The 144,179-nt window shown below is 42.3% G+C and overlaps 1 protein-coding gene and 1 non-coding gene across 2 annotated transcripts; both read right to left on the bottom strand.

Moving 5' to 3' along the window:
- Positions 1–6,483: 6,483 nt before the first annotated feature.
- LOC132655039 (U6 spliceosomal RNA) lies at positions 6,484–6,587 on the bottom strand. The gene has a single exon (XR_009592621.1). It is a non-coding gene; the product is annotated as a U6 spliceosomal RNA (small nuclear RNA).
- Positions 6,588–23,717: 17,130 nt separating this feature from the next.
- Rab2a (RAB2A, member RAS oncogene family) lies at positions 23,718–87,664 on the bottom strand. Its single transcript, XM_021645022.2, has 8 exons — positions 87,369–87,664; positions 69,182–69,253; positions 62,104–62,171; positions 55,717–55,799; positions 55,198–55,290; positions 46,533–46,644; positions 26,974–27,042; positions 23,718–25,031 (listed from the first exon to the last, which is right to left on the bottom strand). Exons 1-8 carry the CDS (start codon positions 87,412–87,414, stop codon positions 24,936–24,938), a joined length of 639 nt encoding a protein of 212 aa, XP_021500697.1. The 5' UTR covers positions 87,415–87,664; the 3' UTR covers positions 23,718–24,935.
- Positions 87,665–144,179: the final 56,515 nt, after the last annotated feature.

Raw genomic sequence — 144,179 nt, 5'->3', positions numbered from 1 at the left:
GTTTAAACACCAGGGCGACCGACTTTCCAGGTTGATAACGATCGCACTGAAAACACGCATCCCCTTTCCAAAACATCGAAGCCGGAGGCGGTCGTACTCCACCAGTGCGTGCAAACTTTCCAGATTCCTGCCCGTGGAAAGTCCTGGGGATCGCTCGCGAACTCCGCGTGGGTCCCAAGCTGGCCAAGCCGTGGGCTGAGCCGGCACCACCGCCTCCGCCCCGTCCCTGTTAACAGGTCCCCACGCCCCGCCCCTCCCAGGGCCTCCGCCCTCTCCGCCCTCGGGGGCGGACCCAGCATCCCGGATGCTGATTGGCTGGCCTCGTCCGGCCCCGCCCCCGGGCGCGCGCAGAAAGTGGGCCGGGCGCGCGCGGCGCGGCCCCGTGGGGAACACGTCCGTGACCGTTCCGGCTCCGGGCCGGTGCGTCCTTGAGCTGCGTCGGGCCGGGCTCGGTCCCGAGTCCCTTTCTGCCCCCTCCCCGCCCCCGCCTCGCGGATCCCGGGGCTCCGGCCGAGGCCGCCGGCCGCGGTGCCCGGATGTCGCGGCCCGGAGAACGCGGGCTTAAAGGGCCAGCGCCGCGCAGCCGCCGCGACCTGCGCTCCAAGCGAGCGGCCTGGGCGGCCCTCGGAGGCCCCGGCTTCCGCACCGGCCGGTGTCTGTGATTGGCGGAGGCGCAGAGAATGCTGGACGTCGACGGGCCCGCCCTTCCCGGGTCAAGATGGTGCGGGCGAGGCCCTGCTCCGGATGGCCCCTGCCTCTCCATCTGGGGACCTCGGGAAGGGAACGCTAACTTGTTAGAGGTTGCGGATTCGGGCGATGGCGTCGAGGTGCGGTTTAAAGATGCACAGCCGTCTCTAACAGGGAAATAAAATCACTGTGTTCTACATCAGGGTTTCTTTTAAGATGGGTGTTAAGGGAACTCAAAGGGGCCAACTTGTGAAAAACAACTCATTTTGTCTTCAGGATTAGTTAGGACCTGTGACAGTTCACTTAATTAGGCAAAATTAACCAGTCTATAAAAAAACCAAAAACGTGGGGTGCGTGTGCGTGCGTGCGTGTGTGTGTGTGTGTGTGTGTGTGTAGAGGTAGGTTATAGCTCCTTGTCTTGATAATGCAGGTTCTCTACGCGGGTGAAAACTAAAACTATACTGCATAACTTTTCGAGTTTGTTTCCACTGTGAAAATGCCCTGATTCTGATTCTATACTTAAAATTTCAAGACGTACTTTCGTGTCTCAAGTCCTTAGAATAGGTCAGACCTTTCAAAAAAAAAAAAAAAAAAAAAAAAAACCAAAAAAACAGCCCTTGAAATTACACTTCTTGGATTATTTTTGAAAAATATATGGGAAATTCTGCAGTGTATTTCTAATCAGTTGAGTCTATTATTGCAGTAAAGGGAAATTAGCAGGTACCGAAGTTTGAAGAGTTCCCCTGTTACTGGGCGAGGTGAAAGGATTTTCTTTACCCTAAAGACGTTTTCTAGGCACTGGAACAGTAAGATAAAGAATAGTCTGAGGGGAACACTGACGAATGAAATGCCGTAGTGAATCTCAACACTGCGTCTGCTAACTTAAAAATTAATAAAAACGATTGATTTGATTTTTCTATTTTATTCTAAGTATCAAAGAAGTACATTTTGTTGTTTAAAATGAAGGAGTTAGAAGATAAAGAAGAAATGAAGAGAAACACAGGAAATAAGAGATGAACAAATGGAAACTGTTCAAGAGAACTTTGAATAAACTCAGTATTTGCTTGTTAAGAAACTGGATAGAGGAAAATCATTGTAAAGTTGAAACAGGCTTGAATTGCTATGGTTACTAGCTTAGTTTCCATGCCTTCTTAAAAATATAAAATAACAGTGACTTCATTTAATTGAATACTCAAAAAAAAAAATTAAAGACTTGGAAATGACAAAGGCAGGAACAGAAGCCTCCAGAACGAAGATGAAGTTAATGACATGCCTCATTGCAGGGGACATGAGCTCATTTCCTGTTAGAGGGATTCCTACTAAATGAGATTTGATGCTAAATAAATTTATCTTGGAGACCTTCCTTAAATCTGCGCTAGTGTGTGTGTAGGGGGGGAGGGAGCATGGAAAATGAAAGAGATAAGAGATGTAAGGGAAATTTTAAAACGTTGTGGCTTCCTCAAATGACAGCCCTGACCTCCTCATCTTCAGCCATTAAAATATAGGGTTAAAAAAGCAAAAGTGAGTAATGGAGATGGCTCCGTGGGTAAAGGCACTTGCTACTAAGCCTGCTGATCTGAGTTTGACCCATGGGACTCATATGGTGGGAGAGAAAATGGACTCTGTAAAGTTGCCCTCTCTCTTTGGTGTTCACCATGACATGGGCACACACATACCATAATGGTTTTTTTTTTTTTAATACAGATGTATTTTAAATTTAGGTGTATGAGTATTTTGCCTGTGTATCACATTCATGCCTGGTACCTGAAGAGGTCAGAAGAAGGTGTCAGATTCCTGGAACTGGAGTTACATGGCCCATGAACGGCCAAGTGGGTGCTGGGAATTAAACCTGGGACTTCCGGAAGAGCAGCTGGCTCTCCAAATAAATAATGTTTAAAAATCAGTTGCTATACACAAATATTAAGTATATATATATAGAGAGAGAGAGAGTCAGCAGGTTATGGGTGGCTCTCACTTGTGGAAACCCAAAAGTAAATGACAGAAGGACTGAAATACGAGTAATTGTGAATGAAGCATGTTTATGAAAATTTCTACCATTTAGGTGACTGATCTTTGTAGTTAAACTGTCTTCCACTCTTGAGCTGCTGGGTGAAATGTCGAGCTTAACTTGAGTGAAGTAAAAAGCACCGGTGACGCCAAGCAGCACCGCTACCCCCACAGTTCACAGCCCCAAGCATGGGTCTGGGCTTCCCGCAGGAGCTTTGCCATGGCTGCTCATACCTAACCATGAGTTTATATATAGTGACATGAATGGAGACTTTGCTGTGTGCCAAACTGTGCTAAGCATCCTCTTCTGTTTGCCCAAACATCTGATAGGGCATGCAAGGATTACTGCTATGCCTATTTGAAAGACTTGGAAATGGGAGTGGATCTCATTTAGGTGAGCTGCCCATGGTTCTACAGTCAGTGGGTAGGAACCTGGTATTCCTGTCCCAGGTCCCCTCCTCTGACATACCTGTGGGAGGAAGGAGTCATCTCTCAGTTTAAAGGTCAGTAAATGTTTTAGTTCAGTTTTGATGCAGGAGGTGAACTCAGGGCCTACCCTTGCTGGCTACCCCAATGATCCACTCTCCCAGCCGATTACGGCTTTTCAATTGGGCCTATTGAACACTTGATTTGCTCTTCAGTAACCCTTTCACTTTTATTCCATTTTATTGCCCTATGTACTTATGCAGAAAGTCAAGCTTCTATATTTTTTGTTGTATTTTAAATCTCTCTCTGTGTGTTATGCATTTGTGGGTGCAAATGGCGAAGGTCACATGTTGGGAGTCAGAGACCATCTTTTTGGAGTGGATTCCCTTCACACCTTGGGTTCTGTCAGTCAAACTGAGGTCATCATCTTTTGCAGCAACTGATTTTTATCTGCTGACACCATTTTGCAAGCCCCTGTTACTGTTCTGAGTCAGGGTCTTATTCTGTAGCCTCACCTGGCCTGAAACTTGAGGTGATTTTTCTGCATCTACCTTAAGCGTTCTGTGATTAAGGGAATGTACCGCCACAATTGGCCCCTAGTCGTCCATGTTTTCTGTTTGGCTTTTTGGATTTTCATTTGTGTGTTTGTTTTTAAGGTTTATTTATTTATTATGGATAGTGTTCTTCCTGCATGTACACCTGCTGGCCAGAAGAGGGCACCAGATCTCATCTTAGAGGGTTGTGAACCACCCCGTGGTTGCTGGGAATGAACTCAAGACCTTTGGAAGAGCAGCCAGTACACTTAACCTCCTAGCCATCTCTCCACCCCTCATTTATTTGTTTTTAAGTTTTGCCTTATTTTTTTTTAAAGGGGTGAACATGGGTTCACACATAAACACATACACATTCTTGTGGAGGCCTCTTCTGAAGTAACAGATGACTGTGATTCATATGGTATGAGTTCTGGGGTCCAAACTTACTTCTTCTGTGAAAGCAACAAGTGCTGATAACCACTGAGCCATCTCTTCATTCCTGGTTTTTTTTTCGTTTGTTTGTTTGTTTGTTTGTTTGTTTTTTCCTCCAAGACAGGGATTCTTTGTGTAGCCTTGGCTCTCCTAGACTCGTTTGTAGACCAGGCTGGATTCAAACTCACAGAGATCTGCCTGTCTCTGCCTCCCTGAGTGCTAGGATTACAGGTGTGTGCCACCATGCCAGGCTCCAGGCCCGTTTTTGGTTTTTAATTCTTTACTTTTTTAATTTTTTGTTTTTGAGACAGGGTTTTATTGTAGCCCAGTCTGACTTCAAACATTATGTAGCTGTGGATGATGTTGATCTCCATATCTCTTGCTTCTGCTTCCCAAGAGCGAGGGTTACAAACATACACCACTGCCTTCCGCCCTCAAACATCCACGTAATTTTTGTGTACAGAAATTCCCTTCAGACTTGAATTTTCTGAGATCTTCTTGCACACAGGTCATTGGCATGAGTAGAGGCGCACAACTAAGTCTTCTTGGTGTCTGCTCTATTTCCCACCCTCTTCCTGAAGACTCTTTCCCCTCTCAATATTTTCTCCTTTCCATCCTGTGGTGTGGATGCCTGTTCTTGCAGGTCATGCGGAGGCTATCTGAACCCCCATCATTCAAGGGCCGGCCAGTGCTCACAGTCAGGAGGAGTTTGCATCCATTTGTATTAGCAGAACTAATAAACATAAAATAGTTCAGCTGATGCAGAGCATTGTGCAGGCGAGACTTTTTGGGTTTTGTTTTTGTTTGTTTTGAGACAGGGTATCCTGAATCTCAAGGTGTCCTAGAACTCACCGTATGGTCCAGGCTGGCCTCCGAATTTCTATTTCCCTGCCACAGTCTCCTGAGTACAAGGATTACAGACTTGCACCACCAGGCCTAGCACCTTTCTTGCTCTTCCCTTGTTTTTTGTTTTTCAATGTGTCCCCTTCACTAAGTGGCATGTCCCTAGTGACCAGACTAGTAGCAGCTGTGCCTGTCTTTCTGTGCACAAGGAAAGTTCTGCCAAAGATGGAGTGAAAGAGGCAGTCTCAAATCCATCATGGTGATTGTATGTCTACAGGATATAAAGAGGGTTCAGAAGTTGGAAATAAAATTGTTCTGAAGGAACTGTTAACTCTCGGACTCATATGACTTCTGATCTCAGCATAAAAATGAGCTCTGTGAAGACACTTCTATGAGTATCTCCACAGCTTTGATACAATACCCCAACAAAAGGCAACTCAGAGGAGAGAGAACTTACCTTAGCTCACAGTTTCAGGTTGTAGTCCATCACTGCAGAGGAGTCAAGGCAAGGAGAACTTGAGCATCTTGACACCCCCCCGTCAGGAGCAGATAGTGAATGAATACATGCTTGCTCATGCTCAGCTCGTACTCCTAACTCTCAACGCAGTACAGGATCTTCTGCCTAGGAAACAGTACCACCCATATGGGATGGGTCCTCTCACTTCATTAATATAATTAAGACAATCTCCCATAGACATGTCCATAGGCCAGCCTGATCTAGACAGTCCCTCATTAAGACTCTCTTCAGGTGCTTCACCATGGTGTCAAATTGATAATTAGCTGGGCTCCAAAAGGCTTGGACAAAAGGCAGTCCCAACTCTCCATCTCCCCTAACTAAAGTACAAACAATTTCCCTCTTAGGCCTAAGCCAGCTCTACTGAAAACTTGCTGCTTTCCTTGTCAGACGTCTATGAGCCCTAAGAACTCCAATATTCTGTTCTCTCCAGCTGTAGCTTGTTTCACCTTTAAAGCTTCACATAATGGCTTCCTAAGGCCTCGCTGCAGGGATTTGAACCAAGCCACACAGTGTCTGTCCTTAGCTGAACTCTGTGACCCCAAGCCCTCAGCCTTGTTTCTTTCAAGCCTTCAAAACCATGTAGACAATGTTTGTGGCCTTTCCAGGTTCTGCTGCAAGATAAAGACATACTCTAATCCCCACAGGCCACAGTGGTATCAACTTCTGCCACTGACCCTGAGAAAACCCTTTTCAAGTTCATTCAGGTTCTCAGGATATGGGCAGAAGAAAGCACATTCTTGGCCAAAATGTCACAAGAACAGCTCCAGACCAAGGCCTGTTAGAGTCCTTGTTCCCCTCTGAACACTCATGTGCTAGATCTCAGTGTCTGTCTGTGTTTCTCTCAGCATTGCTGTCTTCCAAGCTCCCACTAGAATGACCCATCAAGCCCTGGTTTTAGCATTCAAGGGCTTTTGTACCCACTGCTTCTACATTCCTCCCACAAAACAATTCCAAAGTTTCAAGGGACCATGGAGAACCTCACCTCTCCGCAAGATTTCGAACCAGAGCAACTTCAAAATATAAATAGAGTAAGATAATAAAGATATGGAATGCTTCATGGATTTGCGTGTCATCTTTGCTCAGGGGCCATGCTAACCTTTTCTGTATCGTTCAATTTTAGTAAATGTACTGCCAAAACAAACAGCAATTCCGAAGTTTAAAAGCCACATGGTGACGTTTCTCACAGCGATGACTACACTTTTCAGGTCAATTTCCGTCTTTTTTTTTTTAAGATATTTTAACAAAAGTAACTTAAAGAAGAAAGGGTTTGATTTAATTCACGATTCCATGTTACAGTCACCATTTCAGGGGAGTCAAAGCACTAGGAACATGAAACAGCTAGCTACATCCGCAGTCAAGAACAGAGAGAATAAATGCATGAATGCTTTTGGACAGCTCACTCTGTTGTTGCTTTTGTAGACAAGGTCTCACTATATGCCTCTAGCTGGCCTAGAACTCTCTACAGATGAGCCTAATCCTGAACTCACAGACAGACACCTGCCTCTGCCTCCACAGTCCTGGGATTAAAACAAAATACGCTATGATGCTTCACCCTTCATTCTTAATATAGTTCAGGATCCGCTGCTTAGGGAATAGTGCCACCATTCTGGGTGGGACCTCACACTTCAATATAATCAAGACAATGCCACACAGAGATATCCATAGACCAAATCATCTACACAGTTCTTCACTGAGACTCTTTTCCCAGGAGGTTCTACAGTAAATCAAGTCAAGGATTAAAACTAGCCGCCATGTGACTAAGCATCAGGGTCAGGCTTTGGTGTTCTGGGAGCGTAGAGGACAGGGGGATTGCACTCACCAGTTCTCCCCCCTGCACTCACAGGCTGAACTTTTCCACATTTTATTTGCATGTTAGTTATACGTAACAGTGGGTTTAATCATAGAGTTTTCATACGTGGATATAATATAGTTTGACCATATTTATCCTCTCTTCTGTCTTTCCCACTCTTGTTGATCCCCTTCTGCTTCTTAGTCTATCTTCTGCTTTCATGTCTTGTCTTATCTTCTTTCTTTTCCTACTTTCTTTCCTTCCTTCCTTCCTTCCTTGTTCTTTTTCTTTGTGGCTTTTTCAGTGACTTCCATTAGGGTTGCTTACAAGGGCATGCATGGATAAGATGTTCTTTCTCAAAGCGTGGGCACTTTGCCAGTCGCTACCCTACTGAAGACAATTTCTTTCTCTTCCCCAGCAACTATTAACTACTGATTGTTAGCGTATAGGCAGCCTGCTTCTGGGTTGCCTAGTAACCTATGATGTCAGCGGTTGTTGTTCACCAGGTGTGCGGCAGACGCACCTGGCAGACACAGTTCAGCTACACTGCTGTGCAAGAACTATAAAAAGACTGTCTCTCTCTTGTACTCTCACTCCTCTCTTGCTCTCTTTCCTCTCTTTGTCAGGGTATTCCCTCTCTCCACCATCTCTCTCTCCCTTCCCTCTCCATCTCCAGCCAATAAATCTCCTTCAGTGGCATATTTTTAAATATATCCCAACACCTATAGCTCCTGGGGGTTGGGTTGGGGTGGCATGAACTCCTCCCAGTCCATGGCAGGTGTCTATGGCCCCAGTGTTTTGCAGATAAGCATAGAAGTCAAGAGTGCTGTGATCACGTCATCTTTGGAGGACAGCATTTCACAACTCTCCACCCTATCCTCAAGCTGTTACATTTTCCATGCCTTTCTGCAGTGTTCCCAGGTCTTGGAAGGTGATGTGCATGTGCCATTGATAGATAAACACTTAATAGTCACTTATTCTCAACACACTAACCAGTTATGAGTCTCTGCAGCAACTGCTACCTCCTATAAAAAGGAGCTTCTCTGACCATAGTCGGCAGCAAAATGGCTCTTAGGGCTAAGCACAATTATTTAGAAGACAATTCGACAGGTACATTGTATCCTGTTAGTGAAATAACAGCAGTAGTTTCCTCTTTAGGATATGGTTCTCTCAGCCATGGGATTTTAACCAAGGTAACACCACCAGTGGTTGGCACTTTTTTTTTTTTTTTGAGGCAGTGTTTCTCTGTGTAGCCTTGGCTGTCCTGGACTCGCTTTGTAGACCAGGCTGGCTTCGAAATCACAGTGATCTGCCTGCCTCTGCCTTCCCGAGTGCTGGGCTTAAAGGTGAGTGCTACCACTGCCCAGCTATCCCAGAACTTCATGGCAGGATGAAAAAGCATAAGCCAAAGTCATATATGCATGTAACCTAATGGTTGCCATAGCTCTTAGGTTGCTGTGATAAAATGTCCCTGACCAAGACAACTTATAAGGAAAGAGTTTGTTTGGGATTATGGTTCCAGGGGGGTAAGCGTCCACCGTGGTGGGAAAATCCTGGCAGCCGGTGGCAGGCACTGAGACAGGAAGCTGAGAGCGCACATCTTCAAACTGCAAACAGGAAGCAGACACAGAAGATGAAGGGGCTGGAGGCTTTGACCTCCCAAGGAGCACCCCCAGAGATATATCCTCTAGCAAGGCTGCACCCCTAACCCTCCCCAAGAAGTGTCACCGAGAGTTCAAATACCCAAGCCCATGGGAGACATTTCTCATTCAATCACCACAGTAGCTGAACCTGCTCCTTTAACTTACACTGGCCCGCAGTGGGACCAAAGAATCTAAAACAAAGCCTATACATAAGCTTGTATTTTATGTTGAATGCAGTTTCTTGAATACAATAGTGAAGTGAAAAACTGAGCGCCTTTGTGAGCAGGACTCTGTGTCTTCATCATCGAGAAACCTTAAGTTGATGCATGGTGGGCGGCCGTCTTTAAACTCTCTTACAAATGTGTAAAAATACTAAAAGCCTAATTCCAGGCATGCAGTTTCATGCATCTGTTTTCTCTCATTTCTTAGTGCTCATAAGACGGCCACTCTCTTTCTGGACTCCAGCACAGGCCAGTATTGTAATAATCAGAAACGCTGACACCTCAGGCGGGGAAGAGGGATGGCGTTCTTCTGTCGCTGGTCTCGGACACTCCCTCATCTCAGGCAGCCCATGCTGCCTCTCCCTTCCAAGTGTTTGAATTACAGGGAGGTGTGCTACAAATGACATCTAGACATCAGTGAAGATTGTTGCGTGTGAGCTAAGCTTCTCCCAACTGAAATACAGCCTCAGCCTCTTCTCGCAATTTCTGCACGCGTTCATAAATCTTTTAAAATATCCAAAATGAACGTGCTTTTAGTTTCCTTCCTGAATAGTGCCTGAGCTAGACAGCCCTCCTCTTCTGTGCTCTCCACTACTCCCAGCTCACGGTTCAGGCTTTTCTCTTCTTTGTGCTCTTCTCTGGTACATGAGATGACGCCCTCAGCACCTCTCCCCCCACCCCCACCCCCACCCCCGCTTTGAATCTGTGCTCTTCTTTCTGGAGAGATAACTTCACAAAGGCTTCCTAAAATTCCTTCAACGAAGGCTTCCTTTGTTACCATGTTTACCACCTTGCAGTGTGTTTTGTTATTATTTATATACTTATCCTTTTTTTTTTTCTTTATCACTTTGTATTTTGGAAGTTTTTGAAAGCCAAAACTCATGTCTGTATATGTAATTTTTCTCATCAATGCAACCAAAATACCTGACATTAAAACAAAGACAAAAACAACCCCCACCTCCCAAACCCCAAAACAACAAAAACTGAGGCAGGAAAGACTTGTTCTGGCTCAAAATTTCCAGGGAGCTGTAGCCCAGGGTGACAGGAAAGGCACGGCGGGAACTCACTGGAGATGACAGCTTGTTTACACAGTGTGAGCAAGAGAATTCAGGCTGGAGCCAACACAGGCAGGACCCTCAAAGGCCACAACCACTCCAAACCAAGTGCCTATGGCGACCTTTCCTTCTTCCGTCACAGCCTGTCTTCCCGTCTGTACATCTCTGGTGCTTGGCACAGTAGCACACTGTGAGGGGCTGGTTGAGTGACACTGGAATTTCAGGTTCGTTTCCTCAGATGATTCTCTCTCCAGATCCCCCTCTGGCTTTACAGAATTTAGTTGATTCAAAATCGAAGTGTCCCTTCTTCCAGCCTTCTTTGTGTTTAAGTAGATCAAATTGAATCCTTTAACTGATGTTTACATGGAAGCCTTTTCTGTACAGCGCACAGCAGATATGCCCCTGAAAGCTCAGTGAGTTCAGGTTGGTAATATTTAAAAATGCGAACTATGTAAGCACGGAATGCAATTTCATCTTCTTGTTAGTACCAAGGCTTTCCTTCCCCCTTTGTTGTATGTCAAGTAATCATTCCTTAAATTATTTATCTTAGAAATATCAATTCAGGGCCAGAGAGATGGCTTAGTGGTTATGAGCTCTGGCTGCTCTTCCAGAGGACTTGGGTTCAATTCCCAGCACCCACGTGGCAACTTAAACTTGTCTGTAACTTCAGTTTTAGGATGCTCTCACACAGACATGCAGGCAAAACACCAATGCACATTAAACAAGCAAGCAAGCAAGCAAGCAAGCAAATAAATAGGATATTGCTTTGCCGCAAGAAAGGTTTAAAAAAAGTCACTTCTCCCTATATCAAACTTAACTTCAAAATTCTATGTTGCCATCTACTACCTTAAAAGATAAACTGAGATATATCATTTTTATATACCTTTTTTATTTTTAATAAACACTGTTGTGAGTCGTAGCATTTTTCTTCCACGTGATTCCACTGTCTGCGTTTTGGATGTGTGTACGAGGAGAGGGCTGACTTCTTTCTCCCAGCCCTTTCTCATGTCTCCCTAGCTCCAACAGCACATATTCTGTAATTGGCTTTCTACATTTGCCAAGAGTCTCTTTCCTTTTAACATTCAACGTGCCTGACAGAAGTGCTGTATGTTCCAAAAGTAATAAAGCCAGTCACAAGAATGAAATGACATGAAACACATTGGTTTGTTTTGGTTTGGGTGTGGGGTGAGGGGAGAGAGTATGGCTCGGGTTTTGTTATTTTTTTTTTTTTTAGCATGACATCATGTGGTAAAAATGAAAATATTTTCTTCACAGTAACACAACCAAAGAGACGTGATCAATGGCTTGTGCAGGAGCAGCCGAGGAGGGCCGTCCTTGGAGAGGGGCTGGCACCGGCCATCATGGGATCCTGCTGAAGACCCTCAGATGGGAAGCGGAAAAGGAGAGGTCACACATCCTGGATCTTAGAGGAACCAGCCTCTGTGTGTACTGTATCAAAAGAGCCGTTCTGAATTCGAGGAAATATTGTTAGACATTAAAGCAACACTCAATTATAGTTCATCTTACTCGCTGTCACCTCTAGCAAAACAGTCAAATCGTCCCAATAAATGTCTATGCTTTAGTAATGAAATGTTGATTAGGCGTCCTTTAACAATGGTGTTTCATCTGAGCGTCATGATTAAAGCATGACTAAGTGTTCAGGCTGTCTGCACTTAGGAGCTCTCGCCAGTGCAGAGACGGGCAGCTGGAAAGCTGGTAACGGAGGAACCAACAGCAAAATCTTTATGGTTTTGTGTAAAATATTTTAAACCTTTCTTCATCAGTCAATCGGAGCTTTAACACAAACCCTGGTGAAGGAATGTGGTCCCCTTTGTCACTGCCAACGAAGCATCCCAGGGCTAAAGCAAGCGTCTGTCATCTGACCTCCACCATGCCATCCTTTCCTCAGAGCTGTCCCTCAATCAGCAGGACCAGGATGTGGAATGACAGCATGACCTGAAAGCCAACAGCATCCGCACAGTCAAAGTCTCTGATCTCACCTGAACCCCTGAGTGTACATCTTAAGGAGGTACAGGGGCTGGCGAGCATCCCACAGTGTGAGACCTCTGGTCCCCCCAGCTGTAGCTCAGCCTTCAGGAGTTCCTTTCATTCATTCTCATTATTAGTGTGTGTTGAGAGCAGATGTGCATGCATAGACCTGCAACCAACTTCCAAGAGAGGGACCAATGTCCAGGAGAGGTCATCAGGCTTGTCCAGCAAGGGCTTCTACTTGCTGGCTCAAGAAAAACAAACAAACAAACAAACAAAGATTTTAAAATTGAATATTTTTCTTTTTTTTTTAAATTATTTTGTATTTATTACGTATACAGTGTTCTGCCTGCACACCAGCAGAGGGCAGCAGATCTCATTATAGATGAGATGGTGGTTATGAGCCACCATGTGGTTGCTGAGATTTGAACTCAGGACCTCTGGAAGAGAGCAGCCAGAACTCTTAACCTCTGAGCCATCTCTCCAGCCCACAAACAAAACATCTTAATGCCAAAAAATGGAAGGGCATGATCCTAGAGAGAAATAATTTACAAAAGAAGCTGGGGTGAGGGGGTGGGCTTGTGTATGTTTGTGCATCTTCATTCCTTTATTCACTTGCCATTATTTGCCCGTTCCAATGGATGGCATGTTGTTTTGGCTGCAGGAGACAGAACTATGCATCCCGTAGCTCGCTCTTTCAGAGTTTAATTTCTCTGGGGGTAGAATGAGAAACTGGAGAGCCTCACAGAGGGACAGGTGTGCAGGTGGGGAAATTCCAGCAAGGGCTGACCAGAGACCTGAGTCCTGAGCTCCACTTGAAGTATCTCTGCAGAGGCAAGGGTGAGTCAGAAATAGACCACTTGTCTGGCCAGGGGCAAGATGGGTGGGGCAGTGAGCTGAAGGGCTTTGCATGCATCTCAAAAGTCTGCCCTGAATGACCCTGTCTGTGGGTGTGAAAGATGGAGCAGCAAGAGACTGACCAGACAGTGGCTTACTGATCTCTGCACATGCTATGTAGAGCAGGTCATGCTGTGTAGACCAGTACCACAGTAAGAAGGCTGGTGGAAAGTGGGACAGGAAATCAGGCAGAGAGGGCTTGTGGGAGAGTCAGAACTACCGACGTTGGTAGGAACAGGCCGGCAGCACCGGTGTGGGGTGAGCCTGGGCCTGAACCCGCAACAGTGAGAGTAGGCCACAGGGCCAATCAGGTACAATCTGTCGTGCAGACAAGGTTTAAAAAAGTCAACAAGAGCCAGCCTGCTGTGAGGCGCTCAAGGGGGGCACCTGCTTACTACAGAGCCAAGGCATGACTCTGACAGTCATTGGTTTTCAACGATTCCACTCTCAATATGAAGAGGTATCACATATTACCAAACAGTACATTAAGGTAAAATTTGTCTGGCAGATGTTCAGCATTTGTTGAGTGCTGTTTATTTTCATCGAATCAAACACAGTGAGGAGATATTTGCTGTTTATTTTTTATGTATGTACTTTTTATGTATGAGGACTCTGTCTGCATGTGTGTCTGGAGGCCAGAAGAGGGCATCAAATCCCATTATAGGTGGTTCTGAGCCACAGTGTGGTTGCTAGGGACTGAACTCAGGACCTCTGGAACAGCAGCCAGTGCTCTTAGCCACCTCTCCAGCTCCTGATATTTATTTTTACCAGAAATAATTTTGTTGTTGTTCTTGTTGTTTGGTTGGTTTGGGTTTTTTGAGGCAGGGTTTCTCTGCGTAGCCCGGCTGTCCTGGAACTTACTTTGTAGAACAGGCTGGCCTCCAGAGAGCTGCCACCATGTGTGGCACCATGCCCAGCATTACTGTTTACTTTTAGATATATATTTTTATAGCAAAAATAAGAGAAAGTCTATGTTTTGAATTTGTTAAGTTATAGTTGTTAATTTGTGGGGGGATGGGGTGGAAACTTGAGCATCAACAGACTTTTTTGTTGTTGTTCTTTTCTTTAATTTCAGTTTATTTACTTTACATCCTAAGGGTGCCCTTGCCCTCCTTCCTCCCAGTCCTCTCCTTTCCCTACTTACCTCTTCCCCTCTCCCATTTCCCCCAGAAAAGGGGAGCCCCTGTTCCCCTTATCAACCTGCCCCAGCACATCAAGTCACATCAGGACTGAGCATATCCTCATCCCCTGAGGCCAGGCAAGGCAGCGCTGTCAGGGGGAAGTGATCCAAAAGCAGGCAATAGAGTCCATGTTAGAAACAATCACTCCTCCTCCACTTGTCAGATGACCCACATGAAGACCAAGCCATCCACAGGCCACATATGTGCAGGGGGCCCGAGGTCCAACTCACACATGCTCCTTACTTGATGTCTTAGTCTCTGTAAGGCCCCCGTGGATCTGGATTAGTTTTCTCTTTTGGTCTTGTGAGGTGCTTGTCCCCTCCAGGTCTTTCCATCTACCTCCCACCCCCAACACTTCCACAGGACCCCTGGAGCTCCACTCCAGTCTTGGCTGCAAGCGCCCCAATCTGTCTTGATCCTCTGCTGACTGGAGCCACCCAGAGGACAGTCAATTTAGGCTCCTGTCTGCAAGTGTAGTAGAGCATCATTGATAATGTCAAGAATCACCGGACTATTTTGATAGCCTCGGGGTCTTGGAACTGATCACTGAGATGTCAGGAACACTGTTCAGCAAGACACTAAATTTTTTTCTCTGAGTGGTGGGATGCTAGGTGTTCTGGTAAAGCCTGAAAGTGCCTTAAGTTCTTCTAGTACAGGCCTCTCCTGGCCTTTCTTTCTGAGACACCAGAAGTTAGCATAGGAAGAAGATGCCCTAGGCCAACATTTTAACACACAGAGGCTCCAGGAACAAAGGGCCTGGGTTGTTGAATGAACCTTGATCAAGTGGAAATGTGCAAATGGTCAAGCTTTTCCTAAAATTCAGTCAATAGACTGTAAAGGAGGAGCTACCAGAAAGTGTTCTTTCCAGGTCTCTTTGCAGCTCCCAGCTCATGTCACATGTAGTCTTCCCTGAATCCCACCTTCATCGTAATATCTAAGTGGGTTCCAGGTGGGTGCAGCACTGCTTCCCCAGAGGCTGCCTCCCATAAGCATGGTTGCTGTGGGCCCCACTTGCCCGGGCACAGATGAAACACCACGTGTGCAATCCTCGGCATCGGATCCTGAGGGTGACTCTATCTGGAGACAAGATCTTTATGGCAATAAGTTAAAATGTGGTCACAAGATCTTTATGGCAATAAGTTAAAATGTGGTCATTAAGATAGACCCTAATCCGTACGAGTGGTGACCCCAAAAAGGGAAAAACTGGATACAGAAACACATGTAAGGTGAAGATCCTTTTGAAAGACAAGAGACAGGCTGGCCAGGTGCAAGCCAGGGAGAGGGAAGCTGTAGCAAAGGAATATTACATGGTATAATGCACTCTGCTTTTAAGCTCTAAAGTGTACAAGCACACGCCGACCGACCACTCTGTTCCTCTGGTATTGGCTGGTCCTGTGATACAAGCCCTTGGTGCTCTATCATCACACCTTTCCTTAGGAAAGATGGGAGGAGTAGGTAGGTTTCCGGCCACAGCCTTCGCCAGAGCCATCAGTGGTTGTGGTCCTTAATGAGTACTTAAGCAATATTAATCAGCAAGACCATGGGACCACGGATGGCTCCACACACAGCGCCCTGTGCTTGAGAGAAAGGTTGGAAGTGACGGATTATGCCGCATACCCAGACAGCCTCCAGTTCGCATCCATCTGCAAGAAGGCAGTGAGTGGCTGGCTTCATGGTCATTCACTCTGCTCCATAATGTGCATTCTCCGCAGCAGTGTCCTCTCTGGGGGACTGTAATGTGGCTATTTTAATTCAAAATTAATTGTCAAACATAAGACTGCAGTGGCCTTCTCCAAGGCGGCCGCCTTGCCCTCCAGCCAGTCATCTCTCCACTCTTCTCAACGCCTGTGCCTAGTTAGCAATATTCAAATCACCCCAAACGATGCCAGGATCTTAAACAAGAAACATGACACGCTTAGCCCACAGCCCCTGACCGCCATGCTTACTCCTTTATTCCCACCACAGGTTTGGAATAACCTCTCCATTGTCAATGTTGTTTTCCCTGGACTCATGTGCATTTTACACTGTGCCTTACAGTCTTTTTCGTTTGTTTGGTTGGTTTTTCAAGACACGGTTTTTCTGTGTAGCTTTGGCTGACCTGGACTCACATCGTAGACCAGGCTGGCCTCAAACTCACAACCATCTGTCGGCCTCTGTCTCCCTGAGTGCTGGGATAAGCCACTGGGCCTGGCTGCCTTATAGCCATTAAAAAAACAAATAAGAAATTCTGGTGAGGATATGGACAAAAGGAAACCCGTATACAGTGCTGATGGGAATGTTAATTAGTCTAGACACTGCAGAAGTCAATAGGAAGGGTTTTGTTGTTATTTTGAAGATTTATTTAAAACTGAACAACAGCTATGCCATTCATGGGTATTTATCTCAAACACTCCAAGTTAATACACCGCAGAGACACTTTGCTCTCAGGATGTATTGTAGCACCATTTGCAATTGCTAAGTTATGGAACCAACCTTCAACAGAAGCATGGGCGGAGAAAATGGGGTTTCTATACATAGTGGAAACATTTTCACCCACGAAGAATGAAGCTACCAGACTTGTAGGGAAATGGATGAGACTAGAGATAATCACGAACGTGAGTTAAGCCAGTCTCAGAAAAATGTCAGGGGTGCACCGCCATATACAGCCTAACTAGGATTATTTTAGCACTTAAGTCATGGCTTGAAGAGCCTAAGGACTTCGCACCAAGTCTCCGTGGGAGCGCAGAACGGAGCACTCCTCGGGGCTGAGGTGGGGCTGGTTCAGCAGGATGGGTCTGCACTTGGCTGCATCTATGGGAGGGGCTGTGATGCCTGACTCCAACTCCATGGCCAAGCTGCCCCCTATAGTTAACTACAGACATCCTTCCAGTGTCTTACCACTGTTTTAAAGGCAGAAATATACATATTAACGCATGTGTATGCGTGTGAAATTTATTACTTGGTGCCACTGTTTTTCAGTACTAGGGATTAAACAAACCGAGGGCCCTGTACATGATAGAGAAATACTCTACCCCTGAGCTGCACTGCAGGCCTCCTTTAATGTTCTCTCGAAGCAAGGTCTCAGTCAGTTGATCCACTGGCCTTGAAGTAGCTCTGGGGCTGAAGGACTCCTCACACTTGTCATTCTCCTGCCTCAACCTCCCAGATAGCTCAGATTGCAGGTTTGTGCCAGTGACCAGCTAAGTTAAAAGCATTTTAAAAATATGTCGATCAAGGAATCATGTGTGTGTTGGTTTTGGGATCCAACCCAAGACCTCTCTATACTGGGCAAGTTTGTGCCACTGAGCTACACCTCAAACCCCAAGTCTAGCTGCCTTTTGCTATTGTTTAGAAACAGGCAATCGGTAGGTAGCCCAGGCTGGCCTTGATTTCACCATCTACTTCTACCTCCTGAGTGCTAATCACAGGTACACATCACCCTGTCTGGCTCATTTAATTTTTAATTATACAAATCTATGTGATGATGCAAACTGCTGAGGAACTGACTAATTTAATTACCAAGATCTATAAAACATTTCCTGTGATGACCTTTCTTATACCCAACAGAAGTTATCCACTGATTTTATGTGTATGGATTAACGTGCTTGTATGCATGTTTGTACATCATGTGAAGAGAGTGGTCCTGGAGGCCAGAAGAGGGTGTCAGATCCCCTGGGACTGGAGTTGTGAGCCACCATGCGGGGTGAGGGTTGACAGAGCTTCTAACCCCTGAGCCAGTCGTTCTCAAACTTCTAAATGCTGAGACACTTTAATACGGTCCCTCACGTTGTGGTGACTTCCAACCATAAAATTACTTCGTTGCTACTTCATAACTGTAATTTTGCTATGAATCATAAGGTAAATATCTGCATTATCTGATGGTCTCAGGCAAACCCTGTGAAAGGACTGTTCAATCCCAATGGGATCATGACCCACAGGCTAAGAACTGCTGCCTTGAAGCCAACTCTTCAGCCCTCATTTACTTATATTTTTAAAATTTAGTAAGGGCTAGAAATGTAGCTGAATGGCAGAGCACTTCCCTAGTACGCTCAGGGCTCTGGGTTCAGGTCCCAGCACTGCAGGGATAAGTAGTTGAATAAAAATCACTGGCGACATCATTGTATCCCCAGGGAGTGCTCGGATGATTCCTTTGGGCCCCTAGCCTCTCTACGTGTTGTCCTGGGGGGGGGGGAGTTTACAGTAGGTGCTAAGGGCTTTCAAGAGCTAATGAGAGGCAAAGAGCCATCTGGGAACTAGTTTTTCCCTCTGCCACACACACACAGAAGCAGACTGTGTGAACATGTGTTTGCGCATGACTTCCCCAGACGGCCAAAGTGGTTTCTGCTCTGAGAGCAGCGGCTCCTCGTTCATCCCATTGCCATGTCTACTGCCGCCACCAGCCACGTGACTCTCCATCTACCCCTTCTCCCACCTTCCTCATCTTTCAATTAACAAGATATCCTCTTCTGCATGTCTTTGAGAATCCTCCTAGAAAATGGAGGCCTAGCCGTTTCGCTTGGGACACTGACCCATCTGTGTGTCGTTTCCTGTGATTTCCCCCATTTATTGTGAGGGCCTGGGGCTGCTTCCCTTGTATAGCACGGGCTCCAGTTCCTTTGGGACAAGATGCTATTGATGTGAGGGCACACATCTTAAATTCCAAGACTGGGAAGGCAATGGCAGGTGTAGTTCTGTGAGTTCAAGGCCAGCCTAGACCACATGTCCAGTTCCAGTCCAGCTGATACATAGAAAGATCCTGTCTGAAACAATAAACAAGAAATTAAATTTGCTCACCAGTGGATTATCTGGCGGAATTCATGAATGGCCTCATGAGTGACATAAAGGAAAGGGAGACAGTGATAGAGAAACATAATATGTGAATGATTCAACTGGCCATCAGTGTTTGAACTTGGAGGATGGTATACAAACCAAGAGATGCAAGCTGCCTTTAATTTGGGAAGGTAGGAAAATGGACCAGACCCTAGAACCTCAGAAAGAAACACAACCACCTTGACTTTGGTTTAATGACACTTTTGAATCTGCAGTCCTGTGTGGTAATTCATTTGTAGGCTTTAAGTCCTACTTGCAGTAATTTATAAGAACAACAATAGAAAACTATTACACAGGATAGAAAAAAAAAGATAGAAAAACTCATTATGCTCTTAAAACAGAACCATGATAACAATTTAAAACTAAACATGGTTTATAAGCTCCACTAAGAGGTCTTTTGGTTCAACAATACTTGAATTTAGGAAAGGAGATTTCTTTTTGTGTAGGGATGGTGGCAGTGAATGTTTTCATTTACACTTTTGTGAGCTGACACTTACGTACTCCAAGAAGTCTGGGGAGTGGAGGGGCCCTGAATGAATGATGCCCTGGGTGAATCTGTTGACATAGCAGGACTGTTAAGGAATCCCAGATCAGCCCAGACTGCATATCCTTCCTTGGATCCAAGTGTGACTGTTGATAGTGTGTGCAAAAACGTCGCCATAGCTTTCTAATATTGAATATTTGTGGCCTCAGACTGCCCTACATGCTGCTCCTGCCAAGATGAGCTAAACCTGTCGCTTGCTCAGCTGTCTGCAGTAACTCCGCTTCCCTGTTCGACTGCATATAATTCACATGCTGAGCTTCTGGAGTGTTGTGGCTTCTCCACTGCAGAGCCTGGTCCACCTGACCCCAGCTTCTGAGTATCAACGGCTTCTTTTTCTTCACTCCCCTGGCACCCCATGGGGGCAATCCACGGGTGCAGGGCAGGAGTTGCTTAGCTCACTTACTAATTCATTTATTTGCATCATTATAAGGACATAGGTAGGCTGGACGTGGTGGCACACACCTGTAATCCCAGCACTCAGGGAGGCAGAGGCAGGCGGATCTCTGAGTTCAAGGCCAGCCTGGTCTACAAAGCTAGGACAGCCAAGGTTACCCAGAGAAACCCGGTTTTGAAAAGCAAAACAAAAATCTGCATAGGCATTCCTTACAGCCCATTCCCAGCATTAGCTTAACTTGCCCATATTGGCCATAAGAGGAAATGGCTCCTCCATGCTCAGACATGGTCCTGTCATTTCTCAAACACTTCCTTATTTGTCCTTAACATGTGATTCCAGGTGTATTTTGTATTTTTTTAAATTTCTGTGTCCAATCCAGGAATCAGATATTTTTCTCCTTATGGGAGGACATTCAGAGATCAGCAAATGGACAGGTGTGTTACTGGCATATCTGTTTCTGAGTGATCTTGGTGGATAAAGACGGGAAACACGTAAGCACTATCCGTTTATCTGTGATATGTGCTATCTATGTATGTATCTATGTATTTATGTATGTGGTATCTATGTGAAAAAATTGATGCATCTGAACACAGACTGCAAAAGCCATCTCCCTTCATGATGATAAAAATGATGGGCTCATTTTTACCCCTGAATATTTTGTCCCTCTTCCTGTGAATCACTCACTTCCTATGTTTAATTGATCAGCCTGTGTAAAGAGAAGGCAGCTCCGAACTGCCAGCCCACAATCCCTTTGCACAGCGCACAGTTCATTTTGTCTTTAGCTTTGTAACATGAAGCCATGACACTCTTCTCCAAAACCTTATGTGTTGGCTTTAATTCCCTACCCCTTGCAATGTGCTAACGCTCTTTTGAAATGTAGGGAGGCTCACACTTTAGTTTTTCACTTTGCATTCCTGGCATTAGAGTTGGTCTTGGTGATGTTTGGGGTATAAGAAACATGATTAGATTTGGAGTGAGATCAGCGCCATTTCCTCTCATCTACACCGCCAGGTTCCCAGCTCCGACACCGCATCCAACGCACTCCTTCTCTGCAGTGAACCAGCTTCCACTACACTTCGATTTTTTTTTTTTTTTTTTTTTTTTTGCACAGGTGAGCAGGTACACCTGAATTACCTTGCCACAAGGATGGCCTCTCACTTCACAGCACATGCTGGAAATCACACAGGTTCCTAGAGATCAAGTGCTCCGGCTGTGCGGGGCTGCCCTGAGGATGCCAGTTGTTCAATCTGAGAGTGGCAGCCACTCTCTGCAGTGATTCCCAGGCCGGAGAGCAGACTTGCGCATGTGAGCGTCTGTCTTGCTAGTGTGCGGCCTCGGAAGAGATGACAGCAAGATAAGGTGGCTTTGGCACATTGCCACGGTCCCCTCCAGAATGGCAGGATTTGTCTAGTTTCACGAGACAAACTGGGTTTAACTCGAACTTTTTAAGTTAAAAAAAGTTTAAAGCATATCTTTCTTTGTGCATGCATCCGCAAGTGAGCTGACTGGAGGACACGTGGGAATTTCCCCCCTCTACCAGGTACGACCCCAGGGACTGGGCTTAAAGTGGCAGGCTTGGTGGTTGGTACAGGATGAACAATTTTACTAAATACTCGATCCTGCATACAATAGGTATCCAACGGCAGTGAGGTAAAGATGTTAACCCGAGGAAGGAAATCTACATATCCATCAACTCATTTTGTTTAAAAACGTTTTCCTTTTGAGTCCCAGGATGAAACTCAGGCCTCTTACTTGCTGGGCATGTGCTATAGCACTGAGCTATACCCCTAGGTTCCATGTTGGCATTTGAATGTTTTAGAGATTTATGTGTATAGGGGTTTTGTTGCCCTGTATTTGTGTGCGCTGCCATGTTCCCATGGAGCTCAAAAGAGAGTATCAGATTCCCTGGTGATGAAGTTAGAAATGGTTGTGAGGGGCCTCATGGGCACTGGAACTCGAACCCAGGTCCTTTGCAGAGCAGTGAGTGCTCTTAACTGATGAGCCATCTCCCCCAACCCTTATGGTTCACATTTTTAAAATAAAAATTTCCTTTATGAATTATATTCTCACTGCTCTCATTTTTCTATCAAAATTTTGGTCCTTTGCCCTTTAATATTTAAGAGCAAGCTTCATGGCTGCAAAGTAAACGAATACTTAAACGTATACTGGCATTTCAAATAGTTTCCTACCGTGACTTCAAACGAGTAAGCAATGTTTTCCACCACGCGGCAACCACAGCGGTAGCCATGCGGGCTAGCTCTATTAACACATCTAAACTGTAGTCTATGGGACGCCATTACCCCACTCCCTCTGCTCATTTCACTGTGTGAGATGATGGCAGGCACATGCAACCCACAGGACACGTGCAGAGAACAGGAGACAACTTTTGGGAGCGTGTTCTTCCTTTCTGCCTTGCCAAGGCAGTACCGCTTGGGTAGTGCATGCTAGATAGCCCACAAACCAACAGGCAATTAATTCTCTGGGACTGAACACATGGCAAACAGTTTTATCTATGGAGCCATCTTGCTGACCCTACTTTTTGGTCAACTGGTTGTTTTAGAATGTCCTTAAAAACAATCCGAAAACTCCAGTTGGGTGTGGTTACACACAGCTGTAATTATAGCTACTTGGGAGGCAGATGATGAATTCACAGCTAGCCCGAGAGACACAGTGAGAGGGTTCAAACAAAAAGACTGGAACACAAGAGATTCAGTTCAGTCGCCATGCACCACTCAACTGACTGAACAGAGCACCTACTGTATGCTACGTCGTTATCCATTTGTCTAAAAGTCAGAAGACAAACGGCAACAAGGTCATCATTGACTGCAATTTTAGAGAGCTGCTAGAGGTGGATTTGTTTCCATGACCTATTCTTGTTATTAAAATGACCATATATGGTATAAAATTGATCCGAGATCAATCAAAAACAGAATTACAGTATGACTCAATAGGGTACCAACACTGCATTATTTTTAACAGGCACAATAAACAAGTAATGAGTGGAAAACAGAGAACACTGCCCTGTCGAGCCACAAAATGCTTGGGCCATACTTTCCTTGGTGGTTGAGTTCTGTAGGGAAAATGCCAGCAGCTCACCAGGTACTCTACTGCCACAGCAGGGCTGTCCTCAGGCTGCCTCTGGTGGGGATCAGAATATATGAAATACTGGTTCTTGGTTTTAGCCATCACTCTGCTTGCATTTGATCAGGAAAGAACAAGGGTTAGGGAAGAAGGGATGCAAAGAAACACTTCAAGTTGTGACAAGGTAACGAGGCTTTAACTATCCAGGGGCCCAAGCTCCCTTGAATACAGCAGAAGTCAGGCTGTTTGGACTCCTGCTATGCAACAGTCATGGGAAAGCAGCGCCATCAGTGAACTGCTACACCCAAGGGGCAGTGAGGGGCCAAGAGCTCCAATCAAAATGCTCCTAAAACTACATACCCTCGCCCCTTCTCTGCGCCACACAGCAGCCTTATGTCCCTGCAGAGGAATAACAAAGATGTGACAGAGCGGATGGACCTCCGGGAGAGGCTAGCACGAAGGGCAGGGTCTGACTCAGGCTTCAATTCTCCAGGCACACGTGTTCTTTTGTACAAGGGGAACAGCAAGGATTCCACTAGTGAGTCCTTCCACCTGTCACAAGGACACAAGCTAAGCATTCTGACCCTTTAGGAAAACATGCTGGAACACATGTAAATAGACATTAATGGACTACAAAATATATTTAAAATGTGCTCATCATAAAAAGGACACTTTTATACATAGGATTTTATTTTGCACTGCTGTAACAATTTCATTCTAGACCAAGGGAGAAAAAGAAAGGATAAAACCACCACAGTGAGTAAACGACTAAAGCTTTTCTACTTTTAACAGGATTTTTCATCTGGTAGGTTTATTTTCATATCCCCCTCAAAACAGACAGCAAGCTTACCATATTTCAAAGATTATAGATAGGTCGCCACTGAAGGAAAAATTTTACACAGTCACTGTACATCAAGGTCGACAAACTGTCCTGCATGAAAATATACTTGGAAATTGTGTGACTAAAAGGGAACATTATTGTGTCTAAGGGAAGGTTAAGGGGGCATGGCGTGCCCTCTCGATGTGGTGCTCACTCTCAGAGTCGCTTAGTGTGGGGGTTTCTGCTTCTGCCCTTCCCACCATTACACTGTGTTTTCACCCAACAGCATCCATTAAGGCGAACAAATTCTTCTGTGAAGCGGTCTCAAGAAGTTGTGGACAAAGAGCAAACTTTTGGCATTGAAACAGGTTAACACAGACACAGCCTTTAGTGATACACAGTACGCATATTTTTCTTGGACTAGTGACAAGAAAAGATGAACATGCTCATTAACGATGTCAAAAAGCTTAAGAGTCAGTGTCCAAGCAATTCCTAACAACGCTTCTGTAGCTTCAAGCTCTGAACAGTATAGAATGTATGCAAATGCTTCAAATGCAAATGTTCACGCCTGGCGAATCACACCCAAGCAGGTTGTTAAACTATATATACAGAAAGCAAATGATAAATACAGAATTCAAAGAGTTCTTCTGTTTTTCCTTACATCCTTGAAAATTGACAAACCTTTTGAGGACAGTCCTATAATATTAAACATTAGGTAACCACAGGTGTTGGGAAACCTAACTACACAAACTGATTTAAAATACTCACCAGGACTTTGTAGTGTTTAATACAATTCAGCTCGTAGTTAAGGGCACAAGACAACATTTAACAAAAATAATCACATCAATTGACCTAGAAATCAAATGCAAATTGATATGAATACAATCTCCAAAATCTGTCTTTTTAAGTGAACATTAACCATTTATTCAAAGTTATACAAGAATCTGAAGGATTAAAGTCTCCTGTGACATAAAGCCATTTCAATAGTTTCATGTCTCAGCTGAGCATGAGGAAAGAGGGTGACAGAGTGCTTGGCTCCACTGGGCGGCTAGCCGGTGACAACAGACTCAGCAGCAGCCTCCCCCTGCTTGCTGTCCTCCTTGGTTGCCTGCGTGCGTTGCATTGGTAGCAGCATGCTGAGGGCCAATTTTAATGCCATTTGCCTGAAGTAAGAGAACAGGAACGTAAATAAAAGAGGACCCACCCAGAAGACTAAGTAGATTTTTAAAAAAAAATTTGCCTAGTTCTTAGTGAGTTAATGCTGCCAAACAGCTCTAAAAAATATTTGAAGTAGATTTTTTTGAAACCAGGTGGTTCCTTCTTCTAAAAACACAGAGGAAATGTTCTTGAAAGAAGTTTGTTATGGAATTGGTCAGCAGAAATCAGAAAATGCTGGTTGTGAGAGTTTCATAATGAAGACATTACTTGTGACAATTAGTACATGGAACCATTATTAAAGGATAAAAATATCCAAAGCCCTCGCTGCTCTAACACGACGTAAACTCTTTCCTCTAGACAGCATTTCTGTTCCATGTTGAATCAGCTGTGCAGGCTGAGGGGACATGAGTGTTCTGTGTCATCAATAATTTCTATGATCCCCAAAGACGTGGCAGGTTGCCAAGAACCCACACACAGAGTGGTTCTTTCATTCGTCAAACTCGCACTTGTGTCTTAACCCGCACTCCCTCAAGTGGATTTTACCTAAAAATACAACACTTTGAGAAAAGTAATACAGTAGCTCCAGAAATTAAGCTCTTAAGGAAACTTTGCGTCACAGCAAATCTCAGATTTATGGTGCTTGGCAGTTACTCTGCAACAGTAGTAGCCTTGGGGCTTCTGGCACCGGCTCAGTATTGACAGCGGCTGATGTGGTTTCTTTTCGCTCTTTTGACTCCTCTTTAATAAAAAGCATGCCCTATGGCTCATTGGTTCTGCCCCCTCTGGGCTGGTAGCAACTTCTTGAGGAATCAAGGAGTCAGCCTTGGCATTAGGCCAAATAAATAGCATGGCCTGTTGGCTCCCGACGGCACATTACAATCAAAGCTACACAAGGCACAGCAAAGCAGTCAGCTACTATCTGAAACCAGACAGAAACAGCACACATGCCCTTTAAACAGAGGCCCAATTACTGTTCAATTTATAGGGCATTAGTCTCTGAATGGTGTCACCTTTAAATAACTCAAGAAATATTGCCATGTAAGTCTAAAGATAAGATTTAAGGCTGTGCTATTCGAAATTTAAAAAAAAAAAAAAAAATCAAGTACTTTTTGGAAACCCAAGGCAAGCAGCTGAGAGCTTTATCTACATACAGTCCAACAGCATCCCTTAGACGTTTTTAATACAAAGTAACAGAAATGCTTATGTGATCACAAATAACACACTGTATTCACATAAACATTCCGAAACAAGGATGAACACAGAGGGGAATTTAGGTCAACATGACAGCTAGTGGACATTCTCAATCATCTAAGTGTCACACTTTATCCTAATCAAGGTGGTCAAATTGGGCTCAAAATAACATTAAGGAAAGCCATGCCAACTGTTAAATATATCCATTTATTTGGTCTCCTGAAAGATGTGTTTTGCTCTAATGAGAGAGAGTCATTTCCAAAGTGGGAATTGCCTTCTCTCGTACCTGAAGAGAGCATGTTACATGAGTTCACAGGACACACATTACACACTAGGATACTATCCCCAAAGAATAAGCACATGTGGGTAAATGGGGTCTTCTTTGCAACGGAGGGAATTTACATTATTTTTCATTGTTTGCAATGAACAGATAGGGCCATTTATTTAACCCAACGTCATAAAGGGACCCTCTCTAGAACATGAGCACTAACTACTGAGCTGCACTCACCAGGAAACATGAGAGCCTCCCTACTGTACTCCACACCCCAGGTAACGCAGCCACCTACCTTCTGTGCTACCTGTAGCAGGTTTTCAGTTAGATGACTGCTAACTAATGTGGCAATGGATGAGCAGTGTCTGACCCATTTTACGAATAAATATATAAAAAAATAAATAAATAACAAAATCATGGCTCCAAATACTAATTAAAAGACAATTTAAAATTAGTGCTTAGTGAACATGTTTGCACACACGTACCTCATTATTAATGTCAAAGACCCCTTCTTGGATTTTTTCATAAATTTCTTTTGCTGTGTTAATAAATGCCTGAAATATAAAGTAGAAAGATTGGTTTGTATTCAAAATCAACAGTAAAAGACCATTATGTACAAGCTCTATGGGACTGGTGAGGCGGCTCAACCGTTCGGAGAGTTTGCTGCTCTTCCAAAGGATTTGAGTTTGATCCCCAGCACCCGTAACCCAGCACCCTGTTACCACCTGTAACTCCAGCTCCAGGGATCTGAAGCCCCCCTCTGGACTCTGTCGGCAACATCCCCTAACCATGATGATGACGATGAAAAACAACTCTTGAGGGTTAGAGCTGGCTCAGAGGGTAACAAGCACTTGCCATAAAAACTTGATGGTCAGCTAGGCATGGTGGCACACACCTTTAATCCCAGCACTTGGGAGACAGAGGCAGGCAGATCCTGAATTCGAGGCCAGCCTACTCTACAGAGCTAGTTTCAAGACAGCCAGAGCTGAATAGAAAAACCCTGTCTTGAAAAACCAGAAAGAAAAAAAAAAAAAAAACAAAAGGCAAAAACCTTGATGGTCTGAGTTTGAGTCCCAGAAGGAGAGAACAGACTCCTGAAAGTGTCCTCTGATCTCCACACACGCAACAAGCATGACTGTGCCTGAATACACACCACACCACACCACATACTCACACACACACCCACACACCCTACATAAAAAATGTTTTCAAGAATAGTATAACATTTGGTAGATGAAAATCAATTTTTTGTGTGTGAATTGATGACAAAACCCTGATCATCTCAATAGATGCATAAAAAGCATTTGATAAAATCCAACTTTTCATCATGAATACATTCAATAAATAGAAACAGAATGTTAAACTCTTGAGTGATAAAGTATCTAAGGCGGTGGTTCTCAACCTTCCTAATGCTGTGACCCTCCATTACAGTTCTTCATGTTGTGGTGACCTCTAACAATATAATTATTTTGTTGCTTCATCACAACTGTAATTTTGCTACTCTTATGACTTGTGATGTAAATATCTTATATGCAGGATATCTGATATGTGAACCCCAATGGGGTCAAGACCCACAGGTTGAGAACAGGTGATGAAGGACAAGGCGTACCTGACCGCATCCTCCCTGAAGATTGAACGATTTTCCTCTAAGGGAAGCAAGGACACATGCCAAACCTCATTTGCATCATTAGCATTGTTTGCTCATTGCAGCCAAAATGCAAAACAACATGAACCCACTAGTGAGTGAAAAGTAAAATGTGGGCTACTGATGTAACATTCAGCCATTTAAAGGATGAGGGTTTGGGCTCCAATGCGGATGACCCTTGAAAACACAATGCATAAAACAAGTAAGACACATATAATTCAACACCATTTATATGAAATGTCAGAACAGTCCATTCATAGACAGAAAATATATTATTGGCTACCGACAGAAGAAGGAAATGAGAGCAACTGGCAACTAGGGATTTCTTTGTGGGGTGACGGAAATGTTCTTGAATTATTAGACTGTGGTGACAGTTGTATGACTCTGTAAATAACGGAAGTTTATCTAAATGTACACTTGAAAAGAGTGGATTTTATGGTAAGTGAATTCTATCTCCAATGTAAATATGGCCAAAGAGGGGGAAGAATGCATAAATTCTAAGTGGCCAATCGGTTCATCACAGAGGGTCATGGGAATCTGCTGCAAAATAATGAGAAAAATTAATCGCTAATGACTCACAAGGCACTCTGGAGGCGAGCACAATGAAAAGTGCGCAGAAGAACCCAGGCTAGCTAGGTACTTCACACATGCCGGCGTGTTTGCACCAGCTGACCTGAGGGGCACTGTTCCACACACTCACTGTGCAGCCTGAGTGACAGAATCTGAGTTAGCCCAGGAGACGGTTCAGCAGGTCAAAGTGTGTCAGCAAAGCCTAAGGACCCAAGTTCAATCCTGGAAACTAACTTCAAAATCCAGAAGGGGTGGCCCATGTCCAGCAATCCCAGCATTCCTACAGTGAGGCCGAAGGGGTGGGAGGGTCACCTGGACGCTAATGGCGGCACAGTGGCAGAAATTGTGGTGCGCTCACACACTCACGCGTATCTTCTCTCACACGCATTCTGTCTCAATAATCTTAATGGAGTAAAAGAAGCAGGACTCAGATGAGAAAGGGATACTGCTTATGTTGAATAATTTTGCCCATTCCTACACAGTGAACTACTACACCTGCAGAAAACGAATGTGCGAATATGTGTGTGTGAAAATAGTCACCAAATTAAGTCTGTAAATTATTCACAAGTACCCTATTTTATGCAGACTACGTGAGGTATTTTATGTAAATATTAGCAGTGCTACAAAGTATATGCAAACTCTGAAAGGGTCTAAACTATCAGACTTGAGAAAAAAGAGGGTATATATCAGTATTGTGAGGAAAGGCTTCTTCAGGTGGTATTTTATGAAAATTCCTAAGAGGTCTTCCCCTGTGCCACCAGTACCGAGCTGCTGGAAATTCTGAGAAGTAAGTACTCACAGAGAGGAAGAAATCATAACCCCCTCTTTTCAATACGGAAAACATTTGACGCTGAAGTTGCTATCATAGCTGTTGTTTCCCAATTAGCAGAACTGATAGGTTTTTTCACCTTTAGAGGCCTGACAGCTCCCCAGAGTAATCAATCTACGGCAGCTCAATTACTGTACCAAGTACACCCCAGTCAGCAAAGGAGATCTGACCAACTGTGGCAGGAACACAGAGGTATGAATATGCATAAATTCTAAGTGGCCAATCGATTTATCACAGAGGGTCATGAGAATCTGCTGCAAAATAATGAGAAAAATTAATCACTGATGATTCACAACTCACTCTGGATGCAAGCATGCTTTTCATGTGTGTGATGGTGTGTTAAAGTGAAGGGGAAATTTGCTTTCAGTCAGCTAAAAACTGATTCACACTCTTGAAAACTAAAGTTTTCTCTATAAATAAGTAAAAACTTAACTTTATTACTAATAACAAGTCAATTACAATAACGGCTTCAGAAACCTGGCTAACTGAATCAAAAGACACAGACTTTGTGAGGCTGCAACTTCCTACTGGTCCACCATGTGTGTGCATGCCAACATCATTAGATAGGCTATAAGGTCCCATATATGTAGGGCACCATATGCGAGAATGCTAACATTGCTAGACAGAACTACAAGGCCCCACAGGTGATGGAATGTCACAGAAATAAAGAGCTCTAACCCTAACCTAGTATAGAAAGACTCATCCAGTTTAAACAGTTTTGCCAACTTGTTGAGAAATCATTTAAAAACTGTTACTAGAAAGCTACACTGGTCCTTTCGGAAGAGTGGTCAGAAGAAGGGCCGTTCTGCTGCCAATGAGGTTGAATGCGGCATCAACATTCACCAGCACATCCATGGAGTGGGCTTCGAGAAGCGTGCTCCTCTGCCACTCAAAGAAAGTCGGGAGTTTGCAGGAAGGAGATGGGGACTCCGGATATGCACATAGATGCCAGGCTCCATAAAGCTGTCTGGACCAAAGGAATAAGGAATGTTTCCTACCACATCTGAGTACGCTCATCCAGAAAACGTAATGAAGATGAGGATTCACCAAACAAGCTCTACACATTGGTAACTTATGTGCCTGTTACCACCTTCAAAACTGTGGATGAGAATTCATTTACTGAATGTCAAATAAAGCTGCCTTCAGAAACAAGAAAGAAAGCTGTGCTCTGTAAAATTTCCCAACTTACTATACTAGCTTTATTCCCTGTGTTTACCACATTATCACGCACTTTAAAAAGCATGGTTAAAATACAGTTGAGATGGATTTTGTATCTGGAAGGCATGACATTAATTTTCTTTGAATTGAAATATATAAATGGTTATAGATTTTTCATTATAACTCAGACTCTCAACGGAGTAGTCTTTGAATAATGGCACCCCTACTCTGTAAGTCTCTGATTAAAAACTGAAGACATTAATTTTTTTCTACTTTTCCGAGTTTAATATAGAAAATACTATATAAATGCATTGTTTTAAATACTTCAAAGATTAACATTTACTATCTATTATTAGGAAACTAATGAGTGATTTTAATGATTTCTTAGAAGGTAAAGTCCAGCATGCCAAATGCAGACACCAGCACACCCATTTTTAACTGTATAGCTACTGGATAAAATGGAAGATTCTCTAAATACAATGAATACTAAGCCCTATTAAGGCTCTTTGGTAGTCAAATAAACCTGTTTTTATTTGTTTGTTTTGGTTTCACTGGGTAGCCTTGGCTGTCCTGGACTCGTGCTGCAGACCAGGCTGGCCTTGAACTCAGAGGTCCACCGGCCTCTGCCTTCTGAGATTAAAGACATTCAATACCACTCCCAGCCTGGTCAAACAAACCTGTCAGTTAGTATTGGGATCACAGATAAAATCTCTCCTTTCAAGATTTAAAAACTTCACTAATGAGAAGTACACAAGGATGTAATAATAAACTGGCCGGGATTAAAAACAGTAATTTCAATGGAGATGTCTCAGTGGTTAAGAACACTTGGTGGCCTTGCAGAGAACGCAGGTTCAATTCCCAGTATCCACATAGCAGCTTACAACTGTCTCTAACTGCTAATTCCAGGGGATCTGACCTGTTCTTCTGATCTTTCCAGGTATCAGGCACACACACGGTGAACATACACACACAAATGCAAAACACATAAAATCTTTAAAACATGCTAATTTCACTCTTCATTTCTTATCAGTCTTCATAGCCATTTTTTAAGTCCTGGTTCATACTGTCAACCTGACAAGACTTAGGATCACCTAAGAGACAGGCCTCTGGGCACGCCAGTGAGGAACAACCCAGATTTGGTTAGACTCTGGGCATGCCTGCGAAGGGAAACCTGGGCTAGGGTTTCTGGGCTCTTGGCACGTCTGTGAGAGATTATCTAGATTAGGTTAACTGAGGTGGGAAGACCCACCACCAACTGGCAGCACCATTTTATGGACAACTGTTCTGATAGGAGAAAAGGACATACATAACATGTAGCCCAGGTTTGATTCTCCATGAACACCAGCATTTATCTTTCTGCCTCCTCACTGTGGACATAATGTGGCAACTGCATCAAGCTGCTGTCATTTAACACCCTTACTCTGATGCACTCTCAAACTGTGAGCCCAAATAAGCCCTTCCTACCCGCCCTCCCCCTTTTTCTCTGTGTAGCCTTGACTGCCTGGACTCACTTTGTAGATCAGGCTGGCCTCAAACTCACAAAGACAGACCTGTCTCTGCATGCCAAAGTACTGGGATCCAGGTGTGTGCCACCTTACCTGGATCTTTAATTGCTTTTGACAGGTATTTTTTCCTGGTAACACGTAAAGTAGCTAACACAGTTTTGGTTTGGTTTTGTGAGACACGGTCTTACTTTGCAGCCCTTGCTGGCCTCACACTTGTGATTCCCCTGCCTTAGCATGACCAACCCCCCTGTCCCGATTACATGCATATGCCACAGTGCCTGGCTGAAATGTTGGTTTTGGTTTATGCAGATCTCTTTGAGGGAAAATTCTTTTAAGGTTTTAATAGGGGGGAAGGGGACAAACAACAAGGCAAACTTGGCACAGGGCAAAAATTTATTGAGAAAATGTCAAATTAGTTCATCGTAAGTACTGTGAAACAATGTCTGGGCAGACACGTGTATGAACCACAGACAATCTCCTTGTAGCCAGAGAGTCTGGGAACGCCACGCTCCCGTGCACTGTGCTCTGGCCTAGCACTGTTCTCCCATGTCAGTCTTCATTTCGTCACCAGTCTTCCCCCTTTACCATCCTTTAATCAATTGCTTTGTTCAGTCCTTTACATTCATTGTCTTCATTAGCCATTAATTTTCTTGCCTTCTACTTCAGGCACTAATCTTTCAACCCTTGGCAAGAGTTACTTGAATAGCATTAGTACAAGGCAAAATTTCAAGAACTTGTGCAGACAGCACAAGTTAAATATATATATAAGCAGAAAACAGTACAGATGAAGGGCTGTGGGTGCACCAGCCAAACAACCACTACCACCAGACCCACTACAAATGCGGCATAGCTCAAGAACCAGCTCAGGTAACACGCATGCTGACAAGGGCACTCAGTAAGCGCTGAGTACAGACAGAAAACAGTTTCCACTGTTGCTGAATGAAAACTAGTTGGATGGGAGACTCTAAGCACAAAGACTCACATTTTAGGCCGAGACAGAGAAAAGGGCTTTCTGCCTTAACTGATAAAAGATGAGTGTTGGTGCAGTGGGTCCTAACACTTAACATACGTAACACTGCGAGTGCTTGCTGAAGAGAGGCAGGAGTGATGCAGCCCGCTTTTCATTACAGCTTTACAGTCTTGACATTCAGACACTGGAAAGAAGTCTGTCTGTAGCAAACTTAACAGATTTAACTTAACAGATTCATTTCCTTATGTATCATACTGCCACCTGGTGGCAAGACAGAAATTATGACATCTGCTAAGTCTAACTTCAAAGTAACTCTTCAAGTATCCTGAACAATTTTACTTAAATACGTTAAACAAATGTTAAGAGAACAAAGTCTCTGCAACACAAATGACTTTGTAGTGTTCTCTTTGAGCTGGGAAACATGTTATAACAAAAAAAACCCGTGTTTAATTCTCTTCTCAAATGCTGAAAACAAGTACATGTATCAATTTGCCTGTGCTAAGATAATTTATAAAGTGCTTACCATAGGAAAGTCACTACACTAAGTATTTTATATAGCTTACATTGTTTCCTGAGAGGAATTAAAACGCTGTCTATAAAAACTGGATTCCTTTCAAGAAAGTGTATGGGTGGGGGTGCAGCTGCACCTCTGAGCCAGCACCGAGGTACAGGGGAACCAGCTCTTCTGCTCAAACCTCAGCACCATTTGACTCGTGTGTGACCCGAGATGAAACGCTCATAGGAGAAAGGGCGCTGAAGTCAGCCAGCCCTGCAGACACAGCACAGTAAATGAACATGATCCCTGCTCGTCAGACAATTAAAATACCTTCATCAAAGAGAACATTAGCTATAAGTCACGCATGGAGTGAGCGCTAAAGAGTAAAACACACTGAGACAAGGGTTGAGGTATTTTAAGTAATTAATATATCTTTAGGTCACATAAAACTTCTATTACACTAGATTTCAAAAGTATTTGCAATTTATAACTTCTACATTAATTGAAATGAATCCATAAAACCATAAAAATTGCACACACCTCACATGATGTCTTGGCCTGCTTGTATATAATAGTGAAGCACGGTTAATTACGTCAATCTTTTCCTTTCTCCTCTGGGCTGGTTTTAAAGCCAGCATGTGATGTGATAGCTTCATGAAGACACGAACAGTGTAAAAATAGGCAAGGGAGTTCAGAGGTCTCCTTGACATATCAATTTAATTTCCTTTGGATATAGATCAGTAGTAGGATCAACTGCCAGATGATACGGGAGTTCTGCTTAAGTCTCCTGAAGACCTCCCATACCTCTGTTCTACAATGGCTTCACTAGCTACCCTATGTTCCAGCCAATAATGTGTTTTCCACACATACTCACTACCATCTGCTGTAATTTCACTAGATGGGTGTCATGAAGATCGAATGAGATTGTGGTAAACTAGAGAAAGCATCCCTTCCCAGAACTCTAAGGACTTTTGTGCTCTTAGACGGTTTTGTTGTTGCTGTTGTTGTCATTTCTGGTTTCACACAGATTTCTAATCTTCTATGTGAAATGATACAGGGAGAAAAAGAACTAACAATTAGTTAAAAGACTAAGAAGAAAACTGGGTGGTGGTGGCACAGCCTTTAATCCTGGCGCTTACGAGGCAAGATGCAAGCAATTTCTGAATTCCAGGCCAGCCTGGTATACAGAGTAAGTTCCAGGACAGCCAGGGCTAGAAGAAACCCTGTTTTGGGAGAGAAAGAAGAAAAAAGGAAAAGAAAAGGAAGAAAAGGAGGAGGAAAAAGAGAGGAGGAGGATGAAAAAGAAGGAAAATGGAAACTATTTTGAGACTCCCAATCCCAGTTAAAATGCCTAATACCAAGAAAGCCAGAGACAACAAATACTGGTGAGTGTGTAAGGAAAGAGGACTCTTATGCCCTGTTAGTGGGAATGGAAACTGGAGCAGCTACTATGAAAACTGTTACTAGATGCTTCTCAACAAGCAGAAACAAACTACCACATGACCCAGCCAAAGGGCTCCAGGGCATATTCACAAAGTTACATTTACTTACTTACTTGTATGAATGTTTTGCCTACATATTTATGTGCACCATTTGCACGCCTGGTGCCCGGAGCATCAGATAAGCACATCAGACGCCTCTAACTAGAGTTAAAGAGCACATAGACCGCCATGCAGATACTGGAATAGAGCCGGACAGCTCTGTATGAACAATCAGTGCGCTTAAAGCCTGGCAGCAGCGGTGCACCCAGAACTCAGGTGGCAGAAGCAGGTGAATCTCTGAGTTTAAGGCCAGCCTGATCTACAGAGAGAGAGCTCCAGAATGTCCACGGCTACACAAAAAACTCTGTCTCGAAAAACCAAGGGGGTGGGGTGGGGAAGGGGCTCTTAATCACAGAGCCACCTCCCTGGCCTCCAAAGAATGCTCAAGTTCTGCCAGAGATAGTCACGCTTATTGCTACACTATTCACAGTCGCCACAAAACGGCCCAGTCTAGATGTTCACCAACAGAAGAATATGACACACACACACACACACACACACACACACACACACACACACAAATGGAATTTTTATTCAGCTACTAAGAAAAATAGCATAACATCTGTAGGATACAAATGTAAATTATATAAAATAGCTTGATGCCGAAAGTCAAATTGTATCCTATCATATCTAGATTTAAGCACTTGTGTATTTGTATATATGTATGTACATGTGTACATATGGCTATGTGGATATAGATCATGAGACCAGAAAGAAAACGGAGAGTAGAAAAATGGTATTAAGTAGAGGAACGAAGCTAATAGAATACATGTGATACAAAACCAGAACGGGAAGCCTAAAACCTAAGCCCAGGCTCTATGTGCACGTGTGTGTATTGACTGGTAGTGGGGGGAGGCACAGGAACTATCACAGGGCACCTCCCAAGAGGCCAGACCTAACCATATCCTTAATGGGCATTTCCAGTGCAGAGGACACACTTGTGGAGGAGAGAATCCATGCCACTGATGACTAATTCCTACTTTAACATAGAGAATACATTGAGGTGTGCTCGCAACCAAAGGGCTTGACTGTCAAATTATGGAATGTGGTGCCCAGCCTGTGGGGGGGCCACTACACATTTTAAAGAAACTGGAGAATAATGATAATTTTTCACCTTTTGGAAGATCTCAGAAGTAGCAGACTGAAAAATGAAGGAGGGAAGCCTAAATAGGAAGCAATTGGGTCCAATAACGCAAAGGAAGGTAATACAGATTAATGGAACTACTGACTGAAGGGATAGGCAGGCACATAGGAGAAATATTGGAGGCTGGACTTGCGCAGCAAAGGACTCCAGCTCAGTGCGAGCAGGCTACAGCCATGGGTCTGAAGAACATTCACGAAGTGCTCTCTAGGGGAGCTGAACCTCCTAATAAAAAGGCTGTATCAACTTGTATCTAAGGGGCATCTCCACTCAGTCTTGATAAGTATGAAGGGGCATAAAGAGATGCTATCACCAAGCCAAGGAAGCTATTTTATAAGGGTATGCTGTTTAAGGTAGGAATGGAAATTCGTTTGTTAGCTATGGCAATCACAAGGTAGGAAAAACTTACCCATGGGAGAGGAATTCAGACACGAAACTAAGGAAAAGGACTATGGGAACTCACTGAAAGCTAAAAAGGAAAATATCCAGGCCCGGAGGGACGGGTTTTTACTTGGAAGACAGTTGAGACTTGATATATAATTGTATGTTGTTGGCCAGGAGTGGCTAGAAAAGGAAGGGATGGAGATCATGAGGGGGTTAGGGAGATGGGGGTGCACTGGCAGCCTGTCCCCTGGTGACTGAAGTGGAGCCTGCACTGCAGCAGGAGCCCTGGGCCACCTGCACACACAGTCGCACTGGAAAAGCACTCATCTAGCACTCCGCATCTGTATAAAAGTGCGTGAGACACCCGGATCAAAAGAAACAGCAGTTTTTGTGCCTTCTGCCACATGTAAGTGATACCATCAATCCAAGGGGGAAAACCAAGCCAAGCCAAGCCAAGCCTTGAGTTGCTAGGCTATGCTAACAGACGTGAAATTGCCCCAAAATACACAGCGGGGTGAGAAGGGTGTGTAGAAAACTAGGAGTGAAATAAAGAAGCAATTTCCCCAAAGCAAGGTTTTCCTCTCTGCCTAGGATACCCTTAAATACATAGCAAGCCTCCTGCCTCAGCCTACTGAGCCACCCTACCTAGCTTCTTCAGTACATCTCTCCCCAGTGGGCTGGCTCTCAGACATTAACACACTGCTGTGAATTCTGGTTCTTGAACAGGAAGCAAATCCAGTTTTTCCTATCCTTGATGGCCATGAGACCCCAAGCAAAACTATCAGTACTGGTATTCTCGGATGTGCGGCAGTATGAAGGGGAATGACAGGAGCCTGCAACACCTCTGAGTCCTCTGTGAGCAATGGATATTACACAGGAAAGCACTTAAGAACACACCCTCTGCATCTGGCTGCATTGTTACTCTAAGTATGTACAACTCTTAGACATGTGTTTAAAGAGACCAGGGACAGCTACCCAAAGCATCTCAAAGGTGAATTATTAGGAGACAACAGAACAAGAAGAACATCCTAGTTGAAACTGGATGTCTTACGTTTCTGCTGCTGTGATAAACGCCATGACCAAAAGCAACTCGGGGAAGAAAGGGCTCATTTCATCGTATACTTTCAGATACCAAGCAAAGAAGTCAGGGCAGACACTTGAGGCAGGATCTGGAGCAGAAACCACAGGAGTGTGGCTTTCCCCATGGATCGCTCGGCTTGCTTTCTTATACAACTCAAGACCACAAGCCCAGGGGTAGCACAGTGCCCCCGTGGGCCTAAGGCCCACCCATATCAATCAGTAATCAAGAAAATGGATTATTGATTTGCCTTCAAGCAATGTGATAGATTTTCTCTATTGAGATTCCTCTTCTCAGATAACTCCAGCTTGTATCAAGTTGACAGAAAACCAACCAGTACAATGGTCTTTCAATTACACTGGCATTTAGGGAAATGCAGTCTGAGGGGCACTCCTACCACACTTACGGGTGCATTCCTTCAGGGTCTGGAGTCACCCCAAGCTGTGGAGAATCCACCTCATAACAGCAATGCACTCTCACTATAATCTGCTATGTGAAAAGCTTAATTATCATTGTAAAATGCATGAAACTAGTTGTTTGCTAACAAACACACGTTTATAACGGAGAAGGCTTTCATGTTTGTGTGTAATGTTTATGTGTACAAATATCTGTGTGTTAATGTTAATATGTGATCCCTCTTTCTTTTTTTCATAGCCATAGCTAAGTCTAAGAAATTCTTACCTTCATAAGTAACACCTAATTTAGGCATAGTTGTGTCTTACTTTATCCTCTTTATAAATTAACCTCATAGTTCAAGAAAGATGGTCTCAATTCTTGTAAGAGCAAAACAGTTGGCTCATCAGAGGTTACTACTAAGAGTAGAGTACCACCGAGGAACGATGCTGGTGGCACCTGCACCGCAAGGGTGAGGACAGCCAACCTGGATCCATGGATCAGCATCACCAGGACGTGGCGTAATACTGAGGTTCCTCACTGTAGCATTGTACAGAAGCAGCCCACTGAAGAGAAGGGATGTTGTCTTACTCCATTCAGCCATCAGTGAAACAAAGCACTCGTAATATCTAAAACCCTACCCCAGTGAGAAGAGTTGCTGCTAATTCAGCACTTGTCAACCAGGACTAATGAAATTTTGGACCAAACAATTCTTTGCTATATGAACAGTCTTTTGAAGTTTTCCCTAATACTACTTGTTCCTTCTTCCCTTAAATCATTAAGCTGATTAATAGTAAACAGTAAATGTATAGATTATAGTAAGCTTATTTCCAGCTAATGCTGAAACAACAGCAATGTTATGTTACAAATACTCTTAATCACTTAAAGGAAAACCTAACCCAGACCTTGGTTTCTACTTATATCACAGAAGCCAGATCTTTGCTAAAATATATAAAAAGAAATAAAGGGTCCACTTTTAAAGACCAACAACATACCACTGGGATTTAACCAGTAAATGCATAATCATGTAGCCTTAATTTTCTAAAAAGAACTCATAGTCAGATGATCCACTAATTAGAATACAGGCATGTTTATGAATCACTATCTTTTAACATAATTATCTTTAAATAAATCACACATGTTAAATGATGATACATAGGTGAAATATTTACTCATTTGATTGTTTACACAGCTGGGACTTTGAGCACAGAGTCTCAAAAATGATAGGAAAATGTTCTAACCCTGAGATATACCCTTGACCTCTAATGGTTTTATTCTCCCTGCAACATGACAGGACTGTTTTGTCAGCTTCAAAATGAGCTGCTGGATAAAAGTGTGTGGCTTTAAGATGGCTTTTACTTAATGAAATAATTGATTGTGCTTAAAAATCTGACGTGTATGGGGGTAGGGATAGGGGGCTGGAGAGATGGCTCAGCAGTTAAGAGCAATTGTTCTTGCAGAGGACCTGGACATGGTTCTAGTACCCATAAGGAAGCTCAAACCACCTGTAACTCCAGCACCAAACATGCAGGTGGTGAACATACATATGTGCAGGCAAAGCATTACACACGTAAAAATTTAAAAATCTAAAACTAAAAAAATTTTTCATGTCGACACTGAATGAACAGTTAGCTGTTTTACCTCCCAACCACGTCTTGCTTATGCCATACTTACTGTCTTTTTGTTTTTATGGATATTAGTCTAACATCTTCAATTACTTCTGAGAGAGTGTAAACATAATACAAGCCTTAACATTAACCCCATTATATTAGATGCATTGTAAACACAACATTTAAGAGGGAGTGGGCTATAGAAAAATGTGTTTTTATTTTATTTTATTTTTTTTATGGAAAGGTCATATAAAATCCCCTAAGTATTACGCCTAACACAACTTTATTAACTTATTTATTAACATGAAAAATAAATTCAGTATTCAAGAATTCCTAAATTATAATTTAATCTTTATAGTTTACTATAAAACTTTATAAAGTACTACATTTAATTAAAGTTGGTTATTACTATATTTTACAAAGCTTTATTTATATTTTGTGTTTAAGTACTTTGCCCGTGTATGTTCCACAAGTGTGTAGGTGCTCGCTGAGGCCAGAAGATGGCATCAGTTCCCCTATACCTAACTTCACAGATGACTAAAACACCATGTGGGTATTGATCTGAACCCAAGTCCTCTGAAAGTGCAGCAAGTGCTGGTAACTCTCAAGTGACCTCTTAACTACCAAGTGACCTCTCCAGGAACAAAGTTGTTTTTGTTGTTGTAGTTTTTTGTTGTTGTTTTGTTTGTTTTAAACCAACCTTTTAATTTTGACATAACTGTCAACTGGTATGCAAGTTATAAAGTAATATAGTCACCTAATATGATTTTTCCTTAGTTTTCCCAATGGTGACGTCCTAGAAAACTATACTACACTGTTACAAATGAAATAGCAAAATTAAATAAAATTAAAAAGATGATTACTGTAGCGCTCTGTGGTGGTTGAACAAGAACAGTCCGGTACGCTTATATATTTGAATGCTTAGGCACCAGGTAGAACACTTTGATAGGATTGGAAAGATTAGGATATTTGGCCTTGTTGGGAAGAAAGTGTGTCACTTGGGGTAGGTTTTGAGGTTTCCAAAGCCCATACCAGGCTCAGTCTCTTTCTCTTCTGCTGCCTGCAGCTCAGGAAGTAGAGCTCTAAGCTACTTCTCCAGTACCATGCCTGTCTGCATGCCTGCCATGCTATGCTCCCCACCATCATGATAATGGACTAAATCTCAGAAACTGCAAGCCAGTCCCCATTAAATGTTGTCTTGGTCATGGTATCTCTTCACAGCAACAGACGAGTGACTAAGACAGACTCTTAAGTGTTGTCTTTTTATAGTCTCATGCACTTCTTCCCATGAAATACCCTTCTGGTTGCTGGCAGTGACCCGTCTGTTCTACGAACTCTAATTTCATTACCTCAAGGAAAGGGGGAAGAAAGACTCACAGAGTAGACAAGTAAGCATAGTGTTTGATTGCAGTGAGCTTGGTTACCTAGAGGTTCATCCAGTATTTTCATATGGCAACAGTTTTTCCCGTTTTACTTTTTAGTAAGGACGTTTCTTTAGATACAAAGGTGCTAGCTTATTTCTAGCTTAGAACTATTATGAATAAAGCTGTTATGAATATTGGTCTAGAGGTTGCTGTGCCCATGAGTATAACTGCTAGGTTGCTTGATAGCTCCATTTTATTGTAGACTGATAAGTTATCTTAGCCAGTTTGAGTGATCTGGCATCTCCACTCCCTACCAGCATTTGGTGCCAGCTGTTCTCTCTCATTTGGGCTATTTTGATAAGATATGTCATGCTCTCTCCTTAAGGAGTTGTTTGTTTGAGACAAGCTCACACTATGGAGCACTGGCAGGCCTGAAACTCATGATATAGACCAGTCTCAGAGATCTGTCTGCCTCTGCCTCTGCCTCACCACTTACACTAGGCCAAAAAAAATCTACTACTATGCCAGCCCCTTTAAAAATCTTTCTTTTGAAATCGTGTCTCTCCAAAGTTACCCAGCCTCCCAAGTAGCTGGAATTATAAGAACATACCACAATGCCCAGCATCCCTGCTTTCTAATATACTAATAGACATGTTTCTAATAGACATGTTTCTGGCATGTCTCTATAAAATCTTAAGTACAGCACTAGATACACATATATACTACACATCTATAAGTAACTACCGTCTACTAGTGCTTTCACTTTACCAGACTGAGTCAAGTTCAGAAACCTTACTTCCCATCATGTCCCTTCATTATCTATGGTTTAGAACATTCCCTTTGCCTAACTACACTGAGCAGGGTTGCTTCAGCTATCAGGCATACTTTCTAACACTCAACAGTGTGTCATTCTCATTTTTATTATGTTTTTCTGTCATTACAATGCACTGAGATATAAATATATGTAGACATATATATGCTTATATATTTATCATTTCATTTCCTATAAACATTCTTCTATGGTAGCCCTGCAGTTGACAAATTTAGACAATACCTTGATTTTTTTTTCTTTTTTTCTGAAAGATGTTTATGGTAGGTACAGGATTCTAGGTTAACAATTCTTTGCTTTCAGCTCTCGAAAAAATGTGCCATTTTCTTCTGGTTCCCAAGATTTCTTTTGAAAAATTCTTATGCGTATGAATATTTTCCCTGTATATATGTATGTATGTATGCACACATATGTGCAATACTCATGAAGGGCAGATAAAGGAGTGGGAAGCCCCTCCAATTGGAGTTACAGATGACTGTGAGCTGTCACATAAACGCAGGGAACTGAACCCCAGGCCTCTGTAAGTGCAGAAGTGCTCGTAAGAATAGAGCCTTCTCCAGCTTGTCTTGTGGTTTCTACTGAGAAAGCTGTCATTTAAATTGCCGTGTCCGGCTCTTCAACCTCCCCCTCGTTGCTTTAAATTTAAAAAGTTTTCTTTTTCTTACACTTTCAGAAGTTTGACCATATAGAGCCTTTCTTTGCTATGGATTTATTTGGTGTTATTCTGTTTGGGTTGGCTCAGCTTGAATCTGTATGTACCCTCCCTCTGACCTCACAATCTGTGAAGCTTTCAGTCATTTTTTGTTTGTTTGTTTATCTTTTTCAGAAACATAATTCTTTTCCTTCTTCTTCTAGGTCTAATAACACAAAATGACCTTTGTTATAATCCCACAAGTCTATTTGGTACTATTCATTCTCCCAACCCCGCCTATTTTTTCCTGCATTTCAGAAGGTGCTTTAAAATTTTTTTGGGGGGGAAGCTAGGGGTCAAACCAAGTGTTTGATTTATACTAGGCAAATGCTACACCACTAAGCTGCATACCCCTAGTTTATCGCTGTAGTTTAAACTGGGCAATTTCTATTGTTCTAAAACTTAAAAAAAAATATTTTGTGTTATATATAGGTGCTTTGCCTACTTGTGTGCCTGTACACACGCACACATTGTCTACAAAGGCCAGAAGAGAGCAGCACATTCCCTGGAACTGGAGTTAAAAGAAGGTAGCTGCCATGTGGGTGTCGGGAATTGAATATAGGTCTTCTCGAAGAGCAGCAAGTACTTGTAAATCCCTATGAGCCATCTTCCCAGCGCCAGATTCTACTGTTTATCATGTCACTTGCTATTTCTTTTCTTAGTCACCTCTCAGACTTACTAGTATCAGTATTTATAGCTCTAAGTTCTAAAATTTCTTTTTGTAAGTTTTGGTGGACATGCTTCAGGTTTACTTCTATAAACAGCACAGGAGGACCCTGGCTTCATGCAGTTACCAAACAGTTGTAGAGTCACACCAGCGGAGACTCCTCTACCCTCTAAGGAGTCTTCATGTGGCTGAGCCTAAGCTTGAGCTGGAGCTGTGGCGAGAGCTGAGACTGCCTTTTGGTTTCAGGTGAGTGATGAAGACATGCTGACTGAGCTTAAGCACCTCTGTGGGCTTAAGGAAGGCACAGATCTCATGACCTCATTGGCCTATACCTTCTTTAGTTGTTCCTTCTGGCAGCTCTTGGTATATGCATGTTCCTCAGAAACTCAGGGTCTATCTCTTTAAAGAGTGCCAAAGTTTCATGACTGCGGTTTATGTGATGCTACTGTGTGTGCTACAGTTCTTGAATTTGGCCATATCTGCTTCATGACCTGCTTCCATTTAAGACATTTCACCTCAGTAATTGTAGTATCTTTTCCATTTCAGTGATCTTTTTTTTTTTTTTTTAAGACAGGATTTCTCTGTGTAGTCTTGGCTGTCCAGGAACTCACTCTATAGATTAAGTTGGCCTCAAACTCACAGTGATCCACCTGCCTCTGCCTCCCCAGTGCTGGAATTAAAGGTGTGTGTCACCACCATCACCTGGCTCTCAGTGGTCTTTTTGCTTTTGTTTCAGGGGTTTTACTCTATACCCTAGGCTACCTTAGAACTCAACCACCCACTGGCCTTGAAATCACAAGAATCCTATCTCTGCCTCCCAAGCACTGGAATCACAGGTATGCAAGCCATCACACGTACCTCTTCTCATCCAGTGTGAGCTTCCTGGTGTAGGTATGCAGGGAGTCTTCCACTGGAAGTTAGGCATTTTGAGGGTCACACTATGAGACTCTGGGCTGCAGTTAGCCAACTGCTTTGTGGGCTTCCTCTGACACTTTTCTCTGACACTGGGAAGCGTGGTACTATTGCTTTACTGCTAAGTAATACTGGGAAAATCTTAGTCTAGTGGTGGATACGGGTCCTCTTATAACAGAGTGAATAAATAAATAAATATCTATTTATTTATGTATTTTATGTATATGAGTGTCTTCAGGTACATCTGTATGACAGAGGAGGTATCAGATCCCATGGGACTAGTTAGAGATGGTTGTGAGCTGCCATGTCGGTGCTGGGAATTAAATCCAGGACCTCTGCAAGAGCAGCCAGTGCTTTCAACCACTGAGCCATCTCTCCAGACTTACTTGTTTTGTGTTTTGAATTAAGGACTCACTGTGTAAACAGGCTGGCCTGAAACTCACCATGGTCTGAGTCATTCCCTAAGAACTGATATTATAGGTGTGTGTTACCACAAGCTTCTGTTTATCCCTCTCCTGTTCTTTCTTGGTGGCACTGAGATCTAGGCCATTTATGCAAGTCAGACAAGCACTTTATCATACCCCAACCTAGAACAGCACCCTAAGACTCAAGATCCCCTAAGAGCTTTCTCTCTCTGCTGTATCTATGGGCCTCTTTCCTGATACTCTGGCTTTCTTTTAGTTGTACTTGGCAACAGGAAAAGTTAATCTAGTCTATCTTCTCAGCAGCAGAAGTTAGCTACCAAGTTAGTTTCAAATTCATGGTCATCCTACTTGAGTCAGCGTCCTGAGTGCTGGGATTATAGGCATTAGTCACTATGCCCCACTCCATTCCACCCTCTTTTAAGTACAGTAATAGTCTTAAAATACTTCAACATAATATATTTAGCTTTGGGGAGGCAAATTGTTAAGTAAAATACTATTTTCTTATAAGGCAAATTCTTGCTCAAATGAAATTTAAACAATTGGTTTATAAATCATATATATATATATATATATATATATATATATATATATATATATATATATGAGAGAGAGAGAGATATGCTTATCTACTCCAGAAACACAGCATTTCATTCAAATATTCAACCAAAAGGACAACAGCAATTTACTGCTTAAAAATAAATTGTTATTTGTTAAGGAACACACACACACACACACACACACACACACACACACACACTAGAGACAGAATTAGAAGTCTAAACTTTTCCCATGAATTGAAGCCTTGTTATCTGACCTCACAGTATGAGTCTTCATTAATGCCTTAGATGTCTTGAAACCCTTCCCCACCAAAGACTGGCCTTATGATTTCAACTGCAACACCACCAACAGAGGAGAAGCTCTCTGAAACAATTTCATACATTTACGTGTGCATTTCTCCTTGAAGACAGACAAAAGGGTGGAAGGTATTTCTCACTGGGTGTTCTGTGTGAAGGGAAATGTATGTTATCAAGCTGTAATTACTGCTACTAACAAGCACTAGTTAGTGCCGTAGGAAATGCATTTAGAATCATCCCAGGGTACCTCATCAAGTATAGATAAGTGTATCTTATCAAGGAAGACTTCTTCATCAAATAAGATAGTGTCACAGAATTATTACAGTTAATTTTTGAATTCAAGGGTTAAGGAGAAGAGCACCAAGGATTAGCTTAATATTTACTAATGAGATACTACACGAAAAGCGCTACACTAGCTAATGTATGGGGCCTTTTCCTCGGATATACTTAAAACAATGAGTTCTTCCAGCCACTGTTTTCTAGGGTCCCTTTCAGTTATTTTTATAAGCTGTTCTCACCTAGGAGGAAGAAATTTATCATTACTTCAAGTAAACCCCTCTCTTAGCCTCATTTTCTCTTTTCATAAAATGTAAAATATAGTAAATTCTAATCATGTACTAGTGTAGTATATCCAAATAATGTAGCATAAAAAATGTGTTCATGAAACTTTAGGCTCATTAAATCAACAACAACAAAATGAGGTAATTTAATTTTCACCCATTACAGACAGCACAATTCTTAGGCAATGATACTGCATACAGAGAGACGTACTGACATATGCAGGCCACAGGGCTTCAGAGACAAGAGATGGACAGGAAATACACATAATAAAGAATTAAAAAAAAAAGCAAGCTACTGTTCTATTTTATTACATTCAACAACTACTAGAAACTTAACCTTACAGAATAAAGAGCAGTAAATACAATATTAATGTCTATGGACTACACCTGTAAGCAAATGGATGCGGCCCTAACTTACTTACCTCCTCTACATTGGAAGCAGTCTTGGCAGAAGTTTCCATGAAGATAAGTCCATGCTCTCGTGCAAAAGCTTCACCTTCTTCTTTTTTCACTTCTCTCCTAGATTCTAAGTCACTGAACACAGGAGAGAAAGAGTTTTATCAGTAACTAGCATAGCACAAATAGAGGAGTCAGTTGGCAGAAAATGCACCATGGGACTCAACATTACACTGACCATTTTTTCAGCAGTTTCATTCCTAACAATTTGCTTTATTATTCAGGGTGTTATGAATGTCAAAATGTCTGAAATACACTGCCTACTTTCCAGTGACTAGAATTCCAGCAGAAAAATATTCCAAGCCTGAGTTCCAGAATGTTAAGATGCTTACAGCAGTAGCAGGAAGGCAGCTAAGGTAGAGCACCTCATCTTCAAAAACAGTAGGTTACCAAAGCAGAAAGTCACCTGGCTAAAAATGACAGTTTAAAAGAAGAGGACTAAGCCTATCTCCTCATCCACTGTCCACAGTTCCCGAGTTTCTAAAAATGTGTTAAAAAAAAATCTGCCATCTAACTCCCCAGAGTTATAAGAAACTTTGTAAACCCCAAAGTGTTTGGAGCTGAAACATGGATTAGATTATCTTGATTTAATGCTCAGTTTCTTCTTAAAGCAAAACCACAGGGAGATGGGTAGGGACACACAGAAGTCAACACTGTAAGGCAGTTAGTCTCCTCTCTGTTTTTTCATAAAGAACTGGATTAGTGCAGGACAGAGTTTAAGCATGCTTTATTATAAAAGTTGAAAACATTGATAATTACTGTATATAAATGCATTAATTTACATAACTTAGTATTTCTGTTTGTCTTTCACTCACCTAAAGCAAGAACGAGCAATCTAATGAAATCTTTTCTCACTTGAATTTTATGTTCAGTTAGATATTTTTCTCATAATAACAGAAAGCTGACCGAAGTACTAAAGCCTTATAAACCTTGCTGGGCATGGTGGCAAATACCTTTATGTTGGGCCGGAGAGCGAAGGGACTAAGGGAGTTGGACAGGAGCAAGAGTGGGGTTGAGGCATGTCCAACTCTTGTCCTGAGCTTGGCAGGAGTAGGGCTTGCTCCCTCCCTGCCCTGGGGCTGCATGTCCCTGTTTATGCAGCACCCCAACCCTTGCCATCCTTGAGGTAGTCAAGCAGCCCGGTGGCCAGGTTAAACCCTCTCTTCCCTTATAAGGTCACATCTGGCAACACCTGGAATTCCTCCTCTTGCAAATAAGGCATTCCTAGCATCCTTAGCCCCAACAAATGATGTACACTCACCCCACAGCCCCTACTCAACCCCTAAAGGTTTATATAGCTTTTGCCCCACCCCAATTAAACAAGCTGTCTCACTGAGGCTGACTCCTTAGAAGTCTATTTCTCATGAGTGCGCCCATCACTGCCTGAGGTTTCTTTCACCCCTTGCCGTTCCCACTTCCTGCTTCCACTTTTCAGGATACAGGATCTGCCAGGTAGGATGGGATGGGTGGGGATATGGAGCCAAAGGGCACCTGGAGTCCCAGCCTGGGTCACTACAAGTTCAAGGACAGCATGAGATCTCAGAGTGAGTTCTAGGCCAACTATAGAGACTTTGTGAGAAAAACAAAACAAAAACAACCAGACAACCCCCCTCCCCGTTCAACAACAAATAACAAAAATCTATATTGGTAAAATCAGTATATCTTCCAATTTTGTTCTCCTTTGTCAAAGTTAGACTATGGTTAGACTACAGTTTTCATATTTAAAAAAAAATTAAAGCAGATTGTGACTAATCCCCTTAAAATATACAAAATATTGCTTGGTATTAGAATAACTTTTAAGATAAATCTTGAAAAAACTATCTTAAAAGTACTTAGCTTTCATAAACTAGATGGCGGCTCATGCTTGCATTCCCAGCATCTGGGGGTTGGAGGGAGGAATGTAAGAGTCATCCTTGGCTACGAGTTTGAAGACAGCCTGAGATACATAAGACACAGTCTTTTCTTTTCCTTTTTTTCTTGAGACAGGGTTTCTCTGTGTAGCCTTGGCTGTCCTCTGGCCTCAAACTCAGAGATCTGCCTACCTCTGCCTCTGATGGGATTGCAGGAATGCGCCACCACCATCCAGTGAGATACAGCCTTAAGACTTTTTTTTTTAAGTAGGAGTTTTCTGATTCTGAGAATATGATCCCTATCTATTTTATCTATTTTCTCAAAAAAATAGTTTTGTAGCTAGGCATGGTGGTAATCCTAGCAATGAACAGGCTGAGACAGGACAGGGCCACTCTGAGGCCACAGGTACACAGTAAAGACCTGTTCTCAATCTTCCCAAACGAAACCACTAGTTTTTGATATCACTGTTGTCCTTTTTCTTTGCTTACACTGGTGTTTTTAAAACAGGGTCTCACTGTGTAGCCTGAAGTAGCACAGACCTACCTGTGATCCTACAGTTTCACCCTTATATGGATTGGGCTGGCAAACTCACCCATCTTTTTAGTTTGATAAAACATATGATCTCCCGTAAAATATTAATTCACTCTGTAATAATCTCCCACTATTGCTACCACATCTCACGATTTTTCAGATTGTAGAGACAGAGATTTATTTGTGGAAATGGATAACAAGGCAATAGTTGCTACTAATAGCTATGCAGGAGGGATGAATATCCTTTAGTGTTCATCTGTCTGTAAATTCACTCGAATTCCTTTTCAGAATGTGTGGCATTCTGAGTTCTCCTTTGAACTGGCCATATATCTAACTGGTTTCTTCACTAATTGATGAGATAAAAGCTTTAAATGCTTGTCATTAAGTTAGTTAAATAACATTATTTGCTCACAGTATTAATAACCCTGAGGAACAAATGAATTTCATTTCTACCATTTAAAACCATCATTATTGGCAGGTCACTCCAGCCAGGAAGGCAAGCAGGCTAAATACTTCACCTTTCCCTCCTGCCCTCCAAATCCAATTAGCCAGTCCCTAGCTCTGCAGCACACTACCTGCTGAAGGAATCCTTCCCCTCCACCTCCATCTCCAGTGACTCACCAGATCTTCCCCTACTAACTTCCCTCCCCCATGCTCTTGCCTTATCCCAGCCCCACCTCCAGCAGGCACTTCCTGGGAACCCACAGGCTAGTCCAGCCAGAAAAGCAGACAGGCTAACTGCAGAGCTTGACCTCTTGTGAGCTCCTCCAACTCTAATCCCCAAGTCACACATCGACTCTGTGACAGACCAACTGCTTCGTCTTCTCCTCAATAGTTATCCCTTTCTCCAGTGGATTACACAGCTCTTCTCCTCTAAACTTCCCTCCCCTCACCCACTGCTTTACATCAGCCCCCAACTCCAGAAGGCACTCCCTAGAAACCCAAAGGCCAGCCAGCTGCAGATCTTCACCTCTCCTTGCATTCCTCAAATTCTAACCCTTAGCTTAGTAGCTGACAACCTGATATGCCTTCTCCTCACTTTCTGCTCCCATCCTCAGGGAACTACATAAGTCCTGGTGGAACACACTGCTTTCCTTCCTCCTGTGGACCCCCTCTGCCCTCCTCTAGTCCATCCTCATTCCTAAGCATCTGTTCCCAACAATTAGAAACACATTTTACTTGGCACCTACAGTGGCCACATCCAGCAGGATCCCAGGAGAATTTTATACCAGGTAGCACACAGCTACCACACTCGCCTAGGAACCAGAAAGGGCAACAAACACCAAGGAACAAAACCCTCACCCGATAAAGACTAGGCCAGATATCAGCATCTAGAATTAAAATCTTCCCAAACACAGGAGCCTAGATCCCACACTAAAACTTAATCGACAATATTATGTCTTCCCTACGGTCCAGCAACCCTACCACAGCAGGCTCTGAATATTCCAACACTGCTGAAGCACAAACAAAACAAAAAACTTAAAACAGTCTTTATGAATATGACAGAAGTCCTTAAAGAAGAAATGAATAAATCCTATATGGAAATCAATGAAAACACAAACAAACAGTGGAGGAAGGAATTAAATAAAACCGCTCAAGAAATGAAAGTGGAAACATAATAAAGAAAACCCAAACTCAGGGAAATCTGGAAATGAAAAATTTAGGAACTTAAACAGGAAACTCCAAGACAATCCTCACCAACAGAATAAAAGAGATGGAAGAGACAATCTCAGACATTGAAGACAGGAAGAAATTAATACCCTGGTCACAGAAAATGTTTGATCTAAAAAATTCCTGGCACAAAACATTCAGGAAATCTGGGACAATGTAAGGAAGAAAAAAAAAAGATTCTGAAAATAATAGGAAGGGAAAGAAAAAGAAACACAATTCAAAGGTGCAGAAAATATTTTCAATAATATCATAGAGGAAAATTTCTCCAACTTAAAGAATGAGATGCTCATGAAGGTGCAAGAAGCATACATAACACCAAATAGGCTGGGCCAGAAAAGAGAGTGCCCTTGGCACACGTCTTAGTTAGGGTTTCCATTGCTGTGAAGGAACACCATAACCAAGGCAACTTTTACAAAGGCAAACATTTAATTTGGGCTGGCATACAGTTTCAGAGATTTAGCCCATTATCACCATGGTGAGAAGCATGGCAGCTTGCAGGCAGACATAGTGCTGCAGAAGGAGCTGTGAGTTCTGTATCTAGATCCTCAGGTGAGCAGAACTGTGTGCAACTGGGCCTGGGCTTAAGCATCTGAGACCTCAAAGCCTGCCCCTACATGGACACACTTCCTCCAATAAGGTCACACCTACTCCAGCAAGACCATATCCCCTAAGGGTGGCACTCTCTAAAGACCAAATATTCAAATACAGGAGTCTATGGGGGCCATTACTATTCAAACCACCATAGCACATAATAAAACTACTACATGTTCAGAACACAGAGAACATAAAAAGCTGCAAGGAAAAAAAAGACCAAGGAACATATCAAGACAAACCTAATCGAATTAAACCTGACTTCTCAATGGAGATTGTAAAAGCCAGAGGACAGATGCCCTAATAACTCTAAGAGACCCCAGATTCCAGCCCAGACTACTACACCCAGCAAAACTTTCACTCACAATAGACAAAATGAGACATTCCATGATAAAATCAAATTTACGTAATATCTATCTATAAACCCAGCCCTACAAAAGTTCAAGAAAAAAGCCAATCTAAAGAGGCTAACCACACCCAAGAAAACACAAACAAAATAATCCCAGATCAGCAAATCAAAAAAGGAGAAACACACACACACACACACACACACACACCACAACAAAATAACAGGAATCAACAAACACTACTCATTAATATCTCTCAAAATGAATGGTGTTAATTCCTCAATAAAAAGACACAGACTAACAGAATGGATACAAAAGCAGGAGCCATCCATCTATGGTGTCTAAGAGACACACCTTAACATCAAGCATAGACATCAACTCAGGGTGTAAGGATGAAAAATGATATTCTACGCAAACAGACCTAAGAAGTAGCTTGGAGTAGTCTCTTTTGATTCTGACAAAATAGACTTCATCCAAAACTAATCAGAAGAGATAGGGAAGGACCTTACATACTCAAAGAAAAAAACCCACCATGAGAGAACTGCAATTCCTAACACTGCTTCAGCTTAAATCACATGCTGACTCTCACACACTGATAGTGGGAGACTTTAATTCCCACTTACACCAATAGGCAGGTCACTCAGACAAAATAAAGAGAAATACTGGAGATAAATGATTTATAAACCAAATGGACCTAACAGACATTTACAGGACATTTCACCCAAACACAAAAGAATATACCTTCTTCTCAGCACCTCATGGAACTTTATCCAAAAGTGACCACATACTCAAACACAAACAAGTCTCAACAGAAAACTAAGGTAACATCCTGCATCCTCTGTGACCACCACAGATGAAAGCTGGATTTCAACAACAGAAAGCTTACAAACTCATGGAAATGGAATACCTCACTACTGAATTAAAAAAAAAAAAAAAGTCAAGGCAGAAATTTAAAAAGAAATTAAAACTTCTAAGAAATGAATAAAAATGAAAACACAGAATACCCAAACTTGTGAGACACAATGAAGGTGGTTCTAAGAGGTACCTTCATAGCACTAAGTACCTAGATTAAAACAAAACAAAACAAAACTGAAGATCTCCTGCTAGTAACACCTGAAAGCGCTAGAAGAAAAAGAAGAAATAACACCCTGAAGGAGTAAATGGCAACAACTCAGGGCTTAAGTCAGTAACATAGGAACAATAACAAGTAAAAACAACACAAAGAATCAACAAAACAAAGAGTTGGTTTTTTTTGAGAAAATCATTAAGATTAAGTAACTAAATGAATATAGAAATTAATGTAATTAGAAATGAAAATGGCGACATAACAACAGATACCAAGAAAATCCAGAATCATAGGGACATACTTTAAAAACCTGTACTCCACTAAATTGAAAATCTAAAAGACATGAGTAATTTTTCAATATGTAACACCGAAGTTAAATCAAGATCAGATAAACAATTTAAAGAAACTTATAATCCCTAATTAAACAGAACCAGTCATAAAAAAAAAAAAAAATCGACCAACCAAAAATGTCCAGGGCCAGAGATGGTTTTAGAATTTATTTCTAACAGAGTTTCAAGAAAGAATTAATGCCAATACTCCTCTAATTATTCACCAAGTAGAAACAGAAAAAACATTGCCAAATTTCTTTTATGATGCCACAGTTACCCTAATACTCCAACTACATAAAGACATTAACAGAGACAATTACAGACCAATTTTCCTCATGAACATAGATGCAAAAATTTTCAACAAAATACATGCAAACCAAATCCAAGAACACATAAAAAAAATCATCCACTATGATCAGGTAAGCTTCATCCAGAGATGCAGGGATGGGTCAATATACATAAATTGATTAATGTAATCTACCATATGAACAACCTGAAAGGCAAAAACATGTGATGACCTCATTAAATGCAGAAAAAGCCTTTGACAAAATCCAACATCCCTTCAAGATAAAAGTCCTAGAGAGGTGAGAGATAAAAAAGACATATCTAAACACAATAAAGGCAGTTTACAGCAAGTCAATAGCCAACATCAAATTAAATGGAAAGAAACTCAAAGCAATTCCACTAAAAACAGAAATAAGAGAAGGCTGTCCATTCTCTCCATACATAATATAGTACTTGAATCTTTATTATTTAAATTTTTTTTTATAATTTATTCATTTTTATATCCCAATTATAGCCCCCTCCCTCATCTTCTCCTGGTCTCATCCTTCTGCCCTCTCCCCTATGCCCTTCCCCTAGTCTACTGACAGTGGGAGTCCCCTACCATCTGATCCTAGCTTATCAAGTCTCATCAGGACTAACTGTTTCCTCTTCCTTTGTGGCGTGGCAAGTGATCACTTTTCAAGGGGGTCAGGGTTAGGGTTAGGCAACCAAGTTCATGATAGACGCAGCCCCTGCTCAGTACTTGAATCTCAGCCAGAAGGCAATCAATGGCATACAAATTGGAAAGGAACTAGTCAAAGTATCTTTATTGGTAAATGATATAATAATATACATAAGTGATCCCAAAAATTCCACTAAAAAACTCCTACAGCTGATAAAGTGGCTAGATACAAAATTAACTCACAAAAATCAGTAGCCTTCCTATCTACAAATGTCAAATGGACTAAGAGAGAAATCAGGGAAACAACTCTCATAATAGCCTCTAATAATATAAAGTATCTTGGGGTAACTCTAGCCAAGCAAGTGAAAGACTTGTATATTTACTGAACAATAATACTATAAGCGCGTTAGCACTCATACATCCAACTAACCTCTTATCGTATTAATAGTTATGATGAATTAAAATGAGAACCATTTTCCTGAATTCTAGATACATATTTCTATTGTTAAGTATTTAAAACAAATAGGATAATATAAATATGAACACATGTAGTTTTCATGAACTTGAAACCAGGGCCATGTTATATAATCATACTCTTCCTGCTTCAGCCTCTCAGATTACTGCTGTGTGCCACCATACCCAGTTTAATTTGGATACTTAATAGTTACTTATCCTTCCAACAAATCGCTATTTTATTTATTTATTTATTTATTTATTTATTTATTGAGGTAGGGTCTCACTATGTAAGTTCTGGGCGGTCTGGAACTCACTATACGGACCAGGCTGGCCTAGATATAATTCTCACATATCTGCCTGATTTTGTTGAGTGCTGGGATTAAAGGCAGGCAGACAAAACTTCCTTGGGCTGTTTTGAAAATGTATGCCTTTGAACAAATCCTATTTTAAATAGTAATACATAACAACAGTACTAGTAAATTTTTGGGATCAGAGAGATGGTTCAGAGGTTAAGAGCAATTATCTGCTCTTTCCAAGGACTTGGTTCAATTTCTAGCATGAACAGTGGCTCACAACAGCCAGGTCCAGGGTCTGATGCCCTCTCCTGACCTCCGTAGGGCACGCACATGGTGCATGTAAATCCACTCAGGCAAAACACCTATACACATAAAATAAATTAACTAATAAGAAGCTAAAAATAATGGTAAGATCTAAAAAATAGCTTAGGATTCGAATAAAAAGTCAGTAACTTTCATGCAGACAAATGTACAAGAAAAGCAGTCACAAATCGTAATTACAATGCTCCCCATGAAGACAAGTTAAGCTTTGAGTTAGCTCTTTTACCTTTTATTTCCAATAAGCATGATGACCATGTTGGAATTGGAATGCTGACGGGCATCTTCTAACCAGGTTGTCAAGTGGTTGAATGTGTCTCTCCTAAACACAGGTGGAATATGATTACAGTTTTCAGCATTTCTCTTTGTAGCACACAGTGAGCAGTCTGCACTCCTCTGGCATTAGCCACATTAGCCACAGCCACTCATACTATGAGAACCATAGCTAAAGCACAGTACTTGGGTTTAGCGCTCTCTGTTATTTTAACATTTCAGTTAGAATAAACACAACTATTAGCACAGTTTAGAAATTCCAATGACTATATAATAACAGCAAACTGATCATTCTGGGGTACTTACTTAAATAAGAAAGAACTGACCTGCAGATTTTGAGAATATTTAAATTTGATTTAAGATACAGTTTTAAGGGTGAGTAGCTACAGCTGAAGGCGACATAGTGTTGTTACTGGTAACCACACGGGTCAAGAAAGTCTCCTTGTACTGAGTTGAAAAACTAACACCTACTCACCTTGTAATATCATACACTAGTAAAGCCCCCGCCGCACCTCTGTAATAGGACCTTGTGATAGAGCGAAAGGACTCCTGCCCCGCCTGTGAAAAAAATAAAAATGTGAGAAGTTTCCTTTACAATGACAACCTTTCTACATTTTCATATTACACCTACAATGAGCATGAAAAAAAAGGCAGTTATAAACGGGGGAAAAACTTAACCAGTCTTAGGAAAAAGTCAAATAATAACTACGGCTCCAATCACCAGGATGCACAGGCTGCCATTCCCACTACCCTCCCACCCTCAAACAAGACCCCTAACCCTTTTTGGCAATCCCTGACAACCCAATTTACTGAATGGCTTCACAATACATGAATCATTATTAGAGCACAGAACGGACTCCTAGCAACTAAGCTCTGAAGACAAATTTGAAAGGAAGCAAATAACCCAGAGCCTCACATTTGAATTCAATAACCCACTCCCTGGGGCAGCTGTTGACACTAGAATAAATAAAACCCATTGTAAATAAATGATGAATGACATCTTTACGCCCACCATCTGCTGGTGGAAAGGTTGTCAGAAGGCCAAGGATGCAGATTTTATCAGTTATACCATAAACTGCAGTGGGCTTTCAACAGCCACAAGATGGAATTCTTTGAGCAATCATTTTATTATGAAAAACTGAAAAAAGGTCTGAATTGAATTTATATAATTTTTCTTCACACAATCAATTTTCTCTGTATTTGATATATAATGCTTGTCAAGAGGCAAGCAGATGTAAAAGGCATCTTTATTTCTTGTGAAACTGGTACCAGAGACTAAGCCAAGTTCAGTAATTTTTCTATCTCATAGTAAACAGCTAAGCAAGGCTGGGAAAGGCTATGACTATAGAAATAATTTTTGTTCCTAAAATATATTAACTTGAAAAATATTTAGATTTCCATGTTCTTAGTCCTAAATTTCTGATGTAAATATGAAGTCTTGCCATCATGTTCTGTTTTGTTCCAAAACTTAAGTCAGTATGTTCCAACATCTTTTCTTGCTGACCCGTTATGAACACTCCGTGTTGAACGTCAACCACTCTCAGAGCCTAGAACTGGGTCTGGTATTCATATGGCACTCAGACGAAGCCTGCTGACTGAAAACGTATAACCAAGTGCCTTAGCCACATGCACAAAATGTCAGTATTCCACTGCACCTAAGTGGACACATTTCTCATTCAATGACAATATGCCCAGATCTATGTTAACAAGCCCTCTCTAGGAGCCACTTAAAACGTCTTATGCTGAATGAGAGAACACAAAAGCTACTGCATGGAAAAACAAACAAAAACCAACCTGTACAAAAAAACCAGTTCTCTCACATAGTCTGAGGTAAAACAAAACAAAACAAAACAAAACAAAACAAACAACTGGCAAATAAGCCAGCCATAGCAACTCATGCCTGGTATTCCAACACCTGGAAGGCTGAGGTAGGAGGATGGCTGTGAATTTAGGCTAGCCTGGGACATAAAAGTTCTAGGTTAGCCTGGGCTACATGAGACCATGTCTCAAACACAGCAACAACAAAAACCAAACCAAACACACACACACACACACACACACACACACACACACACACACACTCTCTCTATCTCTCTCTCTCACTCATAAAGCCAATTTCTTCCTACTGGTAACACCAATATTCTGAATATCCCTGATGTTTGTTTTGCTAATTTCCTTCCACCTATCTATTCACTTTCCATTTCCCTAGACAATGTTCAAACCCTTCAGGTTTTCATAAAGCTTAGGAACTTGTGGAGGACATTGCACACTTACCCTTTCTCCTCACAAAAACAAAAGCACTTCCATGTAGTTCTGTCTTATCACTACTGATTAAATGAAATGAGCATTCAACATTTTAGATTTGTGAGAGTTAGTGTTACACAACAATATTTAACTCTGACTGTTAGCCATTTATCTCACAATGAAACGCAAGCCATGCAAACAAGAAAAAACATAAAAACAAAATTAAAAAAGAAAGTAGAAAGAAAAAAGGTAATTCTGGGAGGAATGGAAATGTGTATAGACTGAATAACAACATCCTAACACTTGAACATGGGGTGTGGGGAGAAAACAATTTCTTTTGATTTGAGTCTCCCATGGCCCAGGCTGTGCTTGAACTCCTGATCCTCCTGTCTGTTTCCTGCATTATAGGTGTAACCACCTGTAGAGCAGGATATTAACTTTTTAAGCCTGACAAAACAATGCTCAGCCTTTAGTTATTTTTCCATAGAGTACTCTAAACAGTTTTGATATTATTCTAGCAGGATTGAAGGAAGAGCCTGAGGAATAAAAGGAAAGGTCCAGTATTAGCACTGATCATAAAAACTAAAGAACACCTTTCGACACTAGGTATCATATAGAGTTCCCATTGTACTGACTAATATCGTACCTACAGAAAACATACTCAAAAGTTCAAGATGTGTCTTTGCAACATATCTCAAAGCAAAATAACATCGAGGTCCCATTTTAGTCTCCTATAAAAAGTAACATCTTTTAAGGTTACCTATGAATCATAGAAAACTAAAAGTAAGCAATGGCTTCCCAATAAAGCACTTTACTTACTTCTTTTGTAACAAGAAGATACTTGATAAGCTAGGGTCAGATGGAAGGGGAGGAGAAGCTCCCCTATCAGTGGACTTGGAAAGGGTCAGGAAGGAGATGAGGGAGAGAGGGTGGGATTGGAAGGGAATCAAGGAGGGGACTACGGCTGGGATGCAAAGTAAATAACCTATGATTAATATAAAAAAATAAAAGTTATAAAAAATAAATAAAACAGTTGACCACTAAAAATATAACAAGGCTATTTAAAAAAACAGATATACTGCAAAAACATTTATGATAAGGGAAGCCTTTTTTCACTCAGGTACACTAAGTGTGCGACCAATCTTATTTCTGATATAATCTATTGAAGAGTTTTAGAATTCAAGTAGGAAAGAAAAAAATTATAAAAATAAGAAGAAATTACAAAAAAGAAAGAAACAAGGAAAAGAAGGAGAAAGAGATGCAGCTCAGTTGATAGAGCACGTCCTAGTATGAACGTGGTACTCAGTGTACTCAGCAGTGGAGTGTGGGGACGCACAAACACACCGAGACACTAAGACTATCTAAGGCAAAGCCCCAAGGGACAACGTTTAGGCTTAATATTATTGTTATTACATTCATTTATGTAGTGTGTGTATGTGTGTACAAGCGGGTGTGCAATGGCACATATGTAGGGGTCAGAGAGCAATGTGCAGAAGTAAGTTCCTTCCTTCTACTACATGAGTTACAGGGATCAAATTTAGGTTATCAGACTTGGCAGCAAGTGCCTCCAACCAAAAGGGAATATTTTCTGCTGCATTAAAAACATTATTATATAATATACCACTCGGCAGAGCGAACCAGACTATGTGCGTGCTGTGTTTCGTAAGCATGCCTCCATAAGGTAAGGAAGAAAGGAAAATAGAAGAAGCCGCATTTCCACTTTCTCCAGCAAGACAGAGTTCAGGACCAGTCTGGGCTTCATAGTGAGATCCACTCAAAAAGTGGGGAAGAACTGGTCCTGAATTTTTGATCTCCTTGTCCTAAGGTCCCTGGGTATAAGATCACAGGTGTGTCAACTCCCATATAAAAACAGAGGGTGGAGATTAGCCCTCTGCCCTGTTGGAGATCATACTTTTAAATCTCTACAAAAGAAAGATTTTGTATATACTGCTTTTATTTCCTTCCTGCCTTGCTTCTTTTAAGATGCTAGGGTGGAACCCGGATTCTTAGGCTTGATCTATGAGATGCACACTTTCAAGCCTTTCCATGTAGTGCCCCCTGCCTTTTTCCTGTTTGTTTCTCTGAGACAAAGCCTAATGCAGTCCACACTGGCCTCTAATCCACATATAGCCGACGATGACCTTCAATTCCTGACCTTCCTGCTTCCACTCTCCCAAGTGCTAGGATTACAGACATGTGCCACAGTGTCCAGGCTTTCCACAGTTTTGATTTGAAATCATGTTGCCCAAGAAAATCTAAATCCAAACTGTTGGGCCAGGAATACAACTCAGTTAGTACAATGCCTACCACACAAGTATGAGGACTGAGCGCAGACACCCAGTCCTCATGTAAAAAGCTTATAAACCCAATACTTTGGAGGTAGAGGGGGATGTGGATACAGTAGATCCTTGAAACTCAACTGATGTGCTCCAGACCCTGACACACACAGAGACACACGGAAAAACAAAAGAAACAAACAGGCAAAGCAACCAAGGTGGACCATGATCAAGAAAGCAGCTGGCACCGACCTCTGGCATCCCCGAATACCTACACACGCACCAACATGTACATACATCAGATGCAGGATTAGGACGCTTCAGAGCCCAAACCCTTAAGACATATGTAAGTGACAGGCAGTGCCTTTAATCCCCGCACTCAGGAGGCAGAAGCAAGTGGATCTCTGAGTTCGAGGCCAGCCTGGTCTACAGAACTAGTTCCAAGTTAGCCAGGACTACAGAGAAATCCTGTTTCAACAATGCTCCACCCCGCCCCCCAAAGTGATAAGCTAGCATTTCATTGAAGAGAGGTCAGAAGGCATAAGAATGCAGTCCAATGGAGAAGCCAAGACAGAGCAGACAGATTTAGTGTTTATCATCTGAAGGACAACTGTGACACACACACAGGAAATTATCCTGCAAATATTCTCAGCAACTTGCTGGGTCTCGGTAATACAGTCTGAGACTGGCTACTTTCTTTGAATACTTTCTCAATAGCTTCTGTATTGTCAAGTGAGAAACTAAAACTGAGGGAATAGAGGAAAAGAGACCAGAGGTATATGATGATTACATTCCCTGTGTTTCATAAGGCTCATGCCAACTCGTGATTCATCTACTTGCATGAAACTGGACTGACTTTGTATACTTGAACTAAATACATGTAGGACTTGATATAGGAGACTACTCCAGTATCTTGTACTAAGCAGACATTAGATTTTAAAAACCTTAACATTACGTCAGTCTTCTCACTACAAAAATACAGTTGATTATTTTTGCTTTGGAATAGAATTCATTTTAATAAGTACTGCATTATTTATCCTCATAAATAACCAGTTTATCAATGTTATTTTAAAATGACTTAGAGACTGAGGATATAGCTCAGTGCTAGGCCACTTGCTAAAAGGCATAACGCTTTGTGTTAGATCCCCCAACACCAAAAGTAAAAGCAAAAACCTCGGTATCTAATAAACATCTAATAAATTTTAGTTTTTAATATAGTACTATTTATAGTGATAATCCATAAAAGCTAAAGTTCTTTTAAGTTTATAGGGGGTTTGAAAATCGCTGCCTTATGGCATCTACCGTAACTTTACATTTATATATCTAAAAAATATTCATTCATAAACAATTTTTTAAAAAGAAAAAATAGGGGGCTGGAGAGATGGCTCAGTGGTTAGAGCACTGACTGCTCTTCTTCAGAATCCAGGTTCAATTCCCAACACCCATATGGCAGCTCACAACTGTCTGTAACTGTAAGATCTGACACCTTCAGACAGACATACATGCAAGACAAAACACCAATGCATATAAAATAAAAATAAATAACTTTTAAAAAGGAAAAATAGGTTACTGAGTATACTACAAGAGGGGTCACAAAGCTGGGCAGTCAGTGGAGTAGTGTTTGCAGCTTCAAATTATCTTCTTATTCTGAGTTCATATTAGAAAATGACATTTAAAACCATATAGAGTACATGTAGTATTTGTTCATGAAATGAGGACGGTAAAAGAAATACAATATTAAGTTAGAAGGTTTCCAGTAGGATCAATAACTACATAACAGTAATATTTTTATTTTACATCACATTTCCTTTTTTTTTTTTTTTTAATCTAGACTTGGTGATAATTTTTCTTCAAAATACAATTTCTAGGGGCTGGAGAGATAGCTCTATGGTTGAAAACAGTTGCTGTTCTTACAGATGATCTGGGTTTGGTTCCTAGCACCCACATGGCAGTTCACAACCCTCTGTAACTCTAATTCTAGGGCATCTGATGCCCTGTTCTGGCCTTCATGGGCCCCTGCATGTATGTGGCGTACATATGAAAATTCACACATATCTACTCATGCATTCACAGATGCATAAAAATAAATAAACACTTAAATATTATACATCTATACAGCTCCTATTCAGACCACAAAGCCTAAGGATTCACCCAGGTTCTCTACCAATACTTAGTTCCTGCATGCGCATCTACCTGTTGACATCACTAAATAATTAGAAAAATCTTTTCTAGTCCATTTCATTTCATTTCATTTCATTTCATTTCATTTCATTTCATTTCAGGGCTATACGAATTTGGTGTCTAGCAAGCATTCAAGGCATTTTGATAAATGTTACACTTACTGTATCCCAGATCTGGAGTTTTATCTGTTTCCCATCAATTGTTATCATTCGAGCACCAAACTCTACACCTGAATAGAACAGAAAAATAATTTGTTAAAGGAACTCAGTGAAATACTTCACACTTGACTATGAAAACACAAAATGTTTGTTTTGGAGATATGTGATCAACATATGTGTTAACCTTGGAACATACATATGCTAAGTCAGAGGTACTCTGAAGCTGTCTCTCACTTAAACCAAATCATCATCTAGACTCTAGGTAATCCAGACCCTACAGCGCATTTTACTACTCTATTTCCAGGTCTGTAATTTCGGCACTTGGGAAGCAGGAAGGACTATTCTGAGTTTGAGGCTATCCAGACTACACAGCAAAACTCCATGTTAAAAACAAACAAACAAAAAAACAAAAACAAACAAACAAACAAACAACTAAAAAACCCACAGAGGTCCAGCCATAGTGGCACATGCCTTTAATCCTCCATGGGTGACAGACGCAGGTGTATTTTTTCAAGTTCAAGGCTAGCTTGGCCTATAAAGAGTGTTCTAGGATAGCCAAAACTATATAGTGAGACCTTGTCTCCAAAAATCAATCAATCAATCAATCAATCAATCAATCACAATTACAGTTAGGCATTGTAGCACATACTTGAAATCTCAACACTGAGGCTGGACAATCAGGAGTTCAAGGCCATTATCAGCCACACAGTGAGTCTGGAACCAGTCTGGGTTAGATGAGACCCTCTTCCAAAAAAGCAAAGCAAAAACAAGAAAGTATATCCACTTTAGCACCTTACAATCCTTTTAGCTGTGATCAGGAGGTGAGACAGGTAATTTGACTCCCACAATATTCAGCCTGATATGGTTTTCACTCTATGTTTTAATACTTATTTATTTTGGGGATGTATACAGTCAATACGTAGAAACTAATGCTGATGTTCATGATTTTCAGGTTCAGAAATATTAGCACTCTGAAGAGTCATGAGGTACTAGAATGAAAAATGCAAAACTGTAAAATTATGCCACAGAAAACATAATGTTTACACATCTGCTCATCTATACAAATGTATATTCATTAGCATATGTGCTTTTTCATATCTGTTCTGGCTAGAGACACAAATAAAACCACCACCTAATGGCACAAAAGTCATTGAAAGAAGTCAATAAATAAGCCAATTAAAAAATTATCTATGTATGTGCATGTATGTTGTCTGTGGATGTGTGGATTTCTCAGGGTGCATGGAGAGGACCAGAGACAACTTCCAGAGAATACGTCTCTCCTCTCACCATATGGGTCCTTGGGTTCAAACTCAAGTTTCTAGGCTTGGCAGCAAGAGCCCTCAATCACAAACATTTCATAGGCCTACAAAATATACTAGTATTTCAAAAATTTTTTTTAAATTGACAAGATAATAACCACTTTTGTTGTTTTCATTGACAAAATTGGAAAACTGTAAGCTGACAGGGTGAAAAGAAAAGGTATCTTTACCACACTGATATGGAAGCCATTTGGATGTGACAGACGCCAATTCAACAACTATGTACAGCTTAATATGCACAGTGGTGGAGGGGTTAACGACAGACTTCAAGACACAGTAAGTGGAAAACTGGGTAGAGTGGCGCAAACCTGTAATTCTCCACTTAGGAAGTGGAGACAAGAGGACCAGGAGTTCAAGGCCATCCTCAGCATCCTCAGTCTTGAATCTAAGACCATATTGGGACTTTGTCTCAACAAAACACCACCACTACCACAGAAGAAGGGAGGGAAATAGGAAAGTTGGGGGAAGGAGAATGGGGATTAAAGGAGAGGGAGAGAGAGCTAGTATTGTGGTTTGAATGAGAATGCCCCCCTTAGGCTCCTATATTTGAATGCTTGGTTGTTAGTTGTAGAATTATGTTGGAGGTGGTCTCACTGGAATGATGGGCTTTGAGGTTTCAAAAGCCACTGCAGGTCTGGCCTCTCTTAGCTACTGATCCAATGCCATGCCTGTCGGTATGTCGGTATGCCGCCATGCTCCCTACCATGATGGTCAAGGACTCACCCTCTGAAACTGGAAACAAGCTCCCAATTAAAACATTCTTTCTTTTGTTGTTTTGTCTGTCTTCAAGGGTCTCACTATGTAGCTCTGGCTCTCTTGGAACTCACTCTGTAGACCAGGCTGGCCTTGAACCTTTCTCAAGGTCTGCCTCTCCCTGCCTCCCAAGTGCTAGGATTAAAGGTAAGTCCAGCTAAATATTTTATAAGTTGCTCCAGTCATGGTGTCTCTTCACAGCAACAGAAAAGTAATTAGGACAACTAGCTAACATTTAAGGGCTAGGAAATTATGATGATAGTTATGTGCGTACGCATCTAAATCCCCACAACCAGGGCAGAATTGGTAAGATAAGCAAGCTTACCCTGGGCCTACAGTCTGATCAGTAGCTTCCAGTTAATAAATGGGTCTGTACCAAATTGAAGCAGTGAACTTTATTTCCCAAAGAACTTGGATTTACATTTACAAAAACCTTTAATTTTTTGGTTTATAGTAACTATCTTGTCAGGGGAGGTAGGGGTGGGGAGGAAACCCCACTGGAAATGTGTGGTCCAGAGGCAGAAGTTCCTATCTTCTTAAAAGCTTATGTTCCTCTTCTAGCTAGATCCAGCTTCACCCTCCCACAGTTTTCTGTGGGACACAAAGAAGTACTTAAAACAACAAAGTCTCATTCTGCTTAACCGTTAGGTGGATTTTGATACTTGGGATGAAATATGAAAAAAACTCTAGTGCAAACAACTCTACTTCCCTAGTTTTTCGTGAGAGAGGTACCAGAGTTCCTAAAACAATACAAACTACTTCCATTGCTCTAGGCTGCCCACCAAAACTTACACAGTGAGATCTTATTGCTCAAGGCACCAGATACTTTGGTCAAATGATATAAATTAATCTAGCTGGAATTGACCTACCTGGAAGCTTCCTTTCCACTGGCTGACTTTCATAGCGCTATGAAGGCTATGCAAGAGAAGTTATCAAAATCTGACCTAGGTGTGATTACTGTGAATTACAAAAATCGACTGGCCTGGTAAGATACGCCCATTGGTGCAATAATCTCATGAATATCATGTGAATAAACAACTGCTTTTTGACTGGATTTAAAGCCCACTCCATAGGAGAAAATATATGCCCTGGACCGTAAATGTGGCCAAGAACATACAACGAAGGAGGCCATAGGTCGTAAAGGAGAATCTACTATTATTATTTTACTAAATGGACATAGTAGGAAACTGCCTTCTAAATACTTACATTTATACCTATAGAACAGTGCATCTTTCTTTCAGCCAGTCTTTAACAGAGAAGCTTCTTTTTGCAGTGCACAGGGTTAATACAGAGACTCACAACTACCCAAAGTATGGAGAATAAATGACTATGGAGTACCTGACATTAAGCAAGATATCTATATCATATCTACCTCCAACCCTCAGGAAACATTGTGGAAAGGGTCTGGAGAAGACTGCCTTGCAACAGAGTGCTAAAGAGTACCTTCTGGACACAAAACAGCTGAGAGACTCATGAACTTAACTGCAGCTGTGTACATCTCATCAAATTTCATCACGGAAGGAGGGGCTCAGGAGGCCCCACCCCTCCCTGAAGGACAGTTAGTGGTGGCTTGAGGCAGGGGTGTCACTTTCTTCTGTTTAACCACTAATAAGTTGTTCCTGCTCCAGTAACTAACTTCCCACCTATGCTTAAGCAGGCAGCCTTATTTAAGCTCAGCGGGCTACACATTAAAAGATACAAAAGTTTGAGTGGGGCTTGCTGAGAAGGGTTTCAATAAAAGAAGCAATAAACAGGATATGAGCAACATGGGCTAAAATTCATTATATATATACACACACATACATACACACATTTACACACATACATATGAAACTTTTAAAGAAATAAAAACAAATTAAAAAAAAATTGTGATCATGAGTTAAGACGTAAAGAAGGAAGGTATACCAGCCAGGGTATTGGTCAGAAAAGCAGCAATTCCACTTAAATATTTAAGTGCCTGGTAAAGAGAATTGGTTACAATGTAGGAAGAGGCAAGAGACTCAAAGAAGATATGAGCCACAACAGGAAACTGCTGCTGTTTCTTAACCAGGAAGACACGGGGAGAGAGACTGGGTTAGAGCTCAGAAGCCATACTAGCAAAGGCTTGCCAGGCCAGGGACAGGAGCTGAAGCAATGGAGAACATAATGAATCGAGGGAAAGAATGAAATAAGAAAGATCCCTGACTTCTCTTTTCTTTTTGCCTCTGATTTCCCAGTGTCTGCCATCAGCTGTCAGCTGTATGAATTTCTAACACCTTTAGTCTCTCTTTACAAGGACAGTATATTTTCTGACAGGTTCAGGTCCATTTACTCTACTGGGTGACTGCAGCAACTTTTCACAAGTCAATGAAAAGGAAGAACAGTTTTTAGAAACACTTTACATTAAAAATGACTATTTACTTAGCCATTTTAGGACATACTCTTTCCTACAAGTAACTACCAAGGTTTCAAATCCATTGAGCAAAGAAAAGAAATGAACTTTTAAAAGAAAAAAATAAAAAGAAGTCATGGAACTAAACAAACAGCATTACCAATTTTACCAGTCATCACTATATAGACTTGAACTTATCAAAACAAGTAGGTTATGGATATTTCTATTGATATAAAGTTTTTCTGTTGTGATGGTCTGAATGGCCTTCATAGGCTCATATCTGAATACACTAAGTATTCATAGTCCTTAGTTGGAATAACAGAGAAAAATTAGGAAGCATGGCTTTGTTAGAGGTGTGTCACTAGGCGTGAACTTCGAGGTTTCAAAGGCTTGTGCCATTTCCCAGTGCCTCCTGCTTGTGGTTCAAGAAAGGAGCACTCAAGCACTCAGCTGCTGTTGCTATCATGCCTTCACTCCATCAGTGACTCTAATCCTTTGGAACATAAGCCCAATCAAATGCTTTCTTTATTAAGTTGCCTTGGTCACAATGTTTTATCACAGCACCAGGAAAAGCAGCTAACACATAACACATCTTTTTAAAAAGTATCTTTTACTTACTGAGTCCATACATATAAACAATGGATCTTGACCATATGAACCCCCAATTCTCTTTTCCCACTGCGCAAACACATCCCCTTTTGGATGCATGTTCTCTCCACGTTTTCTGAGACATGGTTTCTCTGTGTAGCCCTGTCTACCCATGTAAGACAACTCCAACAAACAAATGAACAAATAATCAAACAAAAACAAGAAAACAACCACTTTACAAAGTAGTGGGTTTCTAAAATAGTTTTTCACATAACAGTTTTTGGTTAGCTCATCCCTCAACACTTCTCTGGTTTCGGACTTTTGAAATAGGGCTTTGTTGCCTAGAATAATCTCAAACTCACTACGTAGGTTGTTTGGCCTTGAACTTCTAGATCCTCCTGTACTTACTGTTAATGAAAGTTGTAATCAGTAAAATAATACAATCAACAGAATTAAGAGGCTGAGTGTGGTAGAACACAACTGTAACCCCAGAATTCAGAAGGGGAAGGCAGAAGTGTTGCAAATTCAAGGCCTGTCTGAACTACATTTTGAGATCTGTTTTAAACAAACAGTAACAAAATAAGCACAACTCCCAAACAGAAATAAGCAACCAGTGAGATAATAGTACTAAGCAAGAGAACGGAGACTTCTAATTACTCCTTTTTTCCATTTTTAACTTAATCCCAGTTGTTAGCAGGTTGCAGCATAAAAGAATCATACACCTAGATTCCTTACCAATCAGGAGATCCCCCCCTCTCTAAATCAGTTGCTTTCAACATTCCTCATGTTGTGACCCTTTAATACAGTTCCTCATGTTGTGGTGACCCCAACAATAAAATTATTATGTTGCTATTTCCTAACTGTAATTTTGCTGCTGTTATGAATTGTAAATATCTCATATGCAGGATATCTAATGTGCAACCCCCATGAAAAGGTCAGTCAAGCTCCAAAGTGGTTGTGACCCACAGGCTGAGAACCACTGCTCTAAACTCTCTGCCCATCTGTCGGCCTGCCTGCCTCTGTCCATCTGTCCACCCACCCACCCACCCATCCATCTAGACAAATTATTTTTTTTAAAGTGACATCTTGCTACATAGCCCTGGCTGGCCTGGGACTCACTATGAGGACGATGCTAGCTCTGAACTTGTGGTGACCCTCCCGTCTCTGCTTCCCAAGTACTGGGTTTACAGGATCATGCCACCATGCCTGGCCATCAATATAACTTTCAAACAAATTATGACTATCTAAAATGTTTAGGTTTTCATCACTTTAAATTTGCAGCTTTGGGGCTGGAGTGATGGCTCAGAGGTTAAGAGTACTGGCTGCTCTTCCAGAGGTCCTGAGTTCAATTCCCAGCACCCATATAACCGTCTATATGAGATTTTGTACTTTCTGCCGGCATGCAGGCAGAACACTGTATATGCCATAAATAAATAAAATAACTCTTAAAAAAAAAGTATTTCATTTAAAAAAATTTGCAGCTTTATATAATGATAAAAACTAGCAGTAACACTATGTAAAATAAGAGTAACACTGAGTGACTATTTGTTACTAGTGCCTATCTCATATGCACTTCATAATCAGCCGAAGGCCCTGGTTAATAATTACAGGCAAGCATGCAGTATTTGCCATACTGCAGGCCACTGTTCAGTGCTTTACACTTTCAGTTCATTTGCTGCTCACAGTAACTTTGTGGAGTGGGTACTATTATCTCTAACATACAGATAGAGAGTGAAATGTGGAGTGGTGAAGGAGTCTGCCCAGTTATTAACAGACTTGACTTAATTTCTGTAAGCTCTTACAACGGTGCAGTTTTGTGTCTTAATAGTATGATTCATTTTTACTTAATTATATAATTATTCATAATTATAATTGAAATCTAACCCTGTATGAAAAGTTAGTCAATATTCATTACTATATGGATTTCTAAAAAGTAATGGAGACTAAATTCTGCACAACAAATCTAGTTTCACTGCTTGTACAACAGACCCACTAGTATATTACACATAAGCATTTTAAAACTTTTAATATTTTCTTTTAGAAAACTTACCAATTGTGAGGTCATGCACCGGCTGAAACCTCTTGTCTGTAAACTGTAGCAATAAGCATGATTTACCAACACCTGGAAATTAAAAAAATAAATAATGAGAGGAAAAAAATAAGCATAGACATTAAGACTGACCTTACAAAAGCAAGTATAAGTAGCAGCAAGGGTTTTTGCTGCTGTGAATAGTCAGCCATTATTTGCAGTTCTCAACTTTTCAGAATAACCCTTTTGCCCTTTTTTATTCATTAGCTTTTCATGCAGAGGAGGCAAGGCAGCTAAATTCCTAGAATAGCAACTAGGTCTTAGCAGTCCCCACCACAGCACACCCAGGAAAGTTGGATAAGACATGTGTCTTCTGTATCATTTACAAATTGAGGATAAGAATGCATGTATCTAAGAGTTGGGAGAATTAAGTCAGTTGATATACAAAGCACCTAGAACACAGAGTGACTTCAGAATTCATTTACTATCTTATTTAATTAAAAAGTCTAAAGCGGACAGATTTTTTTACCAAACTTTCACTTGTTTATGCCAAGCTGCCTCTAAACATCTGTGCTTCCTGAGTCCCTCCCATCTTAGGGCAGGTCCCTGTTCTTCACAGGAAGGGCATAGCCTTTTCTGTAGGTCCTGAGAGCGAGAGGCTTTTTTTATCTCCATGTTTAGGCTTCTCTTTGTACTAAATTCTTTTCTGTAATGGACAAATCTTCAAGACTTTCACATTCAAAACACACCTATGTTTCTTAAGAAAGGATAAATTAATCTTGCTCTGCAGACTCAGAGATGCCACATGAAGCAATTAGTAAGCTAAACCTCAACCTTAGCTTTTTTTGAGAAAGTCTGGAGCAGTAGTACTTTGAGAGTGTTTATAAAGCAAAGACACTGCTTTCCTCAGCAAACAGAAAACTCCCACCTGGCCCAGAGCTCTGTGGAGCTGATCACCTCCATTCATGAAGACCTTTCTTTCATTAGCTGGATGTAATCTTTGGTGGACTTACTTTTATTTCTGAAAAGGCAGTTATTACTAACTTTAATTTCCACTATCAGTTATTTAAATGTCCGTTTTCATCTCCTTCATAAACAAAGTTCCTTGGGGACAAGATCTGAAATGTAGTCATCTTTTCTTCTTTCAAAGCGCCTGTGGTGTGTATGTGTATAAGTAAAAGTGTGTGCCACGGTGCCTGTGCAACTTACCAAAGTCAGTTTTCTGCTTCCACCATGAGGGTCTCAGAGATCAAACTCAGGTTAGCAGGCTTTGTGGCACCTTACCAAGCTGATAATGCTACGCTTTAAGGCCTGAGTTAGGTATCATTACCTCTCTCTATTTAATACAAACGACACATGTAACTGCTGTAACCTCAATTCTATTCTCTTCTTTTTCACCTGTCCTCTGCCCTTGAACTCAATCCTCCTACCTCAGCCTTTTATATTATTTTTTTTTTTAAACTCAGAGCACAAGTCACTGATTGTTCCCTCTGTAGGACATAATACTTTGAGAATGGAGTACTTAAAGCCCATGCCTGTAGCAAACACTTAGCATCAAGGCACATTAAAAATCCACCCCAGAAAATCTGAAGGTCTATCTTAAGGCTTGAAGATTTATCTACTTAGTCCTCAAAAGATTTTTGGGCAAGGAGCCCTTTCCTTTGCAAGAAATAAGGGAATGATTCCTAAGAAATCCTTGCTCTTGATTGGGCTGACGGTTTTGGGGATACTGCTCAGGTGCTCTGTAGTGCATTCCCTGTTGGAATTTGAGTTGCGTCATGATTAGGTTTGGGTTATGAGTGTTTGAGAGGAAGGCCACAGAGAAGATTTCTATTTTTAATCAAAACCGTAACTGTTCATCTTGGCTGAAGCAATGTGTCAGGTTTCTCCACTGCAAAGAAAATCTTCCTGTTCCCTGCTGTACTCACTGAAGACTCTGCCGTGTGAGCACAGACTTCCAGAGCTACTTCTATATTTTAACCTCTGTACTCTTCCTGTATGATGCCATACATATGGAGATGAAACAGCCAATTTCCAGACCTTTTATACGTTTGTACTAGTAAATACATAACTTTTATTTGAAAACCCTATCCATCCTTTAGATTAAAAAATCCTTTTCACTTCCTGTAATACCTTTTCATGTTTATTATATTATACCTTACTCAAATAAGGTGTTATCTAATTCTTATTAGTAATACCCTACATACAACTGCACCAGGGAGTAAGGAGGAAGGGCAGGGTTATTTTAATGTCTGATGCCCTGCTAGGCTGATGTTTCAGAAGACAGGCTTTACCAGTTTCTCAGAGACCGTACTACAGCTGACTGCTGAGTCTCCCTCAGCCCCATCCCCCTTTGAGGACTAAAGCTAGGGCCTTGTGCTTGCCAGACAAGTGATCTACCACTGAATTAAGTTCCAATCCCTAGCTCTGTTGATTCTAACCCTGTAGAGCGGGAACTACTTACTTCTTCAAAGTAATGTTTATTCTTATGTTTTAAGCATTCGGTGACCTGCATTTCAACGTATCCAGCAGCCCACCAGGTGGCTGATTATGTATTGCACTACACATGAACCACAGGTGGCACTGGCAGGAAAGGCTGCTTCAGGTCTTCAGCCCTGTTTGTTCACGGTATGGTGATCAGAGTGCTGCCTTAACGCCTTCCACTAAGATGCAAGCAGACAGAAAGCGGCAGCACGCTGGGGCCTTTCCCTTCTCTAGTGGCAAAGGACAGCCTGCCATTTGAACCACTCAGGCTGCTTCACCTAGCGCTTAGCCCACTTGCTGCACCTTCACTATCTGCATGCATTTCTAGCTGTCTTCCTCAGGTGCACTAACATTTACTCTTCAGGCATCTGAAAATTACTTTAGTAGTCAACAGACTCAGAAAGCAGATGCTCAGTGAATTCTGAGTTAATGCTGCATTTGCAGAAGAGAACATGGAGACCACTCATTTTCCTATGACAAATCTAGTGTACAGAGTCTACAGTTCAAGAAAAACTATTACTTTTTCAATTTTTTTTAAACGGGACATTTTTCAGACAGGAAAATATTCTAGGCAATAAAGTATGACCATGTTACATAAGAATTTGATGTCTGGCATGACCTGTACTGAATTACATGTGCTTTTCCTTTAAAACAGTCATCTCACAGTACAGTAGTATGGCAGTCAACTGACAATTTTCTGCGAGTGAGTGGCCTATCTCCAGCAGAGCACAACCTAGCTTCCAGGGATCAACAGCAGTTGGCGCCTCTCTGTGGCCGGCTTCCCCAGTACTGCCTCAGCTGCCTCTGGAGCTCTTACATCACACAAGCTGCAGCCTTTCAGCCCAACTAAGCCCCTCGGGAAACTGCTATGGGCAGTCCTGAGTCCTCCAATGATAACTAGGTGTCAGACCTGTTCCTTCATGCTCTGCCTAGCTTCAAAGGCAGAGGTCCTTCCCTCAATTTTTTTTCCTAGCTTTTATTTCTTTCTATATAGGGGCTGAGTCAAACATAACCCAGGCTGGTCTCAAATTTGCTATGTTGATGAGAATGACCTTAAACATCTCCTGCCTCTGTCTCCTATGTGCTGAGATTACAGGTACGTAGACACCATGCCCAGTCAGTTTTTCTGTGGTGCTGGGGATTAAAGCCAAGGCTTTGTGCATTCGAGGCAATTACTCTACCAATGGAGCCATCCTTAGTCCTTTCACCATGTTCCTTAGATATTTTTCTCTAACCCTTAGCCAGACTTCCCCCATCTTGACTCTAATTTCATTACAGTTAGGAATTCTTGATTTTGCCCCCACTTTGTTCAAATTCCTGACAGGTAATTCCTGTCAGCCAGGGTAACTCTTGACTAATAGAATTGTTACGATTAAAGTAAGATAAGCCAAATTCAACTGGTGAAGTTGGAGGGTTTGAAGTATAGGGAACTGCAGAAAAGCTTAGTTTAAGCGTAATAGATTTACAAATACGAAGCTACGTATAATTTAACTCAAAAACCAGAACATAGAGCTAAAAGGATGGTTCACTGCTTAAGAGCACGTACTGCTCTTGCAGAGGCCCCAGGTTTAGTTGCCAGCATCCACATGGCAGCTCATAGCTCATAACCGTAACTCCAGTACTAGAGGCGCCAACACCTTTTGAGATCTCCACAGTCCCCTGGCATGAATGTGGTGCAGACATACACTCAGGCACACATACATAATCTACACAAAGTAAATAAAAAAGCAGGAAACAAAAGGAAGCATTTAATACTTTTCTTAGGGAATCACTTATATGTTAACCTAATAGCAAGTAAGGCAACTAAATACTTTCAAAATAACACTATGTCTGTTCCTTTCTTCCTCCCGACGCATTCTACTTTCCCTACTCGTTTGCTTCAAAATGACCACCAATGGAGAAAACCAGGACAAACTACACCCTACTTCTCAAATTACAGTGTCCATTACTGGAACCAGAGAGTCACCCAGGATAACTGTAGTGGTCTGAACAGGAACGGCCCCATAGACTCATGTGTTTGAATGCTTGGCACATAGAGAATGGCACTGGTAGGAGGTGTGGCCTTGTTAGAGGAGGGTGGGCTTTGAGGTCTCATATGCTCAAGCTACACCCAGTGTGGCACAGTCTCCTGCTGCCTGCAGATCAATATGTAGAACTCTCAGCTCCAACTCCAGCACCATGCCTGCCTGCACGCTGCCATCTTTCCCACCATGATGATAATGGACTAAACCTCTAAACTTTAAATTAGCCCCAATTAAGTTTCTTTTTAAGAGTTACCAAGTCATGATGTCTCCTCACAGCAATAAGACCCTAAGATAGTAACCTTAAAAAATTACTTTAAAATGATTTTAAATTATGTGTTTGCTATGTACATGTGTGCAGGTGCTTGAAGAGGCCAGAGTTGTCAGATACTCCTGGAGTACAGGGAGCTGTGAGCCACCTGGATGCAGGTGCTGGGAATCACACTTGGGTCCTCTGGAAGTGATCATGTGCTCTAACTACTGAGTCACCTCTCCAGCCTCAGAAAAAATGTTCTTAAATACTAAGTATAACTAGCTACTAATGAACTCAATTTAGTGAGTCATAACCAACACAAAATGAACTAGAACAGAACATGAAATGTTAAACTTGACAGCACAAAGTTAGGATGAGTACTGCATCTGTGCTCAGTTTAGGAACATGTAAAATGCAGCTTACTGTGTGTCTTGTCTAAAGAAAACCTTGGAGGGGCTGGAGAGGTGGCACAGTCAGTAAAGTACGTGCAATGCAAGCAGGAGAACCCAAGTTCAATCCCTAACACACACATAAAAAGGCCAAGTATGGTGGCACATGCTTTCAAACCCAGCACGAGAGAGGTAGCCAGGGGATATCTGGGGCTGGCTCCCTGGCCTGCCAGCCTAGTCTAATCAATGAGTTCCGGCTACTGAGAGATCCTTTTTCAAAAAAACAAGAGCAGCTCCTGAGGAAGGACAGCCAAAATTATCCTCTGACCTACACACAAGCACATACCACATCCCATTACCAACCACAATGGAAAAAACTGTGTAGTATCTAATCCAACTCACATCTATTGAAATTCTCATCCACACTATTTTTGCTATGGTTCATGATAAAATGAATTGGTCTGGAGGAATCTAGAACATTTCTCTTTTGCTTAATTGAAACATCAGCTGGACCACATAATGGCACATACCTGTAAGCCCAGTACCTGGGAGGCTGAGGCAGCAAAATTGCAAGCTTGAAGTCTGCCAGGCTACACAGTAAACCCATCTCAAAAAATAAAAATAAAATGGGAAAACAAACAAACAAACAAGTGAAGCCAATATAGACCTAGTAAATAAAAACCTCCAAAGCTGGGAAATAAAGCAAAAGCAACAACACAAACGTGGGCATGGTGATGCATTCTTGCAGCTTCAGACACAAGAGACAGGGTAGACCACTAAGGGCTCAAGGTCCGCCTAGACTACACAAGAAGACAACTGTCGCAAAATTAAGTAGCTTAAAAAGAAAACTTTTTTTTCACCATGTTATGGAAGGAAGTTATGTTATTATTACTATGGAATAAAATCTACTGTACATGAACCATAAAAAACATGTTAGGACAGAAACGGTTTATCACAAAGTTAAAAGCTGTAAGCAAAATAAACTATTTTATGACAGAGTAAGCTAATAAGAACCAAAGGGGTAACAGTAACAAAACCAAATTGCTATATCAGAAACACAAAGACTAGTTATTTAGGCCACATAAACAATTAACGCTAAGGTTAGCTTGTTGAATTTCAGAACATGAACACGCAGGAAGTTCAGATTAAACACCACCAGACTGTATGAAAGTCATTTGGCAGTACCTATAAAAATGAAAATGCAAATAGCAGCTGATCCAGAAATCTGGCTTCTGACACAAATGGACAAACTAACAATACCAACACTGAAGCCAAAAGGTTAAGTGCCTGGATTTGGTGACATATATCTTTAACCCCAGTGTTCTTTGATCTCCCTGGAAGCTAGGATGGAAAGGGACAGATTGGGCCAATCAGATACTGCTGCTCAGAATTTGGAATCTTGAGAGGGTGCTACAATAGCAAGGGCCACTGCAAGAACAGTCCACAGTGCCTACAAAAGAGTGAAAAAGCCCAACCAAGTCCACTGACACATGCCCACCATTTTCTCCATCAGGCTGTAGTGATGCCACGGATCTGTTGTGTCCTATTTTCTTTGATCATGCCCATTTTGAAACGTGATTCTACTGCCTTCCTCCAAATTCTGTGAACTATCAAAATTTCTCACTAAACTCATGTTTAAATAGACTTAGTTTCTATTAAACAGAAATAGACTAAGGGAATCAGAAACAGATCTAATTATGACTTGCTATACAGAAATCTTTACAAAACTAAGTTAGACTTATACATGGTGTTAACAAAGGACACCTAAAAAGTGTAATTGTAATTACTGTGTAATTCCATTGATGAAATTAGGATACAAACCTCAGACATACAATTATTTGTTTTAATTTATAACTGATAACTCATTTTGTTATTTGATTCTAACAACTGAAGTTTTAAACAGAAGGGATTAGGGCCATGCACACTTTTACTTCTCTATTTGAAACTGAAGGAGTAATAGTTTATTCAAATGGATAAGTCAGTTCTTTACCAACAAATTAATTTTTACAAAACAGGTCTGCAGAACTACATACAAATCTACTTCTTCAGAAAAGGGTTCAAAAATGAGAGAAATCCTTCATGCAATGTCGTACGGTCTTATTGCTCTGATAAAACATGGACAAGAAGAACCTTGGGAGGAAAGGGTTTATTTTATGTTCTAGATAGTAGTCATCATCATCCAGGGAAGGGTAGGAACTCAAGGCAGGAACCTAAAGGCAGGAACCGATGCAGAGGTTATGGAGGAGTGCTGCTGACTAAGAGGGTTTGCTCCTTCATGGCCTGCTGTCTGCTTTCTTAGTACCCAGGGCCACCAGCCTAACAGTGGCACCAAACAATGGGCTGGGCTTTCCCACAACAATCACTAAGAAAATGCACTATAAACTTCCCTGTAAACCAATCTTATGGAGACTTTTTTTTCAATTGAGAACTGTGCTTCCCAAATGACTCTAGCTTGTGTGAAGTTCATATAAAAGTAGCCAGCACATGCAACATCAGAAAAGTAAGCACAGAGTAAGTCCAGGTGGAGGGTGACTACTGCCCTATCACTCGTCCAGAAGACTAGTAAAAACTACAATATCTTTCTCTGATCGTCTTTCCAATCTTGAGTGGCTCATAAAGATATGTGAGATAAAAAAGAATTTGTAAAAGTTTTAGTACAAAAATGCTCAATCCCCATCCTGAAAGGCAAAGAGGATGGATATCAGAAGCAGAAGAAAACAGGAAACAAGTTAGGAACCTACCACAGAGGACCTCTGAAAGGCTCTGCCCTGCAGACTATCAAAGCAGATGCTGAGACTTATGGACAACTGTTGGGCAGAGTGCATGGAATCTTATGAAAGAAGAGGTAAATAGTAAGATCTGGAGAGGACAGGAACTCCACAAGGAGAGCAACAATGAAAAAATCTGAACACAGGGGTCTTTCCAGAGACTCATACTCCAACCAAGTACCATGCATGGAGATAACCTAGAACCCCTGCACAGATGTAGTCCATGGCAGTTCAGTGTCCAAGTGGGTTCCATAGTAATGGGAAGAGGGACTGCCTCTGACATGAACTGATTGGCCTGCTCTTTGATCACCTCCCCCTGAGGGGGGAGCAGCCTTACCAGGCCACAGAAGATGACAATGCAGCCACTCCTGATGAGATCTGATAGACTAAGATCAGAAAGAAGGAGAGGGGGACCTCCCCTCTCAGTGGACTTGGGGAGGGGCATTCGTGAAGAAGGGGAAGGGAAGGTGGGATTAGGAGGGGAGGAGGGAGGGGTTTATGAGGGGATACAAAGTGAATAAAGTGTAATTACTAAAAGTTAAAAAAAAGTTTTAGTACAAAGGATTTCAAGATCAGAAGAAATACTATTTGTGATTAACAGTGATCTTGTTTTCAACTCAAGAAATTAGTTTGAAATCAGCAAACTAACCTTTTTAAATAGGCAAAACCTACCTCACTAATTTAATTGTAGGAAGTTCAATGAGTGGAACAATTAACTTGAAGTACTATTATTAGTAAACCACTTTGTAGTTCACAAAGCACCTGTATCTAGTTTTACATCAAGCAGTGAAGTAGGAGAGCCTGCATTACCTGACAGGATGAGATCTGAACTTAACTAAGGTCATACAGTGGAGACACCACACCAATCAAGATCTTCTAATTATAAATACTGACTCTTGGAAAATGTCCAAGCGTGTAGTCTATGCCAAAATAGTCAGACAGGACTTGTGATACCATCTAACACTTCTAGATGCATACCAGTTATTGCTACAAATGGACAAATGCCAAAGTCTTCTACAAATTTTATTTAATAGTAATTAATTAATTTTGAGATAAAGCCTTGATATAGTCAGGTTGCCTGGAACACAATATACACCCCAAGCTGCCTTCCCACTCATAATCTTCCTGTATCGGCTTCTTAGATTTGCAGGCATATGTCAGCATCCCAAGCACAAACGTACCACTTACACTATCATGCCAGGACACCAGGGCTTTAACAGGCACTTGCCAGACATCACATCAATTTTACAAACAGAAAACTCCAGAAATTTAATTATTTTATCCCACAAAACAATAACCTTTACAATGTTCTATAATGTGCAGGGAATGTAAGACATCTTGGGAAATATGTTGTTCCTATTGCTTCCTGTGTGGGATGTACATATAAAAAGTTCATGGTGGGCATGGATGCGTGTCATCTGTGTCTTGATCCCCACCTAGCTAACTTAGCCATAACAGTACTTAATAGCAGAAATAAATTCAAATTCTTCAATGATTACTATACATATGTATATAAAACATTTAATTATTCAAATTATAGGCTCAAAATGTATTTTAAAATATTGTAATAGGCTACATAAAAAAAACTACAGGAATCCATAGCTAGTAAAAATGTACAGAACTGACCATGAAGTACTCAGCCCCATAGATATATGCTGATATATCTACAGCATAATCCCTACACCTAAGTCTCAGGAAACATTAGGGAAGAAGGGAGCAGAAAGACTGGGAAGAGCTAGAGGACCAAGAACTAAAGTTCTTGCCAAAAAAGTCTGAGGCCTGGTATAGTGCTTGGTGTCAGTAATTTGTACAAGGTCGGGGGTAAGGGAGAGGTAGACGGCAGAGATGGAGGACCCCTGGAAATCACTGGCCAACCAGTCTAGCCAATTTCTGAGATTCATCAAGAGACCCTGTGTCAGCTGGGCATGGTGGTGCACGCCTTTAATCCCAGCACTTGGGAGGCAGAGGCAGGTAGATCTGTGAGTTCCAGGAGCCTGGTCTACAGAGTGAGTCCCAGGACAGCCAGCACTACACAAACAAACAAAAAGAGACCCTGTGTCAAAAAGACAAAACATTGTTCCTCCCCTGAAAAAACCTAGTAGCAAGAAATGAAGACACCCACTGTTAACTTATGACTTCCATATCCATGTGCACACAAATCTACACATATGTACATATACAACTAAATGCACATACAGTGAAAAAAAATCACCAGTGGACTTGGAGATGGATAGATGGACAGACAGAATAAAATGACTGTTAACAGATCATCTTAATATAGGCTAGGAACACTGAAGACTAGCCACAGAGGACAACTTAAAATGTACCTTGTGGGCACAAACAAGCAAGGTGACAAACGATGTGTGTTTGGGGAGGGGTGGTGGTGGTGGTGGATATGACTGGAGAAGAAAAATTAATGTACTAGGACAAAATAGAAGGCAAAATAACTCATTTAGTTTCAAAATCTGTATTATTTGGAAACTAGGCAGCATGGTCCAATCTGGGGTTTTAAAACATTTTAAAATAAATGTGAGGTAATTACAGAAACATTTAAGGAAACAGGACAGAAAGTGATGATGGGCTATTACCATTTCTTACTCAATTCATAGCCACACATTGTGGTGATCTGAATGAGAATGGTACCCATAAGCTTGCATGTTTATGGCGTTTAGTTGGTGGAAATGTGTGGTAAGGATTAGGAGGCGCAGCCTTGTTGGAAGAGGTGTATCACTGGCGGCAGGCTCTGAAGTTTCAAAAGACATTCTCAGTGCACACTCACTCTCTGCCTTATAGCTGTAGATCCCAGCTGCTCCCGAGGCCATGCCTTTGCTGTCATCATGAACTCTAACCCTCTGAGATAGTAAGCCCAATTAAACACTTGTTAAAAATATTGCACTAGTCATGGTGTTTTGTCATAGCAAAAAACAAAACAAAACACAAAACAACAACAACAAAACCCTAACATACACATCCACTTCAATGCCTTCATTCCCAAGTTATAAAGACAGTAAGTCTCAGAAAGTTAACAATCACAGCTGCAAGATCGGAGAAAGTACTTGGTCTTAGCTTGAGATAGATCTAATCCTGCTTTGTCTGTATGAGTGCACAAACTGTTTCTTTAAATAAAGGAACTAAAGGACTATGCAGCACTCAACAACAACTCAACAAACCAAGAGATTAGCAAACCCACAAAATACAATTTGATAAGGAGCTTAAGAGAAGCAAAGGAATCTACACAATACGGGGGGACTACAGACTCTGGAGTCAGAAAGACCCAAGTTTAAAATCCAGCTTAGTCATTTATGGGCAGTGTTGTGCTCTGACAGCCTCCCATGACCAAACTTGAAAACAGAGTCTTTCAATGGATAGTATTGTTCAGATACAGTGAGTTACAACAGCAGAGATACTGCCCTATACAACCAGTTACAGCAACTGGATCTGGTGGCAATTGCCTGTAAGTCCAGAACTCTGTAAGTCAGAAGCTGAAGAAGGCAGAATGGCTGCAAGCTCAAGATCTGCACATAGAAAGACCTAGAAAGTAACAACCAACCAACAAAAACAAAACTCAAGGCTGGGAGAAGAACTTTTTTTGTTTGTTTGTTTGTTTTCCAGGAGAACCCAATCTAATCACATGCATGTTAATAGCAGAGTCTCGTAGATTAACCAGAGATGGGATGACTCAAGATTTAGAAAGCCAGGACACAGCTCAGACATGGTGGTACACACCTTTAATCCACCTCTCAGGAGGCAGAGGCAGATGGATCTCTATGGGTTCCAAGGCAGCCTGGTCTACAAAGCAAGTTCTAGGCAGCCAGGGCTGTTACATAAAGAAACTGTCTCAAAACAAAACAACAACCAAAAAACCCAAAGTCATAAAACAAAACCAACCAAACAAACAAACAAAAACTAAAAGAAAGACATGACACAAGGAAAGCATGTGTATAACTGTATGTCACTACCTTTGAAAACAGAGAAAAAAACCAGTGCGTGCACACACTCTCTCGTTCTCATTCATTCATGAAAAAGTTGGGAAAAGCCCTTAAATGACAGCTAGCAAAGAAATAGGGATAGGAGCCCCACAGCTAAGTTCTGCCAACAACATGAATGAGCAAGGACTCTCCAGAACAGAACCCAGCCTTGCCAAAGGTTTGACTTCTGCCAAAACAGACACATCATACATCTGAACTGTAGAATACTAAGATAATTTGGTTTGAGCTGCTAATTTTCTGGTAGCTTATTCCAGTAACAACAGAAAATTTATATATCCTATATCCCCATTTACATAAAACTCAATCTCTGTGCCCTTTACTATTTTTGGAGATGAGGAACAGTTTGGTAAATGCCATGCTGCCTCCCTAGCAAAGCCTACATATCACACATTTATCATTCATGAAAGCACAAACTGTGCCAGCACCATCCTGCCTTCAAGGAGTTGGCTACAATAACACAGCCATCAATATTCATTTTCTCTTTCTCTTCCAATTTGGTCAAAGTCACTATCAGCTATACCTGAGGATGAGAGTATTTAAGATAATTAGGAGAAACAAGCAGAAGCAGGTGATCTCTGTGAGTTTGAGGCTAGCCTGGTCTATACAGTAAGCCCCATGTCATTCAAGGACCTTATAAAGTGGACCTTGTCTCAAAAAAAAAAAAAAAAAAAAGAGTAAAACTGAGATACGGGAGGGATGCAAACAGGAATGAGGCCAAGCCACAAGATATGGAAGGGCATGGTATGTGGCCCAAGGTCTTTGTTCCACAAGTACAAAAAAGAATTCTTTCTAAACTACATAGCTTAATGTCTTCATCTATAAAATTAAAAACTAATGAATGTTTTGAAGGATTAAAAAGAAAAGAGATCCAATGGTACAAGCCAGTAATTCTAGTATTCAGGAGACAGAGGCAGGAGGATCTCAAGTTGAGGCCAACTTATGTTACAAAAGAAAGACCTTAACTGAAAACCAAAAATCTGGGCTGTGCAAATGGTACATGCCTTGTAATCCCAGCACCGGAGAGCTGGAAGCAAGAGGATCACTTCAAAGTTATTCTTCCTCACACCAAGAGACTGAGGCCTGCCCAGGCTGTATGAAATCTGTCTATAGAAACACACAACAACACCAAAACAGGACTCTCCTTCCTTAGCCCCCAATCCACCCAAACAAAACAAACGACAACAAAACAAACAAACAAAAAAAAAAAAAAGCCAAGGACTAGATAAATCTGTAATCCCAGCACTGAAGAACCTGGAACAGAAGAATCATTTCAAATTTGGTACCAGTTTAGGCTATGTAATGAGATCCTATCTCAATAAAAAAAAAAAAAAAAAAAAAAAAAAACACCAAAACAAGTGCTAGGGATAAACAACAAGACACTGACATTATGTAGAAACTATAGAAAGCATTAAAAATTCTTTATGACAATCTACCACCAGACAGTGCTAAAAGCTAATGTGATGGAGTTCATACAAACCTTGTCTCAGTATTCCTTAGGGAGTACTTAAAATAATAATAATAAAAAATCTGCAAAGCAGAAAAGTCCATCCATAAGGAAAGAATCAATTTAGAAAAAATAGCATAAAGGAACACCACTGACCAAGTGAGGTATATTAAAGTACTACTACTGCAAACAAAAGTTTGTAAGAATAAAATGTCACTATGGAACTAATATACCTTTTTCTCAAGAGATGAGAAGATTCAAGTGGTCTGAACGAGCAAGAACTAAAAGGGGACTGACTTCCTGAGTGTAGCAGCCCAGGGAATCTAGCATCTTTCTGGCAGATGTCTTTTATTTACAAGCAAAGAACAACAGCTAAAATGTGGAATATTTTAAAGCTTGTAAATAAGCAAAGTGGATGAAACCAAGTGGGAAGCTCTAACAGAAAATTAGACATTAGAGACAAGATGAAGAGGATCTATGTGACTGTCTTCTGTTGTAAAGGACACAGCCTTATCCAAGGCTGAGGATGAGCAGTAAGGTGAAATGGCATAAGCTTTAGTAGGCCATGAGCTTTACTCATGAGCTTTCCTAAGTGAAAAAATTTCCCCAACACTCCAAGACATGAAATACAATTGATAGAGACTATGAAACCTTGGCTGGACCGTGAACACAGGGCAGAGAACACCATGGGCACTAATATTACAATATTAAAACTTAAAAGAAAAAATAGCTGGACCTGGTGATACATGCCTGTAATTCTAGCACTCATGAGATTAAAGCAGGAGGACTCCCATGAGTTTGAAGACAAAATAACACACATACAAGGCCAGCCAAGACCCCATCTCAAAAGCAATAGCAAAAACAGAAAACGAGTACAGAAAACTTCATCCGACCAACACAAACTTTCTTAATACAAGCTGAGTTCTCTCTTCTCCAGAAACAACTGTTAAACACAGTTTAGCACTTGTTCTACCTATTTGCACAGTAAATTTAAACTGTATATTCAGAGAGCAAGAATGCAAGTATAGCCCACATTTCTGCATCCCATTTGCCTCCTCACCCAACAGTGTGCAAAGCACTCAGATCACATCTTCCACCAACAGTCAGTTTCTACTGAATTTAACACTGCTGACCCTTCCTCTGGGGAATCCATGACAGCTTACTCTTCAGGTGGCTCTTCCTCTCTGAAGGAAGACCTTCTCAGTTTCCTTTCCTGTTCATTAAAGAAAGGTCATTGTCTACTTCATTCCAGAAGGCAACTCTGTCAGATTCCCAGGAGTCCATGGTTTTACATGTGAACCAATGCACCAAAATAATTTTCACCAAGTAAATAAGATTTTGCATTTTGGGTTGCACGATCTATAATTTTGCTCTGCAATTACCTGACTTATTGGTATGGCCATCAACACCTGATGACAACACAGCAGTGAACACAACACTTTTAAGGGAGTACTTAAAATAATAATAATAAAAAATCTGCAAAGCAGAAAAGTCCATCCGTAAGGAAAGAATCAATTTAGAAAAACTAGCATAAAGGAACACCACTGACCAAGTGAGGTATATTAAAGTACTACTACTGCAAACAAAAGTTTGTAAGACAACACACAGAGAACTCGGGGTAGGAGCTTCTCATAGTGGGAGCTTACTCATGAATATATTCATGTTTTGAGACTCTTTTTCCCCTTCTCTATAAGATTTCTTTATTTGGGACCTGGAGAAATGGCTCAGTGGCCAAGGGCATTCACTGCTCTTTCAGAGATCATGGGTTCAGTTCCCAAGACCCATACAAAGTAAAGTAGTTCCAAGGGATCTGACAACTTCTTCTGGCCTCTAAAGCCATCAGACATGTACACAATACAAACACACACACATACACACAATCTACATGCAGGCATTCACACATACCCATAGAATTTTAAAATTTAAAAAGACATAATTTCAACAGTTCAGGTAGTGAAATCTTGGACAAGAGGATTCCATTTGTGATTAGCTCTCAAATCTCTAACCCTGCTCACCTATGCTTCAAGTATTTCCGTTGAGCTGCCGACTGTGCCCATTTGGTGAATCTGTGCTCATTTAATTAATTCCAGCTCAAATGTCACCACCTTGGTACACACCTCCTCTCAGGGCACACAAACTTTTTTTACAAAACAGTGAAAAGTAAATCCTTCCTAATAAAAAAAGATCATTTAAAATTCAAACTGCAGTGGGAAAGAAGAGAAGAGGAACAGAGAGTGGGGGAGACGAGGAAAAGATCCCTGTAATTCAAGATGGAGAAATGTTTGTTACTATCTTAAAGGGAAGAAGGAGTTTTAACATAATCTAGGCAAAAAGAAGAAGGGACATTCTAGCTAGGAGTAAACACAACTGGCTTGTGCATCTGTGTATCTAGATGAGGGGCAGGACTGATGATAAGATTAAAAACACAACAATGCCAGAGTTCTGAAACATGCTTTTTCTGTTAATAATTATCTGCTCATATTATTAGGCTAGGCTTGCTCAAAGCAAAAACACTTGCCACTTTATATATGTGTGTATGTGTGTGTGTGTGTGTGTGTATATATATACACACACATATATATCAATTACATGTTTTAAACAAAACCAATTAAGCAAGAAGGCTGCAGAATTGGGGTGAAAAACTGAAATTATCAATGTACAGTAATAGAAATACAGTGGTCACTGGCTCTTGGGTAAGTTAAGTAAATATGAGACCTACCTTTGAGTAGGTTCATCCTAAAACACAGAGCCCTACAGAACACCTTTTCTACCCTCAAGAAGTACATAAGCAAATGCAGATGCTTACACAAAGACCTATAAAATCAGCCTGGAATTAATATCAGAAAAAAATGATATAAACTGAGAAATATAATCCAGAAAATAAGTAGTCATTTCTAATCAAGGTCCCAGGAGAGTACAGACACATGTAAGAGGTCAAGACAGGTTGATTCTGCAGACGTTATGGAAGACAGGGGCATGGCTTTAATTAAAAAGCAACATTTCATTGGGAAAGACTGTAGCAGAAGGCAGGCCAAACAGAGGGAGGAGGAGGGACCAGGGAAAGCCTCAGAAACCAGCCCACAGGCCTCATAGGCAAGATTAAGGTGATACAGAGGGGCAGGCTAAAAAGACAAAGGCATTAGAGCAGAAGTTTGCCTCTTGACACAGATATTTCAGGACCAGTAAACTGATGCTAAACTACACTAGTTAAAGTGGAGTGTGGGAAGTGCTACTACTCTACAGCCCATTGTCAAATAGTCAAATGCCAGAACTAGGTCAGAACAGAATGCCAAGAAAGGAGTGTCTTCCCTTCAAATTTACAGGGACTGGTTTTGGATGGGGACACGTTTCCTGAGAATGAAGAGCAAGCCTGTTAATACGTGCAACCCCATTATTCCCCGCACATTACTTTATTAACCCACAGCAGACCCCCAATAAAATCAAGATACACTGCAAATTCTAAACCTAATTTTTGCTACTGCTGAGACAACCAAGTGGTCAGTCATTCCTATTTCACAAACCCAGGCATACTGTAGTTAATCTGACACCTACAATTTTACTTTATTTTTTATAACTCAGTGCTTTTACATACCTCCTTTCCAAACAGCTTATACAATATGGCTTTACCCAGTACCTTGCATGGAAAACCATCCGTTTCCTTACACACAAACACTCCCCCCCCCCCCAAAAAAAAAAGTCTTGTATTTACAGCAGGAAGATTTATTTTAGGCAGCAATCAACATACTTCTACACTTACTTATAGAACGTGTTACATTATAGGGCAAACTCAAGCTGCATCTACGTTTTCAGTGTTGTGCAAGGGGTCCAGGTTGTGCAACAGACACTACTGAAATCAGACTCTGGTGTATTAATAGTTTTAACACCTGAACACGCTTTACATTTATTATTAGATTCGAAGTAAGGCCCAAATCTCGGGGTTTCAAAGTATTTCATAAAGAGCTTCTTTACTTGCTTGAGGAACTCATTTTAGGATGCTATTTTTAAGTGGGAACTGATTTTATTTTAATTAATTAATTATTATTTTTTTTTTTTTTTAACACACGTTCACGAGGTCACCTGAAAATTAGCAGCTGTGATCCTGGACTTGACACAACTGAAAAAAAAAAAAAAAAAAATCCAGTACTCAGTCAGCATACCCGCACTATGCTCACACCCAGAGCACTGACTGACCTGCCTGGGATTACTATCATTAACCCCAGCATACACGTGGCAGAAGTCGCCAAGGCTCTACAGCGTTTTAATGGCCCAGAAGAGATTTGCTCATCCATCGAGTCATGTGATCTGACTTATTCGGACTTGGAAGTTGCTGTTTCAAATATATACATTTCAAATATATGTATATATGTATACACATAGGTATTTTTTTCTTTAATATTTTTCTTTTCCTCCTCAACACGCTGTCCCACTTCAGGGTGCGCCTTGCCCGGGCCTAGGCGGAAGCGTGCAGGTCGTGGGGAGGTGGGTCCGGGCAGAAAAATCCGGGACGGGGTCCGTCGCGCTCCGGTTGGCTCGGCTTCCCTCTCCCTCCCCGGGCCGCGGAGGCAGGCGAGGCGGGGGCCCCGGGGCCCGGCCGCCCTGCTGTCACACGCCCCCGCTGTCGCAAACGGCTGCCGCCGGCCGGGTTGCAGCGGGCCCGGGTGCCGCGGGGAAGGCCCGGCCAGGCCGCGGCCGCTCGCAAGCGCCCACGTCACCAGCGCCAGCACTGCGGAAATGGAGCGGCGGCCGGGGGGCCGAGGGAGGAGGGGAGGAAGGGAGGCGCCGCGCCTTCCGACCCGCGCCGGCCGCCGCCGAGGGGGCCGCCCGGCCGCCCCGGCACCCCCGGCCCGCCGGCGGCCTTACCTGTGTCGCCGATGATGATGTACTTGAAGAGATAGGCGTACGCCATGGCCGCGGCCGCTTCGTGCCAGGCTCACGGCTCCTCCTCCCGCTGTGCGCCTCCTCCGCGCCCTTACCGGCGCCGCTCGGCCGCGAACCCGGGCCCCGCCCGCCGTCGGCCGCCGTGAGAGCCAGCAGCAAGGGCCGAGGGGCAGCGGGACGAACTGACAGCGCCGAGCGCGGATCCCAGCGGCCCAGCCCTTCGGAACAATAACAGCCGCGGCGCCTCCGCCCCGCCTCCGCGCCGACCCGGAAGTGCTGCCGCCGCCGGCGCCGCCGGAGGAGAGGGGAGGAGCCGCGGCCGCCCCTGCCGCCCGAGTCCCGCCCACCGGGGCCCCGCCCCCGCCCACCCCCCACCAGGGCGGGTGTCGGGGACTCGCCGGGGGACCGGAGCCCGCTAGGTTCGGTCGCCGCCCTAGGTGGGGGGAGGAGGAGAGGGCATTCGGTGCGGGGCTCGCCCGGCTGCTGAAAAGGCGTTTGGGGAGGTGGGAGCCCCGCGTACTCGGTGGCGTTGGTGTTCGGGGGGGAAACGAAGGCGGGAGCGAGTAAGCGTGGTATGTCCCTATAGTGGGTGCAATGCTCTTACGCTGCTCCCCAAAATATGTAAAAACAAAAAAACATCTGTATAAATATTCAAGGAGACGTACATTTGCATGCCGTGTATCAGGCCATGATTCTAAGTGCTATGTAATGTGTACATGTACTGTATACATATATGGCCTAATCATGTTCTGTGTATATACTGTATGAAATACTGAAGTAAGTGCAGAACCAACGTTGGGGAACCAAGTTGGGGAACGTCGTCATTTTCATTGATGTATATATATATATATATATATATATATATATGTGTGTGTGTGTGTGTGTGTGTGTGTGTGTTATGTGTGCAGTTAGAAGGTATTTTTGCCGTTGAGTGTATTTGAATGTATTGCCAGTGGTAGCAACTAGAGGCAGACCCAGTTCTGGAAAAGGCCAGGCTTTGAAGAAGGTAGAGGACAGAGTTTCACTATCTGAATAGTTTTCTAGAGAGATTATGTCTGAACCAGTTTCAAGTGAGTGTGTATAGAAAGGACAAAGGTTCCTATAAGCCAGCCATGTATTTATAATCGCAGGACTTGGGAGATAGAGACAGGAGGTTCAGTAGTCTAGATAATTTGTCACTACACTGAGGGTTTGAGCATGAGATCCTGTTTCAAAAGTGTGCCCCCAAAATGGCAAAAGCGTTTGCCATTCGAGCCTGACTGAGTGCGTTCCCTGGATTCCATTGAGGAAGGAGAAAACCAACACCACACACACACACACACACACACAACACACATACATATGCGCACACATACACGAATAAGGAATAAAGCAGAGTGATGTTCATGGATCTGTTCGGGGAATTTAAAGTTACATAAGGAAGCTAATTTAATGGTTTAAGACCTCTTCTGTTGGCAATGAAAAGAAATGCTGCTGGAGGAGGAATGAGTGGGATTTAGTGGCCCGCTTCCTGCTGACTGATATTCTCTCCCTTTGGGAATCTGCCATCCTGTTGTTACTGTTGATGGCATCCTGCTAGGATGGCTGTAGTCAGTTGCTACATCATTTGCATGGCTGACAATCGGGAACTCACTAGGTTTTTCTCCAATACGTGGAGTGGAGGTGGTTTGCTAAAGGTTCAGGGGTAGGACAAGAAATTGATGTGAAAAGTTACTGAAATGAATAATCGGGTTCACCGGGGCTTTAGAAGAAGAAAGGTCCTTTGCAAAGTTCTTCATATTTGGGGCTGTTTTCCCCTTCCTACCTAAGTGGCTTCACCCAAGTTATCTTTTCTGGGTGTTGGTTAGAAACTCAGATCCTTACTCTTAGGATATGGTCTTTACTATATCCTATCAATCCCTGAAGGCCAACTCTATAGAATGAAGCCTACTCTCTTTAGGAATCAGAAACATTCCTCTAGAGGAGACAGCTACCCAGAGAAGACACCTGTGCTAGGCCACTCAGGGCCTTGTGTGTCAAGGAATAAGCATATAGAATTTTATACAGGAGACACAAGGGAAGTTATGAAGGGAAGAATTAGGTGTGTAGGAAAAAAGAACCCACAGAAATATATACACAGCTTTAGGGGCAATGTGGTATGGAGAGCTTAGGAAACCTGGCCTCTGGTCCTGGCTCTGTGCTGAATGGATGATGGTGACAAAATGTTTTTGCCTCTCAGTGTGTGGATCTGTACAAGGCTGAAGTTGGCCACTTGGAAGGGCGGGCTGCTTTACATCTGCGCTTGCTTGGTTGTATGTCTGTTCAATCTCCAGATGGAAAGGCCCCAGTTAAGGGAATAATCCCCTGTGAAGATACCTTTGTTTGTTTCTATTTTTTTTTTTTGTTGTTGTTGTTAGATTATTCTGTACATCTCTTGAGCTGTGGGAATGTGTATGTTATGGCACCCCAGTGGATCAGCATACAACTTCCTGGAATTGGATTCTCTCAAGACATGTGGGTCCCAGGAATAGATTCAGGTTGCCAGGCCCAGTGGCAGGTGTCTTGATCTGCTGAGCTATCTCACCAAGTCCAAGTGCTTGATTTTCAGATCTTCCTCTGAGCTTCAGTTCAGTGCTCTGGAAAATGTGAAGGATGGGTGCTTTGCAAAAGGGAGGTATGGGCTGCAGATATGGCTTCATTGGTAAGAGTTGACTGGACAACTCTTGAGTTTGGATCCCGGGGACACAGGCAGATCTTACTGACTAGGGAGTGCAGCTGAGTTAGTAAGCTCCAGGTTCACAAAGAGATCCTGCTTCAAAAAGCAAGGTAAAGAGCAATTGAAGACACCCAGCGTTGGTCTCTGGCTCCTGGCTCATTGATACACGTGCACCCAAACACACACACACTTGTGTACAGACAAAAACAAAAGAGATTGATGATCAAGGAAGAAAATATGTATGAAAGAAAAAAAATTAAAGTTTTTAAACATGATAAAAAAAAATAAGGCATGGGGTTGTGGCTCAGTCATGCAGTACTAGCCCTGCATGCTTGAAGTCCTGAGGTTCCATCCCCAGCACAATAAGAATTTTAAAGATTAATGTTATTACTTGTGTGTGTATGCATGTATGTGTGTGTGTGTGTGTGTGTGTGTGCCTGTGAATGTGTGTCCTATGTTTGAAGGTGCCTAAGGAGCTGAAGTTTGAGAAGGCTGTGAGCTGCCTGAATGTGGGGCACAGAAACCAAACTTGGGTCCTCCGGAAAAGCAACACGATTTCCTAACGGCTAAGCCATCCTTCCAGCCTCATTTTTTTTTCTTTTTTAGTAAAAATGTAAAATTCTTAAATGCTGTATACTTTCTAAAAGTTATTTTAACGAAGTAAAGGTCTACTTATTATGTAAGTTCCCGTTTAGAGTCAGTTTTTGAGCTGGGCATTGGGGCACACATCTCTAATCCTAGCACATTGAAGGCTGAGGTAGAAGCATGGGTTGGAGCTATGCAGCCTGGACTATGCATAGCAAGACCCCAATCTCAAAAGAGAGGAGACATTCTTCCTTCTATATCTTTTTTGTCTGTCATTTGTAATATTTTGTTTTATTCTCTTCAAATATATACATTGTCTTAAATCTTCTTGTAAATGGAGATGTAAGCAAATGTCATTTAAGACATTTTATTTAGCCTATAAAACCCAAATGTATTTTTCAATAGAAATTCCCTAGACTAAGTGGTAGAAGACTTCCTGGGATTTTTCCATTGAATTTGATTTTCAGCAACTTTCATTCTCTTGGGAATGAGTTCCAGTAGCCTCATTCCTCAGTCTTACCTCATATCTGGTGGTTTGAAGGTCAAAACTGTGGGATTTAAGGACTATTATGACTATGTTTCTTAAATGACTCCTTGTTGAAGTTCTCGTAAGCATTTAAAAGTATGTTACAATTTTGCATTTAGTGTCCCAAACCAAAATTTTCTGTTTTCTAAGGTATTAAAAACTCTCAGATTTCAAGGAAGGGCAAAGGAATGGAGAATATGAAGATACACAGAAGATTGTAATTTTCTTCTACCTAAACAGTCTTCTGAAATGCTATGAAACAATTATATATATATTCCTATTTGTAAAATTCTATGAAAGGCATTCTTGCAGAAGAGTATGACCCAGAAATAATCAAGATCCATGTAAAATGGCTTCATTTTGCCATTTCTTCTTTTCTTTTTTGCTATTCAGGTATTTTGTTCCATTGAATTCCCATTATCTCAGCCATTTCAAAGTACTCTATAGAACTGATTTTCTAGCAAATACTTAATAAGCTCAGCACCAATTCTAGAGGAAGAATAAACTTCAGATCTTGACTTTACTACTGCATCTATTGAACAAGTTTGGATATATGTTGCTAAAAACTAAGTATACGTTGCCGTAGTTCCAACATGAAACTGTGAATTGTCTACACAATGTGGTGCACACAGCACAACATTGAAGTCATCTCTGCTTCCTTATGTTTCTTCTCGATTGTCTCTAAGAACTGTAGGTGTGAAATGAGCCACCCAGAGGAGCTTTCCTTGGAGGACGGTAGGGTCTCACTGTACTGAGCATGAGTAGCTTTGACTACTGAAGGCTGAAGGAGATGTGTCATCTTAGAGACCTGAGCTTTCTCCTGGGACATGAGAGTGGGTTTTGCAGAGGGAGCGCCTTCAGGGTGTTAGCTTTTACAGTGGCTGCCTTCACTAGTCTTCCAAGTGCGTCAACCCCTTTGCTCTGCTTTGCTGTTTTAATCATTTGCCTTTTTCAGTGTAGTGGGGCAACATTCTGGTTCAGTTCTTGTCTTAGTTACTATCCTACTGCTGTGAAGAGACACCATGACCAAGGCAACTTATACCAGAAACAGTTTGCTGGGGGCTTGCTTACAGTTTCAGAGAGTTAGTTCATGACCCTCACAGCAGGGAGCACGGCCCTGGAGCAGTAACTGAGAGTATACATCTTGAGACAGTAGTCACAAAGCAAAGACAGAAAGCTAAGTGGATTTTCTTTTAAAAACCTTGAAGCCTGCTCCCAGTGACACACCTCCTTCAACAAGCCTGTACCTCCTAGTCCTTCCCAAACAGTTGTATCAACTGGGTACCAGGTATTCAAACATATGAACCCACGGGGCTATTCTCCTTCAAAACGCCACACTTCTCTTTTTGTGACCTATTAAAACCACTTCTCTGTCTACTGCTCTATCCTGCTTATCCTTTAAAAAAGTCGTCAATAACGGAGGTTGAATCCAAGGCTTTACACATATAAGCAGGGGGTCTACCGTCCAGCTACAACCTCTTGTTCCAAAATCAGAAACGGCAAATCCGTATCCTTATCCGTGTGTTGAGACAGATAAGAAACTTGTTTACATGTAACCTATCTTTTACCTATAAATTGGTAGTGAAAGAAGTTCTAGGGAATGACCTTGGTGCATAGATCAGAGGAACAGTCAACACTGGAATAACAGTAACTTCATTTTCATAAGACGGTGCTTTATGAATATTTGAAATAATAATTAGTACACACCTAAAAGTATGTTGGGGTAACTCTCCTTCACACTGTGTGAAGGAATGTCTCTGTGTTTTCAATTGTTAATTCTGTGCCTGCAGAGAGCCAAGTGCTGGCAGGATATTGGTATTGTAATTTTAGGGCCCTTCACAGGGTTTTCTAGTTTGTAAATGTTTGTCCCTCCTCACTTGCCTAGAGGCAATCTAAAAAAAAAAAAAAAAAAAAAAAAAATGTTTGAGCATTGTCTTACTGCTGATTGGTTATAATAAAGAGCTGACGCCCAATAGCTGGAACAGGACGTGGAGGGCAGAACTTCCGGGAGAGAGAGGCACGCTGGGAGAACAGACAGGCTTGAACAGGAGCAGAGAGGTAGCCGTTTGGCCAATCATAGGCAAGATAGTCAGTTCAAGTCTAGATGGTAGCTGTGAACCTGCCTGACCTAAAGACCTAAGCTTTAAACTATATAAAAGTCTCCACGTCAGTATTTATACCTCTGGTGGGTCTGATAAAGTCCCGCTATAAAAGTGAGTTAAAAGTGAGTTAGTAGTAGGTCTTTTATACCCCTGCAACTCCAAAAGAAGCTGTTAGAAGATGGTCCATTGTTGATTTCAGACCTGAAGGGAAGTCTGTTTTTTTCCCAAAGACTAATGACCTTGAAAAACTCCTCTTCGAACCTTCCTTCTGTTCAACACAGATGATCTAGCTGCTCACTTACTCGAATTACTGCAGATAGACTCAAGGACTCTAAAAGTCACATTGCTGCTAGAAGAATATATATATGCATACTACATTTCACATGTATGATTTTCTACAGTGTATCTAACTGAGAGACCCAATCCTGTATTAAGAGACCTCCTTTCCAGGGAGCCCAGCCGAGGCACGAGACTCAATTTTCAAGCTGGGTTACATAGTGAGACCCCGTCTTTAAAACAACAGAAACACGGACTGCTACAGCACCTTAATTTTTGATCGATCGATTGAGTGATTGATTGGGTGTGGGGGTGTGGGGTGAGTACATATGGAAGCCAAAGATGAACCTCAACTCCAGATGTCTTCCGGGGCCATCTGCCCACAAAAGAGGGTCTCCTACTGGGACCTGGATGGAGCTTATTGGTTCGGGTAGACTAGTTGAAAACTACAGAGATCTGCTTGTCTGCCTTAGTGCTGGGATTAAAATCACACCACTTTTTACGTAGGTGGTAAGAATTGAACATGGGTCCTTACGGTGTATGGTAAGCACTTTGCCAAATAAACTCTCACCCCAACCCATTCTACAGAACCTTGTAACAACAACAACAAAAAGGATTTTTATGCTTTGTAAATTGGTCTCAGCAGACATCAGACCACACAGAATTTTAAATCACTCTCCCATTTGCCTTTTAAAATTGTTGTCATTAGGTTTTGGTGCTGAGGATTGAACTGTTGCCTCCTCCAGGCTAAGTGTGTGCTCCACTGTTGAGCTGTCTCCCTCAGCTACCCACCCCTCCTTTGTCTTGAGTAGGTTCTGTGATTTGTGTTAAACTCTATAGACTATTCCTTGATTTGGAAGATAAGGGTTTAGGATTCGGCACATGAGGAATGTAGCTCACACGTGCTCCAGTGTGTGTGTGTGTGTGTGTGTGTGTGTGTGTTTTCTCTCTCTCTTTAAAGATAGTCAAGTGTCAGTCACTAAAGAGGGATAGGCTTTGTCTCTATTCTCAGGGTAAATGAGAAGCTGGCTTTGACCCTGGGAGAAGTGAGCCCAGAGAGACCTGTCACCAATGTCTTTTGTGTGCGACAAAATAAATATTACAGAGAACTGTGACATCACACTTTAGCACTCCTCTATCTCCTCTCTCTGCTGTGTAATCTCTCGCTCTGCTTAAACAGTCTGCTCAAGATTCTCAACATATGGAATGAGAGGAGAATGGCCATGACAGAGACAAAAAAATTTTGTAGTTTGGTAAAAAATGGACATGTCTCCAAATTGTCCTCTGACCTCCATATGCAAACTGTGGCAGGCACATACATAATAAATAGATAAATAAATAAAACCTTCTGGTAAAATTTTTAATTAGTAAGCCTATATCTACATAGTAATTCAGATTTGTGCCAAGAATCATTAGTGCTTTCTGCTTTTCTCTATCTCTGTCTCTCTCCCTTCCTCTCCTTCCCTCCCTCTTCTCCCTTCTCCTTCTCTCCCCCCTCCCCAGTGTCTAGTTATAGTACTCCAGGCTAACCTCAAACTTGCAGTCCTCTTTCCTCAGCGTTCTGAATTCTGGGATCACAAACATTTGCCATCACGAAAAAATAAAATAAAATAAATAAATGAAATACAAAACAGAAATCTAAGAATAGTTCTGCTAGGAGTTCTGGTTTAAGGCACCATTGGGAGCCCCTTGCCCCTCAGCCATGGCTGAAGATGGCAACAGGATGTTAGTCGCTATTGACAAGGGTCTCAGCTCTTTGCCTGGTGACTCTCTCCTTACGACCGCTTGAATGTTCTTATGACAACATACCAAATCTTCCAAAATGTGCATTCTGAGATAAAACAAAATAAAAACCTTCAATATCGTTTTATGCCTACCTTCAAAAGTCACATGCTATTAATTCTGTGTCCAGTTGGTTCCACAGATCAGCCATGGATCAAAGCAGGTGGAGGCTCTAACACCAGAGGCATAGGTCACTTGGGAGTTGTCTTAGTACCTGGCCACCACAAGCTAGAAGACATAGAGAAGTGACGTGTGGTTCTGAGTTGCCCAATGTAGGTGCTAGAAGCTAAAGTCAGGTCCTCTACAAGAGTAGTATATGCTTTTATCTCCTGAACTGTCTCTCCAGCCCCACTGTTGGGATTCAGACCTAGGACAAGTGGCCGAGGTGCCCATTTAACCAAAGCAGACCTGGCCTCCAGGTTCGCCCAGCATCCCTCATACCTGTTATAGGGCATGGGTGGCATACCCAGCCCTCTACCCTGAACTTCCCAGACCAGGGTCAGGGCCTTCTTTACCCCAGAGGCTCTTCAATATATAATCCAGACAATTTGGTTCTCTCTCTCTCCATAGCGACTTCACTGACCTCCTCCTGTGAGAGCTGCATACAAGAAACCTGCATTTATGTTTTAATTGGCTTGAATTGGCTTATTTTGTCAGCAGAGATAACCTATAACCACACTGTCAATACTTTAAATAAGATTTGAAAACAAACAAACAAGATACTTTATTCAGCAGGGTGTGGTGGTGCACGCCTATAAGCCCAGCACTCAAGGAGGCAGAGTCAGGTGTATTAATGTGAGTTTGAGGCCAGCCTGGTCTACAAAGTGAGTCCAGGACAACCAAGGCTACACAGAGAAACCTTGCCTTGAAAAACAAAACCAACCGAACAAAAAATCCAAGATATTTTATTCAGTTCTGTGTGCCTCTCCGTTAATTTATTTTAAAAATTTATTATGTTAATTGATTGGTTATATGTGGGACATACATGTGCCACAGGATCTAGGAACTGAATTCATATCATACGGCTTGGTGGCACATGCCTTTATTTGCTGAGCCATCTTGCCAGCCCCCTTCTTGTGTTTAGGTGTGCAGTTTTTTACAGAGAATACGGAAGAGCTGACTTGGGGATACATTTAGATCTGTGGATACACTTAGTCACTTATATGCAGTGCTGGAGTACTCCGAGTTGCTCAGCATATAAGTGGCTTCCAGAAACACCGACCCTCTGTGTTCGTTCACACAGCATCACCTGAGGTGGAGTCATAGCTCATACACACCTGCCCTGGCATTTTCTTTCTTATCTTTGTTCTTCCATTCCTTCCTTCTTTTCTTCCTTCCTCTGTCTTTTCTCTCATTTTCTTCCTTCCCTTACTTAGGGTTTTCTTTGAGTTTTTTTTTTTTTTACTTTAATTTTTATTAATTACACTTCATTCACTTTGTATACCCTCATAAGCCCCTCCCTCCTCCCCTCCTAATCCCACCTTCCCTCCCCCTTCTCCACGAATGCCCCTCCCCAAGTCCACTGAGAGGGGAGGGCTTCCTCTCATTCCTTCTGATCTTAGTCTATCAGATCTCATCAGGAGTGGCTGCATTGTCATTTTCTGTGGCCTGGTAAGGCTGTTCCCCCCTCAGGGGCAGGTGGTCAAAGAGCAGGCCAATCAGTTCATGTCAGAGGCAGTCCCTCTTCCCATTACTATGGAACCCACTTGGACACTGAACTGCCATGGGCTACATCTGTGCAGGGGTTCTAGGTTATCTCCATGCACGGTACTTGGTTGGAGTATGAGTCTCTGGAAAGACCCCTGTGTTCAAATTTTTTCATTCTGTTGCTCTCCTTGTGGAGCTCCTGTCCTCTCCAGATCTTACTATTTCCCACTTCTTTCATAAGATTCCATGCACTCTGCCCAACAGTTGGTCATAGGTCTCAGCGTCTGCTTTGATAGTTTGCAGGGCAGAGCCTTTCAGGGGTACTCTGTGGCAGGTTCCTAACTTGTTTCCTGTTTTCTTCTTCTTCTGATGTCCATCCTCTTTGCCTTTCAGGATGGGGATTAAGCATTTTAGCCAGATTCTTTGCTCTTGATTAGTTTCTTTAGGTGTACAGATTTTAGTAGGTTTATCCTATATTGTATATCTATATGAGTAAGTATATACCGTGTACATCTTTCTGCTTCTGGATAGCTCACTCAGGATGATCCTTTCCAGTTCCCACCATTTACCTGCAAATTTCATGATTTCCTTGTTTTTCATTGCTGAGTAATATTCCATTGTGTAAAAGTATCACAATTTCTGTATCCATTCCTCAACTGAGGGACATCTGGGTTGTTTCCAGACTCTGGCTATTACAAATAAAGCTGCTACGAACATGGTTGAGCAAATGCCTTGTTGTGTGCATGAACATCTTTTAGATATATGCCTAGGAGAGCTATAGCTGGATCTTGAGGAAGCACTATTCCTAGTTGTCTGAAAAAGTGCCAGATTGATTTCCAAAGTGGTTGTACAAGTTTACATTCCCACCAGAAGTGGAAGAGGGTTCCCCTTTCTCCACATCCTCTCCAGCATATGTTGTCACTTGAGTTTTTGATCTTGGCCATTCTGATGGGTTTAAGGTGAAACCTCAGGGTCATTTTGATTTGCATCTCCCTGAGGGCTAATGACGTTGAGCATTTCTTTAAGTGTTTTTCTGCCATTCGATATTCCTTTATTGAGAATTCTCTGTTTAGCTCTGTTCCCCATTTTTTTCAATTGGATTATAATCTCTCTAGTTCCTTGCACTATGGTTTGAGCTTGGGCCTAGGTTAGCCTTGACCTTAAATCCATGTTCTTTTTTACCTCCATCCCCCAAACGCTTGGATTACAGGTACATGCCACCTTGCCTGACTAAGGATGCAGACTTTCTCAAGGACTGAATTGATCAGGTGGCTCACTCAGGGTAATTTTCTTAATTTAAGGTCAACTGATTAGAAAAGTACTCATGGTTTACAGCAGCACCTCATTTGAACAGTGGCAATACTGGAAGATGGAACCTTGGCAACTGTCTTACATTTCTGCCTACCATGTGAGTTGTGGCCAGCGCTGAGTGTATATGGATTAATTGAAGTCATACCTAATATAAAGTTGTTAAACACAAAACGTCAAAGAGAAAAATTTCAAGCACCAGCAGAATGAAAATGTACCCCAAAGTTCATATAACTCAGACTTCGAGGTTCTTACCAAAGTGAATAAGGAATTACTAGCTTCTAATTTACGAAAACCCTAAAATTTCATATTACTAAGATCAAAGAGTTTATCGTGAAATAAAAGTAACAAAGTTTTCACACAGCGTAGCCAAAGCAGTTTATTTACAGGAAGAAATAACAGTTGAAAACTAGTATAAGTAACCTGAGTGGTTTCTTAGACCCAGAGGAAAGTGACTCCTATCTTCATCTCTGTATTTCATGCCCATCACAGGACAAAGATGTGGTCATATTGTAGAGATGGGGATTTGGTCCCAGGACCTTCAGCGATAACCAAATCGTACTAGTACTCAAGTCCCGTATATAAAAAGGCACAGAATTTGCATATAGCCTAAGTACAGAAATAGCATATAGCCTATTATTTTTAATACTTACCATTTCTTGTATGTAAATAGGTGCCATGTGTGGTGTTTGAATAAGAATGACCTCCATCAGCTCATGTATTCGGATAGGGAGTGGAACTCATTGATAGAATTAGAAGTATGGTCTTGTTGGAAGGAGTGTGGCAATGAGGTGGGCTTTGAGGTTACAAAAGCTCATGCCAGGCCTGGCGTCTCTCTGTGCGTGCATGTGTGTGTGTGTGTGTGTGTGTGTGTGATGTAGTTCTTAGCTAGTGCTGCAGCAGAAATCATTTATGGCTTTATTTTTTTAAGGTTTTGGGGGCAGGGCTATCCCCTATACTGAAGGATAGTCACTTCAGAAATCTTAGCAAATTTCAATTACCATCAAGTTCTGGCACAGGCTCCAGTCTGATCTTTAATTCTGCAGTCTGCAAAGCACCCAGTTTCATTAATTACTGGCTATATGACTTAGCCACTCTATGGAGCCCATCTGTGCCTCAGTTCCTTAACCTGAAAAATAGAAATAGCATCAAAGTCACAAGACTAACGTCCATGGCCTATGAGGTGGGAGCTCTCAGTACATACGACACATATGTTTGGCATTCCCATACACTGGCCCTTAACACTAATTGTCAGAGGACAAACGTACTGCCAAGTTGATCCCTTATTATAAAATCCAATGACTAGGAATGGTGAGCTAGCACAGCAGGTAAAAGGGCTTGTGGCTAAACCTGACCATCTTAATTCAACCACCAAAATTAACTTGGTTAGAACAACAAAACTTACTCCAGTAAGTTGTCTTCTGAATTCCACACATGCACTGTGGCACCTGCATGTACCCACAGAGACACACAGACACACACACAATGCAATGAAGTGATGGATGGATGGATGGAAGAATGAATGAAAATCCAAAGTCTATATTGTCTGTTACAGATTTCCTTGAAGCCCCAGACAATGGAGGCAGTGGTTCAAAACTGGGCTTGGAAGGTAGGTTTGGAGGTGCAAGCCCGTCATCGCATTACTTAACATGTTGGGGCAGGAGGATGGAGCCTTTCTTCTTTCTTTCAGAATGGAGCTTTCAAGGGTAATTAGTAGCCCTGACTATTTAGCAAGATGCTTCTCAAAGCAAATAAGTAGCCTGAGAAACAATATGATATTCTCTCTTTAAAATTTTAACAAGTTTTGTTTGTTTTATGTATGAGTATTTTGCCCACACGTGTGCACATGCACCGCATGTGTGCCTCATGCCCATGAAAGTCAGAAAAGGGCACTGGTTTCCCCGGAACTGGAGTTGCTGTACATGGTTTTGAATCACCATGTGGGTGCTCAGAACTCATCCTGGGCTTCTGCAAGAATAATAAATGTCCTTAACTACTAAGCCATGTCTTTAGCCCCAGGTTTTCTTTTTCTTTTCTTTTTTGAACTTGGCTGTGGGATTTATGGGTAGACTAATAGTGAAATATATGCTAAGCATTCTCATGACACTGGGTTCAAATGAACAGAAACATCGAGCAATATTTTATTTATTTTTTCTCATGTTCTCTGTCTCCCTTTCTTTTTCTTTCTTCTTTCCTTTCTCTCCCCTCCTCCGTCCTCACCCATTTTCTCCATCTCCTTCCCCTCCTATTACATGTAGCCTAGGATGGTCTTGAATGCCTAATCCTCCTGCTTCTATCTCTTGAGTGCTAGGATGATGAGCAGCCACAGCAGCAGCAGCAACAACAACAGACCCTTTAGTAATCGGGTAAAGCCTCTGGCTGCCTTATCAAAGCAACCAAGATGCAATATAAAGCATGGGGAATCTGATGCAGATTATATTGAGATTACCAAAATATTCCAGACACAAATTATATCAGTATAATGTGTGTGTTGCTTCTTATATTCCTTATCCTGCTCTCTCCTTCCACTTTTAGGGTTCTACCCCAGGACCTTGCATAAGCTAGGCACGTGCTGTACCACTGAGCTAAACCTACTCTCAAGGGAGGTTTTTAAAGATAAAATTGAAGAAGAGTACATCAGATATTTTGAAACAGTAACCTTTGGTTATATGATTATAACAAAGGTGGTGTTGGTCTGAGGTTGAGCAGACGGTTGCTGGGCAGATGTATTTTTGCAGAATTCTTCTTCCTATAAGCTTTCTGTAGTCTCCATGCCTGTGGTTTTTATTTGTTGTTGTTGTGTTTTTGTTTTTTTTTTAATTTTTTACAGTCTTGTGAATCACTACAGACAACCTGGGTAAGAAGCCTGACTGCATTAGCCAGAGGCTCCACTTCTTTTGTTGTTTTGCTTTGTTTGTTTGTTTTGAGGTAAGTTTAATGTTGCCCAAACTTGTCTCAAACTGAGTAGCCGAGGCTGACCTTGAATTCCATCCAAACAGCTTCCATTTGGGATTATAGACAGACTCTACCAGATCAAGCTTTATTTAAAAAAAAAAAAAAAAATTTGCTAAAAACATTACATAAGTGACTCTGATTACTTCCATGTTCTTCCACATGCTAAACTTCAGTCAGGGCTAATGAAAGAGTAAACTACCCGACTCCCACCCCATCCATGTTATCCATGGATTCCAATTAGGCAGAATCTATTGTTAAAGGGGGAAGGCCTAACCTGTTAGTTAATAGACATCAATTGGCTTTATTTTTAATCTCAGAATTGGGCAACATTTTATTCCATGTTACATTCAGTAAGTCTTTTAGTGAGGAAGCAGAGAAAGGGATGGTTTTGCAGAGCTTGATCTGGGCATGGTGGTCCATGCCTGTGATTCTAGCACTTGGGAGGTAAAGGCAGGAGAGTCAGAGTTCAAGGCCATCCTCAGCTATGAAACAAACAAAACCAGCAGTCCACCTTTGCCTGAGCCAAATGCCTGTTTGAGCTATTTCCTTACAGGGATTAGAAAGAAAGGAAGGAAAGAAAGAAGGAAGGAATGAAGGAAGAAAGGAAGAACTGGAAGGAACGAAGGAAGGAAGGAAGGAAGGAAGGAAAGGAAGGAAGGAAGGAAGGAAGGAAGGAAGGAAGGAAAGGAAGGAAGGAAGGAAAGGAAGAACTGGAAGGAACGAAGGAAGGAAAGGAAGGAAGGAAGGAAAGGAAGAACTGGAAGGAACGAAGGAAGGAAAGGAAGGAAAGGAAGGAAGGAAGGAAGGAAAGGAAGGAAGGAAGGAAGGAAAGGAAGGAAGGAAGGAAGGAAGGAAGGAAGGAAGGAAGGAAGGAAGGAAGGAAGGAAGGAAAGGAGAAATAGAAAAGCAACTGGCTATCATTTTAGGTTATTTTCTGTATGAGGATTAAATTAGTGAGAACTTCCTCTTCACTGTAGTGGAAACTGGGCCGTTGGGGAGATTTGGCTGCTGTTTCTCTAATCATGAAGTCTCAGAAGTTCATATAAGCAACTTAGTTTCAAGTTGGTTGTGTGTAAGGTTAGGAAGAGGGACTCATTGATTTTTATCTTGTCTATTGAGAACCACAGCACAAACTTAGTCCCAAGAGCCATCTCCTATACTTTTTATTTAGCCTTATTCAAGAGTGTTGATAGTACAGATACAGAAGGAAGAATGTTTGTTTGTTTGTTCTCGTAATGATGCTTGTCAGCCTGGAACTCATCGTGCAGCCCAGGTCATAGTAAGAGGCAAAGCATTAGATTCCCTAGAACAGGAGCTACAGACCTTGTGACTTGCCGTGTGGATGGTGGCAATTGAACCCAAGTCTTTAGGAAGAGCAGCTGGTGCTCTTAACTACCGAGCCATCTATAGAGCCCTGAAAATATAATTTTTGGAAGAGGCACTGGTTAAATCACTTAGTAGAAAGAAGACACTGTGAGGGTCAGAATTCAGACAGGGTTATCATTTAGAGATAAGTGAACACTGCCATGAGCTTCATTAGAGAACTCAGGGGTGGTGATGAGAGAAGGTGGGGAGTGATGGATTCAATGCAGTTGGAAGGGCTGCGAACACGAGGAGGCAGAGAAGCAGGCCAAGGTGTCATTTTGAAGGAAGTCAGCTGTGGAGAACATCAGGGAAATCTTAGAGAAAGACATGTCAGTGTTAGCCTGAGGAAGGATGGGTTATGCTGACAAAAGGTCTGGCGAAACGCTCATAGTGTAGGGAAAGGGAGGAGGCAGGACCAAGAGGGCAAGCGCAGGAGTCCACCTGTGCTAGAACTGAATGCCTTCTGTAGAGCAGTAAGACCAAAGGCCCATGCAGGAAAAAAACAAAAAACAAAAAACCAAAACCTAACATCTTAGTTTATTTTCCACTTGCTATTAATGACCCTGGACAATAGGAATTCGAGGGAAAAAAGCTTCATAGATCGATGCTCCAGCCCGTCATTGTCAGGGGGCCACAGCAGCGGAATCCTGTGACAGCTGGTTAATGTCCTCAGGGCCCCACCCATGAAGTGGTGAGGCTCACTTGAGAGTGGGCCTTCCCACCTCCTTAGCCCAGTTGAAAAAAGTCCCTTCTTCCGGCATGCCCAAAGGCCAACCTAACCTAGTCGGCTGCTCCTTGAGCCTCTCTTCCCAATTGATGCTAGCAAGCTGACACTCGCTATCAAAGCAAATGAAGAAACACACAAACCAACCAACGATGAAACTTTAAACAGAAGCTTATGGTATTTTGAAAGCATAAACATGTATTATGTATAGATCCCAGGCTGGGATACCCTGAGCTGTGAAGAGAAAGAGTCGGGAAGGGCGCATACAGAGAGGTGTTTGTAATCCCAGCCTCAGAAGGCAGAGACAAGGAAACAGAGTTTGAGGCTAGCCTGGTAGAGGCAGAACTCAAAACAAACAAGCAAGCAAAACAACAACAAAACCCACAAAACACAAAAGGGGCTATAGAGATGGTGCATTGGTGGAGAGCCCGGGCTGCTCTTTCAGGGGACCCAGGTTCAGTTCCCAGCACTCCCATCAGTGGCTCCTAACCATCCTTAACGCAAGGTCCAGGGGGGCTTGACACCCTCTTCTGGACCCCGCAGGCACTGCATACATATGGTACACATACAGGTAAACAAGCACACACAAACACATATATATAAGTAAAGATGAGTTTTTAAAAAAATTAAGCAAAAGCAAGCAGACACAAAGCGAATGGAGTCAACACCGTGACTAGGTGTGGTTACTCTATCACTATGTCATTTATCCGTGGGGGGGGCAGTGGCAGGGCCGGTTAAGCAAGTCTGTGTAGCTGTCCCTTTGTGAGATGGTCCCAGAAGCGGCTGGGTGGAGTATGTGAGAGAAGTTTTAAATAGAGAGCTCTGCATGCTTTCTGCACTGTAAAGCCAGATGAGCATGATCTCTAGGCGGAGAGACTGTAGGGCTTGACCCCTCCCCCCCTTTCTGAGACAGTCTCATAGCACAGGCTGGCGTTGAACTAGCTATGAAGCAAAGTGAAGGATGGCCTTGAACTGATCCTCCTTCCATGTGCCATGTCTGGTTTTGTGTGGTATTGGGAACTGAGCACAGGGATTGATGCGTGCTAGGCAAATGACTTATCAACTGTGCTACACCCCCAGGCCAGCCTGAAGGGCCATAAAAGGGACAATATCAGGTAAGATATTTGCCTTGTTAACAATAGAAAGCCCAACCCTGGAAATTCACTATATTCTTTGCTTCAACAATAATGGTAAATCGTTGGGTCTTATACCTGAAAAAAGCCCTGGACAGGTGAGTGATGACTATATCACAGCTGCTTTTCCAAGAGGCTCGGCTTGCTTCTAGGATTTCATTTTCAGGTTGGTGACGGCCTTGCCGAGGGATTTTGTGTTTTGCCACCATAACCCTCTCGGCCTGACGAGCTGTTTCTTTCAGGTATGCTTTACCCAGAGTGCTCAGCTTCCTGCACAGAAGGCCCCCAACAGACTTTGCCATATATCTCATTGTCCCGAATTTCTTTTTTACCCTGAACCACTGCTTTTTGATGTTTAGCTTACCAACCATCAAGGAAAACATTGAACTCATCTTTGGCAGAAAGCCCAACACAGCCTGGGGGCCAGGCATTCTAAAGCAGAACACTGCCATGTGAGTAGACATCTGGGGTTGGTAGAAGGATGACCGCAGAGGTCAGGGATGCTAAATATTTCAAGGTGCACGGGACGTGCCTGCAGAGGGAAGAACTGACCAGCCCTAAATGTCAGTGGAACTCGTTGCTAAGAAACACTCTTTAGACAAGAGACCCATTCTAGACGGTAGCCTTCTGGCTGTGTGGAAGAATCTGAACAAAGAGGGAAGAGCTGAAGCCTGCAGGGAAGGCAGCCAGCAGCAGAGATTACAGATTTTGGAAGGAGGGAGCCTGGAGTTTAAATCTTGGCTCTGCCTTTTTTTTTTCTTTTTTTTTTTTCAGCTGTGTGATTTTGGTGGAGTTAATAAACCATGAACGCCTTAATTACTCCATCTCTATTACCCATGAAATTATCAGGATGATGTACAGATAAGAGACTGTAAAAGACCCAGGCCTGTAGAAGGGGCTGAGGGACGGTTGTTTTGTGTCTTCCTGCTCTTATGGAGAGTCACTTATGTTGAGTTTCTCTCCACAACGTAGAGTGATCAGTATCTTGTCATTTGCAACAAATGCTTTTTTGAGATGCTAACATCTTCTAATGAGGGCACGAGCCATCATTTACACCATTAGATGAGGAACATTGCAGATGGTCTGAGCACAACGAGTTCATGGCACAGATGGCTCAAAACAGCAAGTCTATATTAGTAAGCAAAAGTAGACATAGCAGTTGTAGTTCCGCACTTCCAATTCCTGCCTAAATACACTATTACTACATAAAAGAAATGCACATGTGTCTGCATGTTTGCCTTTCTATACGTTTCATGTAGGCCATATGATTTTGGCCTTTTCTTGATTCCTGGGCAAAGGCTTCTTTCCTCTCCACACAAGCAGCTTCTCTAACGATCCTTAGGCTTCTGTTCTCATAGTCTCGTGTCTGTGTTATTAGTTACTGCGTCATCCCGCTCTAGATATCGTTTCTCATGACTTTTGTGTTTGGTCACGTGGTGCATGTCTTTTGGTGTTGACTTGTGTGCTTAAATAGATGGTGGTAGATGGTGCTGGCTCCCTGCTGGGAGCTTGCTAGAGTTGTTGGCCATTGCTGTCGGGTTATTCTTCACAGGGACCTGTATGTGGCCACTGGGCTTCTCCACGACATGAATACTGATTCTGAAAACTTCTTTCTCAAAGTCCAAACACACAAGCTCATCAACTTTCTGCTTACATTTGTTTATAATATATGAGTGTAAGAGCTACGGCCAAACTCAGGGTTTGGATTGCCAAAAGGCAAAATGCTTGGAGGCTCAGTTCACTGGGGGCTGTTAAAGCCTATCATACCTTTATATATACCTTTCTCTGTTCTCCCTTCTCTCTTTCTCTCTCTCTCTCTCTCTCTCTCTCTCTCTCTCTCTGTCTCTCTACCTCTCTTTCTCTTTTTCACCCCCCCTTCCTTCCTCCCTTCCTTCCTTCCCACCTTACCTCCTCCCCTACTCCTTTGTTCATTGTAGAAATTCAGGTCAGGCTTGGCAGCAAGTGCCTTTATCTACTGTGCCATCTCATTGGTCTTACACACACACACACACACACACAGAGAGAGAGAGAGAGAGAGAGAGAATCTTGCTATGTAACACAAATTGGCCTTGCTCCCTGCCTCAGTCTCTTCTTTGCTTTGCAACTACATATCTATGCAGCTCTGTGCCTTCTTTATGATAAAATGTTACCGCAAATACCACGCTCTAGCAAATGATCAGATCGGAGGAGGTTATGGAACCTCTGTATTTGTAAGTCGGTAAGAGGTGAGGCTGTCCTGGGGGAACCTGACTGTTTAAAGTGAGGGCTGTCCTTAGGGGACCTCATCCTTAACCTGCAAGGTCTCTGCTTATCCCACTCAGTTAGTGTCAGAAATGAATTATATACCCAGCAGACGTCCTCTAGTTAGAGTAGAAATAAAATGGAGTAAAATCAGTCATACAAATGTTAGTGTTTAAAGTAGTTGGAAATCAGGTTTCCCAGCTGAGTGTGCTGTTTTGAGGAGCCTCGTTGGAGACGCTCATGTCCCTGAAACTATGACCTCATGTGTGGATTACAGAAGAGCTCTTCAGTGTAGGAAGAGCTTGCAGGGTTGGTTCATTGTCCCTTGTTCTGCCCCGTGGGGACACAGCAATGAGACACTCACCAGGTGCAAACATTTGATGCTGGTCTGCTGAGAAATGCATTTCTGTTCTTTGTCATCTGCCCATTCGGTGATATGCAGTTATAGTCACACAAAATGGGGTGAGACAGACGGGCTCTTCTCTTCCCTGCTGCATATATGCCTCCTCCACTTGCCTTTTATTACTCATTTGCAATGAAGATCATCACCACCCTCTTGACTTCAGTCATCAGCATACAGCTAGTGAACCCTGACTCTGTAAGGTTACTCTATGCTTCTGACGCACACAGCCAAGGACCTGTCACAAAGCCTGAGGAAGGCAGACAGACAGGCTCTGTGCTTCAGGCTCCCACTCACCCATGCCCAGAGCTGTAAATTTTGTAGTAAAGTTGATTGGTTCTTCTTTGTGTTGCTGTCCTGAGAGTCTCCTGTTTCCATCCAACCAGTATCAGCATGTCATAGACTGCAAAAGGATCCAAAAATTATGAGAAAGTGGATTGAATGAATGTTTCTGTAGCCAGTGCTTGCTACTTTGTGGGTTCCTTTTTCTTCCACTCTTGTAATCCTCTAACCCTACATAGAAGAGGAAAAAAAAAAAGGATAGAGAACAAAGGGAGCATCATTATTGTTAGACTACTTCCTGCTGGTCAGGGGCGTGGAGCCCCTTGGAGCAAGTTTGATCTTTGCCATCAGGATATCAAATTTCTTCTTGTTGCTTTGTCTTTGACACTACTAAACAAAACCGCAACCAACAGCATCCAATCACCAACCCATCGAGGCCTTTGCATTTATGTGTCACACACTAGCTGAAACTACCTGCAGCTGGCAAAATCACGCCTGTGCCCTAATCCTCTACCGATTCCCTAACTAATACCCTCAGCATTGTATATTAATTAGCTTTCTCAATTGTTATGATCAAATACTCAACAAAAGGAAGTGGAGAGGGTTTTTTTGGCTCACAGGTGAAGGGCATAGTCCATTATGATGGGAAAGGCATGGCAACAGCAACTTGAGGCAGCTGGTCACATGACATCCTCAGTCAGGAAGCAGGGGTCAGGGGTGAACATTGGTGTCCAGCTCTTGCTTTTCCCTTTTCGTCAGTTCAGGGCTCCTGTCCGTAGTAGGTGCTGCCCGAATTCAGAGTTATCATGGTCAACCTGAGCTAGAAACTCCCTCACAGGCATGCCCAGAGCTTGTATCTTAGATAACCCCGATTCTATCTGGATGGCAATCCATCGCATATTATGTCTCATGCATTTTTTTATACTCTTTAAATGTTTGCTTTTTTTCTTCCTATTTTCTTTTTGCTGTTGTTTGTTTCGTAGTGCTAAGGAACAAATTCAGGGCCTTGTGGATGCTAGGGCTTGAGCTACATTCACAGTTGTGGGGTTATATGCTTTAAATACCCCACACTTGGGGCTGGAGGATACTATCAACCATTACAAATAATATTGGATACAGTCTAAAGTGTTTGTTTTTCTTTCTACTACCTGTTTTTTTATTGATTTGTTTGTTTTTTTGTTTTGTTTTGTTTTTTAAGGCAGGGTTTCTTTGTGTAGCCTTGGCTGTCTGGAAACTCTGTAGACTAGGCTGGCCTTGAACTCACAGAGACCAGCCTCCCTCTGCTACCCAGAGTGCTGGGATTACAGACAGGCGTTCGCCACCACACTGGCCTGTCTTCTGTTTTTTATCTCTGAATTATGTGAGTATGTGTTGCTGTGGCTCAAATTCAGGGTTTTCTGTATACTAGGACATGGGCTACATTCTGAGTTAAAACCCCTCAGTTTGGGGCTGAAGCATAGCTCAAAAGTAGAGGATGTGCTTAGCACACATAAGGCCCTATATTTAATCTCTTGTACCCAAATGAAGTGAAATATAGAACAAAAAGCTTTCAACTCTGTCACTGTCAATCAATATCCACTTTAAAATTATATGAAATATATACTTTTTAAAGCAAATTTATCTGGGTGTGGTGGCACACACCTGCAGTTTTAGCACTTGAGAAGTACAAGGGGAAATATGAGACATTTAGGGTCCTCCTCAGTTACTTGATGATGCCAAGGCTGTCCTGGCATTCATCATTTGTCATGGCTATTCATTCATTTGAGACCAAATAAATGAATGAGACCAAATGAATGAATAAACAAACAAAACTAAAAAAGAGTTAGAAAATATAAATGATTAAAAGCACATTAGATATCACCCTGCACAAAACTGAAGTCTAAGTGGATCAAAGACCTCAACATAAAACCAGACCAATTAAGTTGGTTAGAAGAAAAAGTAGGGAAGACCCTAGAACTCATTGGCATAGGAGACTACTTCCTGAACAGAACACCAACAGCACAGGCTCTGAGATTAATAATAAATAAATGGGACCTCATGAAACTGAAAAGCTTCTGTAAAGCAAAAGACACTATCATCAAAACAAAACGACAGCCTACAGACTGGGAAAGGATCTTCACCAACCCTACATCTGACAGAGGGCTAATATCCAGTATATATAAAGAACTAAAGAAGTTAAAAAGCAACAAATCAAGTAATCCAATTAAAAAGTGGGGCACGGAGTTAAGAGAGAACTCTCTGTAGAGGATTGTAGAATGTCAGAAAAACACTTAAATGCTCAACGTCCTTAGCCATCAGAGAGATGCAAATCAAAACGACCCTGAGATTTCACCTGACACCCATCAGAATGGCTAAGATCAAAAACTCAAGTGACAACACATGCTGGAGAGGATGTAGAGAAAGGGGAACCCTCCTCCATTGCTGATATGAATGCAAACTTGTACAACCACTTTGGAAATCAATCTGACGCTTTCTCAGACAAATAGGAATAGTGATTCCTCAAGATCCAGCTATACCACTCCTAGGCATATAGCCAAAAGATGCTCAAGTACACAACATGGACATTTGCTCAACCATGTTTATAGCAGCTTTATTTGTAATAGCCAGAACCTGGAAACAACCCAGATGTCCCTCAGTTGAGGAATGGATACAGAAATTGTGGTACTTTTTCATAATGGAATACTACTCAGCAATGAAAAACAAGGAAATAATGAATTTTGCAGGCAAATGGTGGGACCTAGAAACATCATCCTGAGTGAGGTATCCCAAAAGCAGAAAGACACACATGGTATATACTCACTTATATAGACCTATAAGATAGGATAAATAAACTGGAATCTATCCACCTAAAGAAGATAAACAAGAAAGAGGACCTGGGGTAAGATGATCAATCCTCACTTAGAAAGACAAATGGGATGGACATTGGATGTAGGAGAAAACAAGTAATAGGACAGGGGCCTACAACAGAGGGCCTCTGAAAGATTGTACCTAGCAGTATATCAAAGCAGATATTAAGATTCATAACCAAACCTTCAGCAAAGTGCAGGGAATCATATGAAAGAAGGGGGAGTTAGTAAGACCTGAAGAGGACAGGAGCTCCACAAGGACCAAATATATCAGGGCACAGGGGTCTTTCATGAGACTGACACTCCACCAAGGACCATGTATGGATATAACCTAGAACCTCTGCTCAGATATAGCCCATGGTAGCTCAGTATCCAAATGGGTTCTCTAATAAGGTGAACAGGGACTATTTCTGACATGAACTCAGTGGCTGGCTCTTCAACCCCGTTGAAGGAGGAGCAGCCTTGCTAGGCCACAGAAGAGGACATTGCAGCCAGTCCTGAAGAGACTTGATAAGCTAGGGTCAGATGGAAGGGGAGGAGGTCCTCCCCTATTACTGGACTTGGAAGGGGCAGGGAGAAGATGAAGGAGGAAGGATGGGATTGGGAGGGAATGAGGATGGGGCTACGGCTGGGATATAAAGTAAATAACCTGTGATTAATATAAAAAATAAATTAATTAAAAAAATTAAAAAAAAAGTATTTTAGAATTCACTGTCTTGTTTACTATTCTATTGCATGGAAGAGATGCCATGGCCAAGGCAACTTATAAAACAGAGCATTTAATTGTGGGCTTGCTTATAGTTTCAGAGAGTGAGTCTATGACTATCATGGCAGCCAGCATGGTATTGGAGAAGCCCTGGAACAGTAGCTAAGAGTTTACATCCTGATCCACAAGTTGGAGGCAGAGAAAGAGATTGGGCCTGGAGTGGGTTTTTTAAACCTCAAAGCCCATCCCTAGTGACATACCTCCTAATTCTTCCCAAAATAGTTCTACCAAACAGGGACTAAGCATGAGAACATGAGCCTATTGGGGACCGTTCTCAGTCAAACCACCACATTCACCCAACACCTAATGCTTCAAAAGTTGTTCAGCTGACACGTTGGTGTATGTTTTTTATTCCTGTTTGTTAATGCATTCGTTTGTTATCTCTGTGCACGAAAAGCTTGGCTTGTGTATGTGGCTAGTTTTATGTCAAGTTGACACAAACCATAGTTATCTGAGAGGTGGGAGACTCAATTGAGAAAATGCTTTCATAAAATCTGGCAGCAGGCAGGCCTGTAGAGCATTTTCTTAATTAGTGATTAATGTGGGAGGGAGGCCAAGTCATTGCTGGTGGGGCTACCCCTGGATTCTGTAAGAAAGCAGTCTGAGCGAGCCAGTAAGCAGCACTCCTCCAAGGCCTCTCTATCAGCAACTGCCTCCAGGTTCCTGCCCTGTTTGAGTTCCTGCCCTGACTTCCTGCAATGGTGAACAGTGATGTGGAAGCAAATAAACTCTTTCCTCCCCGACTTGCTTTTGACCATTTTGTTTCATCACAGCAATAGTAACTCTAACTAAGACACTTTGTGAAAACAACTATAGATTATTTTATGCTTTGTACTATGGGTTGAATGTGATGTATCTCCCACAGGGTCATATGTTCGAACACTTGGTCCCACAGCTGATAGTGCTATTTTGGGAAGTTGTGGAACTTTAAGGACCTGGCTCAGGCAGAGCTGTGTCCTCAGGGTGGGACTTTGAAGGTCATAGTCTGGCCCTGATTCTGATCCTGTTCTCAGCATGCCATCTGACGTGAAGTGAAGTTCCACTGTATACTTCCACTGCCAAGGAGCCTTTCTGTCAACTTTCATTGCAAAACTGAGCCAAAGAGACCTTAAATTGGTTCTCTCATGTATTTTGTGATAATAGTGAGAAAAACAACAAAATTGGCTCTGTTTATTTAGACTTAGACTACATAGTTCCAGGACAACTTTAGACTCCCTGAAATCCTCCTGCCTCATTCTCCTGCATGCTTGGATTCTAGGCGTGGGCTCTATCACCCTCTGATCAGTTTCTGCTGTGCTAATTAGTTCTGATCGTCAATTTGGTTGAACTGAGATATGCCTCTTAAAGCAGGAAAGCGGCGTGCTTGACACTAGATGGGGCCTGTATACTGTCCCCTCCACGGCTCAGTGCCCCCCCCCCCAGCGGAGTGTGGAGAATAAATGTGACGGCTGAAGGAAGGAGTGTTGTGGAACGCTACCCTCTGGTCACGATGTAGCCACTGCACTCTTGAATGCTCAGAACCCATGATTACCCGCTGAGCCCATCGACCTTCAGCTACGGCAGCGGAAGGACTCACAAGGGCCTGTTCCTTCCTGAAGCTTTATGGGCAGTTAAGGTTGCTAGCAGGAAGGGTCTCATGAGGAACTATGGACCTATAGACCTATAGATTGCTGTGGCAGGAAGGGACGCAGCCTCTGCTACATCGTGCATGCTCCTCTGTAGAACTCTGGGGGTTTAAACAGGCATGGACTCATGTAGACTCCCACGTTTAAATGCTTGGCCCATGGGGTGTGGCCTTGTTGGAGTAGGTGTGGCTTTGTTGGAATAGGTGTGGCCTTGTTGGAGGAAGTGCATCACTGTGGAGGCAGCTTTGAGGTCTCCTATGCTCAAGCCTGGCCAGTGCAATCCAGCCTCCTCTTGGCTGCCTTCAGATCTACATGTAAAACTCTCAGCTCCTTCTCCAGTTCCATGTCTGCCTTCACAATGCCAAAGCTCCCCACCTTGATGATACTTGACTGAACCTCTGAAACTGTAAGCCAGCCTCAATTAGACGCTTTCCTTTATAAGAGTTGTCTTGGTCATGGTGTCTCTTCACAGCAGTAAAAACCCTAACTAAGATAACAACCCCAATTAAACTTACTTTGTCACCAAAATATTAAATCATCTTTAAAAGGACATGAAAATTCTTGCCATGCAAGCATGAAGGCCGCAGTTTGATCTTCAGCATGCGTGTCGAAAGCCAGGCATTCAATCTCCAGCACAAGAAGTGGTAGTGTACACTTGTAACCCCAGGGCCAAGGAGGGAGACAAGGAAGATCCCTGGGGCTTGCAGGCCTGCTGACTTAGTGAGCCCCAGGTCCTGGAGGAGACCTTCTCCAGACACTAATGTGGACAGCTCCTGAAGAACAATGCCAAAGGCTGATCTCTGGCCTGCACATATGCCTGTACATATATGTACTCTTATGCACACAGACATGCACAGTAACACACATGTGCACGGACTCACACAAAATAAATGTAAAATATATTATGCACATGTAAAAACGTCAATATGAAACAAATTATTAGTCATGTTTAACATATATTAGTAAAACCACAAAAGATTAACCTCTAGTAGATGGACGTAGTGTCACACGGTGCTTGCACTTTGTGTGTCCCTGTGCTGGCCATATCTTTTCTGTCATGAGATGCTTATAAGTTTTGGCAGAATGTGGTAGGGACATTTGCCTTGTTTATTTTTATTTATTCTTAATTAAAATTGTTAATCTTATTTGAGAATTTTGTACATGTATGCAAGATATTTTGATCATATTAACCCCATCCCCACCCCCACAGTTTCTCCCAGATATTCCCTCATTTCCCTCTGTCTTAGTTGGGGTTTTTATTGCTGTGAAAAGACACAAACCTATTTTTTAGGTTTATTTTTTTATTTTTCATGTACATTGGTGTTTTGCCTTTATATATGTTTGTGAGAGGGTGTCAGATCTCCTGGAACTCAGTGTATATATGTATACATTCAGTGTGTATATCTATATATCTATCTAAGTATTAAATGTTAAATATATCTATCTATAGATAGATATATAGATATAGTTATATACAGTTGTGAGCTGCCATGTGCGTGCTGGGAATTGAGCTACGGTCCTCTGGAAGAGCAGCAGTGCTCTTAACTGCTGAGCCATCTTTCCAGCCCTTGACCACAGCAACTCTTGAAAAACACAACAAACAAACAACCCCCCCAAAAAAAACCATTTAATTGAGTTCAGATGTTTAGTCTATTATCACCACGATGGGCAACATGGCGGCACACAGGCAGACATGGTGCTGGAGATGTAGCTGAGACTTCTACATCTGGGTCCGCAGGCAGCAGGAAGTGACAGCCACTCTGGGCATGGCTTGAGCATCTGAGATCTCAAAGCCAGCCCTCAGTGACACACTTCCTCCAACAAGGCCACACCTGCTAATAATGCTACTCCCTCTGGGCCTATGAAGGCCATTTTCCTTCAAACCACTCTACCCTCCCAACTTTATATCCTCTCCATCCCTACTCTAATAATTCACTGAGTCCAGTCAGTGCTGCCTGCATGCACATGGGTGCAGGGCCAGCCATGAGAGCATAAGCACCAATGACAAGTCCCACTCCTAAAGAAAACTGTTTCTTTTTCCTCCAGCAGCTATCAAATGCCATTAGTACCTGTCTTCTTATTGAATGGTTTGAAACATAACTTTAATGATAGATAGTCTTTGAGGGAAGGGGTTGGGGTTTGTGAAGTCATAAAAATATATGCTCTTTGGGGGAATTCTCTTTAAGAACAGACTATAAAATTATTTATGTGAACTTGGAAGGGGCCCCACCTGTGTGTTAGAAGAATCCATGAAAAGGAGGGGCCTGAAACTTAGTTTTTGTCAACTTGATGGAAAATTTCCCAGGATAGGACACAATTAGTAGTCTGGATAACCTGATATTGTAATTTTTAAAAAAAAAATTTTTGAGATAGAGTCAAGCTGGTGGCTCTTGGGTTTCTGAATCTATGTTAGGCTTAGGGTAGCTCTTTTTGGAAAGCTCAATTTGCTTTCTTTTGGTCCCTTCCCTTCCCTTCTCTTCTTTGCTTCCCTTCTGTGATGGTTATTCATGGTTGTCAACTTGACTATATCTGAAATTAACTAAAACCCAAGTGGCTGGGCAAATCTGTGAAGGACTTTTTCTTAACTAAGTCATTTGAAGTGGGAGGACCCACCTCTAATCTGGGCCACACCTTCTGCTGGCAGCCAATTTAGAGGATGCAGAAGAAGGAAGCTTGCTCTCTTTGCCTCCTTGCTCTTTACTTTTGCTAGCAAGTCTATTCCTTCACCAGTATTAAAGCCTACTTCTTTGGGATTCTGGCATATACTGAAGACCAGTTGAGTGAGACATTCAGCCTTCTGGACTGAGCAACTGCTGGATTCTTGGATTTTTCCATTGGTAGACAGCCATTGCTGTGCTAGCTGGACCACAGCCTGTAAGACATTCTAAAAAATCCTATATAGGGAGGACATTGGCAAATACACCTTACCCTCCCTCCTCTCACCACTCTTCTCTTTTCCTTCTCATCCATTCTCCTTCTTTTCCTTTTTCTCTCTTCCAAGTAAACCCAGCTGCCTGGAGTCTGGAGACAGGAAGACCCCAAGGGTTTCTTAGTAGTAACTGTCAAGCTCAGTGAAACAAGTGACATGTGACTGAGGAAGTCCCTCAACCCTGGGCCACTACATATGCACATATGTATTCACATTCCAGCACACATGTGTGCGTACACACAAACATGTACTCACACACAGTGAAGTAAGATGTAGGGCCTGGGAAGGAGCATATGTTTGCAGTAGAGCATGAACACAGCACAAACAAGGCTCTGGAAAGTAAAAATATGTTTTAGACATTGGTGGAACTGCTGAGTCACAGGCCTGGTGAGTCACCTGGTGAATCATTATCACCTCCGATGCTCAGTCTGTCTCTAACACTGCCTGACCCACAGATTGGCACTCTGGCCCCAGGCCTTTGAAATTATTCATGCTAGGCCTTCAGGGCTCATCACCGACCAAGCACTGCTTCAGATGAATTCAGCTTGTGGTGACGTCACTCACACTCTACTCCTGTGGGTTCATTTCCTTTGAGGTCTGCCCACTTCTTGCTGTTTTATTATGCTCAGTGATCTTTCCTTGCCAGTCTGTGTGAATCATGAGTCATGACCAGCCTGGAGGGTGAAAGAAAACATTCTTAATTTTACCCTGCTGTGTCTGCTGCCATCCTGAGTTAGGGGAATCACTGTCCCACCTTCACCCCTGCCCTGCCAAGGTGCCTGACTTTCCTATTAAAATCAGAAGGTGAATTATGGGCACCAGACCGGTGTGGAAAAGATTAAGCTCCTTCTCTGTCTAAACAGCCTATTAATCAACAGAGACAAGCTGCCGGCATGACAAGGCTCTACCCATAATCCCTTAGGATACGCTATTACTTCAGCCTGAGGAATCATAAATAGCTCCAGATTGTAGGCACCCTCAGCTTGTTTTTATCTCCTTGAAATTTGCCCCGGGTTCTGACAGATGCCATCGTTGACTGACTCAGAATTCCCACAGGAGACAGATGCAGAGCCTGCCCCCAGGCAGAGCCAAAGCCAGAAGTTTGGGCTCTGAGGGAAAAAAAAAAATTAAATGTCCTTAAGTTATCATTGTAATTTATCTGGCGGTTGGTGGCTTATGCCTATCACCCCAGCAGTGAGGAGGCTAAGGCAGGATAGTGAGTTCTAGGCTAGCTTGGGCTACATAGTGAGTTCCAGGGCAGCTTAGGATACAGTGTAAAAAAGTGTCTCAAAACAGAATCATCCCTCCCTCATCAAAATATTATACATTTATTGTTTAAAGGGCTGTGCCCTCTACCTTTGGGAAGCCTGGGAGAAAGCCTTGTTGCTGTAACATCGCCTGTGTATTCCAGTGGTGGTCTCTGGTGTGTGGTCCAAGTCTTCACAAGTATTGAGGGATTTATATTCCAACCCCACTATGGGTGCTATCAGCCTCTTTTGACTGGTCTCAGAGAAGGACACTCAATTTTCCCAAGATCACATTCCCATCTCAAAAGCAGTTCTCCATAGCTCCACAGTGGGGGTGGTAGGTGTTAGCTGGGATACCGAGGACAGCACAGCACTCTGAATTCTCTAGTCTCCTCCTGACTCACTCTATAGCTTCTTTCTCATGGTGTTAAACATCCTGATGACCTAACCCACATCAGCCTGTATCACCCACACATAAGGAAAACGCCACTGAATGGAGCCAAGTAAACTCTTGATCTCAAGATATTCCCCAAGAAAAAGGTTCCCAGTGTGCTAGCAAGCTTTCCATTGCTGTGACAAACACACCTGGGAGAATCAACTTAAAGAAGGAAAGATTGATCTTGGGTCAAGATTTTCATCCATAGTCACTGGGCTCTGTTGTTTTGAGCTCAACACAGAACACTACGTGGCAGAGACATGGAAGAGGGGAGCTGCTCATGTCCTGACAGCTGGGATGCAGGAGAGGGAAAGGAGATACAGGAGTGGGGACAAAGTATGTTCTTCAGTGGCACATGTACAATCACCTACTTCCTCTAATTAGGCCCCACATCCTGATGTTTTCTCCACCTCCTAATAGCCTTGTAAGTGATGAATCCACAAGTGAATGAATTCATTCATGGGGTCAGAGGACCTTAATACTTCCCCAAAGCCCCATCTGTAAAGACTGTTAGACTTGAGATCAAGCCTTCAACATATAAGTTCTTGGGGGCCATGTAAGAACCAAGTCATGGGGCTGAAGAAATGGCTCAATGGTCAAGAGCATGCTCTGTTCTTGCAGAGGACCTGAGTTCAGTTGCCAGCACTTAATCAGCTAGTAACTCTGGCTCCAAGGTATTCAACACCTTTTTTTTTTCTGGACTCCATAGACACTTGTACTCACATATGCACATATATCGCCCCCTGACACACACAAACACAATTAAAAATACAATATTTAAAAAAAAGAACCATGGCATCATATCAATGACAGATTGACATATGTGACTTCATCCAGAATCTATTCCCTTATGATAACAGGACCCATATGCTCTTCAACTAAACTCCCCTTCCTGATCTTGTATCTGGGTGGAATGTGTCTACTCCAGGAGCCTGTGACAGGTTTAGAGCTAGTTAATCAAAGCACCATATTCATTTTCTCTGGCTATCCTAGTTACTGTTCTTTGGCTGTGAAGCGACAGCACGACCAATGCAACTCTTAGAATAGAAAGGGTTTAACTGAGGGCTTGCTTACTGTTTGAAGCAGTGGTTCTCAACCTTTCCAGTCCTGGGATTCTTTCATACACCTCCTCACGTTGTGGTGTCCCCAACCATAAATTAATTTTGTTGCTATCTCATAACTGTAATTTTCTGCTGTTATGAATTGTCTTGTAGATATCTGTGTTTTCTGATGGTCTTAGGTGACCTCTGTGAAAGGGTTGTTTAACTTCCGAAGAGGCTGTAACTCACTGGTTTGAGAACCACTGGTTTAGAGAGTCCGTGATCACGGTGGGAAGCAGACAGGCATGGTGCTGGAGCCGTAGCTGAGAGCTTTACAGCCTGACCTGTACCAGCAGGCAGAGAGGTGGGGGAAGACTGGGTCCAGTGTGCGTTTTGAAACCTCAAAGCTCACCCTCCGTGACACACCCGCTCCAGCAAAGCTACATCTCCCAATCCTTTTCAAGCAGTTCCACTAACTGGGGCTGCATCCAGTCTGTGGGGACCAGCCTCATTCACCTCGTCACACCGACCGTATTGATGGACGTGGGGGATGGGCATGTGAGCCAAGGAGGTCTGATGTGACTCTAACCCAGGGTTTTTCTTTGAGCTGTGGGGAAGACAAACCAAGAATGATCTCACTCTGTTACAGAAAGCGAGCCTGCAGCTGAGACTGAAGAGCTAAGCCTCCACTGAGCCAGTGGAGAAAAGCCTGCCTGAGACTGAAGAGCTAACTAAGGAGTAGGGAGACACCCAGTGTCAAGGGCATGGTAACAGCCCCTGAAACTAGCTGGATCGATGGCTTCTTGAATGTGTGAAATTTAGTTATCATTTCCTTAAGCCAATGTTGAGTTTGTTAACACTTGTTTTTAAATGAATTTTTACTTTTGATACAGCATCTTGTCATATATATCAAGTATGTCTAGAATACCTAATCCTTCTCTTTCAGGCTTTTGACTACTGGGATTATAGGTTAATCAATAACGCTCAGGTTAATCAATGACTCTTTTAGTTTCCATTTATTAAATAGTCACTGTGAGCTGAGCATTGGTCCTTCATTTCATCCTCTGGAAGAGGAGCCTTAGTAACCTTTATTTTTCAATCATATTTTTTCCTTAAAATATTTATTTATTTAATGTATGTGTATGGGTGCTTTGTGTGCATGTCCATCTGCCCACCAGAAGAGGGCATCACTTCTCATTACATTGTGAGCTGCCAAGCAGGGGCTGAGAATTGAATCCAGGACCCCTGGAAGAACACCCAGTGCTCTTAACCGCTGGGTCATCTCTCTAGCCCCAAATCTTGAATGTGATAAAGCTGTGTAACTTTCCTTTTAGCCTGTTAGAAACTAAGGGAGTCGGCGAGGCGATACTCACTATCATCCTTGCACATGGGAGGTGAAGGCAGAAGGATCAGAGTTGCTCAAAGTCAGCCTTGGGTATCTGAGACTGTCTCAAACAAGCAAGCCAAACCAGGAGATGGGGGCAACAAATCAAAACAGAGCTCAGAGACACTGTGAGCAGAGAACAAAACAAAGCAACCACAAAACACAGTTTGTAGGCTCCTCAGTACGGTGGGTGGGGATTGTGCCGCACAGTGAGACTCCGTTCAGTAACCATCCCTCTCCCTGTGGAATTAGGGAGCAAAGCCAGAACCTTGCACATGTGTAAGCACTCCACTCCAAGCTACCTTCCATACCCTCAGGCAGCCATCCCACTTTACAGCTGATGGTGATACAGTCCCTTTGTCCTCCTGCACACATGCTTAGCTCAGGTTCTCACCCCTATCCCATAGTCTGTCAGTGGTCAGCCTTCCCTCAGAAGATGACCGTTAGAGATTGAATACAATAAAATTAATTATAACTGTTCTTCATTCTGCTTTCAAATGCTGTAATTAAACACCAAAAGAGATCAACTTGGGGAGGAAAAGGTTTATTTGGCAGGTGACAACCTATCATCAAATGCAGTCAGGGTAGGAACTAGAGGCAGGAACTAGAGGCAGGAACTAGAGGCAGGAACTGGAACATGGACCACAGAGGAATGGGGCTTATTGGCTTTCTCCCCACGGCTTGCTCAGTCTGCTTGCTTGCTTCCTTCCTTCCTTGCACTTGCTCATTTCCTTTTTTTTTTCTTATTCAAAGGTGAATAATTTATTTGAAGTTAAAAAATGAGCAAAAGCAAATGAGGATGAAATTAAACACTAAACTCCTATACTATTTAAGCATTTTTCTTTACTGAAAATATTCTTTTCATACAATATTTCCTGATTATGGTCATCCCCCCCCCCCCCAACCCTGCCTCTACTCCTCTCAGCTCCTCCTCACCTTTTTTCCCATCCAGATTCACCACATTTCTGTTTCTTATTAGAAAAGAGCCATCCTGCTTTCTTATATACTCCAGGATATCTGCCCTGGATACTACCCACAGTGGGCTGGGCCCCACCTCGTCATTAATCAAGGAAATGCTCCACAGGTCTACCTACCAGCCGTCTGGTAGAGGTGTTTCTTCGTCTAAGGTTTCCTCTTCTCAGATGACTCCACCTGTGTCAAGTTGACGCAAACCTTACCAGGACAAGCTGTATTTCTACTTTCTCAAGAAGCACACTCCAGCCTGCCTACAGTTTAACAAGATGGAAGAGCACACATGCAGCTTTAAGCGTGACGTTGTGAACATCTTCCTGGATAGTGGAAGAAGCTGCGTAAAAACAAGCTCTTTAGTCACCTGTGCACGGCTGGGACTGGAGTAGATGGCAGAAACAACTTCAGGAAAGAAGACAAATTTGTCTCACGGTTTTAAGCCCCCTTGGTCCGTCATTGCAGGAAAGGGTGACAGAGCGTCTCTGTTGTGGCATTGGACCACAAGACGGAAGTCCCTCACGGCACAGTAGACAAAGAAGCAGATTGCTAGCTGGAACCAGGGGCACACCATAACCTTTAACCCCTTCTTTGACCTCCCTAGTAACCTATTTCTGCTAGCTAGGCCCCAACTAAAGCTTCTATAATTTTCTGAAGTAGCAACACTAGCTAGCTGGGGAACAATTATGTAAAGTATGAGTGAAGTGGAGTGGAGGTGTTATTTTCTCGTTTACTGGAACTCCCAGATCTAACCTTATGGTGTCAATGCTACACTCTGTGTTCCTGTTACCCAATCCACTGGCAACTTGCAGACTATGATGGGCAGAAAGATGAGTTCACTAGCCTGGTGAAGAGCTGTTGTGGCGGGGGAGGGGGATGTCTCCACAATGTCTTTTAAAGGGAACAACATCTGGGATCCAGGAAATAGCTCCAGAACTCACATTAACAGGGCCAGAAGCGGTGATACATCTTGCAACCTCAGCACCGAGGAGGAGTTAGAGACAGGTTGAGTCCTGGGCTCTACGGCCAGCTAGCCCACCCTACTTGGTAAGTTCTTGGCCAGTGAGAGGCCTTGTTTCAAAAAATCAAGGTTCTGGTACATGGAAAATGATGCCTGAGGTTGTCTTCTGGCTTCCATACATGCATACACAAGTGTAGAAATAATAGTATTATATTTTCCTATTCTTGCACCAGCTCCCAAATAATGACACAGAGACCTATTATATTTGTTAATAAGCTTTGAAGCACTATAGCTGGACAGATACTCATCTATTTCAGCCACATGCCCTATTACCTGCCATCAAGTCTCACCCTGGCTGTTCCTGCTCTATCTTTGTCTTCATGGTCATTCCCTCATTGTGACCATCTCTTCATGGCCACCTCCTTTCCTCTCTCTCTCCACCTGGGACCCCTCACTGGGACCTCAACTCTGCTGCTCAGTTATTGGCTGTTCAGCTCTTTATTAACCAATCAGAGACGATGGAGAACAATTTTTACACAACACTGAGACAGGAGATGCTTCAGGAGTAATGACAATTCCCACGGTCAAGACTGCAGCCATATTTCTGGGCACAGAAATCAGCATCTGAATACACAGTGTACAAAAACAGTCTTCAACACACACATGAAATGAACACAACATCCCAGCAATGTTCCTACAAATGCACTTGGGGGGAGGATGGGGAGGGAGGAGAGGTGTGTGTGTGGGAAAACAGCAGCTGCTTCTTTCTTTGTGTTTGGTTGCTTTTGACATAGATCTGCCTATGCGGCACAGAGTAGTCATGGTCTAGATCCTCCTGCCTCAGCCTCTCAATTGCTGGGATGACGGGCAGGCTCTACCATAGCTGTGACACACTGCTTCATAAAGGGTAAGCCTTTTGGGATGTACTGACTCAGCCCTCAGTTAGGGCTGGAGGGGCTGGTTAAGAGTATTAGTTGCTCTTACAGAGGACCCAGGCTCCATTTCCAGCACCACCACGGTGGCTCATGACTGTTTATAACTCCTGCCCTAAGGAACATTAAGTATAAATAAATAGAATGTTATTCTCCAGCCAGGAAAGCAGGCAGACTAACTGCAAATTTTTGCTTCTCCCTCAGCTCCTCTGAATCTCATCTTAGGCCCAGCAAAGACTACCTGCTGAGCCTCCCGAATCCTGTCTATTACAGGGCTCTTCTGCTCCTACCTGTCCCCCAGCTCACTGCTTTATCCCAGATCCCAACCCCAGTAGGCTCTCCCTAGGAGCCACAGGCCACGATGATTATAGAAACAAGTAGGCTGACTGTAGAACCTCACCTCTCTCTTTTCTCCTCCAAATTCAACCCCCCAGGGTCACCCCCAGCTTGGTAGCAGACCACCCGCTGTGGCCTCCTCACTCTGCTCCCATTCCCGGGGAACTAAGCAGATCCTGATGGAACACCCTTCTTTCCTCCCTCCTGTAGACCCCCTCAGCCCATCCCCATTGTCTGTTCCCAGTACCTAGAAACACATTTTACCTGGAATGCAACATAGCTGAAACACAAGAAAAAGACCTTAAAACAGCCTTTATGTGGGCGGTGGTGACACACACCTCTAGTCCCAGCTCTAGGGAGGCAGAGGCTGGCTGATCTCTCTCTGAGTTCAAGGCCAGCCGGTTCTATGAGTGAGTTCCAGGCCAGTCAGAGCTATACAGAGAGACCCAGTCTCAAAAAACCAACCAACCAACCAACCAACCAACCAACCAAACAAACAAACAAACAAAAACCAAACCAAACCAAGCCAACCAACCAACCAACCAACCAAACAAACAAACAAAAAAAACTCTCCAGCATTTATGAATATAATAGAGGTTCTTAAAGAGGAAATGAATAAATCCTTTAAAGAAATCTATGAAAACACAAACAATAGTGGAAGAAAATGTATAAAACTGTTCAAGACCTAAAAGTGGAAATAGAATCAATAAATAAAAACCAAACTAAGAAATCTGGAAATGAAAAATTTAGGGACTCAAACATGAACCTCAGAGACAGTCCTCACTAACAGAATACAAGAGATGAAAGAGGGAATCTCAGACATTGAAGGCAGGAAAGAAGAAATGAATACCTCAGTCACAGAAGGTGTTAAACCTAAAAAATGTCTGGCACAGAACATCCAGGAAACCTGGGGTGCCATGAAAAGACCAAATATAAGAACAATAGGAATAGAGCAGGGAGGAGGGACCCGAGTCAAAATCCCAGAAAATATTTTGAACAAAATTTCCCTAACCTAAAGAAGGAGGTGCCTATTAAGGCACAAGAAGCATATAGAACACCAAATAGGTTGGACCAGGAAAGAAAGTTCCTTTGGCACATAATAATCAAAACACTAATTATATAGAACAAAGAAAGGGTATTAAAAGCTGCAAGGGAAAATAGACAAGTAACATATAAAAGCAGACCTATTAAAATTACAAATGACTTTTTTTTTTTTTCAAGACAGGCTTTCTCTGTGTAGCCTTGACTGTCCAGGACTTGCTTTATAGACCAGGCTGGCCTCAAGCTCACAGAGATCTGCCTGCCTCTGCCTCCCAAGTACTGGGATTAAAGGCTTCGATCATGCCCAGCTTACTCCTGACTACTTAATGGAGATTCTAAAAGTAAGAGCATAAGATAAAAAGAAATAGATAAATAAAAGAATGTCAGATAGCATCTGACACCTCCACAGAGCTCTCCCTGCTTTGCCGAAACTTATCTGCTCCCTAGGTTTCCACTAATATATTTGAGAATCGCCTTGATTTAGGACGTGGCACCGATGAGAACTTGGCAAACTCATCTCATGCTAGAACAGGTTAGCTGAGTTCCTAGGCCATGCTCATTTGTATTTCTATGAAATAAACTTTCTCTTTCCCTTTGAGGTATGTTTCATATCTGCGAGGTTCAGCCTTGCTGTGTATCCCTGACTTCACAGTACCCGTACATAGCTGTAGTTAAGTCCGCTGTGCCCGAAAACAAATGTGTGATGTACCTTTCCACAAAACCACAATCTATCAACTAACGATTGATCACAAGCTGCATCGATTTTTCTGGGTGTGACTTAACTGAGTCGTCCCGATTTCCCTTGCTTCCAGGCTACCAGCAATTGCGCTTTCTTTACATCTATCTTGATTTCTAACGTTAACTCTCAGATCAACATACAAAGATGTAAATGTGTCTGCGTGTTGCAGAGTGGTCACGAAAGTGTTAAAAAGACCTCAGAACTCAAAGAAGCCTTACTGGAGACAGGGCAGAGCTGACTCCAATAGAGTTACTGTGGTGGGTAGGTAACATCAAGGAACCTAGCTGGAGAGTTGTGAGCGGCTCATAGAGCCAGGGTCAGGCTGAGAGATGCTGGACCATTCAAGAGAGGTGTGGATTTGTCTGTCGGGATGAACAGGCAGAAAGATGGAAGTATGGCAAATCAAGTGTGCTGCATTGAACATTTGGACCGTGCTGAGCTGAAGTCTGCGGGACAAACGAGAGTACCGTGCCTGTTGGTCATGTGACATGTGCACCGGATAGTTCAGAACAGGTTGGTGGGGCTCTCACTGTCACCACCATGCCAGTGTTAGGTTCTTTTCTATGGGAGTCTATGTGAGGCTGTTGAACTATTTGTGCCCTTAAGTTCTCATGACCTGGTCTCTCTGGTATGGTTTTAATATGACCATGAGTCCATGTATTCCCAGTCTACTGTGCCTTTTTACTGGCATGTTGAGCACATTGTCTTCCAGTGTGGGCAGCATGATTCACGTTGGACAGGTATCTACATGCACAAAGAAGATGTAAAGTCATTGTGCCTCTACATTTGCTTTCAAAATAGAGCCAACTGATGCTTGTAAAATGGGCTCATGCAGGGCAAAAGCACTGTTTGCACGCTCTGGAGACACCTAGAGCAGGGCACAGCTTGATCTCCACAGTAGCCCGGACTGGCCTTGAACTTGCAGTGATTCTCCTGCAGTAGCCTCCCCAGTGCCAAGATTATAGGCATGCAATCCTACCTTACCCCTTGCATTGTGTATCTGAAGTACAATAGAAAGGAAATTTTAAGGGGATGCGGGAAGGAGAGAAAACCCCTCACCCTGACATGTAGGTTACATTTTCTGCTGGCCAAGAGTCAAGAAACTTCATCTTGGCTTAAGTACGATATGCTACATGCACCTAAGAAGTCATCTATTTAAAAATATTTCCAGCTTTACTGAACATAGGTTTTAAAAGTCTGTCCTTATAATTTTCTGAGTTTCATCAGCTACTGTTGAAAAGTCTCCCCTTTTGTTTCTAATTTTACTATTTTGGATTTCCTCTCTCTTTTGGGGTTTCTCTCTCTTTTGTTATGTGTTTATCCATCTTGTTCCTCTTCAAAGAACCAGTTCTTGTCTTACCTCTGTAGATGTGACTTTGTATTGAATGTGAAAATGATTGCTTCATTCCTGCATTAGAAGGAATGTTTTTTTAGTTTCTTTCCATTTAATAGTATGTTGGATACAGGTACATCCTTACTAGGGTGACATATGCTCCTCTTTTCTCTGAGGGCTTTTATTATGAAGTTATTGTGTTTTAGTAGAGGCTATTTTAGTACCTACTGAGAGGATCACATGATCTCTGTCCTAGTCTGTATCTGTGTTGTGCTATTTTTACTTTTTACATTCTTAGGATGATACCAATTTTATCTCTTTAATGTGTTCTTGAATTTGATCAACAAGTATGTTGTTGAGAATTTCTGCGTTATTAAAAGAATTTTATTTGTATTTCATGTGCATGAGTTTGGCCGGATGTATGTCCATGTACCACATGCATGCAGTGTTCACGGAAGCCAGAAGAGGGCACTGGACCCTGGGACACAGATGGCTGTGAGCTGCCACATGGGTACTGGAATTGAAACCAGGTCCTTTGAAATAGCAGCTGTTGCTCTTTAACCGCGGAACCACCATTCCAGCCCACTTTGCATGTGTTTTAATCAGAGTAATTGGCCTATGCTGTTTATATATATAAATATACCAGGACACATTGGCTTCATAAGATGAAGTTAATAGTGTGTCTTCTCTTTTATTGAGTGGGATAGTTAAAGGAGTATTGACATTAGCTTTTCCTGAAGGCTTTAACAAAATTTTGCAGCAAATCTGTTCAGTTCTGGGCTTTCCTTTGTAGGGAGAGTTTTTATGATTACTTTAGTCTCATTTCTGGTTGTATGTTCTTGAATTAGTTTCAGAAGGCCATTTAGTTAAGGAACTCATTCACTGCGACTTGCTTTCCAGTTGTTTTGGGATGTGTTTTCAAAGCTATTTCCTAATAATTCTTTAGGTTTCACTGGAATCTGTTGTAACATTCTTTTTTTTTCATCTCAAATTTGTAAATTTAAAATTTTTCTTCTTTCTTTTTGTTAGCCTGTTTTGTTTACTTTTTTCAAAGAATCAAGTAATTGTTTCATTGATTCTTTGTATTGTTCTTGTAGTCTCCATTTTATACATTTCTACCTCAATCTTATTTTTTCTTGCTGTTTTCTGGTTTTGGACTTTGTGTGTGTTTACTTTGAGGCTCATCATTAGGTTATTTATTTGAAATGTGCTTTTGTATTCATACCTATGAACTTGCCTCTTAGAACTGCCTTAGTTGTATTCCAAAGTTCTTATAAACTTTTGTTTTAATTTGATTCTAAGATTTTTTTTCTTTCTTTCTGATTTCTTCAGTTGTCCACTGGGTCATTCCAAAGTATGTTTTTCAGTATCTAATCATTTGTTCAGTTTCTATGCTTTCTCTTGCTATCAACTTCTCGGTTATTCCACCATGACCTGATTTAAAAGAGAAACAGAGTTATTCTGATTATTTTGTATTTGTTAGCAGTTGCTCTATGGCCTGGCATGCCGTCTATTTTAGAGGCAGTTTCAGTGGAAGAATGCCTTCACAGAAGAGTGTATCTTCCGTACCAGTTGAATGAACACGCCGTGGCTGTCCGTCGAAGTCCACCCGAGCTCTGCTGCAGGGTTTAACTTTCGACATTTCTCCTTTGTAATTTGGACATCATATGGAACCGTGACAGCTGGATACTGAAGTCATTTGTTATTGTTGTGTCAGGATCTATCTGATCTCTTATAGCCATCAGTGTTTATTTTATGAGGTTGGGAACCCCAACATTTGGTTTTGGGTACTTAAAATTGTTTCGTCTCTTCTGGGTTTCCGCCCGCCCCTCTGTGTGTATGTGCATACGTGCATGTGTGTGCCTGTAGTAGATGAGCATATGTGTACAGGTGTACATGCCTGCACCTGTGTAATCCAGAGCAGATGGCAGCTGTCATCGTCTCTTACTCTCTGCTTTCTTCTCTCTGTCTCTCATTGAACTGGGAGCCATGCAGGAGGACAGTATTCCCTAGCAATCCTCCAAACCCTTGCCTGTGCCCCCACAGCAATGGTGAAAGGCACATGCGTGGCCATGTGAGGCTTACGTATGTATACTGGGGATCCAAACTCTGGCCCTCATGCTTGTCCTGCAGTTTTACCTGAGTCATCTTCCCAGAGCCACTGGGTTATGTCATCCTGAGGAATCATTCCCTTTACACTATATATTGCCTTTTTTTAATCTCTCTTAACTAAGTTTGGTTTGAGGTTTACTTATCAAATACCAGAGTAGCTATACCAGCTTGTTCTCAGCTTCCATTTGCTTGGTAGACTGACTTCTACCTTTTGACTCTCAGTCTGTATTTGTCTTTGTTAGCGAAGTGTGTTTCTTAGAGACAACAAATAGTTAAATTGACTTTTAATCTAGTCAGCTAGTCTGAATTTATTTATAGTTGAGTAGCAGCCATTTCCACTTAAGGATTCTGTTTGTTTGTTTATATTTTTGAGACAAGTTCTTTGTTAGGTAGCCTGGCTAGCCTGGAACTCACTCTATAGACCAGGCTGACTGGAAACTCACAGGATCCAATTGCCTCTGTGTGCCAGGTGTTGGCATTAAAGGTCGTGCTACCAGGCTCAGTTATACATAGTTGATGCTTGATGGGGATTCAGAGACATTTTCTTTAGTGGAGATGCACATACTCCTGCGAGCAAGCTCCCTCCCAAGCTCTGTAAGCAAACCTAATAAACCTTTCTCAAGATTTTCTCTCTCCGTTTCTCTGACTCTCTGTCTCCCACCCTCCTTCTCTTCCTCTCTGACACACACACACACACACACACACACACAGATAGAGAGATAGAGAGAGAGCACTAAATGAAGCGACTTGTTGTGAAGAGGAAGTAGATCAATTAGCAGGAATAGGAGGGAAACGAAAGAATAATGAAAGTGAGTATGATCGAAATACATATGTGCATGCACGAAAATGCCATTGGGAAACCCATTCTGTATCATTTATATACACTAATAAAGCATTCATAAAACAAATAAAAACTTTAAAACTTGATCTGATTTTGGGACTTCTGAGGTCGGTGAGCTGACTTTGGTCTTCCAAGCCCATAGGGTAGAAGGAAAGAACCGTGTAAATTTTTCTCCGACTTCCATGTGTGCCATGACACACATGTGCCCCTGTCCCTTAAAAATATAGTTAACCCTTGCCTTGTATTATCTGAGTTTTACTTTTGACTCTTTAATACATTTAAAATAGTTATTTTTAAGCTTGTGTCCATTAACTCCAAAACCTACACTATGGGCCTGTTTCTATTTACTGCTTTTACCCTTGATGTTGGCTTACATTTTCAGCATGTCTCATGTTTGTGTACCAGGTTCTGTCATATTAATTGACACATAGGCCACTTGGATAATGGTAATTTATCCTTCTCAGGTTTCCGCTGGGTTTGAAGATCAGTTTAACAGCAGAAAACCGAGGATTCAGCTGCCCTCTCAGAAATGTACAGTTTATGTAAGGTCTGAGCTTCTGACAATGTTTGAGGGTCTAAGAAGGTGTTTTAAGGTTGGTGAGAAGAAAGTAATTTCAGGTATATAAAAACTCTCCCCCCAGATATGCTACTGTTGTATTAAGACTGCTCAGAACTTTAACATTAATCAGATTTTAAATTGTCTCCCAAGCCAATTTGTCTTTTTTTTTTTTGTAAACTTAAAAAGATTCTTGTAAGCTTCAGGCAATCCACTGGAATGCACAGATCTTGCTCCAGATAAGTACTGCCAATCAACAGCCTATTTCCCAGGCTACCTAATCCTGCGGGTGGGAATTCCTCCCCTGGTTATGGGACTCCCCTCCCCCAACTACCAAGGCTATGAGCCTAAAAGTCCATAGGTTTGAAAGTTAAACTTTTTAATTTTATCTTCTGCCCCAACATACATATGTTCCAGCATCCTGTTTCCTCAAGAGCGGCGTCCAGAACTCAGGTGCTCCGGTCTAAACCTCACAGACTGCATCAGCTACATCAGTTTTCCTAGCTTTAGATGGTCTCATAGACCCTGGACAGCAAATAGAACAGCCTGCTCTTGGGACTTGGCCTACATTCCAGCTTTTTGTTCCACTCCCCAAAATCAACGCTCCCAATGTCAACCAGAAGTAGCCAGTAAAGATTCTTCACCTTTATTCGTTTATTATCAACAAAAGGCTGGGGACAGTAAAGTCCCTACCTGCTGCAGGGCGTGGCTTCCATACTCTACCTAGGGGCCCGGGTTTTTTCCCAGAGGCTCTTCACTCTGTAAAAGGGCTCCTTTGGCCGTTTTTTCGTCCTCTGACCTCTTCCTGCTCTCTCTCTCCCTTCCGCCTCCCCATCCCTCGCTGCTCCCAATAAACCTGCATTTATATAACATAGCTTCGTCTCACCATTAGCTCATTCCGTTTTATTTAATCAATCAGGAATCATGTACAAAAAGACCTAAGAGATAACTCAGGTGCTCCATAAAGCTTCTTTTCTCGTTCAGACTCGGCATGATCTGTATAACTGAACCAGGAAATTAGTGAGGATATTTAACTACTGTCTTCTGTGTGTGAAATGTCTACCAAACACTCCTATGTGTCACCAGCTGTGGGTGCCTCTTGACTCATTTGATCCGTTTCCTGTCAGCCACACTGTGACCTGTTTTGTTCTGATATTCCCTCTCGAGACACTGTTGTGGACTGACATCTCTGAAACTGTGAACCAAAGCAAGTATTTCCTTAGATTTCTTTTTCTTTTTCTTTTTGGACAAGTTTTTTTTTTTTTCAACAATCCAAAATTATCTAATACCATTTTGTTGCCCAGTTTTAATACCACTTTGTTTATCACTGATATTTTGAAGACTATATTCAGATTCATCCCACATGGAGAGATTGAAACATTGGTGCTTTAGGCTACAGAATTTATTTCTGCTTTGCTTTTGGCCTCCAAACCATTGCTTACTCAGAGTACATTGTAAGAGAATTCAGGCGTTAGAAAGATTGCTTGAATTTGGCTCTCGAAGATTCATTCGCAGCGGCACAGTTTGCCACTCTTCTGCCCGTTCTCAGCTCAGCAGCTCCCTCTACTGGCTGCCTCCAGAGCTCATCTGGTCTTTGCTCATCTAGGAACGGCTCCTACTCCACAATTTGGTTATTTTAGACTTCGCTACATTCAAAGTTTTACAGTAGCATAAAGAAAAAAGTGTCTGGGTTTTATTTATTTGTTGCTGTTTTTTTTTCTTTTTTTTTTTTTTTTAGTGGGATAGGGGTCCTTTCCCCGCCTTCATTTCTAATCTTCATCTGAGGCAGAATGCAAGGTTAGCAGACAGGCCCTGTGCTGCCATTTCCTATATACATATGTGTATAATATTATTTGTAGCACTTCATATAAAATATATGAATACATAAAATATATAAAGTATATAAGATATTGTTTTTTGTTACTAAACTTGGGCTTTAGGCTAAGTTTGTTCTTGACTCTCTTACTCCCCAACTTTAGAGAACACAATACCTCCCTGTGAAAGCAGTTTTGCATATACAAAATGGCTACTTAGGTTGTATCAAACCTGAAAATATTTAATTTCATAGTCTAAAAGCCATAATACCTGACACAATCCCTTATGTCAACTACAGAAAACATTTTTTGAGACACACATAGGCAGGAGAACCTTTTTAAATTCTTGCTTGAGAGAAATTCTAGGTCTAGGGTCTGTTGCATGATATAAATTTGGACAGTTATAAAAAAAGGGGAGAAATGATGAAATTGTATGCAGCTCAGTTGTGAGTTAGAGGATGGAAGAACTCTGTGTGAAGGGAGAAGATAAGATGCTAATCAGCATATACTTTCGTGTAAGCTCAGCTGCCCAGAGCCTTAACACTCTCCAGTGGGGAAGGTTGAGTTAGAGATACTAAATCAGACCGTGTCACCACATTTCAAATATGAGTTTTTGCTACTTGGGTTTTGTGTATATGCATATATGCAAGTTGCCTTTAAATACTTCACTTACATCTAAATCACATGCCTATGAGCCAGGAACTCAGGAGGCTGAGGCAGGAGGATTGCAAGTTTGAGACTAGCTTTAGCTATGTAATGATGCTAAAAAGATTTTCATTTTGTTGTTTCACTCATTTAACCACCGAATGAGCACGTGCTCTGTTCCTGATACCTGCCACTTGCTTCAGAAAGCTGGGTGAGTGTCTGGTGCTGAGTAAAACCAGAGTTTTACTCAGTGGACTCTCTCCCTAACCTTACTTATACGTCTGATTCCACAGCAACAAACTTTTAAATTAAATCCTGCGCTTTCATTATAAAAACCCCAAGCTTTGCTTGAATGTGCTACCTTCATAGCTTGATTGGGAGCACGGTAGATGTAGAGATTTACGAAATGGATACTCCTGTACTCTGACAGACCAGCCTGAAAACTCAGCTGAAGTGCCAGGTCATCAAACTAAAACTAAGCCGTCACCTGATCCTCTGAGAGGTCAGGAGAGAGGTCATGCTAAATGCCCGCAACCCTCTGCTTTTATCTTCATACACAAAACCGTGGGGGAGGAGCTAGATGCTAACCATAGGGATTGTCAGTCTCCCGCTCCCACCTTTACAAGGGAAGGAAGATGGAAGTGCCAAATTCTCCTTTGTTGTGTTTCTGCTTTTCTCAGCTTACGTCTACAGAACCAACCTTCTCCTCTCAGCTCATTAGAACATTTATTTTATGGGATAAAGTATTGCCCCATAATACAGTGCCAAATAACACCAATTAAGATCTGTATGGCCAATTGCTGCAATTTTGTCTTTTGACAGTAGCTATCCTATAATTTTCATCCGTGTAATCAAAGCCTGGGATGATTCATTACCCTTGGACAGCTAGGAAATGTTTGTCAATCCCACTCAGTGTCTGTTGTTATGACGTGGGAGAGTCATGTGTGTTAGCAAACCTGACAGGTGCAACAGTACGCCATGTCTTATGTATAGGGGTACCTACAGCATTCGGGTACTTACAGAGTAAGTGGTATTTTGTTGTGCAAGCCACTTCATGTCGTACCAGCACCTCAGTGGGGGTCCCTCCAAGGATGCCATGGGATCATAGTTTGTCTCTGACAGTATAACTTACCGCGCACTGGCTGCATACAAAGGCGCATTCAGCCAGAGCGGCAGTCTTGGGCATGTAGCAATCTTCCTGCCCATTGCAAATCAGCTGGTTGCTTTTCCATGATTGCCCAGTGCGTTTTGTTATTGGTGTTTTTTCGTTTCCTATACTAACTACACCATTTTCCGTAACCATACCAACTTTGCCAACTATAATAAACTTTACTCTTTCCAAGGTTCCTATTCATTCCACACCTCAGCAACATAACATTTTGGATGTAGTGGATACATCCAAGAAACGCCTGGCTTTGGTCTACCTCTACTTGAATAAAATCCACGGGTCCCCTGAATATCCCGCACGAATAGCTGGGGAATTTGACTGTGGGTCTAACATTCGCAGTGAGGCCTTTTGACCCTGGCATAGCACCTTTGTCCCTAGCAGAGCTAGATACATAAGGTGCCAGTTATGAGCACTGGTCAGTCACATGGGCACTATGAGCCACTATACACACTGGCATTGGTGGCTTTGATGAACTTCCCTGCAGGCAAAACTCTGTGTGTTCTCACACACTGTAGCCAGGAGGAAATAATGGTCTTCCAGAAAGGACAGTTGAAGGTCAGTGCTTGAATCCCTCTGGGCACTGTCCCATGTGTCCCTTCTCTTGGCTTTTATTCTTCACCCTTTACTTGTGATAAATTTCAGCCAGTAATATCACAGCTTTTATGGGTTGGATAAATGTGCCCCTGTCCCCTTAAGAGAGGAAGAGAGGGAAGAGGGGGCACTTGGAATGAAGGGGCAGGAGGCTCTCACATTTGAGACAAGCCTGATCTATACAGATAGAGGCCATAAGCACTACAGTACTTTGTATAAATCATTGTCTTTCTCTGAAGAAAGCTATGTGCCTGCTTTCTCCATTTCCTCCTTTCTTGTGTTAGCTAATTATGTGTGGTAGCAATGGTGGCCCTGTTCCGCTGCACACACTTCGCATGTAATGATCACAAATGCTGTCTATTTTGTAACTCATCCATATTGTCACTGAGCATATGTTTATTTAGTGCCATTGAAAATCAGACATAGTCTTGGGCCCCAGGTAGTCATTGATGACCAAAAGATTCAATGCCTGACTTCCTGGCACTTAACAGAAGGAAGTTCAGACAAACACACAGCATGTTGTGGGAGATTCAGGGAGCTATGACCAACTTAGGGGGCCTCAATCTTCGCAGCAGTTGCTGCTACTGCCAAGTCTAGTCTCTCCTTTCTCTGACTTCTATTTTCTATTTCTTCATTCCCTTATTTACTGTTTAGTTCTTATTATTTTGTGCAGGGTCTCAGTGTCACTTGGTCTAGCAATGACTCATGACAATTGTCTTATCCTAGCTTCCCAAATGCTAGGGTTACAGATAAGAACTACTGTTTCTGGCCTGTATTTCTTCTCATTTTCTTTGCTTACAGTTTCCTTTGCCTACTTCTAGAACCTTTTGTTTTTATAACATCTACGATTGGCATTTTTTTTCCCCACTCTCACTATGCCTTCCCTGGTAAATCTTTGCTTTTGCATCTGCCGCTCTGCACTGATGTAGTGCACTGATGTTCTCACAGCTGTATTTTCCACAGCGGCGATTTTCCTGAACTGCAAGCATGAATCACCGATTCCCCCTCCTGGGCATATTTAATATGACTCAAGGGAACAGCATCCCTCTCCCTTCAAAGCAGCTCTGCCCTCTGGCTTTCTTACCTTGATGAATAAATAATGTCATCATCCACTTAGACCCACATGCTGGACACCTGCCGTCAGGCTGTCCTTCTGCTTCTCCCCTTTATTCTACCCCACCCGCTCCCCCACACACTTTGTCTTTGTGATGCTTGGACCGCTTTCTGTTTTCTTGATGGTTCAGGTTCTGACTCCCCTTCCTGTTTGTGGGGAGGTGTGCTGCTACCACACGAAGCAGCTTGGCCCGCCTCCTTGGAGGTGTTCTCTGGCAGCCGTGGTTGGTGGTTCAGGCCTATCATCCAAGCTGCTTGGGAGACTGAGGCAGGAGGATGCCAAGTTCAATCATTGCCAGTCCTGTCGACTGGGAAACTTAGTGAGATACCGTATTAAAACTGGGGTGGAGGAAGCAATCAAACAGGGCTGGTGATATAAATCAAGCGGAACTCATCCAGCATATGTGAAGTCCTAGGTTTAACCTCAAGTAACACACACACACACACACACACACACACACACACACACATACACACACACACACACACACACATACACATACACACTGTAGTCACTGCCTGGGTCATTCTTGGACTTGGCCTTCATAGTTGTCCAACTACTTCCTACTGTCTGATATTCCATTGTCGAATCAGTTGTAGAGTGGCTGGCTGCTTTGCCCTTAAAATAACAGCTAAGCTCCAGATGGCCAAGGGAGGCAGCAGCAGCATCCCGGGGCATCTGGCTGACAGAACTGCTTAAGAACTTTCAACCCCCCTTGAAGCAAAGGCGCCCCGCAGCCCCTGAAAGCCAGGGCGTAGAGGAAGCAACCTAGAGGCACAGGAGGTTGTGGGGTGTCTTTCTGTCATAGCCTGTTTAGTTCTTTGTGATCATTGGCTGATGGCCTATATATTAACCAGGGGAACACAACAGAAATATATATGTATATTTCATTACATTGTATAAATATGTGTCACGTATATATATACATATACATGTGTATGTGTGTGTGTATGATTACACTATCACCATCAGCTTGTGCTGCAATAGTATAACTAGGTGTCTCATGTCTGAGAGGGTGATAACTCTCTCAGTCCACATGGTTATGTGATTAGCAGTCCCAATCCGATGCTGACAATTTAGGAGGTTCCCAGAGAGTCGCTGGTCCTCAGTCAATGACGAGAGCCAGAAAATACCGGTTGTGATGTCAGGGAGGGTACCAGTGGTGGCAGCAACAGGGTAAGTCAACTCAGCAGCAAGAGGGAAGGCTGTGCAGCAAAGGGGGAATAAGCTTCCTTCTGCCATGGCTCCTTTTTATCTGGACCGTTATCAGAATGGGCTTCAGACAATGACAATCAGGCAATCAGGACATTTTCTGCTTGCTACTTAGCTAATTCTAGTTGTGACAAGTTGACATTAAACCAGCCTTCACACCCTCTCTGAGGGAGGGGATCCATGAGGGTTTGATCCCATTTAGAGAATGTTTATGTTCACTTATGTCCCTCCATTGGGTTGCTTAGCCTCCATAGATTTGAAGTTCTTTCACCCCTGACCATCAGATGTGCTTCAAGCATAGGAACCAGGCACCTCTGTACCTGCACTTGCCTAGCCCAGCCTTGAGCCCATACCTGCCATTCAGGATCTGATTAGCTCCACCATCTCCATTTTACAGGGGGAGGAAATCAATGTCATATTCTTCATCTGGAGCTCACTGTGGGATAACTGGGTTGCCCTTGTTGTCTAGTCTTTGCTGTGTCCTGTTACAAATAAAGCTCAGTTCTCAGTTGTGGTTTTAAGGAAAAGGCTTTCCAGGTAGTGAAAGGGCTGGCCAGCAAGGTTCAGTGGAGGTGGCTGATCGACGTGAGGTCCTTCACTTGCTCCGCACTGAGCAAAAAGACTTTTGATTTACACCAATCGCCCAACTGTCTGCACCTGCTGGCGTTTGCAGCCATCATTGTTGCTTCATCTAGCAAGACCTCATGTAACCCATTCATTCACTGCCCTAATTAGTGACATCCTTGGCTCCAGAACGCCATATCACGAGGCTCCCCTGTATTTGGTGTCTTTCTGACGTTGGCATATCTTATTTGCTACCTGTGACCTTTGGCAGTCAGGTGTTCTCCCCCTTGACCATTTGATGGATTCACGTCACACAGAAGAGCACAGAGGCAAGGCCTTGCTGTGTGGTCTGGACTGGCTTTGACCTTGTGATTCTCTTCATCTTCACCTCCCCAATGCCACCACACCCAGTGTAAACATGGACCACTTGAAAGCTTTTGTGCCCATTACTTCTGCCCTTCTTACTTGGGTTAGGGCTCTCACCGTTTCAGTGCCTGGCTAAGATACACGAAGGGATCTGTGTGACTTTTTATCCATACCCTACCTACTGCCCTGTAACTGAGGCAGAAAAATATAAGTTCTTGGCTTTGAGGCTGGAAGCCCAGTTGTTTTCTTTCCACAGCAGCGGCTTAAACTTCGAGGATTTCTAGAACTCATTGAATGCTCTCAGGAAGGGCTAAAAATATAAAACAAAACCAAATATAAAAATCATAGTGCTCAGTTGTGAAGTGCTTTCAGTTCTGTGCATATAAACGTATATGCACAAACGTACTGTCGAGCAATTTGTAATGTTTACCATTGCATTTTGGAGTAAAACTTTCTTTTTATTTTATCTTATTACACACACATGTATATATATTTACAATTTGTTCCTTGTATATTCCGATTGTAGCTCCCTCTCTCACCTCCTCCCAGACCCACCCTTCTTCTTCCCCCCTATCCCCTTCCTCTAGTCCACTGAAAGGGGGAGTTCTACTCCCCTGCCATCTGTCCATAGCTTATCAAGTCTCATCAAGACTGCCTGGATCCTCTTCCTCTGTGGTCTGAAATCCGAGCCCAGGGGTTTCTGCAGAGAGACTGATGCACCAACCAAGGACCATGCATGGGGAGGACCTAGACACCCTGCTCAGATGTAGCCTATAGGCAGCTCAGTCTCCATGTGGGTTCTTGAGTAAGGAGAACAGGGGCTGCCTCTGACATGAACTTGGTTGCCTGCTCTTTGATCACTTGCCCCTGGCAATGAGGCCTTGCCAGGCTCTCAACTTCCAAAGTGCTGCTGCTGATTTGACAGAATGTATTTGAAAGATGCTCTATTAACACATCACTGGATAGGAATTGCCAGGTGTGTGTTTTCAAACTTCCTGGCTGATTATAACGTAGCTCTCTCCAGACCTCTCTACAACACAGGATCTCTTGCTGCTGAGGATGGCCACATCTCATCTCCTGGGTCCTTCTATGACTGAAACAGTGTCTGGTGTCAAGAGGGCCCTCAGTAGATACAGCTGCGACACGAAAGTGTGAAGGTGAAAAGCAGAATCTATGTAGTTTTCTTTCATCAGGTTTGGCATAGCTCTGGCACCTGGCAGGTGCCACTTGGTGTGGTGATAATGACTCGTGGAAAATAAACTATAAGAGTCCAAGCGAGGAGAAGACACAGGTGTAGTGAGCAGCCAGCCACACACCCAGACGGGCCTTCTCCATGACAGAAGCCAGCTGCTTCCCCCTCAGTGCACATGAAAAAACCAACCCAAGCCAGGAAACCTCAGGGAAGGAGTGGCTGTCACCTCCCTAAGCAGTGGAGCCTATCTCCTCTTAACCTCTGTGACCCCCAAAACCCAGTAAATTCCTTCTTTTATCTACCTCAAATCCTTTCTATTACCCTCTAAGCCAATTTTCTCTTGTACTGTATTCAATGGGAATTGAAAACAGCTGGCCGCCATCTGCTGTAGATTAATTCTTCATGTACTTGAAGCCTATAATTAGGTCAATCCTCAGCCTTCTCCTCTTCAGGCGAAATAGCTTCTTTCCTTTAACCCTTCCCTGAAGGTTTTGTTTTCCAATTATTTAATTGTTTTTTTTTTTTCAGCATCGCCCACAACTCCGCACTCTCCCCACACTCCCAGTCAAGGCACAGGTCACTGTGAAGGGTCAGGAGTGTCGAAATTCACCATTGCCACGGTCCATGAGTCTTTCTCTGAGTTTATTTTCAGAGGACCATTTGTTTTCACATTTATTATTACTTATTTTTTTTAAATTAAAACATAATGCATCCTTTCCCCCTCCCTCTCCTCTCACATTGCCCCACCTAAAATTCATGGCCTCTCTTTCTTTAATTGTTATTGTTTCATACATATGTGTGTATATATGTATATTACATATGCACATGAATGCAACCTGCTGAGTCCCTTTACTGTTTGTTGCTTCAGGGCTGAGCATTTGGTATTGGATAATCAGTCAGGGGCTTACCCATAGGGAAGACTATATCTCCTTCTCTTGGTAGTTGATAATTGTTTGTAGCTCTTCATCTAGGTCTGGATCCCTGTGAAATTTCCCCCATTTGCATTGGTACACCCATTGATTTTTACTGTTCAGGTCTTGGTTTGGCAGCCATGTTGTGAAGATTGCACAGGTGCAGCAGAAGACATAATCTCACAGCAAACTCCCTCGTCCCTGGCTCTTACACTCTTTTTGCCTCCTCTCCTCTGATGTTTCAGTGGGCCGCTTTGATCGGGAACAGGAGCCTTCAGCTCAGCAGGCCGTCACTGTCTTGAAACTGGAGCAAAGAAGTCAGAATGTCCCATTTTGCTCCTCTCCTCATGTGGGAGGCGCTAGAAAGCAGCATGGACTTCGCTTCTTGGTGTTTGCAAGCTGACCAGTGCAGCCCTGTGAGGCATAATTCTCTCAGTTAATGGATGCAACATTGAAATAACACTGGAAAAGTAGAAAGATTTTTCTTTTGAATGTTTTTTCAAACATGTATTAATTTTACACAATAATGGGTTTTATCATGACATTTTCACGTGTGTACAGTGACTTTGATCATATTTACCTCCTATTACCCTCTTTTGCCCACCTCCCATTCTCAACGATCTCCTTATTCTTCCTAACCTGTGTCCCAGTAGAAGATGCTTAACTTGACCAGTCTCAGTAAACAAGTCTGGTTGAGAGAAATGTTGCTCCTGTCTAAACTCTTTTTTTAAAAAATATTTATTTGCGCGTGTGTGGATGTGTGTGTTCAGTACATAGAGACACAAAGACATCTTGAGGGAGTTGAGAGCCTCCTTTCCTCAGGTGGGTTTTTAACTCACTTAATTAGGCCTGGTGGCAAGTGCCTTTACCCGCTGATCCATCTCACCTGACCCCAATTTCACCCTAATTAATTAATTTTTTGAAGACAAGGTTTTGCTCTGAAGCTCATGTTGGTCATGGATTTATGCTCTTCCTGCCTCTGCCTCCTGAGTGCTGGGATTACAGGTCCGTTTTCTTCCTTCTAAGTCCTGGAAATGCATATGCTGGCATTTCCCCATGACCAGCATTTCTTGATGCTTTGTGGGAGGCTTAGTTGGCTAGTATGTGAAATGGGGTGGCAATGGCCCATACACCTGGCTTCCTACATGTGAGAATGAGCTCTTGGCTAAGGGAAGATGCCACATAGAAATGCATGCTGTCTCACCAGGCAGGTAGCTCCTGGTGAATATCACAAACTAAACAGATAAACAGATAAACAGCCAGAACTTGAAATCCAGTCATGCTTTTGATGTTGGACAGACAGTGGAGGAGTAACCACCCTTTGTGATGTCATAGCAGGTAGTGCTGTCTCGGCGACACAGCAGGGGACTTACAGTCAGGAGAAGCAGGAACAGATGGGCAGGGTGTCGTTCCATTGCTAACGCAGGGGACATGACAATGTTTCCTAAAAGGAGCAACATAAAAGATATGTGACCTACTGAGCAGCACAGGGACAAAAGATGAAAACTTGAAGGCCTGCTTCTCCAGATGTATTTTCAATCTACAACATATACTTTAACTCTAGCAATAGCAGAAGGCTCACGGATGTCTGAGAGATCTGAATTCTACAGACTTCGTTCGCACCAAATGCTCATAGCACATGGGAAAATCGTATGGTAAAAGGACTTATGAGGCAATGCTTACACACACCACCAAACTGTCTCTTGCCGTCAACATAACTGGTCAGAGTCAACATCGTAATTGATATTTGTCAGAGGAAGAAGATAAATGTAATTTTGAAAGTTCAAACATACTTGCAGTTAAATTTCAAAATTATATGTTTATATAGTTATATAATATTTATAGGCAACATATGCATGATTGTATGCATGCATTTATTTTGAGACAGGGTCTCACTGTGGAACCCTGGCAGGCATGAAAGTGTAGACCAGGCTGGCCTCAAATGCACAGAGACCCACCTGCTTCTGCCTCCCGAGTGCTGGGATTAAAGGTGAGCACCACAACCCTCAATGTTTTAAAACAGCTAAAAATTTAATTTTGTAGTTTAAAATTTACAAATACTCATTCCGTTTGTTTTTACTTTTTCTTTTCTATTCTGAGAAGTGATGGAACTGACTCAAGGCCTTGAGTGTGCCAGACAAACGCTCAGCCTCTGAGCTTCACCCACCTTCATACCAGGCAGGCCCTCTACTGCTGCACCCCAAGCCTCAGAGCAATGAACTCAGGAAAGGCCATTGCTTAATGCTTCAGTGTCTGTGTGTCATCATGGGGGGAATGATTTTTAATAAGCCAGTCTGACTCCATGACAGGCTTCAAAACTGGCTTCAGACTGAACAGGCCTGAGTTTCTATTTCTCAGAACAAGAAACTACAATCCGTGGAAACCAGATATAATAACCGAATGACCTCCTGGAAAACCAGAAACAATAATTTAGCAAAGTCCCCAAGCACTTGACCAATCAAATTAAAGGTCAGTTATAAATGCTTTGTCTAGTTAGCCAAAATGATACTTTGTTACCTGTACACTCTTTGTTACCTGGGCACATTTTGCTACCTGGATACTCCATGAAGTCCCCCAACTGCAGAACCAATCATGAGTTCCTCTTTGTCCCCTAGATCAGCACCAACCAATCAACCTAAAGATTACCTGACCACACCGGGAAATCCCCTAAGTGTCTTTGAACCTGCATGCTCACTTCAGGGTTGCCATTCTATGGAATGGTGGTCCCTGCATGCTGGAAATTTCTATAGAATAAACGCTTCCTGCGTTTACTGAGGTTTTTCTTCTGCGATTCCTGGACCTAACAATTATTCCCCAATTTCATGAGCATCTATTCAAACCCCTCTCTACTCTAACAACTGAAGCACGTTAGGTCTTTAAGTGTATAATTCTCAAACCAAAACGATTTAGCAGGAAACACAAATTTATACACACAGCGTTTATACCTTATAGAGATCATACAAATTTTCTGCCATACTAGGGAGCAAACAGGTGCTGAGGTCTTCTGGACATTGTCCAGGAATTCCTCACTTATTTTTGTTTTAGTTGGTTTCTGAGCTGAGTGCATGTGTGAATGAAGTTCCCTCGAGATAGTCCATGAAATAAGTTCCTGAGAGGTCCATTCTTTCTAAAGACACATAAATTTGCATTATGCTGCAGCATGGGTTCTGTGCAATGTCATCCTTCCATTTTCACACTGTCCAGATAAGCACAGAATCCTTTTGCTCCTCAGTGTGGCAGAAAACTTGTGTGATCTCTATAAGCAAAGGTATAAACATTGTATGTAAAAATGTTTCCTGCAAAACCATTTTAAATTTGGGATCCCACATTTAAAGATCTAATGTGCTTTAGTTGTGGGCAAACGGAGGGGTTTTAATTAGGCAATCTTCTTGTTCAAATATCTGGTTTTGCTTTACAGCCTTGAAGAATGGAATTCCTTCTGATGCCAAAAAATGAGGGCTTCTGTCTGTCCTGTGTGGTTTTGGAGGCATCTGCTGTTTCCTTCCCCTCATGTAGCTTGTTGAGGCTGTGGATCTCTGTGAACCACACTGTCACACTTTCATCTCGCCAATGAACATCCTAGATGGATGACTTTCTTTTGGTCCAGTTTTCGGACACGTATGGCTAATGAAATCTAGGTCTGAAGCTGGTAGACTCACTCAGGAGGGCACTTAGGAGCTGGACTAAATTCTGTGCTGTACAGGACCAAAGATGTCCATTCTGGCCAACCAAGTTCCATCTTTTTCTTTTTGATGCTCCCTGAACCTAGGGCCTCAGACGTATCAGACAAGGGCTCTACCACTGACCCACCCATACCCAACCCGTTCTTAAGTCAGCATGGGACAAAAATGAATCCACACTTTTAGAGAAAATTCTAATCTCCTAATGGAAATAGATTGTTATAAACACAGCCAGAATGAGCTGGTGGTCTAACTAATCATCTGTTTGCTTCTTCAGTCTTTTCAGGTCATCTGAGTTTATAACCAAGATCATCAGCTTTGCAGAGGTGAAAGTCTCAAAATGGAGGCCACGAGAAAAAGGAACAGCTCCAGTCCTGGGCTGGATCTTGCAGGATTCTTATGTGGTTTCCCATGGCCAGGATTCTCATGTGATTTCCCATGGCCAGGATTCTCATGTGATTTCTCATGGCCAGCAGAGTAACAATCCATGGGAGGCAAGAAAGCAATTCAATTCAACATGATTCAGCAGCCAGTGTTGGTTCAAACTTTGGGAGCTGGACCCCAAGTAGTCTATTTTAGGAATGTTTAAGCACAATACAATTTGGTGAACATTTTTCTGGTGATAATTGACTCAATCCCATATGCACAACAAAGCTTAAGACCACATCGGAATTGTTTGCAAAGTGCATGCAACAACTTTCATGAAGATGTGTTCTGTGGATTGACCACAAGTGGCAACTTCCAAAAAGATAGGCTCTTTATATTGACAACCTCACAATAAAAGTCCGAGGAGGACCTGGCGTGGCCTCAGTGACACAGATAGCAAAAAGGCCAGCAGGCTATTAACCAGCTCTGTTCCCAGCTTTTTGAGTGCATGACAGGTTATGCCCACCTCCCATTGAGGGACAGTCTGTGTGTTTAACATTCTTAGTTCCCCTAGTTCTTATCCAGGAGCACAAGAACCTCTGTGCCTCCCACAGGGTCTCTTGTTATTCCTGAGGATTCCCTCACTTTCAAATAATAGAAGTAGCTTTGAGTTACTCTAAGCCAAAAAGCAGGGCTTTGGCTTTTATGGTGAAGGAATGAAATAAGAGGACAGGAACACGACTTACAGCCTTTTTGGTGCTGAGGCATGCTCTTTCCATCCCTACTTTCTTTAATGATTTTATCATGGATGGATGCTGAACATTGTCAAATGTATTTTCTGTCTCAAATGAGATGATTCTGTCATTTCTGCCCTTAAGTCTATTTATGTGGTGAATTATACTTATTTGGCATATAGCACACAGGCCATCATCAAGGAAGGCCAAGGTAGGAGCTTTGAGCAGAAAGCACAGAGAAACACTGCCTCCTGATTTATTTCCTCTGGCTTGCTTACCTTCCTTTATAAGACAGTTCTGGGCAACCTGTTTAGGGATGGTACTG

This window comes from Meriones unguiculatus, chromosome 6, assembly GCF_030254825.1.
Source record: "Meriones unguiculatus strain TT.TT164.6M chromosome 6, Bangor_MerUng_6.1, whole genome shotgun sequence".
Classification (NCBI taxonomy): Eukaryota; Metazoa; Chordata; class Mammalia; order Rodentia; family Muridae; genus Meriones; species Meriones unguiculatus.
The sequence above is the reverse complement of the archived record's forward strand: the minus strand, read 5'-3'. Positions and strand labels throughout refer to the sequence as shown.

What these genes read in the sequence shown, in the direction of transcription:
- Rab2a (XM_021645022.2), bottom strand. Translation starts at nt 87,414, where the DNA reads ATGGCGTACGCCTATCTCTTCAAGTACATCATCATCGGCGACACAG. An exon ending in CATCATCATCGGCGACACAG is followed by an intron (nt 69,254 to 87,368) that starts GTAAGGCCGCCG and finishes TTTAATTTCCAG; the next exon opens with GTGTTGGTAAATCATGCTTA. An exon ending in TCTTTGACATTAATAATGAG is followed by an intron (nt 25,032 to 26,973) that starts GTACGTGTGTGC and finishes CTCTTACTTCAG; the next exon opens with GCAAATGGCATTAAAATTGG.